Source organism: Sylvia atricapilla, chromosome 19 (assembly GCF_009819655.1).
Source record: "Sylvia atricapilla isolate bSylAtr1 chromosome 19, bSylAtr1.pri, whole genome shotgun sequence".
Taxonomy (NCBI): Eukaryota; Metazoa; Chordata; class Aves; order Passeriformes; family Sylviidae; genus Sylvia; species Sylvia atricapilla.
In genome coordinates, this window is record NC_089158.1 from 9,212,704 (window position 1) to 9,334,599 (window position 121,896).

Sequence of the window (121,896 nt, forward strand, 5' to 3'; positions counted from 1 at the left end):
CAGCTGGGAAAAACACAACCCCCAGGGCCAGCAGCAAACTGGCAGATCAAGGACAGGCTCAACAATGCCAGGGGTTCCCTTGAGCAAGTGAGCTCCAGCATTTGCTTATTTCTCAGAAATTAATGAAGGGAAAGGCCAGGAGGTTGTTTGCTTTGTGTTTTATGTGGCTGCAACACGATCAGCCCCTGGGATCATCTTTCCTCTGCCCAGACAGGTGAGGTGGGAGCCACAGGCTGCAGGTACTGGGCAGTAACTGGATCCTGCAGACCCAGATAGAGCCACTGCCAGGAGAAACTGCCCAGAGAGCCCCTGCTGCAGGGACAGCTCCCAGCACCATGCAGGTAAGTGCTGCAGCTTCTCACAGCTTTCACAGGGTTGGGGCTGGAAGGGACCTTAAAGATCATCTCATCCCATCCCCTGCCACGGGCAAGGACACCTTCCACTTCCCCATGTTGCTCCAAGCCCCATCCAACCCAGCCTTTCCCTCTGGATTTTAACCCTGGCAGCTTTTATAGGGCAGTGTCAGGCCAAGTGCCAAAAATTCTCCTTCAAGGACATATTAAGGGGCACCTCAGCCCTACAGTAACAGGTTTAAAATAGTCAAAAATTATTCATAGCAAGTCATTTTTCAGTATTTCCACACATGGATGCACAGAAAGAAGCTTTCAACATGGTAACATCCTTCTCAGCTTGGGATCTCACTGTGCCACAAGTCGATTCCTTAATAATTATAATAATAATAATACCTTAATAATACACAGACCACGGTCTGAAAGTTGTGATTGCTTTGCACAAATCTCTTGTAAAATGAGGGAAAGCCTTTTGAGAGGCCAGAGAATTGAGTGTGCACGTTGCTGTTCCCCAGCTGACGCTCTGCAGGCTCCGCACACACCAGTGGTGCTTCATCCTCTTCAACGTCCTGCTTTTCCACCTGCTGCTCTTCGGGGCGGATTTACTGGAGCAGTACTTCCTGCATTCCCTGCCTCTCTCCTACACCGATGCAAAGGCTCTGGAGATCAGGGAGAGGGCCAGGAAGCTGCACCTGGATCCTCTGAAGGCCAACCTCTCTTACAGCACAGCGACTTGCTCCGACCAGGAGCTGTTCCTGCTGATTGTTGTGCGCAGCAGCCCAGAGAACAGGACGAGGCGTAACGTGATCAGGCAGACGTGGGGCAACGCCACAGGCTCCGGGGGTTACAGCGTGCTGACTGTGTTTGCTGTAGGAAAGGCAGCCTCAGCCAGCACCCAGCTGCAGATGGATGAAGAGGCACAAAAGCACCGAGACATTATCGAAGGCAGCTTCATCGACTCCCCGCAGACGCAGACACAGAAGATGCTGATGAGCGTGGAGTGGACGGTGACTTTCTGTCCCCGCGCCAGGTACATCCTTCACGCAGCCCAGGATGTGTTTGTGGGTGTCCCCAGCCTGGCTGGCTACCTGCTGAGCTTAACCCAGCAGGAGGACATCTACCTGGGCAAGGTGATTCACCACAGCACGCCCGACAGGGACCCTCAGAGCCCCGCCTTTGTGTCCGTGCACCAATACCCCGAGGAGTTCTACCCGGATTTCTGCCACGGCAGCGCTTTCCTCATGTCCCAGGACGTGGCCAGGAAGGTTTTTGTGGCTGCCAGGGGGGTGTCCCTGGCCGTGCCCCCCGCTGCCTTCGTGGGGATCTGTGCTAGGAGGGCTGCTGTCACTGCCAGGCACAGCTCCCGCTTCGCTGGGGACAAGCACATCAGCTACAACCCCTGCTGCTATAAATTCATTTTCACCTCTTCCCACATGAGGGAGGAGGAGCTGCTTGAAGACTGGAAGGAAACGAGCCACGGGGAAGATTGCTCCTTACTGGAAACCTACTACAGCCTGGTGTCCTGCAAGGTTCTGACCTACATTGATAAGTTCAAAGAGTTCAGCTTGGAGAGGATAAAAAATGAGCTCCTTCATTTCGTCAATTAACGTTTTAACTTCTGCAAAAACAGGCTGGAGTCCCTTTCATCAGCTGTGTTATCCTCTTAACGTTCAGTACAAAGGATGCCCTCCCAAAGTTGGCTCTTTTCCCTTCAGCAGCAAATGAATTCTCACTGTGACAGTGTGACAGTGCAGAACTGGATGTACTCTGCCTCTCTGAGTACCTACAAGTGCATGCACGGAAGTAAAAAAGAGTATTCCAACAGCCTTTGTCTATATCCAGGGTTTTTCAGACTTTGGAGTCTTCAAAACTCCTTTTTTTTTTGTGTGAGTGAGGCATCACCTAGTTCCAAAGGATTCTGTAACAAAGGGGGAGCTTTCCATCCACGAAAGGAGCTGCTTCTGAGCAGGCTGGTTCCCAGAGACACAGAGCAGCTCCAGCAGGAACAGACACTGAGCCATCCTGGAAATCCCTCAAGTGATGCTCTTTGTTAACATCCATCAAATGACAAGGTTTGTTTTGGCGTTTTTTGGGTTTTTAAACAGAATGTTCAGCTTGTTACCTCAACTCTCCAGCATCCCATTTCGTGTTTTTCCTCAGTTATCTCCACCTGTTACTTTAAGGGGGGGATGACAACACCATCACACTTCAGTTTTGTCATTTATATCAGATACAGCAGCAGCAGGTAATCCATATGGCAATGTACAGCATGGGCAGGGAACTGCATCTGAGTAATAAGGGGAAAGTGATCAATTAATCAATCAACACTGAGCTCAAAACTCAACAAAATAAAGCATACGTGTATACATTAAAAAAAAATAAATCCCCTTGTCTGGCATCTCTGCACATTCTAAAATATTGTCTTTGGCAAATGTCCCATGCAAAGCAGATGCTAAATGCTCAGCACACGGAGCAGCCCTCAAAAGCCCCAGCTGAAAACACACATGGAAGAGGCTCATGAATTGCAGAACAGCTTTATACATTGATTTCTTTCACTGACATTTCAGCACACGGCTTGTACAGAGCCACCAGCACATAAAAGCCAGCCCAAAATAACAGAACTGCCCAGAACAAGCGCAAGCTAAGGACTTTTACACTGTTTAGATTTCCTTTTTGGTGCTTGGATGTGTTTGCTGGATGCAGGACTGATGAAGCTCCTGTGCTCCCTCCAGCCATGAGACCCACAGCACATTTCTCACTGGCAGGTGTCTATTGGGCACATTGAGGATAAAAGCAGCAGCACTGGGATGTAGGATGGCAACTTGGGGACATCTTGGGGTCACGAGCAGCAGGGCACCTCCACCTGCACTCAGCTCAGAAAACATTAAGGGATCTCCCCCAGCTCCTCTGAGCCCACCTGGACTCCTGGGCAGCATTTTTTGGCAGCTGCACCTCCACCTACCAGAGGTAAAATCAGAATTTCTGCAGGACAGGATCCTCCTGATTCCCCTGGCAGCACAGGCACATGGGGGCAGTACCTCCTACAGTTACACCTGGCTGGCAGAGTAGTAAAATAAGCCCCAAAGGAGTAATTTCATGTTTTATTCAGCTCCCCCTCAACAAAAGGAATACAAGTCTTTGATATGAAGTAGCCTGTGGTCTCTGTTCATGGACAGAGACATGTCACACGTCCCTGGAGTGCCCAGCCACTCCTGGTTCTCTCCCACAGCTCTGACATCTCCAAAAGAAGATTCCAACTTCCTCAGATGCCACATTTCCAAACTCCCACTTCATTCACTCCCTTCAACACAAGAGCTCCACGTTCTTACCCCTTTTAGTCTAACTAAAATACCACACCTTCTTTAAATAACACTTAAAAAAATTTGTCTCTCTGTTAAAAAAATAGTGTAAACAATTGAAGATTTGGTTCTGAAGTAGCCTTGTAGTGCTCCAGCCACTAAACTGAGCTGCCACCCCACAGCACAGCCAGCAAGGGAGACAAAGCTCCCAGGTGGGTTTGATCCCTACAGAGTGCATTGATTTGTTTTTAAAAGGGCTAAAAAACTTTTTCTTATTTTTTTTTTTAAATCCTCAGCAGAAAATGTAAACAATATTTAGGATGATTTATTCCAGCAAGACTCACATCCAGCAGGCTGAAAACAGGAGAATGCAGTCCATACTCCCTCACGTGGACACTGTCACTGGCTTATTCAGCAACAGGATTCTGACAGAACAAAGAGTGCTCCATGCAAGTGCCAAATTTGGCAGGTAAAAAAAGAAATTAATTAAAAAAAAGAATAGAAATTATGGCAGCATCTGAGGTTATAAACCTTGAGGTGTTCTGGTGAGGTTTTTTTTTTTAACTGAACTGTGACCTACTGAGAAAACACCACAGAAACTCCAAACCCAAGAACAATTGAAACAAACACTGATAAATTCTGCCAAATAAAACACAGTCAGCAGCTGCTAAGTGCTCACCTGGGTTACCTGCCTCATGAAGCACACAGGGAACTTCTGCCATGACACTTTAGAGGGGGGGAGGTGGAAAATATCAAACAGCCTTTAATTTGCTCTCCTGACTCATTTCAGAGTTCAAAACATCTTCACATTCCTTTAAAGAGACAACCTCCAGTGTGGAGAGGTTTTTTTTTTACACCTTGTACCTCAACACTTGTGCCAGAAGTGTGCTCTGCAAGGGGATTCCAGCCACCAAGGACATTACTCTGCTCCTTCCACAGCTGTAGTAGAAACTGCCTTAACATAATAGGGGCCCTCCTGCAGGTAAGCCCTGAGCCTCAGGTAATACTGATTGCCAAAGACCTCTGCAATGGTTTTGGAGTTCACCAGGGCCTTCACCAGTTCGTATTTAGCATCCTTTGAAGCTTTGTCAGGCTCCACGGATCTGTCCACGACGTACTCCACGAACCCTGGGCTGCTCAGCATCAGCATCTGGGCCCAGGGTTGGTTTGCAATGGCCTGAACAGGGAGACAAACAAAAAAAAAAAAAAAAAATATGTGAGAGGTGTGGGGAAAGCATTTTAAAACCCCAGAAAAGCAGTTAAACAGTAGGGGGTTTTTGGTACGTGGATGAGGAAGAGGAAAAATTAAATGAAGCTGCCACTCAAATCAAGCAGCAGGGTTTAACACTGGAGAACAAGTAGAGCTCAGTGCTCATCTTCAAAGTTTTGAGGGAATTATCACAGCAGTGCCTCTGGTACAGAAGCAGCACCTTAGGGCACAGTTCTTGCCTTTTTTTCCCCTCCTCTCCAACTAATTAGAAAATCAGCATTACAGACATGATGTGTCTGTGTTATTTAAATGGGGAAGCCAAGTGGGGCACGAGGAAAAAATGCCTTTTTCTGACCACTTCTGGGCTTTAACAATGAATCTGTGGTATTCACTTGGAAGAAATAAATAAATCTGAGGCTGAATGGCAACACAAGTCACTCCCTGATGTTTCAAACCAAAAGCACTCACAGTGAACACCCGTAAAGCCCCGCAGTGGAGGTCAGGGAATGGCTGAGTACTGATGCTCCTGAACAGCTCCAGGGGCTGGCTGGACAAGGATGTGAACCAGGATTCAGTCATCCTTAAAAGGTCTTCTGTCTGCTGCTCTGGCTAGGTAAATCACAGAAATGAAAGGGTTTGATTAGGATCAGGAAAAGCTTTCATGTTTTCAGGATGTGTTCAAATGGTTTAATCACTCATTTAGAGCTCCACTGTTAACCCAGAGCCCTGGATCCAAAGACCACAGGGACTGGAGCAGTTTGCCCCTATCCCTCTGAGCACAGGGATATAAACCTCTCATTCCCTCGACAATAAAGTCTTGATTTCATCTTTTATTAACGTTTCAGAACACCTGGCTCCATACAAACAAACCCAAACCTTTAAACAAACCAACTAAGGAAATGTGAAACTGTAAATCAGTGACTCAGAACACTGAAAGCACCACTGCTACCCAACCTAGAGGCTGCAGAGTGCCTCCTGACAATTCTTCAGGCGTGTGATGACTTCACTCTTGGAGATTTGAAGGAAAAACAAAAGAGAAAAACCCCAACTCACAGGCAAATAAAGCAGAGATGAAATGGCATCCAAGCACCGAAGGCGTAACTCGGTGGGGGCATTCTTGGCCTGGTGCCCTATTTTGCTTAAGAGATTTTGAAATCTGCCTCCTTTCAAAACAAAAACAAAGTGCTCTTAATTAATTCAGCCAGATCTCTACAGGAATACAGTTACATTTATAATGTGGCTGATGGGTATTTGTTAGATATTTGAATACCTTTTTCAATTCTTTTCTGGATCACCCCCCAAACCAATTCAATCTCTTATTATAATGAGGAAGTTTTATTAAAGGAAAAAAAAAATAAAAAGACACTAACTGGTTTTCTGTAAAACCTGTTTGCCTTCCACGTTTGATCCCAGGATCCCCAGTGTGTCCACAGCCACTCCAATCATGGTTGGATCCTGGCTTTCTGCCATTTCAAAGACTTTTTCCATAAAGACAGGGTAACGCTCACAGATCTGCTGGGGGCTGTCCACAACAGCCAGAGTGCCAAAGAATTTAACAAATCCTGAGAAAACAAGGCCAAAAAAAAATAAAAAATAGCATTGAGGGGAAGAACAGCAACTTCAGCAATGGCAAAATTAGTTTGTACATTAATGTCAGATTGATTTGTTCCTAAACATGTGTTATTAAGTCTGAATAGTGTGGGTAAAAAAGCTCAAAATAAAGACAGAACTAAGCAACAAGCCAAATATTTTGACTGTTGCTTAATTCGTGGTGTTTGTATTCCTAAAAAAACCCACTACAATAACACCAAGTTTAAAGCTACAGCACAGCCTGTCCAGATCTCACCACTCTTACTGAGGAACATTCTTCACGTGTCAGATTACCCTTCAACAATTTTTAAACATCCAAAGTTTTATTTATATCTAATCTAATATCCAAAATTTCCCTGGAGATTTTAACAGAGAGGCTTCACAGTGCTGTCAGTTTAACCCATTCCCAAGCAGCAAACCCTGGGAGGAAGGTTTTGGAGTCAAGGGTTTTGTTTTTTTTTTGCCTGGAGTCACCTGGCAAATAGAAGCTGGAGAAAGGATCTGTCTCTGCCTGGAGGATGATGTTGGAGATTTTGTCAATGACTCCCTGCTGAGCCAGGTACTGCCTCCCCTGAGGGGTGTGGGCCAGGGAAGTCACCATCTCTATGCACGTGGCTCTGCAACAAACAAGGTCATTTCAGCTTCTTTCAGGTCTTTTGAAGAGCTCAGAGATGAAGAAAAAGAAACTATATCCATAAGATAAAATCGTAGCAAAAAATCCCAAATGATCCCAGCTGCCCAAGCTTCTCTGAGCTCATTCTTTAGATTTGTAAATTAATTTAAAGTACCCCAATTGCAGCCAAATGTGATAATTATCACTCCAGCTCGTCCTCAGGTTAAGGCATAAAGCCAGGTTTTGACACTCAAGGTATTTGACACTCAAGCCAGTTTAAGCAGAGGCAGATAAAGCATTTTTCTGAAAAAGAAACATGTAGAAATAGGTTTATCAGAGTTTTAGCAATGGTGGAAATCTCCTTGGCCAACTCCCCAACGTACCTGACCAGCACATCCTCTCCAGTCAGCTCCTCCAGTAACTCAGAGATTAACCCACTGCCTGCACAGCAATTCAGAGCCTCTGCTGACACTGAGGAAATCTCCACAATTAACTAAACAAAAGGAAAATGGACCGTTTATAAAAACATTATAACAATTCGCAGCAACAGCCAAATAGATCTTATGGTGCTGATTAACTCTACACAGATTAAATATGGAATTAATCACATTTTTATCATTAACCCAAATATCTGCCTGAAGGAACCTCATAAGGATGTTCTGAGTTTACAGCACAAGCATTTGACAGCTCTTCCTGTGCTATCCTCATTAAGCTCTGGAATGGCCAAATTGTGGAATTTCTCCTTTGCCAAACACCTCTAGACTGACAGCTGGCATCTCTCCAAAACTTTCAGCTGCACTTCACATCCAAAAGTGAACAGGCTACAGTTAACTACTTTATTTTCAGAGAGACAAACACTCTCTGGTGTCTTCAGTAAAATTCTGTGCAGCCCTTCCAACGCTTTAGACACTGCAAGTTAGAAAACAAACAGCAATTCACATTTTTATACCAAAAACTGAGAAAGAGAATTTATGGCATCACGAGAGCCCCCAGAGCTGTAATCTCACTCCTTTCTAGTCCTGACAAAGCACAGACATGAAGGAGAAGTGTGTCAAGCAAGTGAGAAACAACAATTTACACAATGATTTAAATGACAAAAGCCCCAGAGCACCTCCTCACCTCATAGACCCTGTATCTAACAACGTCACTGGTGCCCATGACAATCCTCAGCTCATCCAACAAAGTGCTCCCAAACACAGCCTCCAAACCTTCCTGGTTCTGGGCCAGCCTCGACAGAGATTTGATGGCCTGCAAGCAAAAAGAAAAAAAAAGAATTTGTCATTAAAAATTACCAAAACCACGCAGAGAAGAAAATCCGAGATTATCAGGTTTAGTTGCAACGTGCTTTATTAACTTATTAATTACAGCTATGCACTTAATTTTAATTCAATTTTCACTGATGAGAGCTCATTATTATAATAATTAAAAACAGATTATAATCATCTTCAGCTTGCAGAGGAATGGGACCAACAAAGCCACGTTTACCTCTTTGGCCACTGCTATTTTCTCCTCACCAATGCAGATTATGACTTGCTGCAAGAGCTCGGGGCTGCACAGGATTTCTCTGACAGCAGCTGAGTCTTCAATGATCCTCCCAATCTGAGCAAAGAGTCACAGAAAATAATGTTAAAACAAGTTTGATTTTTTGTTTTTGTTTTTTTTTTTTTCCCAGCTGCATAGAAAGCCAAAATCACAGGGATTTTTTTGAAGGTTTTGGATTAAAACTCAACTGGATAACGCCTGAGCAGCTGCTCTTAGGTGAATTTCTAGAAATCCAGCCCAAACCACAACATCCCACAATCCTGTTCTTTTAATTTAATGCAACAAGTGTCGAGGTCCCACAGCCTGTTTTGGTGTTTGCACAATAGTTTAAAGTATCCTGAGTATCAAAAAGGTGCTGCTTTAATTCTCACATCAGTGTCAGTGCTGGCCTGGAAAGCTTTGATCAGGTGGCACAAGTTTTATTCACAAGTTGCTTTTGTAAGGACACAGATTTGGACATTATGACTGACACATCATAAAGCATTATATATCATACACACGCTGCACTGTAATTATCCCAAATGGCGAGATTAGAAGGACACAATTCCTGCTTTTAGCACAAACTGAGGCGGGGAAGAGCAGATGGGGACGAACCCAGAGCTCTGTCCCCTCCTCCTGGAGGAAACCCGGTACCTGGGAGATGGTGAAAATCTTCACGGAGTCATCGCGGTGGAGAAGGCCCTTCTGCAGCTTGTCCCTGAAGTTATGGATCACGTAAAGAGGGTCCACGGCCTGCAGGACCCTCTCCAGGATGGAAACACACGTGGACACTTGTTCCCTGGGCGGGACAGAGAGAAAACCGAGCCCTTGAGGAGAGAGACACCGCTGTGCCACCTCCCGCCCCGAAAGAGCGCAGGGAATGAGCCGTGGAGGCGGCAGGAGCGCCCCGCTCCGGGAGAACAGCAGCGGGGCCGAGCAGGCCCGCGGCACGGCGCCGGAGCTCACCGGTCATTGACGGCGAGGAGGCCGAAGAGCGCCTCAAGGTGGGGCCCGCCGAGGAGGGAGCGGAGGGTGGCGAGCGGCACGGCCTGCAGGGCGACCCGCAGGGCCCGCAACTCCTCCAGCGACATGTCCCGCCGCACCGCCTGCTCCAGCAGCTCCACCGCCGCCTCCGCCATCTTGGCTGCCTCCGCCACCGGCCGGGAGTCTCGCGAGAACTCCCGTCACCCGTAGCAACCGCCGGGCGGAAATATCGCGAGAACTCCCGTCTCCCTTAGCAACCGCCGGGCCCCCTCTGTAAACAAAATGGCCGCGAGCCACGCCCCCATCGGCTCCGTCCCATTGGGCATGCGCGGAGGGGTGTGGTCTCGTGCATGGAGGCGTGGCTCCGGTACCGATGGGGCGTGGCTCCGGTACCGATGGGGCGTGGTCCCGTTAATAAGAGGCGTGGTCCTGGTAGTAGAGGCGTAGTTCCGGTGTTGGGGGCGTGGTTTCAGTGGTGGGTGGGCGTGGCCTACCTGGGGCGCGGTCTCGGCACGGTGAGCCTCGATGCCCTGAGGGTTGGCCGGGGGTCGGTGCAAGGCGTCGCGGATTTTTGGGAAAACTGGGATAAACTACTGTTTTAAAATAAACTAAAACCGGTAAAATCAATTTTTAAAAAAATAAAACAAATTAAATTTTTTTAAAAAAATAAAATAAATTTTAAAATAAAATAAAACTGGTAAAAACTGGTGTTTCTCCTGGCTGGGGAGAGGAACGCGCTGATCCCGAGGGAGCAGGAGCAGCCGCTCCCATCCCGGAGTTTGCCCGGAGCAGCTCCCTGAGCTGCCGAGAACCCGCCACCCTCTGCAAATGAACTTTCTCACCTTTTCCAACACAAATTGATGTCTCGTCACATAACTTCCCCGACTTTTTGCTCCCGGCTCTGCGGAAGATTAAATCCCCTAAAAATAAAAATGTAATAGGCGGATTGGGCTCCGCTGCAGCCCGGCAAGGAATGAATTCTCCTGGCACATTATGGGAACAGGCAGAGGGGCAGGGAAAAGTTACACGTAAAGTTACAGAGACAAAATGAATAAATAAAGAGCCAGAAACAGCGCTCGGCTCCTCCGCCCCGCGTCCCTGACAGGAGATTTTGGGTCCAAACATCACCCCAGGGCTCAGCACCTCCCCGCTGGTTTCTATCCAAAGAGCCCCAACCAGCTGAAATGTGAAAAAATAACAGTTTTATAGACACAGAAATCAAAGCAAAGGTGACAAATGGCATCAGCACGTCTCCGAGCACGGGGGACGGCCCCGGGAGAATTCCAGCGGGGAGAGCCTGGAAATCCCAGCAGATCCTGCTGCGGGCTGTTTGACCCCAGCACTGGGGTGTCCCAGCACGTTTTGGGGTGTAAATCCCCGATATTTGTCCCTCCCTGGCTCTGCAGGTCCGGCAGGTGCAGAGGAGAGGGGTGACAGGTGGGGACACGGCGCTGCCCCTTGTCCCACACCGCCGCCCCGCAAAAACGGGGAAAAATAGGGGAAAACGGGGAAAAAAGAGAAAGAAAAAAAAAATCGAGAAAAAAAAGGAAAAAATGCCCAAAAATGGGAGGGGGGAAAAATGCCCAAAAATGGAAGGGGGGGGAGGGATGCCCAAAAATTGGTTTCAAAAACGGGGGGGGGAAAGAACAAAAAATGGAGCGCAGCGGGCGGGGAGGAAGGAGAGGAGGAGGAGGAGATGAGGAGGAGGAGGAGGAAGAGGAGGAGGAGGAAGAGGAGGAGGAGAGGAGGAGAGGAGGAGGAGAGGAGGAGGAGAGGAGGAGAGGAGGAGGAGGAGGAGGAGAGGAGCAGGAGGAGGAGAGGAGGAGGCAGTGCCGCGGTCCGGGCAGCGCTCCTGGCTCGGGCAGACAGGTGCAGGGGCCATGGACGGGCTGAGGGAGCGCTGCCCCCGGCCCGCCCGGAGCACCGCGCTAATGGTGAGTGTCCCACCGGGCTGCGGGACCGGGACACCGGGACACCGGGACACCGGGACACCGGGACACCGGGGTGGGCATGGGGACACCGGGTGGGCATGGGGACACCGGGGTGGCATGGACACGGGGGTGGGTATGGGGACATGGGGATGGGATGGACACGGGGGTGGGATGGACACGGGGTGGGCATGGGGACACGGGGGTGGGCATGGACACGGGAGTGGCATGGGGACACGGGGGTGGGCATGGGGACACGGGGACACGGGGGTGGGATGGGGACACGGGGGTGGGTATGGGGACACGGGGGTGGGATGGACACGGGGGTGGGATGGGGATGGACACGGGGGTGGGCATGGACACAGGGGTGGGATGGACACGGGGGTGGGATCGGGACACGGGGGTGGGATGGACACGGGGGTGGGATGGACACTAGGGTGGGCACGGGGACACGGGGATGAGGTGGAAACAGGGATGGGGATGACCACAGGAATGGGATGGACACAGAGATGGGATGGACACACAGCTGAGATGGACACAGGGCTGAGATGAGGATGGACACAGGGATGAGGATGGACACAGGACTGGGATGGACATGGGGGTGGGATGGACACACAGCTGGGATGGACACAGATATGGGATGGACACGGGGGTGGGATGGGGATGGACACGGGGCTGGATGGACACAGGGCTGGGATGGACATGGGGATGGATGGACACAGGACAGGGATGGACACAGGGCTGGGATGGACACAAGGATGAGACAGACACAGGACTGGGATGGACACAGGGCTGGGATGGACATGGGGATGGATGGACACAGGGCTGGGATGGACACAGGGCTGGGATGGGGATCCAGGACACAGGACACTCCCTGGGGAGCACAGCCGACACCAACCCACACCAAACAACCACGGAAATCTCTCTCTGTACCTTTGTGTTGGCAAATCTCTCCCCAAAACCATCGTGCGGGAGGGGTGGGCTCCCTCTACCTGCTGGGGGAAAAGCAAACTTTCAAGTTAAAGTTGTTTTACACTCAGCATCAGCACAAGTCGTGTTCAGGTGGGGTCTTTTAACAGAATCCCATCAAAAGTAAGCCAAAAGTCCCAGTGTGGTGGTTCTAAACCTAAATCTGGTTTTAAAGGTGTTTTTTTTGGACACCAAAGCCAAAAGAAGTGTTGCAGAAATCAGAGTCTCTCTGCACTAAGCTGGCACTTTGGTGCTTGCTGCTTTTCAGTGGAGTTCTTAAATCCTCACAGGGTTTTTTTACAGTTTTGCTCCCTTCAGTATTTTGGCAATCATGAGTTTAACTGGTTTTTCAGGCGGGAATCCTGACATTTCTCTCCTCTTTTGCACCATCCCTTGGCAAATACAAATATTCTAAAAAAAAAAAAAAAAGGGGGAGGAGAAATCTTCCTTTTCATAAAAAGAGGGGAAAACAGAAAAAAAAAAACCGAGATAGTGTTCATGTTTGTACTAATATTCAATCAGAAGTGACCCTGGGGATTTCCTCATCACGTGCACACACATCTTACAAGAAGATTAATGATCAGCAGGCTGAACAGGTTGGCTCTTTGGTTTTTTATTTTTTTCCCCTGAGCCAGGAGCATGATTACATTTTAATCTGGAAAAAAATAGGTACAGCAGCACATCTCTGTTTGGCTTGTAACTCACTGAGTAGCTTCTGGGATTTGTTGTATAATATTTGTTAAATGACTTAGTGGGGAAAAAAGAGAGCAGAGAAGGAGCTCTAAAAATGATGATGAGAAGTCTCGTGGTAATAAAGAATATTTCCTCAAATGGGCTGGGAAAGAGGAGACAAGCAACACAGCACATCAGTCATTTTCCAAATGGGAAGGAGCTCCTGGCTTTGTGGTGACAAGAGAGATTTTTTAATCGAATTAAAAAAAAAAAAAAAAAAAAAAAAAAGAGAGAGATTTCTTCATTAGTGCTGTAATGGGCAGGTTTTTCAGAGGAAAAAGGCAGAAAAAGGAATATATCCTCAGTTTTCTGAGCGTTTTTTTTTTTTTCATCCCTGTAGCTGAATCAGGGCCAGATGCTGTTTATGTCAAACACAAAACAAAAGACAAAGGGCAAGGCGCTGCAGCCCAGACTGGCACCATCCTTCAGCTGCTCCTCAGCACTCCAAATCACCCTCCCCATTCCCCGCGCTGGGACAAGGAGATATTTTTGGGAGGCTGTTGATGACATATGAGCACAAACATCAGCGAAGGGAACTGCCAGGAACAGCAATTTTGCCAGAATGAGCTCCTGCCCGGCAAACGCCACTTGTCGCTGCAGAGTTTTGGTGTTTGTGCAGCCCCTGGGCTGTGCACACGCAGATTTCTGTGCCCCACAGGGTCCTGGTTCACGGTGCTTTTATCTGCAGATAATTGAGAGGAGTTTAAACCCCACTTGTGAGGCTGGGTGGGTTCCACAGGGGAGAATAACCCGACAGGGCAGGATGGAAATTCCTCAGGTCCTGGCACCGAATCCGTTTCCTATGGATAAATCATCCTGCTCCTCCCCAGGGAGGAAGGGGATCCTGTCCCCCATTCCCCAGAGGGATGGACACACAGCTAAAGGGTGGCTGCAGATGTGTCCTGAGCAGCAGGGATGTGCTGGGTGAAGGAACCATTCCCTTTTTGCTGGTTTTTTTGCTCTAGAAGCTGAGACATTCCCTGTTTTACCTCCTCATTCCTCTTCAGAAAGCCACTCCTGGCTGCTGTGCTGGGGTCTGTGACCCCCCGTTAGTCTGGGGGTGATGTTTGATACACTAAGGAAAAAAAAAATAAACTCAAAATCTTAAATGTGACATATTAATAAAGAAACCTTCAGATTGTGGGTTATTTGTACCCAGAAGACATTCTCTTAAATTTTCGTAACGCTCTGGTCTGTAGATTGCTGATCCATTAGTATATGCAATTACAATGTCTTGAAGAATGTGATAGGAGAATGAAATAAAAAGATCTCTCACTGTCAAGGTCTGGGCACCCCTGGGCTGATAAAGCCCCAAAAATGCCTCTCTGCTGCCCTGAGCACAGGATTTGCCCTCTTGGAGAGGAATTAATCCCCCAAGGAGCAGATTCTCTCCTTAATTTGATTTAACTGGTTCCTGCAGCGTTGAGAGGAGGCTGGAAACGTCCCTCAAGTCACGCCCATGCAAATGGCCCTTTGGCAAAGCTCATTATTTCAGCCCGTGGTGTTCTCTCCGAGGTGCTGGCGCTGCTGGTGCTCACGTCCCCCCTGCTCTGGGGCTTGGCCCTGCAGCTGCACTCGGCTGTCACCGGCACCTACATCCCGGGGACACATTCCATCGCCTTGGTCACCTGCCTCAACGAGCAGATCGCCAGGGACATCGCCAGGTAGGGGACACACACCTGCCCTGCCCGTCTGCTGCGCTGCTCCCGAAAGCCGAACTGTCCCTTGTGCCCCTGTGCTTGGCATTTCCAAAGGGGGGAGGCTCTGGCAGAGGAGCTGTGGCTGTCCCTGGAGCCCTGGGAATGTCCCTGGAGCCTTGGGAATGTCCCTGGAGCCTTGGGAATGTCACTGGAGCCCTGGAAGTGTCCCTGGAGCCCTGGGAATGTCCCTGGAGCCTTGGGAATGTTCCTGGAGCCTTGGGAATGTCCCTGGAGCCCTGGAAGTGTCCCTGGAGCCCTGGGAGTGTCCCTGGAGCCTTGGGAATGTTCCTGGAGCCCTGGGAATGTCCCTGGAGCCTTGGGAATGTCACTGGAGCCCTGGGAATGTCACTGGAGCCTTGGGAATGTCCCAGGAGCCTTGGGAATGTCCCAGGACAGGGTTTGGAGCAGCCTGGGACAGTGGAAAGTCTCTCTCCTCATGGCAAGGGTCTAAGATTTAAGGTCAATCCCCACCCAAAGCGTTCTGTGATACTCAAACAAAGCTCCTCTCTGTGGGATCGATAGTTCTGGGTCTGAGAGGTTTTAGTCTTCTAGCAGCTGCTGACTTTTTTTCCCAAGGAAAAACTTCTCCAGGAAGCTTCTTCTCAAAATGCTCTTGGCAAACAACTCTCCTTTCTCAGAACAATCTTTCTCCAGGTGAATTTTGCTGTTTCTCTGGTTTAACCAATGGGAAAATTGGTTTAAAATTGGGCATTAGAGAGGTTCCGACTCACCAACCATTTTACCACCACCTTACAAAAGGCAGTAAGAATTAGAAAATTAATTTTCTTCTTTCTCCATGCTCTTTGCCTTCTGAAATATTTGGAGTCTTTCGTGTCCTACAGCAGCATCTGGAGCAGCCAAACCCCACCTGGAGAAGGATTTGTTTTGAGAAAGGAGAGTTGTTCACCAAGATTGTTTTGAGAAGAAGCTTTCTTGAGAAGTTTTTCCTTGGGGAAAAAAAAGTCAGCAGCTGCTAGAGGACTAAAATCTCTCAGCCCCAGAAATACCAGCCCCACACCCGAGTCTGTGTCACAACCCCAAGAGCTGCTCTGTCCCAAGGAAAGGTGACATTTCCCTCTGCAGTCAATGCCATGGTAACAGCAGGAAATTCTCAATTTATTTCGCTGCTTTGCGTTTTCAAGACCCGTTTTCAAGACCCATTTCTCATTTTCATTCACGACCCTGAATTTTTCTGGGTTCTCGGGTGGATTAAGCTCCAGCCTGGTGTTCTGTGTTCTGTCACAGAGCCTTTATTCCTCCCTAGAACGGCACAGGCAACAAAATGCCAGGGGGGATATTTATAGAGAGGGACAAAGCACAGTGAAAATAAAAGAAATATGAAAAGGTTGGACGAGAAACGTTTGTGAGGCTCCACTCTGCTCACCAGGCAAACTTCAGGGAATGAGGGCTTCTCCTCGATTTTTCCCTTCTTCTATTTTAATAAGTGAGATACTTTGCAATGCAGAGATTTATTTTTTTTTTTAATCACACATCTGTCAGTCCCTGGCTCAAAGGATGGTCTGTTCAAAGAACTGAACCCGTGTTGACTGGGGAAGTGTTTATGATGGCCCGTGAAGTTTCCTGCAACACCTCCTGCGCTGTTTTCCTGCTGCCAAAACCCCTCCATCCCCAGCAGAGCGCTCCCAAACATGTGCAGGACCTGACAGGCTACTGAAAAGGGAGTTTGTGTCACTTTAAATACTGCAACTGTGTGAAGAAATTCAAATAGAATTATGTCTGCGCTGTTTGATTTCTCCTAAAAAAAAAAAAAAAAAAAAAAAAAAAAGAGCAACTGTACCTGGTGAAAAGAGCCTCAGTTCCTGAAAATGCCTCGTCTTAGCAGCTTTGTAAATGCCTTCCACACTTTGTTCCTGGTCTTGCAGGGAAGGGAGAGGGGATAAATCACTCCCCCTCGCTGAGATATGACTGCTTTGGTCGTGGTTTTACTGGTGGAGTAATTCCTCCTTTGTTCTGGAAGTGGGAGCGATGAGTCCTGGTCGCAGGGGATGACACGGGGATTCTGCACTCATTTCCCCACTCCTGTTCCCTGTGCTGTTTGTCCTTCCTTTGCACTGCTCAGTGGAGCGCTCCCTCACACGGATCAGCTGCAAGGAAATTTTCCGGTGCTTTGAGGAGAAGGGGATCAAGCTTTGGGAAGGCAGAAGAGCTGCAGGTGGAATTCAGCATCTCCAGACCTTCTCGGCTGTCCTGGGAGGAGCTGACCCCTTGGCTGGGGGGTGCCACCCAACTTGCCCCGCTGCTGCCTTGATTTTGTTCTTCTCTCTCTTTTTTTTTTTTTTTTTTTTTTGCTTTTCTACTTATTAATATTTAATCTGTCTCACCTCAGGGCTTACTGTGAGGCACAGACAAAGAAACACACAACTGAGTGCCCAACCCAGAGCTATCATCTATTATGCAGACCTTTTCCACAGATCGCATTCAGCTTCTTACACTGTTCTCTGTTCCCCTGGTGGCCTCTTGCTGCTGGGACAAAGTCCAGGATCTCACTTAGGATCTCGATTTATCGGGGCAGAGCACCAAAACCAAGAGGTCCCAGCGCTGAAGGGGTTTGCAAGTTTGCAGGCAGCAAATCCCGGCTGGTTGGTGCCATGTGTGACACGACAGGCACAGCAGGGGTGGCTCTGCTCGTGCTGCTGCACTTTGTCGGCTCTAAAGATTAACTCAAGATGCTCCACGAGCCTTAAATGCCTGGAAGTGGCTGCACATGGGGAGAGCAAACAGCCCTGAGCCTCCTGGGGTGCTTTTCCTCCCCAGGGGTTCCTCCCCAAGGCAAAAACCAAAGGTGAGGTCCTTGGTGCCCTGCCTGAAGGGACAGCTGCCACCTCTGTGACAAGGGCCACACGCTGCTCTGGTTACAAAACACAACAGTTTTCTGCCTCCCTTTTTCTCCTAAAAATCCTCCCTGAGGTTGCTCCAGTGCTCTGTGATCTCAGAGATATCACTTTCTGCTGAGCAGCTCTGCAATAACAAACCAGCCCACCACTCACGGAGGCAGGAAGGATTTTATTTGGGCTGCAGATTTCTAGGATAGATTTTGGGTCGAAAAACCTTGATGTCGTTAATTTAACAAGCTGCAAATTGAGGCTGCTCTGGCAGGAAGGGGCACAGTTGGAAAGCAGCAGACAAACCCTTTTCTGCCCGTCCCAAGCCAGGTTCTTGCAGTCCCACGGTTCAGTCCCTGCCCTGGTGACCCCACAGCCAGAGGGACACTGGGCAGAGTCCTCCAGACCGGGAGCAACACCCCAACTCCCCCCTGAGCACAGGGAGTGTCCCAGAGCCCTGCAGGGACAGCCTGATCCGAGCTATCCCCAGCCAAAGTTCACCTTTGTCTCTGGTTTTATTCTCTCAGGGTAATAAGTAACCCAAAATTCCATGTCTCCGATGTCAAGGCAGCACGAAGGAATGTCCCCACGGCTGGGGCTGAGCACTGAGCTGGGCTGGCACTGACTCCCCTCCTGTCTCCCCCCAGGGCCATCATGGATAAGAAACTGGCTGCCTACGTGAACATTCTGCCCAAGAGCTCGGCCCTGTGAGTCGGGCTGGATGTTCCCCAGCCCAGGAGACAAACCTGGGCTCCTCGGGGAGGGAAGGAGGGGATGGACACGGCTTCCAGGAGGCTGCTGGCTCTGGTTGTTGTTGCAGGTGGTGGGGATGAGTGTCACCGTGCTCAGAGCCCTCGGTGAGGAGCAGAGATGCTCTGGGGATGGTTCATTTATGGGTTAATTGGCTGCACAGACACCGAGCCTTTTAGGGTTTATGGCCCTGAGGATGTGGGGCGTGTTATTAGGGGCTCTAAAAAGCAGCCAAGGGACCAGGAAAGTTCTTTACAGAATCCAGCAGCTTTTTCAGGCAGGAAGAGGAGCGGGTTTGGCCTCGGCACAGCCCTGCTCTGCTCTGCAGCTGTCCTCAGCTGTCCAGCCACAGGGATTGTGCTTCTTCAAGGGGCTCAAGAGCAAAACCCCAAAACGGCTTTTCCTCACAGCACCCCCCTGGGCAGAAGGGAAGGAGCAGATCCCACCACAGCAGAGGGCATCCCCACATCCCACCCGAGGGCAAACCCGGCCATTCCCTTTGTCCATCGCCTCCTACAACCCCAAATTCGGGAGCAGAGCCCTGGCAGCTCCAGCTGGACTCTGCTCCGAGACACGGTGACACCTCCCGGAGCAGGAGCCCTGCAGGCACACGAGATCAGGCCGGGCTCCTGGCAGGGAAAATGTTCCTTTGGAAAGGTCACATCTGACTCATGAGAAGTGCAGCTCCTCTCCCTGCAGGGGAAAGAGAGGAAGAAAAGCTCAGCCGCGATCCCTGCGGGCGCTGTCCCCTTGTCACTGCTCAGAGCAGGGCCACCACCGCCAGACAAACCCCGGCAAATCTGCCCCTGCCGGGCAAACTCTCTGGTCTGTAAATCCGGGGTGCTCTCACCCCTGTGCTCAGCAGGTTTTGGGGGGCAGAAATGCTTCTTTGTAAAGAAATGGCCCTGTGCAAAAAAAAGCACTGAGCAGGGAAAGTCACCCGAGGGTCGGCACGGCTGCAGCCAGAGCTGGGTGTGCTGATGCTGCTTTTCTTTTCCATCCAGGTATTTCTGGAAAGGGGAACTGGAAGAATCCACTGAAATACTGCTGGTAAGTGATCATTCCCTATATTAAAAAAAAAAAAAAATTAATAAAAAAATCCCAGTTGTAAAGGGCCCCAGCTGAAAGGGGCTGAGGGAGGTTTGGGGAGATTTGGGGACGTTTGGGGACGTTTGGGGAGGGTGGCACCAACCCGCTGGGTTTGGGAACATCCCGCAGGGAAGAGCTCCTGGCACAGCCCTGGCCGTGCTGGGTGGGGACAGTGGAGCTGCACATCAGGATCCTTCCACCCCTTCACATCTCTCTTGGGGCTTGTTTTGGTTTTTTACTCTCCTCAGCTGGTGAAAACGAGGACGTCCAAAATAGGGGACTTGACCAACTACATCAGGTGAGGCTCTGGCTCCCCAGGAGCACCGGGTGTCGCACCCAAGGTAGGCTGTCACCTCCTGCTCCAGCTCTGGGAGTCCCTTGACCCGCGGGGAGGGTGGAGTTAGTGCTCCTGCTGGCTCTTACAAGCCAGAAAAAAACCCAGATACCATCAGAAAAAAAAAAAAAAAAAAAAAAAAAAAAAAAAAAAAAAAAAAAAAAAAAGAAAAAAAAAGGGAAAAAAAAAAAAAAAAGGGTGAAGGTGGCAGAGATCTCACCCAGCCCTCCGTGCCCGAGCGGTTCTCCTCCTCACCCAGCTCATTCCCTGACGGCATTTCCTGCATTTCCCGAGCGCTCAGCTCAGCCCCCGGCAGTGTGTGGTAAACCCAAAAACTCAAAGCCGAATTCCCACGTGGCGCAAAGGAGCTGCGGGCGCTTTGAAGCGCGGGGCTGACTCCGCCGCTCCGCGCCTGTTTCCACTTTAGATCCATCCATCCCTTTGAAATGCCCGACATCATCAGCCTGCCCATCGACCGGGGAAACCCTCCGTACCTCCGCTGGATAGGCGAGAACGTGCCGCGGGACTGACTTTTTGGGGATTGCGGGACTCTGCTGAGCGGCTCGGGAGGCAGCTTTTATCTGCTGGGGTTCGCTGTGGCACACGGGATCGGGATTGGGAAATCTGCGCTCCCCGGGAGCGCTGCAGCCCGAGCCGGGGAAGGGCCGCCTACATCAAAAGCTGGGGATGAGGATAACGCGGGGATGTCGCTGTCAGGACAGCCGGGGATGCTTCAGGCTGTCAGCAGCGAATTCCAGCCGGGAGCCGCGGTCCTGGCGGTCCCCGCAGTGCCATGTGTCCCCACAGGCAGCCCCGAGCCCTGCCTGGTCCCGCTCAGAGCATCCTGTGCTCCCCCAGCCCGGCGGCCGCAGGATGTGCCTCCTCCTCCTCCTCCTCGCCGGCGGGCTGCTGGAGCCCCACAGAATCCAGGGAAGCCGCAAACTCCTGCAAACAGCTCCAGCAGCACCCACAGGGGCGGTCACGGAGAGCTGGGAAACGTCCCCAGCCAGCTCAGGGAACAGCAGTGCCAGCGGGACCGTGTCACCGTCCCCACCTCAGCGGCGGCTCTGTGCTCAGTGCGACTTGGTAAAAAGGTCCTGGCCTTAATGGTTTGTGGGATGGGACTTCTGGAGTGTTTGGGAGTTATTTGCAGGGCTGGGAAGGGAATAAACGGGAGCGTCTCTTACCTGGTGTCGTGCCTGAAGGGACAGCTGCCACCTCTGGGACAAGGGCCAGGCACTGCTCTGGTCACAAACACAGTTTTCCCCTCTTTTTTTCTAAAAGCCCTCCCTGAGGCTGCTCCATGCTCTGTAATCCCTGAAGTTATCCATTTGCTGGCAGCCCTGAGCAGCGCTGCAGTAAGAGAGGCTGGGCAGGAGGAAAAGCCTGGCCTGGGCTTTGCTCAGGGCACAGAACACAACCCCAGAGCACTGGGTTATCCCAGCCCAATAACCCTCACACTGCAAAATAACAAACCAAACCAGTGAAGTTGAAAAAAAAAACAAACCAAACCCCACTTTTTAATTGTACATCAGACATATTAATTACAACTTGGGTATAACCAGAGTTGCTTACAAGCAGCAACCTGACCTCAGAGATCAGAAGGTGCACAGAGTTGTTATAATCTCTATTATAGCGAATGCAAAATATACTCTGCAACAACAACAACAACAAAAAAAAACCACTTTTAGAGGCTCCACATTCAATTCTCTGCAAGAAGCCAGGAGAGGAGGAGAGGGAGCAGAGAGGGAGCAGAGAGGAGCCAGGGCCACATCCAGGAGGGTGATGTCCACATCCCACAGGCATCACCCTGCTCAGCCCTGGCCCGGCTCCGTAGGCACTAAGAAAGGGAAATGTTTGAAGTGATCCTTCAAGGACAAAGCTAAGGCAGGACAGGGAGTTCTCCAGCTGCTGGACACCTCCCTGCCAGGGATGGGGGGGACCTGGCAGCACCTGTCCCCAAAGGACAGGGACACTCAGCTCCAGGTGACATCCCCCAGGCACAGGTAGGACAGGATCTGCTGATGGACAGGACCAGCACGGCCCATCCCCTGGGACAGCCACAGTGGGATGGGGCAGAGATGAGGAGGACATTAAAAATCTCTCTCTCTCTCTCTAAAGGAAAAAAAAACAAAACTAACACATCTATCTGATATTGGAATATTTTTTTTTTTTAAAGCCAACTGCTCTGCTCCTGCCCAAGCTGGCAGTATTGCTTTGTTCAAGGAGGGAGCTGCTCCTTGTCTCCTGCAGACAAATCAATCCAGTGCTCACAAAACATCACCACTAGGAGAGGGACACAGCCAGGAGGCCACAGGGGTGGCCACAGGGACCCCAGTACAGCCCCTTCCCCCTGTCCCCACTGTCCCCTTCAGCCTTTTTTGGGTTTGTCTGCTGGTTTGGCACATTTGGGATGAAGATTCCTGTAGAAACAAAGGCCTCGGGCTGCAGTCTGTGAAGTGCCCACGCTGGTTTTAAGGCAAAGGAGGATTTTTTTTTTTTTTGGATGATCTCTTCCTGAGATCCTGATTGTCAGAAGGGGGAAATGGGGCTGGTGCAGCACCACGCACAGTCCGGGTTGTGGGCTCAGAGCACATCTGCCCCATGCGGGCTGGTCTGGGGGCGTTTTCCTCTCATCTAAAACAAACCACATCCCTTCAGTGAACGGATTCAGGATGAGGTGGAAAACCCCAGGAGCTGTCCCCATGTGCACAGGGACGAGCTGTGGGAGCCCAGGGATGAGGAGAGGTTGGTGGTTTGGCAGCAGGAGCCCCTGGAGGCTGCTCAGGCAGGTGGGACACCGGGATGAGCCAGGCTGAGGCCCCTCAGTGTGAGCAGGGTGTGGGGTGACCCCCAAACAGCTGCTCCAGCTGTGCCAGGGGGACCCTTCTGGAAGGGCTGGACCCCACTCCCTGCTCTGAGCAGCACATGGCTGAGCCACGCTCTGCACAAACACAGCCGAGGAACTAAAAACTGGTAACGTTTCAAAAAAATAATTAAAAAAAAAAAAATAGAGACTGTCAGGGCTTCATGTTTCATTCCTGAGCAGCACCGCCGGGCTGGGCGCTGCCTCCCTCCTCCGGGATCGCCGACAGGAGGGGAGCAGCACCTCTCCTGTTCCTCACGGCCTTCCCCAGCTCCTCCGCTGGCTCCCGGAGAGGATTTGGGCTGGGCAGGGCTCAGTAAGGGGTCGTGCCTTCCCACTCCACCAGGTACTGCACCTTCCCCTCCACGGTCACCCTGCGGGCCAGCACCTGGTACTTCTCCCCGCACACCAGCCGCCCCGCGGCCCCGAAATAGCTGCTGATGGAGGACTTGAGGTGGGACAGCGAGGAGTCGTCCTCGCTGATGCTCTCGAAGGTGTGGCTGTCGATGCCATCGTCGGGGCGCTCGGGGCCGGCCGCTGTGTCGCTGCCCTCGGGGCTGGTGGTGGCCAGGAGCCCTCCCGGCTCGCCCCGGCTCCTCTTGGCCCCCGAGGTGTAGGCTGGAGCCGCCAGTTTGCGCTTGCGGCTGCCCACGGTCCTGCGGCTGCCGGGGGGAGCACGGGGCAGGAGTCAGGGCAGCACCCTAAAGGTCCCTCCCCACCCCGTGGTGGCTTCTGGAAGGGGCACAGAGGGGATTTGGGGGAGGACAGTAAGGACAGCTCCGGTCCTGCACACCCAGCAAGTGCCACTCTGCGACCCCCAGCCCGCTCTGGGACACAGAACGTTCTCCGGGGTGGGACGAAGAGGGGAGACACAGACCCTCGCCCCCCCTGGCAGTGCCACCAGGACCCCTCCAAAGGGAGCAAGGGGCACAGTCCTCACCTGGACTCGTAGGAGAGGCTCGTGGTGGCCGAGCCCGAGGTGCTGGTGGCATCTGTGGAGTCCACGTCCGATAGGAAAGTCTGTCCTGAGCTGGCACTGTGGATGGGACGGGGTGGGATGGGACAGGCTGGGTGCAGCATCGCCCCCAGGCCGGCACAGGCAGCACCCCCAGGCCCCCCACCCCTGCTCCAGCAGCACGGACCTTTTCAGGCTCTGGATCTCATCCAGAGTGAAGTCGAAGATGCTGGCCAGGTGGTGGTTGGTGCTCCAGGCCGAGGTGAAGTCACTCTGTCCCGAAAACAAGCTCACTCCTCACTGCCTGGCACAGACCCCACACACCCCACCACTGCCACCCTGTGCCCGGGGCCGCGGCTCTGGGCATGTGACAGTCCCCAGAGCGAGGGACAGGAGCTGTCCGTGCCCGCAGGGTGGACAGGAGGACAGGACAGGAGGACAGGAGGACAGGAGGACAGGAGGACAGGAGGACAGGAGGACAGGAGCTGTCCCTGCCCGCAGGGGTGGACAGGAGGACAGGAGGACAGGAGGACAGGAGGACAGGAGGACAGGAGCTGTCCCTGCCCGCAGGGTGGACAGGAGGACAGGAGGACAGGAGGACAGGAGGACAGGACAGGAGGACAGGAGGACAGGAGGACAGGAGGACAGGAGGACAGGAGCTGTCCGTGCCTGCAGGGTGGACAGAACTCGCGGGTGGCCCCAGGGCCGGACAGTCCCCGTGGTTGCCCAATCTCGGCTGAGGAGAGGCGTGGGAGAAGGACTCACGCTGGGAATGGCATCCTCCAGCAGGAACTTGGCCCTCTTGCGCCGCGCTCGCCGCTTCTCCTGCCGCGGCAGGAGGCTGCAAACGGGCCGTGAGAGGGGCGTGAGAGGGGCGCGGGCAGCGGGGCGGCTGCTGCTGCTGCGGGAACGGCCGGGACCACGGCACCACTCACCCGTCCTTGTGGGGATATTTGCTTTTCCCCCTCTTCTTCAGCTCGCAGGAGCTGCTCTCGCCCTCGCCGGGGGATTTCTCCGGCAGCACCTTGCTGGGGGGGTTCGGGGGGACGCGGATCCGCAGGCGGAAGATGCATTTCTTCTTTTTGATCTCCTTCCCGCACAGAAACCTGGCAGAGGGCAGGGAGCAGCCCTCAGCCAGGCGGGCCCGGGAGCATTCTGTGACCGTCCCCGGCCCGGGAGCATCCTGTGACCGTCCCCGGCCCGGGAGCATCCTGTGGCCGTCCCCGGCCCGGGACTCACCTGCTCTTGTAGCTGTTGAGGGCGTTGAGGAGGTGGGGGCCGCGCTCGGAGATGGGGGTGCCCGTGAGCTGCGGGACAGGGGACGGGCAGGGCTCAGCGGTTATACAACATCCAAACAGACGGGGGAACCCGAACTCCGGCTTTCGGCTGCTGCCCAAGCTCGGGGAGGGACAGAGGGAGCCCAGGCCTGGCTAAAGTCCCCCGGGTCTGGCGCTGTCGCCCTCGGAGACCCGCCCCGTCGTGCCCCGGGACACGTTTCCAGGTGTGAGTGCTCCTCCCAGGCTCCCACCCGCCGGGAAAGGTGACACTCCAACAGGACAAATCCCAGCGCAGAGGAAGGGGATTGAGGTGCTGTGGAGCAGGAGCTGCCGTGCTGGGTGCTGCACAGGCTGGGGGTCCATTTCTCCCTCCCGCGGCTGCTCTCCAGCCCAGGCCCGGGCTGTGTTTGTACCTTCCCGAGCTGCAGAGGGTCCCAGTGGTGGTTCACAAAGGCCAAGATCTCCTCGAAGTCAAAGTATTTCTTCTTGCTCTGCACTCCCAGGTTGTAGAGGGCCAGATGGACGATGTCCACCCTGCAGCAGAGAGGGGCACAGGGTCAGCAGGATGGGGCCACCACCACGCCCTGCTCCCCCAGTGCCACTGCAGCTCCCAAAGCCACCCCTGGAACCTTCCCAGCCCTCACAGGGGAAGCAGCCCAGCCCAGAGGTGATGCCACAGGCAGGACGGCATCCCTTGAGCTTTGGGGAGAGGTGGGACACTGCCTGCAGCTGCGGGGAAACCCAAACACACAGTCCTAGAACACTTTGTGTTGGAAGGGGGCGAAAAAATCATCCAGCCACACTCCCTGCCACGGGCAGGGACACCTTCCGCTAGAGCAGATTGTTCCAAGCCCTGTCCAGCCTGGACTTGAAGGCTTCCAGGGTGTCCCAGAGCCACCTGGGCACATTCCAGAGGAGGCAGAGCCCGTTCCTCACCATCTCAAGGGCAGGCGCTTGATGTATTCCGGTCCCTGGTTGCACACGGAGCAGAAAAACACATAGAACCTGGAAAAGAGCATGGACAATGCTGGGATTGAGGGATCAGCCCTAGGGCCAGGCAGGGTCCAGGGATGGGCCAGGTGGGACAGTGCCAATGGTGACAACAAGGCCGGGAGGAGCAGGGCCCTGTGGGACAGGGCCACCCAATCCTGTGGGTGTGATAGCACAGGGATAAAATGTCTCTAAAACTCATGGCAACTGTGTACAGTAGATTCAGGGCAGGTGGAAAGAAATAGGCCTGGGAAGGGAACCAAAACTAGGTAGGCCCTGGAAACAAAGGTTAAGTTTTGTCTTTACTGGATCATGTAGAGAAGAAACTGCACCTGCATATATGATTGTTAATTGTAATGATTGTTTGGTGATGGAATATGATTATTATCTTAAACAAGAATTATGAGAAATGAGATTTGGGGGGCCTGATAGAAACTACAAGAATCCATGCTTGGATAAGATCAATATATTCAATGGAATTGTATGGGTTTATTAATTAATATGTGATTATATAACAAAAGGGTATAAAACCATGTCCATTTCAAATCCACGTCGGAGTCAGATTTGGGTTTGTACCCTGCACCCCTGATTCCCAGAGCTCTTCAATAAAAGCATCAGCAGCTAATAATTCTGTGATTCTGTGTTTCAATGCTAACAGGTGTGGGATGGCTCAGGGAGGCACAGCTCACCGTTCTCCCCCCGGAGCCATCTCAGCAAGGCAAAGAGGGCTCCTACCTGTCCCCAAACATCATGGGGTCGCTGAGGCACTGGGTGCAGGCTTCGTGGAACCACTGCCGGCAGCGGTAGCACTGCAGCATCTTCAGGTACCACCTGGGCGGGGACAGAACGGTGACAGTGAGGGCAGCGTGTGGCAGCCACTCGCCCCAGTCCCCTCCCAGCCAGGGAGGGAAAGTGTGTCCCTAACTGGTATTTCTGGGGAGCCAGATGGCAGAGGCAGCGTGGGGAGCAAAGCTGCTGGCTTGCAGTGCATCACAAGCCTGGGATCAAACCTCCCCACCCTGATCCCATCTCCCTTTCCCCCCAAACCCCCACGGTGCCACCCAGGCAGGCCCTTACTCTCCGGGCCCCCCGCAGTAGCAGTAGCACTGCTGCTGGTTGGTGCGGTGTGGGGAGTCCCACTCCAGCAGCTCGGGGTTGTAGGACAGCACCATCTTCACGGCCTGCAGCGTCCTGGCGATGGCTCCTTTCTTCAGGGCCCCGCCTTTCTGTGGGACAGACAGCGACAGGCTCAGCTCAGCCACCCGGGGACAGTGTCCTCCCTGCCGTGCCCCCACGGGGCACTCACCCGCACGGCCAGGGCGAAAATGCAGCGGCGGCAGAACCACGGCGTCCCCAGAGGGCCCTCGGCGCCGCTCGCCACCGGGATGTGGCACTGCTGGTGATAACCTGAGGGACAGACAGGTGTCAGCGCCGCGGGGCCGGCCCCAGCCCCGCCCGGGGAGGGACAGCAGCGCTCACCCAGCCCGCACTTCCCGCAGATGAGGATTTCGTTCCTGGGGCCAGACTTCTTCCCCAGGCAGATGCTGCACTTGGGCTCCTCTCCCGGGACACCGGCTGTGGGACGAGGGTGACAGAGGTGGCACTGCCACGCGCCCGTGCTGCCGGGGAGGGTCCCGCGGCACGGCAGAGGGACAGGGAGGCCGGGCGACACTCACCATGCTGGATGTCCTTCCAGAGCACCCAGTACTTGGAGTTATCCTCAAAGGTGACCAGGCAGCTCTGCTTGGAGCCGCTCACCTGCCGGGAGAGGGCGGGGACAAGGGTTGTGGGTCTGTTCCCATCCCCAGCCCTTCCCCGTCCCCTTGGCTCCCGCTCCTGTCTCTGGGGGCTGCGGGCTCAGGTTTGGGGCAGGATGTCAACCCCAAACGTCCTGCTGACCAAAGACACATCGCAGCCGGGTCCCCGCAGCGAGCCACGAACCGAACCAGGGAACGGCAGCGGCTCCGCTGGCACCGGCACCGCTCCGGCTTCTCCCACGTTACCCTCTTGATCTTTCCGAGGTAGTAGAGGCCGTCGGTCCAGCGGCACAGCACGTACTGCCCCTCGCTCAGCCGGACCATCAGCTCCCGGCAGCCGCTGCCCCTCCGCGCCGAGCCCGCTGCCGGCTGGACGCGCCCGGCCGCCGCGTACACATCGCGGATCAGCGGGCTCAGCTCGGGGGTCTCCATCGGCGGAGCCTGCGGGGACACACACGCTGTCACCTGCCCTCCGGGCGCGGCACATCAGCCGGCCACCGCATCCCTGTTTTGTGCGGCAGGACCGGGGCTGGAGGCGGTGCGGCCCCACCAGCAGGGGCTCGGGACGCCGCAGAACGGAGCTGATGAGAAGGGTCCTTTCCACGAAATCCAGGGAGCGGCCAGAATCTTTGCTACTGGTGAACAAGAGGGAATGAACCCCTCGGCAGGCTCCCGCAGCGCCGGGACACGCCGCGGGTCCGCGTGGTTCTGTTTTGGGAAGGGGCAGAGGAGGAATAAAAGCTTTCAATTTCCCGCGATTTTAACATCGCGATTTCCGCGCTGTTTTGCGGGCTCCCGAAGCACCGGGGCTGCTGCAGGAGCGGGGATGTGCCAGCACCACCCACAGCGAGAGAACGCGGGCGGCCGAATGTCACCGCCACGAGGTTTGGGGTGCAGGAGGCAAAGAAACCGCCCACGGCACAGCTGCGATGGCAAAGGACGCCACGGAAAAAAGACTTGAAGGGGACTTTTCTCCCCTTGGCGCTCCCGCGGCCGCCACACGTGTGGCCTCACGGCACCACGCGTGTCGCGGCGCCGCGGATGGCGACACGAGCCCGGCCCCTGCCATCCCTGGGCAGTCTCCCGTTCCCCCAGAGCCCCGGGACGGGCAGAGCCACCCCACTCGCGGCGAACCCCGGCGCTCACCACACGTCCCGCCAGCGGCACCCACCGCGTCCCCGCGTGGGGCTCCCGCAGCCCCCCGCCTTTCCCTGGGCTCCCCGCGGGGTCCCCGCCGCTCCCTTCCCGGGGGCTTCCCGCAGCTCCGCGCCCCCGCCGGACACGTGCGGGAGCGCCCACGCCGCTCGGGTGGCACCTGCCGGGGGTGGCCGGGGACAGCCCCGAGCGGCGGCCGCGGCCCCGCCGCCATTGGCCCATTCAAAGGCGGCCGCGGCGCCGTCCGTCTGTCCGTCCGTCCGTCCGTCCGTCCGTCCGCGATCCCTCCCGCCCGTGCCGTGGGGCCGCCCTTACCGCGCTCAGCGGGCGCTGGGGCCGCGGGCGCGGGCCGCTGCGGGGCGCGGCGGGGGCCGCCCGGGGAGCGCCATCTTCCCGCGCTTCCCCCGCGCTCCCGCCGGCATTGACGTCCCGGTTATGCAATTAGCGGGGCCGCCCCCGCCGCCTCCCGCGGCTCCGGTGCCGCCGCGGCGCGGAGCAGCGCATCCCCGCGGCGCACACCGGCACCGCACACCGGCACCGCACGGCTCGGCGCACGGCGGCGCCCGCGCACCGGCGCGGAGCGAAGCGGACCGCCGGAGTGACGGGCACGGGCGGCCGCCGCGCCGGCGCCGGCATCGATAGGAACCGAGCGGACCGGCGCCGGTGCTGCGGAGAGCGCGGGCGGCACCCCCGGGGCCGGGACGGGGCGGGCACCCACCGGCCCCGGAGAGGCGCCGTCACCCCGTGACCTGTCCCCCTCCGAGCCGCGGCCTTCCCCCGGTGCCCCGCGGCGGGATGCGGGAGGCGCCCGGCAGCGCTGTCCCGACAGGGAACGACCCGTGCTCGCCGCGATTCCTGGAAACGGGAGATTCAGCCTTTCTCTGAATCTCACCGAGAAAAACCAATGGCTGCAAAAAAAAAAAAAAAAAAAAAAAAAAGCTTCGGCCGGTGCCAAGAAGAAATCTGTAGGATTTGCTGTTTGTTGGAAAGCGATCCTGAAAAAGCAAAGTTTTCCAGGCTGCTCGGGCCATACGGGAGAGCTGATTCCCAGCGCCGGGTCTGGGCCAAGAGCGAGCAGAGTCCGCACGGCTTTTCCTGCCCGTGGTGGATGAGCTCCTGCAGCACCGAGGCTGCAGAAAACTTGAGCTGCGAGTGAGCAGCTCCCCGTGCGCCGGGGCTGAGCCTCCCTGTCAACACCCGACACTCGGGAGCCCTTTATTTAATCCAACTTTCCCACTGAACGTTGGCGTCAGAGCGCTGCTTTGTGATGCTGCACCTGCGGAGGGGCCGGAGAGGCGATCCCCCGAGCCGTGTGTGCCGTGTGTGCCGTGCCGTGCCGTGCCGTGCCGTGCCACATCCCTAAGCGGCCGCGGGCCCCATCTCGCCGTGAGTCACAGCGGGATAAGCGTGAGTCACTCAGCGCTAAAATAACCCCTGCCCGCCCGGAGGAACCGCGCTCCCCGTGCCTCGGGGCTGCCGCCTTTGGCCGAAACCCCCGGGATCGCCGCTCTCCCGGGGCAGATCCTGTCCCAGCCTGTCCCCGAGGGCAGCGCCGCTGTCCCCCTGTCCCGGGCCCCGCCGCTGCTGTTCGCAGCGCGTTGGTTGTTCGCCGCAGGAATGCGGATGGTGTGACGCGGAAATCGAAGGCTGGATGGAGTTCACCGCGGGTGTACGCAGGGAGAGGCTGGCTGCAAACCTTTCCACTTTTTTTGGACTAAAGTCTCAAACAAAAATGAAAAAAAAAAACCAAAAATCAGAGTTTGAGATGTGTCTGATATTTTCTGACCGGAATCAAGCGGCATAATTACAGCGACATAAACCAGATTTAACTCTGGTTGCTTTGCAGGTGTTTCTGCCACAGCATCCAGCAATCCTGGCGTCAGCTCGCCCTGCACTGAGCTACTGGATGCTGCCCTTCTCCTCCTCTTCCTCCTCATCTCCCTTCTCTCCTTCTCTTCACCCTCCTCTTCCTCCTGTGCCACCTGTCCCCCTGGAGATCCCAATTCCGTGGGATGGTGGCCCCAGGCAGGTCCTGGAGCTGTGACAGTCCCTGGAGCAGCTGGACACTGCTTTGACATCCAGGCCTGCCTTTCTCCCTGTGCTGGGATATCCTGCCGTGAAAAGCAGATTTTCGTAATTTTTTTCTTCAAGCAAAGGAAGAGAAAGGAAGGAGAGCCCCAAAAACAGGGGCAACAACCCCACACCCTCCTCGGGCAGGGAGAGGGGCCAGCACAGGCTCCGGGCTCCTTCCCCGCTATGGAACTCCCAAACAAAACCAGGAGGGTTTGAATGAAGCGCCGTGTAATTAACTACTCCAAACTCCCCCTCCATTTTTTTTTTTTTTTTTTTCTTTTCTTTTTTTCTTTTTTTTTTCCTTTAAAACTTTGAATTGCTGCCCCGTTCCCTGCAGTAACCGGGCGGGAGGATCTTTCCTGGCCGCACAGGGCTGGAGCAGCCGGGGGAATCTCGGAGTGTGCAGGGACAGCAGCTCCCAGCGCTGCCTCCCCGCTTTCAAAACCGCCCAGGAATCGTTGCAGCCTCTTTTCACAGTGTTTTTCTTTCTTTGAAAACAGCAGTGGGAGGAGGGGTTGGATGTTGGCGTGTAGCCTTGGAGACCGAAGCCGAGGAATATTGAATGGAAACCCAAACACACGGAGAGCTGCCGGCGAGCTCCAGGCCTGCCCATGGGATGTGCAGGAGCGGCTCCCGCCGGCCCCAGCAGCCCCCAGCCCCGCTGCCGGACCGGGAGGAGCAGCTCCATCACCCCAGGACACATCCCTGCCCACGGAAATCCCACAAGTTGCTCATTCCCCCTGTTTTCCCTCTGCCCCCAGGGTCTCCACCTCTTCACTGAGGCCACCCCACTGAGCGACACAACCAGCTCAAGGCACCTTGTGCAAGGTTTGGGTTCTTTCCATGTCCCGGACGAGGGTTTAGAAGGCAAAAATCTGCCTGGTTTTTTTCAGCTTTATCAGTCCGTTAAAAAAAATAAAGTATTTTTTTCCCTCCAAACCTTATCCATGATCACTTCAGTCCATCGTGGCTGCAGGAGCGTTTTGACTCTTCACCAACGTGGCCACAAAACACAGAGCCAATGCTACTCTGATTTAACACCTTAAAACCCTCCATGGTTTTTCTGTGTCCTTGGATTTGATCCAGAAAAAAAAAACCTTAAAAATTAAAAAAAAAAATAAAAATCACACAGAAATGATTTTATGGATCAGAGAGCTCTTGATATCTCTCTGATTCCAGGTCTTTTAGATGTCAGCCATGTCCTCATCGAGAGGCTTTTGCTGCTGAAGTTCTGGGAGATGAGGCTCTGCTGAAGATGCTGAGATGGTGCTCTCCCAGCTGGGCAGCTTGGAGAAAAAACAGACACAGAAATGTTCTGGGCATTCTGCAGCTCCTGAGCTCCAAAAGGATCTTCCTTTTCCCAGAAAGGAGGAAAGAAAAAAGCAGGGAAGGGAAGGGGGAGCACAGCCCAACTGTTTTTATAACAAACCCCCAGCATCACATCTCCAGGGCACTCAATTCCAAAATAATGCCAAGCCTTCCTGCAGTTAGTGAGCTTTATTTGGGAAATAAATAAAATCAGAAGAAAACACGAATGATTGAAATAAATACAGCTTGTCAAAGGGATACAGACAGGAAAAGCAAAATAAATTTAGGTAAATTACTCCAGTGTGGTGACAGGGGATGGCACATTGCTGGAAAAAAAAAAATCACTTTCTGTCCCTGAAAGAACATTTGAAAGATGAAATGGAGGAAAAGACACAGAGAATATCCAGTTCCTTCCCAAAACAAGCTTTGATAAATATTTGTTTACGGGGTGGGTGTTTTTGAAATGTGATGCTTTATCACAACCAATTATTTTAAAGGCTGTTGCCGAGACAGAAGTGAGAGATTTTGCACACATCCAGACAGTCCCAAGCTCGTCTCACTCATAAAAGAAATTATTCATTCCTTCCCTCTATTAGAAAACCCCAAAAGAATAAAATCAAATCATTTTTCTGGCAGTTACTTGTATTTTAGCTTGCAAAAAAACCCCCTTCAACATCAGAGCACATTAAGGAAAAAAAAAACTAATAAGAAATTATCGACATTTATATATATAGATAAATTAATTTCTATTAAGAAAAATATTTCTTCACCTGCCTTGAAGGCACTGAGGGGGCCTTACCCTGCCTGGAGCAGAGCTCTGGATCCACAGTGGGAATGCCCAAGGGCTCCTTTGGAAATCCTCGAGGTGATTCCCCCGAGGCACAGTGTCACCGTGTGCTGATGCCACGCGGCATCTCCTGACAGAGCACGTAAATAGGGAATAAATAGCCAGAAATCCATCCCCCGGGGTGAGGGACTGCAGCTCTGGGCTTCCGAGGTGCTGGGGGAGCACAGAGACACCTGATCCCGGCCTCAGGGGAAGGATCTGCCCCTGTTCCTGCTGGGGAACAGCCAAAATCCTCCTCCTGGGGCAGTGCAGCCCCAAAGCTCCGGGGAGAGGAGCCCAGAGGATGGGGCAGCCCCAGCAGAACCCACAGAGCCCAGAGGAGGGGAATTCAGCCCCTGTCACCAGTGTGGGGTGACAGCGATGAGCCAGAACAGTGAGAACCGGTGAAACAATCCCGTTCCTGCTGCACTGGGGCACCTCCAGCTGATGGCAGCGGGTTCAGAGGGGGCTCTGGGGGGTTTTGTGTGCACACAAACTAACACCAAGTCTAAAATAATGTTGTTTTTTGGGATTTTTTTTTCTTCATAACCTACTGGCCTTCACAGTGGCTCCCTCAGCCAAACCGGTTTGAGGCTTGGGCTAATTCGTGTCTATGATGCACTTGAGGAAAAGCGTGTCCTCCTTGACGTAGGCGTGTTTGGGGGACTGCAGCTTGGCCAGGGGCAGGAACATGGGGCAGCCACTGGCCACGTTCATGTCGGTGACCGGCCTCTGGAAGGAGGCAGAGGTCAGGTCTGGGCGAAAGGCGTCGATTACGTGCTCCCTGTTGTTTTGGTCGAGCAACATGAACGTCACCTGCGAAACAGAGCGTGGAGTGAGGAGTGAGCAGAGGGAGAAAACAAACCGAGGGGCTGCCAGAGCAGCTGGATGTCTGCTGGTGACTGAACACAAACTGCAGCCAGTGTTTTCAACCTGCAAGGTCACTTCGTGTGAACTCCCCGATGAAGTTTTTTTAAAGCTTTGCTGCCCATAAAACAAAATTAAATTAAATTAAATCAAGGAATATTCCTTGGTAGAGAACTGCACAGTCCAAAGGCTTTTTTTTTTTTTCCCTCTGTCTCTCCTGACAACTTAAACAGCCCCTGGGTTTGGTTACAGTCATTGCATTTATTCTGTTATTGTGGTTTGGAATCAGAAGAGACAGCTCAGTTGCAGAAATATGTAAAAGACACAACCTAAATATCAGTATAGAACCTCCCCACCTCACTGACCCCTTTATTAACTCACTGTTCTATTGAAATATGAAATACCTGTAATAATCATTTAATACAGCAAGGACTGGGAACTTTGATTTCTCTTTTTTGGCTGCTAACTGGCAGTAAAACTATTTCTAGGAAAGGCTTATGGAATTATTATCCCACAAAGTGCCAAAGCAGAGATCAGGCCCTGCCACGGTTTCACTGCTTTTCTCACCATTGCTGCCATTATCAGATCACAATTAGGGGAAACCTAATTAGGGGAAACCTAATTAGGGGAACCTCTGTGGCTCCTCTGTGAGTGGAACTCTCACCCTTCTGATGCCTTCAGGCAGAAAAACCATAACTCCCTCCCAAAGTGATATCATCTGTGTTTGGCAAGAGCCAGGAGATGTGTCTGTGGCTTTAGCCCAGCTGGACACGGGTTGGGATATCCCAAACACCACAAACCCTGCCTGGCAAAGTTTGGAACATCAGCAGGAGCAGCTTTTCCCAAACACCACAAACCCTGCCTGGCAAAGTTTGGAACGTCAGCAGGAGCAGCTTTTCCCAAACACCACAAACCCTGCCTGGCAAAGTTTGGAACATCAGCAGGAGCAGCTTTTCCCAAACACCACAAACCCTGCCTGGCAAAGCTTGGAACGTCAGCAGGAACAGCTTTTCCTGCAGGAGACTCCGGTTATCACCCAGAGAGCTCCTCACCTTTGGAAAGGGATGTGAAAAAGCACTCAGCTGCCACAGAGCTCCAGAGAAAGAGTCACCTGGTGCCGAGTTGTGGGGAGGTTTCCCCTCTTACCTTGTGCCTGAAGGGCCACGGCAGCAGGGCGTCGTAGTCTCCCTTCATGACAACAAAGAACAGGGACAGGTGGGTCCCCTTCCCTGTCCCATCCCCGTTCAGGTACACCCTCAGACACACCTTGTAGCCGTATTTGGCAGTGTAGAAAGCTGAAAATCAGAACTCTCCATCAGTTCAAGGCGGTTTTTTTGGGAGGGGAGAAAAGCACGGTGTGTGTAGGGAAAGGTAATGAGCGACGTGGTTTGTTCTTACAGAAAGGAGAACAAACGAATCAGAGATTACAAACAATGAAAACCCAGCGGCTGGAAGCCTTTCAGTGCCTCAAACCTTGGTGAAAATTACCTGTTGTGAGGCACACGGGTGTATTTTACCTAATTACCTAATTTAATCTAATTTAAAAATTTTTCTAAATTTCTAAATTTTACCTAATTTAATCTGATTAGCTCCCACACGGGGAAGAGCTGCAGCCAGAGCAGGGCTGAGGGCTGGGAGGGCTGCACCCACTGCAGGCAGCTGTGGTGGGGGGAAAAGGGCAGGATCAGAGCCCAAACTAGAGCCCAGCCCTCTGGAAAAAAGCACATCCCAGTGCCCTGGATCTCTGCATAAAACAGCATTTTCCCTTAAGGAGCTGCTTTAAAGATCCTCCTGCTGGCACGAGCAGAATCCTGGAGGAACGGGTGGTGGAGGGGGATCCTGAAGGATTTAGGGGTTTGTGAAAACACATCTCCACTCTGTGCTTTACCTGGGGAGTACAGACTGACTGTCCTGCCACTCACAGAGTCCTGGAGCTTCCTGCCAACCTCTGTGATTTTCCAGAGGAAGATCCCATCGTAGGAGGCTTGCTCAGAGAACAGGAGGCTCTTGTGCAGGCTGCTCAAGCCCGCGTCCTTCTGCGTCAGGCACCGGTGCAGCTCTGCAATCTAGGAACAAAAGCAGTCCTCAGTCAGTCCCTGCTGCTCCAGGCTGTGCTGCAGGGGCGGGCTGAATCCTTCTGGAGTCCTCATGTTCTGTTAGATGTGCTTTGATTCCTTTCTAAGTGACAGCAATATGTCAAAACACAGGCAGAGGGATGTTGTTTGGGCCTCCGGGCAGAAAGCTGCTGTGGGAGGAATGAGGCAGTCGAGCAGCTCTCCTGCTTGCTGACAGTCTGATGGTGGCAAACCCCGACACTCAGAACCCTCAGGAGTATCTCACTGCCTAAAGGTGGGTTCAGAGAACAAATGTTAGAGATGCAGACCCGAAAAGGTACCAAACAACAAAAGGATGCTGAGTATGTGCCCAGAAGTGAACCCTGCACTGCTCCTACTGGGATCCCCAGCCCAGCTCTCCCTGAGGTGTGTCAGTGTTTGTTCTCTGTACAATAAACACCCAGACAATCCCTGCTGTAAGTTTTTACCTTCAGTTCCAGCCCCCGTATTATGTTCTGGTCCAGTTCGCTCTGTCTCCTGAAGGCCAGGATCTCCAGATTGGAGCTCTCCACCTCCTTGTTGAGCACTGCCACGATGTTCTCAAACACGTGCAGCTTATTCTCCAGCTCGGAAATCACCTTCTCCCTCACCAGCTGCTGCAGCACAGACTCATCTCCAGGGACAGCGGATCCAGGGAAGCAATCCACTTCTGGATCCTTGCTGAACCCCAGCCCTGCCGGCAGCTGCAGCTCAGAGATGCTTTTTGCTGCACTCCTCAGGGTCAGCCGTGGGGTGAGGCTCTGTGCGGCTCTGGCAGCAGAGCACAGCGTTCCCTGCAGCTGCCTCATGTGCTGCAGCAGCAGCAGCATGTGGGCCCCCACTGCGGATTTCTCGTGCTCCTTTATCTTCTCTTGGCTTCCCTGCAAGGGACAAAAAGCTGCCAATGCACCCTCCACGACCACCACGAACCCTGCAAAATCCTTCAGCTCCTTGTGGAGGGGAAAAGGAGGAACTGCAAGGTGCAGCTCCGTCATCGCCTGGTTCAGAAATGCTGATTTTGGTTTTGGTAAAATCAAGGAATGTCCAAACCAGGGTGGAACCTGTTTCACTCACCCTAAATGCACAGCCAACTTCAGAGAAACAACACCCATCCTTGTTGGCTGAGGATGGAGGGTGGCTCTGTTGAAAGAAAGAAAAAAAAAAATGCAGAGGAAATAATCAAAACCAATTGAAAGGAATTCTTTTATTTCCCTACAAACACACCTAAGCCACAAGCCCAGCAGCTACAAATCAGCTTCATTCAAGTCCAGGTGATTCCAGTGCCCAACCAGCTTTGAAAATTGATGGTAAATCAATTAAGAATGTGGTTAACAGCAAGTTTCCTGCTCACAGCCTGGCACTGAGGTGTCCATCTCACAGAGCACAGCTGAATGAGCCACAGGGATCCCCCGGTAACAATTCCTCACAGAGAAGATGCTGTAAATCGACTGCTGCACGGCACAGCCCTGGACGTGTGGCTCTCACTCAGGGTTAGCAGAGGAGACAAATATTTGCCCATTTTCCAAGGTTAATTGAGAAGATAATTTAGTGAGGGTAATTGTGGGAGCAGGGAAGAGAGGGCAGGCAGTTGGGGTGTAAAGAGCAGCCAGACACAACTGCCGGATGTGAAAATGTCCTCAGGTGTTGGTTTGATCTGAATGAACAAGTGATAATTTTATTAATTGAATTAAAGCTGCACTCGCTCATCTTTCACCCACCTTTTCCTTTGATGCTATTTCTGTTTGCACGGGTTTTTGTTCCTTGCATAAACTGCCTTCACATGAATGCTCCTGTCGTTAAAACAAGAAGGAAAGAATTGGGTACTTTATTTAATTATCGAATTAAAGGTCACCCTGGGATATTTGGGTACAAGATTGCATACAATGTGCAGGTGTTGCCAAGATCACACCAAAGATATGTGCCACACACACAAAAATTCACATTCCTGCAGTGACAAGCAGGGGGTTACAGAAAACAAAAATGACCAGCAGAACAGGAAATTCAAATATATACAGATATATATATATATATATATGAACATAAACAGGTTACAGCACAGGAAACTCCAACATAAATCCAAATCCAAATATAATTCGAATATAAACCCTTCTTGCACTGACTCCTCAATGTGCAGACCCTTTTTGCATCCTGCTCATGAACACTTTGGAGGGCTGGAATCCAAATCCTCCATCAGGATGATCCACCACCCCTCACAGGAGGCTTCCTGCCATTTCTGCCCCCAGGGAGGGTGAAGTGATCCCCCTGTATAATATCTGTATTCAACACTGTAATATCTGTATTTAACTGCACACTCTGCAGAGGGGGTGGATTTAATCTCCACAGACTCCTTTGCATACCAGCTCTGAGGTTTCCCTTTCGATTCTCAGAAATGCAGCAACGGGGTTTTCTCACTCTCTCAACTCATTTTTTAACACTCTTTTATCTTGCCCGTGATCTTATTCATTTCTGCTCTTTTTTTACTCCTTCACATTACCAACGCCTCGAGGGGGAGAGGCACTCCTCCTCCAGAGGAGAGAAGTTTATTTAAAAATAGAAGAATACCAAAATAAAAATTAAAATGATGAGAGCTAAAACTGAATGAATAAGGTGAAGAGAGTAAGAGCAGCACCCAAAATTTGCTATTTTCTCCCAGAGGGTTGGTGGACACGCAGAATACCCACAAATAACCAAAATTGTGAACTCGGTGCAGATTTATCATCATTTAACCAGAATTCTACACCCACTAAAGGAGGCAGAGGAAAAAGCCACACCTCAAGGCCAATCCCCCTGGCTCGGTTACCAAGGTTTCCCAGCCCAAAATTAGGAATTAGGTGGTGGCTGTGAGTGGAGTGAGTGGGGGAAAAAGAGCTCTGGAGCTGCAAGTGTCAGAAAACCCCGGGCACAAGAGGCTGCTCAGGAACAAACTGAGCTCAGGTTTTCCCCTCCAGGCTGAGCCTGCACTCACTGGGAGAGGGATTATTGAGAGGGATTATTGAGAGGGATTATTGAGGGGGATTATTGAGTGTTGCCACCTTCTGACACTCACATTTTGGGAAAAAACCTGGGTTTAGCCCCCGGAGGATGTGCCTGGGTGCAGGTTCTGCTCTCTCTGCAGGTGAGTGAAGAGCACAAGCAAAAGCTTCCCCCAGGAGCAGATTTTAACATTTTAGATTCTTACCCCCAGTGATCTCTTATAAATCTCTCAGGTCAGGATTTGGAAAAGCACCAATTGGTGACACTTTGGACACACAGAGCTCTTTACACCTCTGAAATATCCACAGCCCTCCTGTCGTGGGGGTCTTTAATCACCCTGCCACACTGCAAAGCTGGCGAGTGTTCACTTAAAATCATTTGGAAGGAATTATATTCATTGTTTTGAGCAATAACACCAAAAAAAAATTAAAATAAATACGAAGCAAAGACGTTTGAATGGGCACTGAGATACTTGTGGCAGATTCAGAGTGAGCTCTTCCTGCTCTGTGGACACTGTTGATCATTTGGAGATTTATATCGGATCTAATAGAAATAATATCTGACAGAATCTTGCCCCACACATTTGTGGGTAGTTCTAGTTTGAGGGGACTTCAGCCACTTTCAGGATCTGCACACTGTCTGTGCTTTTCTGATTTCCTCTGACCTCACACATTTTGTGACAAGAGCTGAAACCTGGGCTGCCCACACGGCTGCTTTGTCACCTCACAGCACATTATCACACCCAATTTCCCTCTCCAGCACTCAAATATTCCCTGAGTCGGCGTCACAGATTGTTGAAACCATCCAAATAAAGGTTTTATTCGAGAGAGAATTGTCCTTACCTGGTATTCAGAGCTGGGCATGGTGCACTGGCACTGCTGACACACCGTCACGTTATTGACACATCCATTTTCCAAGTGATCTGCCAGCTTCCTCCTCATCACCACGTGCCCACAGCCGGTGTGACAAGGGATCAAAGCATATTCACATAAACTCTGGTGCTCCTGGGAGTGAAAAAAGAAAAAAAAAAAAAAGTTATGAAGCGACACGTAAAGTGCTGATTCATATTTCTCTGTGAATAAATAGTCTGTGTTCTGGCAGCCCAGAGCTCTGCATTTATTCTAAGGTTGGGTAAAGTCCCACTGCACAGAGTTACTGAGATTGCTGGTGAAAAATTCACCAGCTTTACAGGGGTTTGGGTTTTGTTTTTGTTTTTGTTTTTGTTTTTTTTTTTTTTGTTTTTTTTTTTTTTTGTTAATTACTAATTTGAAAAAATCTCAAAACCAAAACCAAGCAACTTTTGGTCAATTCAAACACGAGGTCTCCCTTAGCCTCTCCTGGGGCTTTAGTTCAAAACCAACATAATCTTGGTCCCAGATTTCTCCCTGGTATCCATCACTCGAATCTGCAGGCAGAGTCACAAACCTTGTCCATTTAAATGTTTTAACTGAGGTGTCTCAGATCAGCCTGAAGAGAATGATGGATACAATCGAAACACACACAGGGGGGAATTATTTCTCCTGTAAAACACACCAAGGACACTGCCTGAACATTCCATGTCCTGGAGACTGAAGTACTCTGCCCTTGCATTTAAATAATAAGGGAATCTCTAGGAAAAACATCGAGCTGATGTAAATTTGTGCAATGTGGGTTTCATTTCAGGGCGTTCTGGCTTTGGCCAAAACTCTACCGGAGTCAATCACAGAATGATTTGGGTTGGGAGGGACCTCAAAGATCATCCAGTCCCTAGGGAACCTTCCACAGGTTAACGGCACATTTTCAGACAAAACCGTTGGAATAATCACAATACTGACGCTGATTCTAATTAACTGCATTAATTTGTGCCTGCTGATATCCTGGTTTCCTTCCCTCTCTGTCCCCAGCCCGTATCAATCCGAACAAACTCTCTTTAGGCATACCTCGAAATCTTTCATGACCCCAGACCAGCTGCAGCCAAGGGTGACACAGCGCACTCTGAGCTCAGAGATCTCTTTATTGATGGCAGCATCGCCAAAAGCCTGCAGGGAAAACACAGTGGGGAAAAAAACACGGGTGAGGAAGTGCTTTTGGGTGTATCTTTGGAATAGGAATAGGGATAGGAGTTGAAATAGGAACAGGAATACGAATAGCAATTGAAATAGGAATAGGATTTGGAATAGGAATAGGAATAGGAATAGGAATAGGAATAGGAATAGGAATAGGAATAGGACTAGGAATAGGAATAGGAATAGGAATAGGAATAGGAATGGGAATAGGAAATAGGAATAGGGATGGGAATGGGAATAGGAATAGGAAGTGGAATTGGAATAGGAATAGGAATGGGAATAGGAATAGGAATAGGAATAGGAATGGGAATAGGAATAGGAATAGGAATAGGAATGGGAATAGGAATAGGAATAGGAATGGGAATAGGAAATAGGAATAGGGATGGGAATGGGAATAGGAATAGGAAGTGGAATTGGAATAGGAATAGGAATGGGAATAGGAATAGGAATAGGAATAGGAATAGGAATGGGAATAGGAATAGGAATGGGAATAGGAATAGGAATAGGAATAGGAATAGGAATAGGAATAGGAATGGGAATAGGAATAGGAATAGGAATAGGAATAGGGATGGGAATAGGAATAGGAATAGGAATTAAAATAGGAATAGAAATGGGAATAGGAATAGGAATGGGAATGGGAATAGGAATAGGAATAGGAATGGGGATGGGAATTGAAATAGGAATAGGAATAGGAATAGGAATGGGAATAGGAATAGGAATAGGAAGTGGAATAGGAATAGGAAATGAAATAGGAATTGAAATAGGAATAGGAATTAAAACAGGAATAGGATGGTAGAAATCCACATCTTGCTAAATCTTTAATTTTTTGAAAATTTACCCTATTGTATAAGACCCTATGACCTGCCAAGTTAATTTTAGTGCAGCAGAAGCCTAAAAACTTATTAAATCCTTTATTTCTTAGCACTCAAAAATAACCTATTTGACACTATGTTAATTTACTGAAAACAAGCCCAGCCAACTCCAGCCCTTATTTTCCTTTTTTTTTTTTTTTAATTTTTTTAATTTTTTTTATTTTTTCCCCCACAGGAGCCCGAAATATTTCCCATGCAGGGAATGTGCTGACAGGAGCCTGACTGTGGGGTCCCTTAATGAATGCATTTCATTATCGGGGTCATTAACACCTCCTAAACGTGCTGCAGAGAGGGCTCCAGAGTCTGAGTGCGCCGCTCAGATCTGGGCTGTTTCCATTTAGCAGACACTGTGTGCTTAAAAAAAAAAAAAAATTAAAAAAAAAAAATATATATATATGAGCCAGATGGGAGAGAGGTTTGTGCTCTGAGATTTTCGTGTTATTAAAACATGAGGAATTGTACAGGTGTTAGGTAAATATGAAATCCTGCAGGTTTTAATGTTATATGTTGCACTAAAGACACAAAAGAAGAAGCCCTGGCACAGTTAAAGGAATTTTTGGGTAGTCTGGAGGTAAGGGCAGAGAAATGCAGATTTCACAAGGAATAACACAGAGCAAGGACTGGGAGGGGAAAGCTTTATCACAAACAATGCCCACATTTCCAAATTCCTGAAAATCTACCCCAAATTTATTTGGGGATGATCTACACGGGCAGACCCTCCTCCCTTTCCTGGAGCCTGGCTTGGACACAGCAGCAGGAAAAAGGAATTTCCAGGCAGCCCCGAGTGGGCTCTGCTCACAAACACCCACCTCCAGCCTGCAGAAATTCCCCCACAGCAGAGAAACCCCAAAAGAAGTCAACCCCAGCAAGATCAGAAGGGTTCAGCTGCATCTATTCGTGCAGGAAATCTGTCATTGGGAAATTAATTGCAGAACTGAGGAGGACTTTTTTTTTTTTTTTTTTTTCCTGGGATATTACCAAATTCTGCATTAGCAGCAGATTCGTTATTTTGCTGCTTCCAAGCTTTGGCTTTTATGACTGTTTGTTTTCACTTCCCTCCAAAAAAAAAAAAAAAAAATTTAGACAAATTATGTGTCTGTTGATATCCCTGCGTGTAATCAGAGAGGAGGGGGGAAAAGGCAGGGATTTTTGTGTGTTTGGGATATGGAACAGCACAGCAATTTGCCTGGAAAATCACACAAGAAGAGATCTGCACCATTAAATTACAGATCAAACATTTGCCAGGGCTCAGTTTCTATCAATTATTATGTTCAGCTTCGTGTTTGAAGGGCACAAGAAACCATGAGGTTGGAAAATCCATTGGAATACTTCCTGAGGATAACAAGTAGCAGTCAAGACCTGTTATTACAAGCAGGAAAGCACCAGTTACTTTGAGAGAATAAAAAAGTTAATCACATGGAAGGGTTTGGGGTTTTACATTGCAGAAGCTGGATTTGGAAAGTCCTGAGGCTGCCATTACACTTCCTAAAACCAAAAAAAACTCTGGGAAATCCAAGTTATTAAAGCCTAAGTTAAAATGTGTAACCATCAGATGCTGTTACATTTTATATTATTCCCTTCTGAATTCCAGCCCAATGAAGGGTTGGTGATGAATTAATGACCTGTGAATGAATTAATGAGCTATGACTTACCCTTTCTTCTGCCAATAGGCTTTCCTCACCTAAAGTGTTGGGATCTTCCTCTTTACATTTCTGGCAAATCGCGTTTTTATTGTTTCTGGCGAAAAGAAAGAAAAATTAAAGAACAACCCGTTGGTGCAGTGCAGTTTAGGAGGTCTTGGTATAGGCACTGACACAAATGAAACCATGAGAATTGTGATTCCTACTCAGATTTCTACTCAGATCCCACAGTCTTTGTTCAGTAAAGGGCTAATTCTTGAGCACGCTGATGTCAAAAATGTTTTGCTCTTCTGTTCTCCAATTCCAGGACTATGGCACTTATCTCACCTGTATTTCAGTAAAATAGGGGCAGCCTGAACCATAAATAAGAATAAAGATGGAAAGCTATTTATCCTACTTGTCATTATTTATTTATCCTACTTGTCATTATTTATTTACCCTATTTATCATTATTTATTTTAATGGACGATTCAAAACTCCAAGTAGGAAGGAGAATGTGAAAACTAAAGTCTTTTAAAACACAGAAAATGCCCATTTTGTCCAGACAGATACTACCATAAATGACATTATATTCACTAAAACACCAAATTATCCCTTATCAAAGTAAGGTACCGTGGAAGGATTAGCTCAGCCTTGGACCAGTTCTCCAAGGTTAAACCAGAATTATTAAGTCACAGATAGAAAAACCCTTCCAGGCCTCTGAGACTTCAAGGGGGTGGAAACAAGGAGGAGGTAGGGAACATCCTGATGGAAAACCCTCCCAGGCAGGAACACGGGAGGAAAATATCCTCCCATGGCAGGGAATATCCTGATGGAAAATCCTCCCAGCAGGCCAGGGAGCCCCAGAGCTGTCCCTGAGCTCAGGGAGTGCTGCAGACACCTACCTGACGATCCAGGTGAGGCAGGCAGAGCAGTACCTGTGCCCACACAGAGTCTGCAGGGCCTTTTTCAGGATGTTGTTGCAGTTGCTGCACAGGAACTTCTGGCCGGGGACGTCCTCACAAATGCTGGTGGGGTATCCAAAGGGAAACTCGTTCTCATCAGGGAAAGAGCCAGGGGTGTCCTGCAGGCTCCTGGGGCTGTTCTCGGCCATCTGAAGAGAGAATTGTCCAAGAGAAGGTAAAATCCAGGTGCTCAAACACGACACACACTCAGCTGGATGTGAGGAGATGCAGCAGAGCAGCCCCAAAGCTGAGCGGTGACCCTGCTGTGTCTGCAGTGACAGGCGTCACCAAAATGTCACAGTGGGGTTTGACCTGTCACCAGCAGGAAATTACTGTACGTACACCTTTAAAATTCCCCTCAAACGCGACACGAAAATAGGCAATGTCCTAAAGAAGGGGGGAGCTGGGGTTTTCTTTCAGGAGTTTTTTAGTTTGCAGAGTGATGAGCTGCAGTCCCGTCAGTCCTCATCACACAGGATTGTTTCTGCACAGTAAATCCCCGACCACATTCAACCCTCGGCAAGCCCAAATCCGTGATTTCACTTCACAGGCACAGAAACGGAGCAGCTGGTGTGTTTGTGACTTTCCCGAGGTCATCAAACTTGTGGTGAAATGACAAAGGAAATCCCAAGGCCACAAACCCTTCGTGCTGTGGCCCAGCCAGGGACACCTGGTGTGCCAAAGGTGTCCCACACCTGGAGCCATGTGCCAAGGTGTCCTACACCTGGAGCCACGTGCCAAGGTGTCCTGCACATTCCCTGTGCTTTGGTTAGCAAGGGCTGTGCGGGATAGTTTTGGAAATGCAGCCAGAACAGATTCTGGTGTCTCTTGGAAAGCCCAAGGAAGGTTTTCACGCAGGGAACTGGGTGCAAATTGATTATAACAATCACTTCATAAAGCTATTTGATTGTTTTTAGTGGGGTTTTTTTATTATTATTTTTTTTTTTTTTATTTTGTGTGTTTTTTTTTTTGTTTTTTGTTGTTTTTTTTTGTGTGTGTGTGTGTGTGTGTGTGTTTTTCCCTTGGGTTTTTTGGGTTTTTTTTTTTTGTTTTACTTTGTTTGGGTCTTTTTTTTGGTTTTGTTGGGTTTGTTTGTGTTTGGTTTTTTTTTTTTTTTCCCATAAGAGCACGGACACGCCATAAGCTGTCTCAGTATTTCCCAGCAGTGAGGCTGACTAAGAGCTGCGAAAATGAATGAACGAAAGGCGGCACAGCCGTGGGCTGGCGGTGTGAGCGCCGAGCCGTGGGCAGGGCACAGCCCTCGGCGCCGTGCTCTGGGCACAGCCGGAGCTTTCCACGGCCAATTCCCCTGGCCTCTGCCTCCAGCCGAGCGGGACCCGGCCTCAAAGCGCGCTGGATTCACGGCGGTGACACAAAGGGATGGAAGCGGAGGTGTCGGGGGGATGAGGCAGCCCCGGCACGGAGCGCTCCGAGCCCCGGGGGCATCCCCCGGCCCATCCCGGCCCTTCCCGGCCCATCCCGGCCCATCCCGGCCCGGCCCGGCCCATCCCGGCCCATCCCGGCTCTCAGGGCGGCCGAGAGCATCCAGAACCCCCGGGCAGAAGCCTCCGAGCGCTGCCGGGGCGCGGTTCGGGAGAAGCGGGCCCGTGTGTCGGGGTGCTGCGGGCGGTTCTCCGCGGCGGGGCCCCGCTCTCCTCCATCCCCGCCTTGTTCCCCAGCCCTCCCGTTCCGCTCCATCCTCCCCTCCCGTACCTGAGGCGGCGCGGGTAGCGGAGCCTGGCCGGGATTCGGGCGATGCTGCCTCGCTCCGGCCGGGAGGAGCGGGGAGCCCGAGCCGCGCCCCGGGGCCGCAGGGAGCGGGGCTCCTCCTGCCCGGGCCGCCGGAGGAAAAAGCCCCGCGGAATGAATTTCCCCCTCTCAGCCCCTCCCGGAGCCGGCTGGAATGGAGAATCTGGTGGCTGGTTCCTGAAAGAGGAGCGGTGCTGGGGCTGCCATGCTCAGACACAAAGTGCTGTCTGCTCGGAGAGCGGCCACAACGCCAACACCTCCCGCACAGCGCAAGGTGTGCACCTTTGGGTGCTCGGGGCAGCCCCAGGGCCGGGGTGGGAGCCTCGGGGAAACCTCAGCCTCCAGCGCGGCCCGGGCGGAGCACGGCAGGGAAACGAGCTCAGTGATGCCTGCAAAGCCTCCTCAGAGAGCCCTAAAGAGCCGACAGAGAGAAGGTTCCTCATGGGCAGAAGGTGCTCCTCACCCCGGCACTGCTTTGCTGCCACCCTCCCGTTCTGACAGAGGGTTCGGTCAAAAAGCAGAGCTGTAAATGCGAATCTGTTCGCTCTTCCTCGTGGGGAGTATCCCTGGGGGTGAGGCCCTGCTCAGAATGAAAAACAAAAAGCAGAGGTGTTTCTCTAGGTGTTTCTCTGGCTGTGGGTTGCTGCTCTGACAGCAGCACCGGGTGTGTGGTGGCTGCCGAGGGGTTATTTATCCTCGGGCAGAGTTTGTCCCGAGTCTGGCACCTTTCTGCGCTGGGTGAGCGCAGACAGACACCACAGACACCTCGGCTGCATTCCCTCTCCTCCTGCCGGGCTCCAGGAGGTGCTGATCCGCTGTAGGTCTGCGGCTCAGGGTCAGCGGGGCTGGGTGTTAGCTCAGGGCGGGGAGGGAAGGGTGACACAGCCCCTCTGAGCCATCCGCTCTCGTTTGGGTTGTTAAAATCCGTCACAAGTTCATTTGGAGCAGGCGGGTTTTTTTTTGCCTGGATGTGAGTTAAAAATCTCCTTCAGAAATTAAAAGATTTCCGTGTGGGGTTTTTATTTTTTAAAAAAAATTTGGGGATGTAAAGAGGTGAAAGATGTTAATTTTAGAATGATCAGTGTTACACCACAGGGTCAGGTTTAGAGATGAAGTGGCAGCTCCACCTCTTCCCTGTGCCTTCAACTCGCTCTTCTCCTCTTGCTTTGAGACTTCTTGAAAGTTTCTGTGATTCTGTGACACCTCTGTCTCCAAAGGTGCTGCATTACACAAAGAAACTAAAGATAAGGTTTTGGTACTTTCCAAACTAGAGAGATTTCCTGTGGTAAATTTCCCCCATATGAGATCAGTTAACTGAAAACAGGATGTGGCTCAGAGAGAGATTAAAATGTGAAGCTTAACTTGACTGTAGAGCCATTCCAGCAGTGCACACAGCATTGCAGGGCACTCTGTTACTATTTAAAGGGAATGACCATTTTACAGCTTAATATAAAAGGAAAAAAGTGCACGAGGGAATATATCCATGTATTTAATGTCACCTTTTAAAAATGAGCCAAGGCCTTGAGATTTTTTTAATGCTACAGATTTCATAGGACGTGGGAAATGGAATTTAGGCTCAGATGCTCTGGGTTATAAAGACTGTAGTCAAAAGGAGAAATGCATTTCAGAGGGATGTTTAAGACAGGGATGTCTCATTCTATGCAAACATGATTTTCAATTAGTATGAATTAGCTGGAAATGTGTGCTTTTTCTGGGAAAACCTGAAGAATGGGTGAAACACAGGAAGGAAAATTTTCTAGTAAAAACAAATCCAGTGCCCATGAGATTCAGTCCTTCGAGGAACTGGAGCTCAGTGCCTCAAGTCAAGGTGCCTGTTCAGAGCTCTGATATGGAGGAGTTCTCTAACTTCCACACTATCCCTTGTTTTCTGAATCACCAGACAGTCTGTGAGGTCCCATCAGTTCAAGATTAGAAAAAGAATCACAAAATCTGATTATTGCTATCCTCAGAAAACTCGACAGCTTTGCCACAGTCCAATCCCTTGTCTCTAATGAAATTATTTTACGTGTTTCAGTTGGATCTGTCTGTGCCTACTACCAGTTGTAGCTCTGCTTTGTTCTGGTGGTACCCCGAGGACCAGCTCTCAAGAGTAGGAAAGTTTCCCACTAAGTTTCATAAAAGCTGGACTGCAACCCTCAAAGAGACATCAGGAATTAATTTTATTTTCCTCATCCCCTGCTCTGCCTCAGAGTTTTTTCCCAGATCATGTTCTCCGTACGACAGCATTATCCTAGGAATTTTTTTTCCTCTGAAGAATAGATGCTCTGGAGCATCTCTTCAGCATTTGACAGGGGAAAAGTGCCCAAAATTAGACACTTTATATCTCTATCTCTATTTATATCTATATCAATATCTAAATATATATATATATATATATATATATATATATATATATGTGTGTGGCTTATTTCTGTCACTCAAAACATTTTCCACAAACCAAGCCCAGCAATCACCCTGAAGAGCAGAGAGAGAAAATGAAAGTGTTTCTGTCACAGTGGCCTTGATGGTTTCCTACCATCAAGAGCATTTCAGAGTAACTCACTGAGAGGTTTCTGAGGCTGCCCCCGAGTTCAGGCCACCAGGAAAATCTCCTGCACAGGGAGAAGGTTCCTGGTGGTCTCATGCCTCAGTCAGTGTCCCCCCAGAGCAGAACAAACTTGGGCTGCAACGTGTGAGCCCAACACGGCCCAGTTTGGGCCAGTTTCCCCAGTTGAAGCTCATTTCTCCGGCCACATGAAGGGTTTCTGCTGTACTTGTGGTCGTGCTTCTGTTTCTCTTAACGTACACAGAGCCTGAGCTGAACTGGAAAAATTCTGAGCTGCTTCTTTCCATTCTTAATGCTTTGGAGAGAACTCTGGGAACGGGAGCTGTGCCCACGGGGAAGCCTGCCAAAAACTCTTCCAGAGCTCTGGGTATGACATGAAAAAACAAGTTCAGATTCAGTATCTTTTGACTCTAAACCAGCTGGGGGAAAATGTGGGGATTCTATCGATTCACTGGCGCTAATTAGTGGAAACAGAAAAAGGAAACTTCAGATTTATTAAATATCTTCGTTAATTCTCATAAATGACAGGAGCTAAGGGGAAAGTGAAGGTTGTGGCAAATCTCCTTTAACCCTTTCAGAAGCTGCTCATTTTGCTAATAAAAGCGAAATAATAATAAAAAAAGATGCTTAGAAGATGTTTTCCACATGTTAGAAGCAGAAAGAGGCTGACTCTGCACTAACTTGCATCTCCCTTCCACTGAGCCCATAATTCCCTTTGCTGCTGCAGAATGACTAACAGCATCAGGCTCAGCTTTCCAACAGGATTTTTCAGCGTGATTCATAATCCTGAATAATTTCCACCCCGCCACTGACATGTCTATTTGTACCTGTGTTTTATGGCCAACACACCCAGGGAACACAGAGGCTCCAAGTGTTACCTGAGGTTTCACAAGGGGAAAAACAAAATCCTCTTTAGAGGTGCTGCAAAAGAAAAACAAAACCCTCACCAAAACACTGCTGCAGTAAGAAGGAAAGCTCCTGAGTGTTCACAGACCAAGATGTTTTTAAGGAGGATTCTCAAGGAGAAAGGAAAATAGATTTTAAGCACAAGAGGAGCCTGAATGAAAAATCACAGTTGGAAAAGCAGGTGAAAGATTAACAGGCCTACATTCTGAACAGAGGAAACAGGTAAGTGTTTAAACTCCTGAATAAAAAGAGCCCAAACCTCTTGGCAGCCGTGATGGGACTCCAAAAGCCCCAAATCCCAGACACGTTCCCAGCAGCGTCCTTGGAATCCGGCCACGGAAACAAAAACTCGTATTTCCACGTCCAACATCTGAATCACAAAGTGGGTGTTGGAAGCCCAAAGCACACAGGGAATGCTCCCATCTGTGCAGGGGCAGGAAGCCTGGGAGAAACCAAAACACAGCCTGGCTTTGGAGGGCAGCAGGAATGGTTTTGGGGAGGCAAAGCTTTGGGGTTCCTCGGGGGCAAGACACGGGCTGGAAGGAAATCCAGCATTTCCTAAATTTTGGTTCTCTAAACTCACACCCAGCTGTTTTGTTCTTATCAAGAACATCTTGTTTCAAGGCTCAAGGTCTCCCCTGGGAAGTGTTTCTGGGCTGGGACTAATCCCAGTTCAGATCTGGGCATGGGGATTGAGCTCATGGAGGTTTACATACATCCCCCCTAATTTCTGGTAATAAATCCATGAAATCCTGCTAAATTATGTCCCAGATTAATCTGATCCCTCATGGTCCCACAGGAAGCTTTTGATCCCACCTTGTTTTTGAGATTCCTGACCAAAACAGAAGCTTAGAGAAAAAAAAAAAAAAAATCCCACCCTTTAATATCCCATAGATTGGTGACTCCAAACTGTTGGAATTCACCACTGCAGGAAATGAATACCCATTTCTGCCTCCCTGTCAGAGCCTGGGGATGGAATATTCTCCGGGACCTTAGAGCAGAAGGTTTTAATGGAATTTTTTATGATTTAGGCAGTGAAAATGACATTTTTATGGCATGCTGCTTTTTATAAATAATGAAGGAGACCTGGCTAACCAGAGCCTGGCAGAGACAGACAGCTCAGCCGTGCAGTGAAGGAACGATTCAGCCACAGCTGCCTTCTGGGCCCAGCCTGTCACCAACACCTCAGCTGATGTCCATATATTTCAAATCGCCTTTCAGCAGGGGCAAACTGGCACAGGGCAACGAGCATCTCCTTCAGAGGGGGTGTTCCTGACATATTTCCTCTTTGGAAAGCAATTTTCTCTCTCTCTTTTTTTTTTTTTTTTTTTTTTTTTTTTTTTTTTTTTTTTTGGGGGGTGTTTTTTGGGTTTTTTTGTAATTTTTTTGGTGGCTGTTTTGTTTTGGTTTTTTGGGTTTTTTTGGTTGGTGGTGGTGGTTGTGGGGTTTTTTTGGGGGGGTTGTGTTTTGGGTTTTTTGTTTGGTTTTTTTGTTTGGTTTTTTCTTCTTGTTGGGTTTTTTGTTTTTTGGTTTTTTTGTTTTTGGTTGGTTGGTTTGTTTTTGGTTTTTGTTTTTGTTCGGTTTTTTTGTTTGTTTTTGGTTTTGTTTTTTGGTGGGTTTTTGTTGGTTTTGTTTTGGGTTTTTTGTTTGTTTGTTTTTTGTTTTTTGTTTTTTTTGGGGAGGATTTGTGCTGCAATTGAAGAAATCCCCTAGATATCTGCAGCTCTGGGTATCTACTGTAGCAGCCCCCAAAATAATTTCAGTGCCACTGATCTGTTTTGGCTGAGGATGTGCTCCTCATGGTACAAACTGCAGGGAGCACAGAACTGCCAGTGGAAAGAATGTTCTGCTGGGGCTCCCCTTGTAAAGCCCAATGAGACAATTCCAGGCCGTATCAGAGCTCCTTGGAACCAGCCTCGGAGCTCCAAACCCAGCTCTGAACCTCTGTGTGCTCTGGACTCCTTTAAACTGGCACCAGTGGGGCTGCTGCCCTTAGGAGAAAATGGATTTTCCACTGTAAACCCAAATTTTTTTTGGGTTTTAATATCTCAGCTGATTTAAAGTGCCTCAAATATAACTTTTTGTTTACTTTGCTTGTGAAGGGAATTGCCCCCTTTTAGCTGTCAAGCAGCAAATAAACAAAGGGACTCCAGTCTGAGCCACAGCACCTTAGGAATAATCTGCATTTCGTGACTTGTAGCGCTGAGTGTGGGTAAATATAACCATTTTATAAATAACCCCCTGTGTGTAACAAATATTTCCTGGGATAGGAAAGAAAGAGTTGAATAGAGCGAGCTTTACTCAGGATTTCTCTGCTATTGTTTTCTGCATTTGAATGTTCTTTTTTTATGAGCGTTGTGGTGTTTAATCCAGTTTAGTATTTTCCAGGAAATCAGTTGCTGCTTAAACATGTATCCAAATTCCAAGTTCATTCAGAACTTGAAAAGCAAAATTTAACACAAGGAGTGGAATTCTGTAACGATCCAGCAACTGGCAAAACCAAACTCTTGGTTCCCAGGAGAACCAAAGAGCCAAACCCGAATATTTCTCCTAATAAGAGATGAAAACATTACTAAATATCCTAAAAAAAAAAAAAATTGAAAGCACATGTAAGTCCTCCAAGGTGGGTGTTTTGCTGGAAAACAAGTGACAGCCACGCTAAATGTCCGTGTGTTCTGATGTAAGAATTCAGCAGGAGATTAAGAACACATTTAGCTGGGAGACGTGTCTCAACATCACCATTTGCACAGACTGGAAACAAATGAGGTAGGGCCAAATGAGACAACCCAAATGAGACACGGGTGGACAACAAACTGGCAGCTCCCAGACTTTTTTTTTTAAAAAAAAGACAAAATGATCTTCACTCAAAAGAAAAAAATGGATTTCCTCACTGTGTGTTCACTCATCTCTGGACATCCCTTCTGTGAATGGATCCACAGATCCCTCACAGATGATTCCACAACTCTTTCTCTGTGGAAATGGGTGTTTGAGACTGTTTATTAAAAGTTTTGAGCTTGAAAGGGATCTTACTGAGGATTTTATTCAAGGATTTTGTATTGCTCCACCTGTTTACTCAGAAGAGAGGCTGTCCCTACCCTCCACATCCACACTGCTGTGCAAACACAGAAAACAATTTTGGTGTGATATTCTGGCCTTGCAGTGCCAATGCACTGGACAAACTCACTGTGATGAAGTGAAAATTTCTCCCATTCCAAATATTTTCAGGTGAGAAGTGGAGCACCACAACAAAACAAAAATGATGTGGTAATTTGGACCCTCCTGGATTATTCTTGTTTTCCACCTGGTATTTAATGTATATCTTTGGGTCAGCCAAGAGGGAATTATGACAGTCACCAGGGAGGAATTCAGAAGTAATAATATTAACCTGCAATAGGGATTCACCATTCCTCTCCCAAAACTGTCAGGTATTCCTAAATTCCACACCGTTTTTTGACAGAGCACCTGAGTGAGACTAACCCAGGGCTTGTGTCCTGAAAGATTCTACACACAAAATCATTTCTTCCTTGCTCTGGGGGAACAGTGGCCAGAGAAAGGCACCCTTTGGCTCTCTCCCTCAATTAGTCACAGCTCTTTGGCACAGCCCAGCAGCTTTCAGCCCGGCCCGAAGTGTGAGTTTCCCGTGTCACTGTGCACACAACAGGCTGGAATTTGGGCTATTCAAGTCACTCCCCGGCTCGGGTCATTGAGATTAATTTCTGGTTGCTGTGAAAAGATGAATTAGATCGTTTCGTGATGCTTAGCTGCCCGAAAACCAGTAAAATACAGATGGGAGTGTACAGAAAGAGGTATTTTTAAAAGAGCTAAAGGATAACACGCAGAATTAACCCTTAGATTTGTTATGATCTCTGGAATTCAAGTCTGCCAAGAGCATCCAGGGAGAATCACATTTGAATGGCATCTGCTGAATTTCCTTATTCAAAGGGAAATATAAAGAAAAAGGAATACAAGTATAATGCCTAAACTTATTTAATTTCCCCTGGAGAGTCCTACTTCCAGAGTTTATCTGTGCAGGCAAGGTCAGCCATCCATTTCCTTGGAAAAGCAGGGATAAGCTTGGAAAACTGGGGATAAATGTGGCCTGGAGCAGTCACCTCACTGTGCCTGGCCTTTGGGAACACTGCAGCAGCCGGGCAGGGAAATTCAAGTTTTTCTGGAAGCTCTGCAGCTGTTGGCTGGGGATTCAAAGGCTGGAACATTTGGAGCCTTGCACATCACAGACACAAACAAGCAAAGGAACAAGAAAAACACCGTGTACAATTGAGAGAGAAAAGCACAGCTCTGGCGTCCAGGATCCACAGCGAGCTCGGAAGGACAGAATGTGCTTTGAAACCATTTCCATTTCATAACACAGATGAGTCACCTAAGCAGCGATTCTTCCAAGAATTTCCACGTTTGCTGGGATTAATCCTGGGGGGATTAATGCCCTCTGACCACGAGGCACTAAGGTGGCACTGAGCTCTAAAATCACTCCCATGTCATTTCCATCTCCTCTCCTCCTGCTAACGAGGCCCCAGTGGAGATCTGCCAGGGTAATTTGCATGTGGAAGCAGATGAAGACACAGATATCCCTTTTTCCTCCACGTGGAAGTCGAGCCCTGCCATGTGGGGAAGGTAAATCTCCCATCCTACACGTGGCTAAACACCTGTACTAATGTTCCCATGGAAATAAATGTAATCTGAAGTGTTTTACTGATCTCAGTGATACACTGGAGAATTAAATCTGAATAGAAACAGGGATAACAAATAAAATTAAAGATTTTTTTTTTTAAAATCCAGTGACTGCAATTTGATATTTAGGAGCAGCATTTTTATGTGTTATTTTTAAAATAACTGGTCTTCAGGAGTCTTTTTTTTTTTTTTTTTTTTTTTACAGTCTGGCTCACAAAAATATCAATAAAAATCAATAGAAATTAAATGTCACAAGTCACCTGTGAGAACAAGACCTGCTCCTTGTCATTTAAAGAGATAATTATGTCTCACAACACACAGTCACCAGTTCAGAAGCAGAAATATTTCGAGGTGGCCTGTCTAGACAGCCCCACTGAGCATTTCCATGCACTTCTCCCTGCAGTTTGAATTTATATCCAGTTATTGCTGGACACAGTGTGAGCTTCTTGAGCTTCTTAGAAAGTTTGGAGGATTAAAAAAAAAAAAAAAAAAAAGTCAAATACTCACAGAGCCAAAATTAAAAATTGCATCATCTCTGACTATCTTCTTTCCACATCTGAAACGTTCTGGATGGAGAAATTCCTGAGAGAGAGGAAAAACAGCAATTTTAAAAGTTCTTGGACGAGCTGCTTTTGGGCAGCCCTTCAACACAAATAAAAATGTGTGCAACTGTACTTTGTATCAGACTCTCTTCTCAGTTTTACTGGGAACCAAGGTGATTTGTGCCAGGAGCAGGAAAATTGGCCTTTCATCTGCCACTTTCCTGGAGGCAAGGCAAGATTTTTAACTGTCAGTTTTAAATTCAGGCATCAGATGCAAAGCAACATTTGTTTTAATCCACCCCAAGTTACAGGAGATGTTGATTCAGTCGACTTCAGTTGTCTTAAAACAGAAATAATGAAAGGCACACATAGGATCGAAGGATTTTCTTGGGGGGTTTTTGTTTGTTTGTTTTTTAATACAAGAAAGCAGAGCATAAAACCAGCATGAGTTACTGTCAGGAATGGCAAATGCAGGAATTTATAAAAAGACTACAAAAGGAAAAGCTAAAGAATAAAGTTTCTTTGACAGAGAGCTTACAAAGTGGCTGCATGTATTTGTATTTCTGATAAGACTCGGGTTTAATGACAAGACAGTGCTTTTCATCTTCGTTTTTACAGTTTCTTTTGACCTCAAATGTCTTTGCACCATTCTGTGTTATTCTCTCACCCAAGCCTAAAATCACCTTTGAGCATGACTCTGCTGTAATTACACTGCTATAAAATACACACCAAGACAAATTTTCATGATGACTATTAATGACTGTTCAGCTCAAAAATAATTAATAAACAGGAGAGGATTTTTCCTCTCTTCAACGGGATTTGATCTGGATTTTTAAATTAAAAGCTGTCCAAGTGAATTAGCAGCCACTGATGAGGAGATCTTCAGCAAAGTCATCCATAGTGTTCAGAAACTCCTGGCAGGAGGCACAGGCTGTATTTGAAGGCCACCACTCAATCCAAGTGCTGGAGTCCAAGGGGTACTGGAATCTAAGAAGACAACAGAAAATGATCGTTTGCTGCTAAGATTTGGGAAGGAAAATGTCAAAGGGAAAAAAAAAATAAAAAATTGCACAATGGAAGTACTTGCTCTGTGTTCACAATCCTGCCCTCAGTGTGCACATCTGATAACACAGTGTGTGACTGCTGGTTGAATACTTTCAAAATTAAATCAGTTCTGTACCTCACAAGAATTATTACACACAAACACTTTGAGATTAAATCTCAGCATATCCCGGTGGTAAATTACTTACTTGAAGCTGTAACCAATGCTTATCTTTAAGGCTTCTTTTCCCATGATCAAATACTGCTCTCCTGGGCTCAGATCAACATCTGTGCAGGTCTTCTTTTTAACAAAGGTTATTTCATTACTTTTTTGAGCAAAAGCCTGCCCTAAAGTGAAAAGAAAAAAAAAAAAAAAAAGTCAAGAATTAGGCAGTTACACAAAAGGAATTTCCAGTAATTCATATATTAGATAGAAAACACTAAAATGTTCTACAGTACTGCACAGCACAGCCACTGTTCTGTAACAGGCAAATTTGATGATATAAAACACGTAAAATATTTTTTCAATTAAATCTGAATGGCAAATCAGCCTCGTGCACTTTAAATACTTTTATATTATTTAAGGAAATATGGGATGCCTAAACTCAGAGGAAAAAGGAGTGAACATCAGCTTCAGTTCCCAGGTGAGTGCCCAAGAACACTCCAACTCCTCCCTCCCAGGAGCAGAAAGGTGGAAGAGGACACTCACCCCTTTTGTAGAGGTCCAGGAGCCGTGCAGAATACTTCACAAAAAACCCTTCCTCGCTGCGAGCCAGGATGGCCACTTTATAAACTGCAGGACACAAAGCAGGCACCTGGTCACTCCTTGCTGCTTCTGTGCACCCTGAATGCCTCAGAGATGCTCAGGAGGAGAATTTTGTGTGCTTTTAAAGCACTGATTTCTGAGAATTCAATGGTTATAGGGGCAGGAAGCACTGGGAAGTCCTACACACCCCTAATCTGATAGAAGCTGTGGGTTGAGCTCAACTTTCCCTACCTTATGCCACTGGCAACCAACACTGAATTTCTAATCACTGCAGCTCTCATCTGAACAAGATGCTTGGCAGCAGACAGAGCAAGCAGAAGTTTCATGTTGGAACCCTGGAGGGCTGAAAATTTCAGGCTTTCTGTGCTAAAAAATGCTGACCTCAAGCAAACTCCACATCTGACCCGAGGCCTCCCGAAATTGAGTGATGGCACTGGGGTTGTGGGTGTGGAGTTTGAAAAGTATTCTGTGGTCTCACAGGGGGAAAAACTTAGAATTTAATGCTTTAGCATACAGTAATCTATACGGGGCAATACAGAGGATTTAAGGTGTTGTCTAATTCCTTCTTCCTCACCTTCTTCTGCTTGGTGTTTTTTTCTATTTGGGTGAAAAAGGTCCCCATTGCAGGCCTTGGGTGGTCAATTATTGGGTTAAAGGCATAAATAATAGAGGTGTCACCTTGTTATTGGGTGATTAGCACTTCAATAACCTTGGAAAGAGTTAAAGGCATCCACTTCACTTCCATTTTCTACCTTGCTCACAGTTTGTGAGACTGTGACATAGATAAGAATCAATAAAACCTGAGTCTGAACACAAAACTGCGACTCCCATGTATTAATCCCGGCTGTAAGACAAAGAAAAGAAGATAAACCCAACAATTTCAGGGCAGGGGAAGGGGCAGTGAACCCCCCATTACCATAAGCAGTGTCCCTGTGGCAGGCAACTTCTTTCCTGCTCTCAGCAGTTATGGACCCGTCGAGTCTCTTCTGGACTTTTCCACACTCAGCTGCAGGGAGAAAGGGGAAAGCAGAAGGAAGAAAATGTCAGCACAAAGAAAACACAGATTTCCATCGTCCTGAGTGGGATAATTACCTGGGCAGCACCATAAGTATGGGATTGCATGGAAGAGTGAATATTGAAAACACAAAATGATGCCCTCAAACACCTGACTGGAGTTAATCCAGTCAGACTTCCATGATCATACTGCACACATCTTTAAATTTCTTTTTTTAATATAAAACTTGGAGAGCAAACAGCTGTGTTCCTATGAGGACTCTTGCCTTCTGTTCAGTGTGGTTTTGTTCAAAGCACTACACTGCATTTTCCCAGCAAGTAAAATGAAAAAAACATTTTCAAATAAGGCTTACCTTCCATGCATTTGCACTCATCTCCTTCACACAATCTCACAAGTTTTTCATTTCCATAGGGGTTGTAAAGGATGGTGCATCTTTTATCTAGAAGATCCAGAAAGAAATGACAAATGCATGTAGAAAATCAAAACTCCAAGACGTCAGCACTGAAACTTGGCAAGTCAAAAGTCACCTGAGCTTCAAATAAAACGGAGTAAAAAATCTGCTCTAGATGGGAAAACGCAGTTCTTTGGGAGGAACACAGAGCTAAAAGGCAAAGAAGGATGTGAAGAGCTGGAACATGTACCTGGAGCGTGATATTCGTAGACAGTGAAGGTGGCAGGGTTCAGCATCCCAACATGGAAAAGCTCACTGATCCTGAAGCCCACACACAGGAACTTGTGAGCTGGCACCTGTTTGAGAGACACACGAATTAAGGAGCTCTAAAGGAGGCAAAATGATCCCAAAGGGGTGGAGCAGAGCTTGCAGTGAGGAAAGGGGGAACATACAGAGTCTATCTGCAGGACAACATGCCCATCTTTTATCTCGTAATCCGCTATCAGCTGATCAACTCCGCTCGCCAGCTGCAGGGCACAGAAAAAGGTGAAAACAGTAAATATTGCAGCTCTGTCATGTAAAACCAGCAAGAGGAAAACCAATCTTGAATACTTGCAATGGATAAATCCTCTGGATTGGCCTCCACTCCACTGACCAGCCCAATGTCCATCACAGCATGAGCAGACCCCGACTGGGGCTCCCTGGCACTGGGCCTGTACCTGAATTAAGATTAAAGCAAATATTAGTTAATTAAGACTGAAATGAAAAAGATCTATTTGAATGTGATCCCAGAAAAAAACCCAAGGAAAACCCTGTCAGCATTGAGGCCACAGTAAACTCGTAATGAAGCAAAATACTCCAGATGGATCAATTCAGATTTATGTATCATGCACAAAAGAAAATTTTAATGCTGATGTTCCAGGAGAACCCAAATGTAACCTGAAGGCTCCTTCCCACAGAGATCTTTGGCTCTAATTCTCTTTACACATGCACACAACAGCGAAGGAACAGAAAGGAAGGATCAGGAGAGCTGGTGGGATTATTAATAACCAGAATAAATCAGCTGCACTTACTTTGCACAAGCCTCCAGGCGCCCCAGGGGCTCCCCATCTCTCTTTGGACGACCTGTTCATGCCAAAGCAGAGCCAAAGAATTTCACAACTCTCCCAAGAAGCAGCAGCCCAAAACTCTCTCACAAAGCATTTTCATACTTGGAAGGCAATTCTTTACATTGTTTTGGTGGCTAATTTAATAGGAATTCATGATCTAGCCACAAACAAATGACATTTACCTTTTTGGTAATTCAGCTTGGAGGTTGAATGTAGTTTGTTGTGTGTTTGTAATATTTAAACTCAGAATTTGGTTCTGTCCCCTGTTGTAACTGGACTAGAACTCTCAGTACTTTGTAGAACTCATTGTAACCCCTCACACCCCCCATCATATTTCTTTCTTCTCAGTCCCCCACCTGTAAAAACTCTTCCATAAATGACTAAAAATGAACCTAACAGAAATAAATTAAATACTAATTCTATTCACAAAAAGACAGTTGTTTCAAACAGGGCTAAAAAAGCTTTTTAGCAATTTCTTGTCCAGTTTTGCATTTAGAAAGTGGCAGAATCAGTTTCCTTTTCAATAAAAAACACTTATTTTTTTTTCCCCTCCCACCCTTGCACTGATCTGAGTAGCAACATTTAAAATTATTTTAACCCTTTACCATCATCTCTCTTTGGCTCAATCTTCAGTTCAAAGTTACAGGACTCTTCAGAGGTACCAAGGGTGTTATACACTGTCCTCACCTGCACACACACAAATAAATCAGACAGAACAGAAGCAGCATTAAAAAAAAAAGAAATCCTCAAAACTGGAATAAACCTGCAAAACCTCATGCGGGGAAGAATATAAACAAGTCTGGTTTATTGGTGATATAAAAATACCAGCAAAGCAGAGCCAACAAATTATCAGCACAGAAAGAAATGGGTATTCTTGATCAAAACCACATCATATTGAGAAAAGAGAAATTCCATTTAAAAAAGCTGGCTGCATACTTACATTTACTGTAGCTATGCCAGTGCTGCTGCCAGTGCTGACATAAAGATCATCTTTCAAAGGTGCCTGAAGAATTGGTGAGAAATGAGACGTTTTGGTTATTATATTATATTATTATATTAACGTTAATAATAAAGGTTAGCAACAATTCAGGTCAGCTGATCCGCTTGTCTCACATTTCAAATATACATAACAGATTCTGCAGAAAAAAACCAGATTTAAATAAATATAAATAAATTCATATATATTAAATACAACAGATAAACAAAGTCCTTAAATGTTTTATATACCGAATTATTACCAGCTTGTTACAAGAAAAAACAGGTATTTTAGTTGCTATTTTGAAGCTCAAATACTCACTTACAAAGATGCTAAGAACCCTGGTTTCCCTTTTTAAAGGCATTATTATTCACTCACTGTCACAGCTCTTCCCACGAAGTTGTCCTCTGTCAGTTTAAATAAGCTGAGGAGTCCACCGTTTTTGTAGGTTACTTTAACATCCATGTTCAAATTCAGCCTTTTGACAAGGAGGGCATACTCAGTCAAGGCCTCGAGGGCATTCACAGTGTCCTGTCAGAATTCAAGGATGAAGAATTGACTCCAGAGATTCTATTTATGAAGTTTCAGCTTGTGTTAGTGAAGAGAAGTGGGATTTCCCACAGATCAAGAATGTCATGGCAATGGAGTGGCTTGATACTAATCCCACAGACAGGACCCTGGTGTTGGCAGTGTGGTCATTTTAATTGCATTATCCTCCTAAAATGTTGATATCACAGAATCATGGAATGTTTTGGGTTGGGAGGTGTAAAGGTTTTGGCTGGTTTTGTTTGGTTTTTTTTTCTCTGTCAAGGTCAGGATGAAAAAAAAAAAAAACCCCAAATTTTAAGTTTCTAGGACTCCAACAGGAAGGGAGATTAAAACCCCTCTCATTTCAGAGACATCTTCCACTGCCCCAGATTGCTCAGCTCCATCCTCCCTGGCCTTGAATCTCCAGGGATGGGGGGAAAAAAAAAACACTTCAGATTTTGGCACTTGAAAAATAAGGACAAAACCATGTAAAAACACACCTGAGTTGAATAAAATCCTCCCCCATGTCTCTGCTCTTCAGAGAGCCACCTGATGATGGGCTTGGCATAGTTTTCATCCCCTCTCAGCAGAGTAGTCAGCAAGGCATAGGCTGTGGTTTCAACCATCTGTGCAGTGGCAGGGCTGGGGGCTGGCTGCTCTCCTGTTTTGAAAGCATCTTTCCAAAACCTGTGGATGGGAGGGTCACCTGCAGGAGGAGAAGAGGGTTCAGATGCAATCTCAGCTGCAGCTCTGAGACACTCCTCACCCAGGGCCAGCAGATGGGCAGGAGCTCACTCTGCACCCAAACAGGGATGGAAACTCACTTCTCACACCCTAAAAACCTGCTGTTTGTGAGGTGATGGACACAGGGGTGGTGCAGAGCACAGGGCTGGCGTCCTGGGGTGACTTTATGATGATTGTATCCCCAAATTTCCTGTTCTGTTTGTGTTGGATGTTGTGTTCTGCACCTCTCAGACTGGTTCTGAGAGCACAGGGGGAGAAGGAAGCAGCGTGGAGTTTGTTTTCAGACACTGCCCTCACTCCTCCACACTCTGCTCCTGGACTGTGCTGTCTGCAGCACGGACAGACAGAAGGACAGAGACCTCCCTTGCTTTTGGTTAGTTTTCAGCTACCTGAGGCAGAGAAATCAATGGACTGTTTGGGTTTTATTTGGGGTTTTTTGGGGTTTTTTTTTTTTGGTGGTGTGGTTTTTGTGTTATTTCTGGTTTGTTTTCTTTGTTTGGGTTTGGTTTGGTTTGTTTGTTGTTTTTGTTTTTATTGGTTTGGTTTGGTTTTTTTGATTGATTTCCCTTCTTTTTCTTGGGATTGCTTAAACCTATTCTGGACTGAAAAACCCAGAGGAGCACTGTGAGGTCACACCTGCAGCCCACAGGGGCCCAGGATGGAATTTTCCACCACCAGAGGGGCTGACAAGAGACTGGGAGATCTGATCTACAACCCATGGCAAGGACCCTCTCAATTTTGCCATCTCTCTTCAGAATGAGAGCTTTTACATTATTCATTCTTCATGCTCGTGGGCACTCATTTGTTAAATAAACATTTTTTTTTCCACTTTTCTCTAAGGAGATATATTTTTTTTTCCCCAGACCAGCTGGAGGTGGAGGGGATATCTGAGTTTGCTTCCCATGTGGAGGTGTTCTCCCAATTTTGCCCTCAGGCTGGTGAGGAGCAGTGGGGATGGAGCAGTACCTGTGACAAAGGCTTCTCTCTTCAGGGCAGAGAATGCTGCCAGTGCTGAGCTGTGGCTGGGGTCCACCAGGGCCAGGGCGTAGGCAGTGATGGCCACGGTGAAGGGGCTCTGGGCCAGCTCCACGTTCTGTGCCAGATAATCCCCTGCCCTGTTCCTGGCATCCTGGATTTTCTGGAAAACACAGGACAGGTGTTGGAACCCCTGAGGATTTCAGGTTTTCTGTGCTGACAGGAATTTACCCCCCTCCAGGAAAACGCTGAGTTTGACATGAGGCCCCCAAAACTGAGTGGCAACGCTCGGATTATGGGTGTGGAGTGGGGTGATATCACACTTAAAAGAAAAAAAAACTTAATAGTTTAAAGGTTTAGAATATAGTAATACATATAGATAAAGACGGAGGATTTAGGGCATAGGCTGAGCCTTTCTTTTTCACCTTCTTCCTCATGGGTTTGGGGGGTATTTTGTAATTAAGTAGAAAAGTCCACATCGCAGGCCACCAGTGGTTGGTTATTGGGTTAAAAGTAATTATAATTTAGGTGTCATCTCTTTAATTGGACAGTCTATCATTAAAAGGCCTTGTAGAGAGATAGAGACAGCTCCATTTTTAGTTTGTTGGCTTGAAGTGCTGCAGAACTCACAACTTGTGGGACTGTATTTAGATATAATAATATAATAATATAACAATATAATAATATAATAATAACTGTAATAAGAATTAATTAACATCTGAGACTAAACATCTCAAGCATCTAATCCCAACTCTGACAGAAAAAAGCAACAGGCAGGTCAGACTGAGCCTAAAGAAACACACCTTTTCTGTCAAGACTATTCAGATCTATAATGTCCTCTACAGTATCTTCTAATAAATCCAGAAATTCCATGTTGTTGTTTTGCTGACTTTGGAAGAGAAAGACTAACAAAGCAAAATAAATCTGAGAAACTGAAAAATAAACCCACTTGATTTTTTTAAATGAGTGTTAAAAGAAAAGGGAAGAAATTAGAAGCCCAGAACATGCCTGCTGGCAGAAATAAAAATAATGTTTACCTGAGTAGGACATATTTTTAATGACTTTACAATTCCAATAATAGAAAATGCTGTGAGATATAAAGATTTTTCTTTAGCTTCTCGAGGTAGTGTACCCTACAAAAACCAAATAATAAAAATAAGGAAACAGAAATAAAAGTTCATTTAAACAAATAGAAATTCTCACTGTTTAGGTGTGGAAACAAATAGAAATCCCTGGAAAAACTATCAGTTTAGTTAAACCTGAAAATACATTGACTCTTTGGAAGGTAATAGATCATTTGTAAAAAAAGAACTCAATATATGTGAGGTTATTCACAAGCCAGGACTATTAGATTGTGAAATGAACCTAAACATTCTTTTTCTGAAGATTAAGAAGTGGCAAGCAGCGACTTTTTGTGGGAAAACAGAAAGGTTTGCAAGATTGTGTTGGGCTTTAAATGAATTTAGAATAAAGAGAAAAGTTGTCTTTAATGGGTGTTTTGATGAAATATACTGGTAGAATATCTCACACTGCTAAAACTCCTTATCTCCTGGTGCCTTCAGCTTTTACTGCCTAAGCACAGAAAATGTTTGGGTTTCATACCTGCAGTTTCACTGGCTGGTAGTTTGAAAATTCATTGAATGACCCATCTGGCATCTGACAGTTGTCAATCAGCCACAGAAGGGAATCACAAACAGACATTTGATAAACATGAACGTATTGACTCATTTGTCCAAGAATCCTTAAAGCAAAAGCTGTCAACCTGCCAAGGGAAGCCAACAAGATCCTGTTTGTTCAGACAGGCAGGTGGTCCCACACTGCACACACAGATTTAATTTGCACTCTTTAGGGTGCTGTCTCCTGCACACTCCCACGGTTCAAAGGGGTAATGAAGATGAATTTTGAGATTTGACTCAAGGAATGGGCAGTAATTACTGAAATGATTTTAAACCAGGATGGATTCCTGTGTTTCAGGGTATGAACTCCTTACATCCCAAAGCCAGCTGGGGGTGAATTATGGGGTGAATTATGGACACAAAGAAAAGCCTTGGCAAGTGAAAGGAAGGAAACAAAAGATATTATTCAGAGTTGTAAGCATTGCTTGATTCTAACATCACACTCCTGTCTGGTGATGAAAATACAGAAAGCAAAGGAATGAAACAAGGCTTTTTCCATCCCAAACCCTTTTCAACTCACCATGTGCTGGCTTGCCCATTCTTCCACATGCTGTAGGAGGAGTCAGCACTCCTGAAGGACGAGATGCTCACAATTCCTACGGGATACACCAGGCACAGGCAAAATTAGAATTATATTTGCTCCCTCAGTGCATCACCCTTCTCACTGAGCAGAATTCACCTCTACATCCCCAAAGCAAAGGGAAGCAGCAGATTTTTCTACCTTCTTTCATCTTCCTCCTCATCTGAGTCCTGGACTTCAGGGTCTCAGGGCCCAGTAAATGCCAATTATCCGACTCCTCCAGGTAACGGAACACGTAAAAAACTGGGACAACACTCATGAGCTCAGCCTCTGCACTGCCCCTGGGCAGGCTGGTCAGCATCTGCAGGCCCTTGGGGCTCAGCACTGTGGCAATCACTTCACCCAGGAGATGTCCTGTGGAAAAAAAACCCAAAAAAACCAAAAAAATAAAATGGATTTAAACAACAGAGCACGAAATTAGGGCAGAATGTGGCTCCCGTGAGGAAAGAGTTCTTCAGGAAGTGTTTGGATTTTTACACCAAAAGGGGATTTGCAAAGCCTCCTCTGGAAAGGAGGAGGATAAATCAGGTGGATTTAATACAAAATAGGAGGGGCAAGTGCACAGGCAGTGCACTGGGGGTTTGTATTTACCTTTCACGCTGACACTTCTCTCAATTTCTGTTTTAGGGACCAGATTTAGGGGGACTTTGTATCGGAATTCTTGCCGTCTCTTGATTGAACCTGAAATTGAAGATGTATTTATATGTAATACTGCACAATCCAAATCAACAGATGATTCAGCTGTAATTGACAGATTGAAGGGTACCACTGAGAATACAGCAACCAAAACTGGAAAACCAGAAATATTCCCAAACAGGCAAACAACATCAACCCTCAAAAAGGAACAGGTGCAAACTCTTTATCTTTCTTTTGTTACCAAAAAAAAATAAAATTTGATCTGGACCTGAACTTTGTGGTTTCTTTGGTTCAATGAGAACATATTCTGCTCCCATGAATAAAGCTGAGGAAACTTACAATCACATCACACTAAAAGATATGTCTAAAGATTCCTTTAGGAAATTAATCCAAGTTTCCTTAAGCCAAGGCAGGAAATCCTTGGGAAAGGACATATTTACAGTATCTCAGGAAGGAGAAACTCCAAGCTTTTCACATCACGAAAAACTGGATTCTCAGGGTACAAAAATCAGGAAAAGATAACACAGAGACACATCATCAATTCTCTTACCATAAACACCCTGTGGGTCCAAGGTGAAACCTGCATGTTGTTCTCTCCTAATGCCTTCTGGCTGGGATCATTATGAGGAAAGAGGCAGAAAATAGAATCATTTTTGTTTAATCAAATACGTCAGCTGAAACAACAGGTTAAACCCACAGTATTTTTGCCTTCTTTTTCTGTAGCTGAGTTTGACTTAACTGCTGTACAGCTGTTCCACGTGAATTTTAGTGTTCTAGCTCACACAGTTCTTGAGGAAATCTAACAAAAGATTTAAATGAAACCTTAGGAAAGGAAAATCAGTGAAAAATCCAAACCAAACAGCCAAAAATAAAGTATTCTCCTTTGCTCACAAAGTTCTAATATATTTTTTTTATCTATATAATCTTTCAGTATGAGTGTGCCCAAACACTCAGCCATTCATTTTTCCAAGGACATTGTGCAAAAAAAAAAAAAAAATTAAAATAAAGCAACATTTCTATATTACCTCAATGGAACCCAATTTGACATTCAAAAATGCTTAAAAAATTGAGATTTTTTTTTTTTCCCTTACCACGACACGTAAAGTTTTAACCACAATTTCACTGTTCCTGGGGGTCAGCAGTGTAAAGTTGACAGTGTGGAGACCCAGTTCCAACGGCAGTATCCGGAATGTGACAGCTGAGGAAGAGCCACCATCAAGATTCTTGAATTTACAAGAGCCACCATCAAGATCCTTGTATCTACAATTAGGCTGGGGCTGCAGAATTCCAGTCCTTGATCCAGCACTTGCAGAATCCCCAAAGGTACAGACTCCATCTCCAGCTGCTATTGTAACACAGAACTGAAAGGTGGAAAGATTTTAATGTTTCATTTCCGTGGCAGGTACCACACCAGTGAAATATCAAAGCCACTGAAGTCCTGTACTGAGAAATCTCATCCAAGGATCTGTTTATACTGGATGCTCACAGGAAAAAATGCCCCTTTTTTTTTTTTTTTTTTTTTTTTTCCCCATTAACACAAATTACCTTAATTGCAGAGGTTTTATGGTTATAGACGGATCCTTTCAGCTCGATTTGCTCCCCTCGTACCACGGAATAAGGGACATAAATGCTCAAGAAGATATCCTTCACAACTTGGATCTCCAAAGGCTCAGCAACACAAATACCTGAGGGATTTAAAGACATGAAAGCAGAGTGTCTTACCCACGCTTCTGATAAACAAGTGTGGGAAGGTCTCGACACACTTGAGTGGTGATTTATGATTTTTCAGTGTGTACTTTGAAAAGCCCAAGCTTTTTAAAAGTTCCCAGGTTTTTGCTTGCTGATCCAAGCTGCTCTCACCACTCCTCACACCCCAGCTGGTTCTTTGGGTAGAACTAAAGGAATTCTCTGCTTGGATTACCAAAATCTCTTGGAAAATCTCAAGTCCCTGAGCTGCAGGTAGCAGCTACAAGGTAAAGTTGTCCAGGGATGAATTACTTATTATTTTTTTTTTCTTTTTACTCTCTGTGAGCCACCATCACACACAACAGGCTTTGTTTTCCCAGCCACCGACCCTCACAACATGACAGGAAGGGATTTACTTTCCCTAAAAATACATAATTTTGTTTTCTTTTCCTGTCTATCAACCAGAAAGGGAACATTTCAGAACATGAGTGTCAAGCTCACAAAGCTTCCTGATTCTTTAGCTCCAGACTAGCTGGGTTGCAGTCCTACCTTTATCTGAAATGCCAACACCTTGTACTTCCCAGGTGGTCAGTGAATCAGGCAAGGTGACAGACAGAGTCTTGGACCTGTGATAAAAGGTCTTTTTAAAATTTATCTGTTACCAACTGCCATCAGTTAACAGCACAGCTCATCATCAGCAGCGTTCTGAGGGAGACTCAGGGAAGCTCTGAGCCAGAAAACAGGAATTCTGGATTTTCATTGGAATAAACTTGTGTTTAGCTGATTTTCACAGAAGCTGTGTGTTTAGCAAGGTCCAAAGCAAAAGGAAAAGTGGCTCAGCAATCTGGGCAGCACACAGCACATGGAGCAGGGAAGGGAACATGGCAGGAACAGTTTATTTGGGTAAGACTGCATTTCAGCACACACCTCAGGTACAGCTGAGGTCACCCAGTTCATCTCAGTTTTACCACTTCCTTTCTATAAAGTTGATTTGATTACCTTGAAGGAAGTTGGTGAACTTCCCATAACCAGCTTTCAGGGAAGTAGCTACGGACTCGTGCCTCACCCAGCTCCAAGAGAGCCTCATAATCTGAAGGACATAAATACAGCAAGTAAAAATACACCCTGATACCCGAAAAAAAAAGGTATTTAAATACCCTCAGTCGAAAATCTGTGTTGATCCCACCTCATCCATTTAGACATGTGAGTATCTGTCCAATATCCTGACAGATCACCTTGTTTAACAAGCAGTTCTAGGGAGATAATGGAAGACAAGGAATTTGACACTCCCACAGATCTTTCCGGAGGTGTTACCCACTGGCAGCCTTGGGCCTGGGCAAAGGATCCAAATTTAGCATTCAGGTTTTCTCTAAACACTCTCTGATTGCTGTTCTGCCTGTTCTAAACGTGGGGGAACAGAACAGAGAGCTGAACACAACGAAGAACTGCTCTCCTACCCCTCTTCAGGGATATCTAACCAAAGTTTTGGGAGACTGGTAAAAATTCTGTCTGGAACAACCCTGAGAGGCACCAGGGAGGGGTTCATAGACTCCATCACCTCTCTGTGCCCCTCTTCAGCTGCAGCAGGACACCCAGAGCTCTCATACTCACGCATTCTGGCCAACATCAGGAGCTTATTTGGCTCTTGCAACCGCAGCTTGTTGGCAAATTCACAGCAGTCTATGAAGGCAGAAACGCACTCTTTGTTCTTCTGAATTCTCTGGGCTCTGTCCTTGCAGGTCTCAGAGATTGGGTAAGCCCTGATTCCAGACCTGCAGCACTGCTGGATGACTGGATCTCGGTATTTGGTCACTGGAATAAAAAAACCGAAACAATTCGCTTCCTTGAGACGAAGTTTTTCATTTCCAAATGGATGTTATCTCCGTAATGATTTACACAGAAATGTTTTTGACACCTTTTCTGCGGATCATTTCCCTGAAGTCAGACCGTTTGGTTCTTAACACTTGATTGCAAGGTTCACCTGTCCAAAAAAAAAACCCAAAAAATAAAAAGTACACACAACATGAACTTTTCTTGTAGTAGCATTGTCCCCTTAAAAATAACTCCACAAAATCCCATTCCAAACGCATGAAACTTTTTATGCTTGCTGTTTCAACCACACAGATCTATTTTCATTTTGATCACAGCAAGGTCTCCACAAGATGATCTAAATATCTCATCCACAAGATGTTTTCCCCCCACCTCAAAAAATCATCAGAGCATGCATCCCCTTGAGTTCTAATAACTGAGAATGAAAACGAGGCATTTCAGAGAATCCAGAGTCCCATGGCTGGAGCACAGGGATGTACCTGCTTCCTCCGAGTCATCAGCATTTGCATTAGTGAGGAAGGTGAGCCCGGCCATCCTGAACACGGCCACGTTGTTCTGTCCTCCCCCAGCCCCACAGCCAAGGTCACTCTTCTCCAGCTGCAGCGTGACCTGAGGAGAAACACACGTGCCACGCCACCAGAACGTCCTCAGAGCACAGCCTGGAAGGGTTCTTTGTGAAATAAAGGAGTCAGTCACAGTCTCCATGGCTCCTCGAGCGAGGAGCTGCAACGCTGCAACCTGTTTTTGGCCAGGTCTGTGGAGTTCTGATGAGAGACTGCAGAGCTGCCTTGAAAACCACAATTTACTTCTACTGGAACTCAACAGCTTGTAAACTATTTCTTTTAATAATTTTGATTAGATTTAAGATTAAACAAACGGCTTTCAGTGTGGCCTGAATTGCTCTGCTGCCCATTTTCAGGCTGGCTGAGTGCAGGACACGTATCAGTTATTGAATGTGAACACGAAACAAAGAGCAGCTTGATTTTTCTTTCATGGCTGCTACCTCACCTTTTCCATCGCCCTCTTCCTTCTTCCTGTGACTCCATAAATTGCCTTGTCAATAGATGACAAAGCAACAAAGGTCTTGGGCTGGCTTCTCATGGTGAGTGATACAACCTCTGCTGGCTCCAGTGTCTCTTTGCTTGTCTGCAGCTTAATCTATAAATGGAAAAGAAATATTGGCAATTTTGAAAGCACATTGTTCTGGAGTCAATCCAGCTGATGGCAGGCACTTACTAAAATAATTTAAGTGTCAAAGAACTTGTGTAAATCCAAGATAAAATCTGACCATAAAATGAATGCACGCCCACAAATTTCAGTGCCTATTTTGCTACTCACATCAAGGCTATTCCCACATTTCTGCTCCACATCCAGCCAAACTGAATCAGCCACTAACTCTGCAGTTCCTTCTCCCATGACTATGTAGTAAACAATGAGACGTGCTGAAGGAACCATTTCTTGGGTTATCTGAAAAGTTAGATGTTCGTATTCCAAATCCTTAATTCTCTTCTGAGTTCCAAACCTCACTATCTTCCCTTTTGATGTGATCTGTAGTTTAAAAAAAAAAAAGATGGAGAATAAAAATGTCAAGTTTTATATTCAGTCCATTTTTCACAAGTAACAATTATTTGAATTTACATCTTCCACTAAAATGAAGTGCTGTCTCTGCACTTCTTTTCCTTCATCTGTGTCTCACCTTCTGAAATAGCTCTTGAGACCAACACTACTTATCCTCAATCCCAGCCAATATCAGATAAGATTTTTTTTTTAAAATAGACCATATAAATAAAAAATTTAAACACGAGACTCTTATTTTTTCTCCTCTAAAGCTGACAGATTGTATCTGAAAGGAAGCAGTTGTCTGAGCTGCACGGATTCTGTGCTGAGGATAGTTCTTGATTGTTGAGGGTTTTCATCCGTGACCATCCATATTAAATTGCAGTTCAATATTTTATGCAGAGACATCTGTTACTCACCAAATAGCTGTAGTGGTGTATTTTATCAATGTAGTGACTTTGTGGATATACATTAATATTTATTATGTCCCCCACTTCCAGGGCTTTGTGGTTTGAAGCCCAGTCAATATACAGATAACTCTGACTCAGGGATGAATAAGCTTTAGCTGCATAGGTTTTACTTGCTTGGTTTTCCTCTGAAAGGTGAGGATCTGCAGTATTTACCTGGAAAGATAATGAAATATCTGAATATTCTGAGTGCAGAATAAGCAATGACAAGGCTAAAATCATTCTGCAACATGTTGTTCAGAGGGACTAATAACAGAGAAGCCAGCTCAAGAAATAATTACAAATTACCCTCAAAGAAATAATGGCAGCCTTGAAGAAATAATTTAATGGAACAATTAAACTCACTTGAAACTCCAACATTTTGCTGTTTGATGGGATATTAACAACAAACAAAGCAGTTCCATCACTGATGCTTGTTATTCTTCTCCCAGATTCTGAACCCTCTGATATCAACTCAGTCTCGTACATTTCCTCACTGAAGGATTTTGCAGTGACAGTTACAGGGACATTTCCAACAAAGGAATCCATGGTGTCCTTCACCTGCACCTGCTCATCAAAGAAATGGACAAATTTTTCAGGAAAGAGTCTTCCAAGCTGCTCAGCTGCTTCTACAACAGGGACACGAAAAATGTACAAATCAGTGGGAATTAAAGTGTGTTCAGACACAGAGACACAGAGAGAAAATAGCAATTTATGGGGTTTATGGTGCAACCACCCTGCTCCTGGGAACTGACCTTAATGAAGAAGGGGAGTCCAGGCTTCACAAAGAGAGGAGTGGCAATCAAACTCAGCTTGTAAGGAGAGACAGCAAACTTGACTCCAGTGAACTCCACCTCTCCACTGAGGCCACCTAAAAAAAAAACAACACAGCATCCCATGGAACAAACGGCCAAAAGTGAGTTTAATCCCTAAATGTTTTCACAGTGAGAATGGGCTGTTCTTCCTTGCAAGTTTTTGGGAGAAGAACTGAATATTAAGGGAAGTCTGGTATTATGAAAGTTAGCCTGATAATTTTCTTTTCTAGTTCTGTTCACATTTGCAGAAGTGTTAAGAAAAATTTCAGTTAAAGAGCAGCTTACCCATAGTCTCCAACACTGATGCCACAATATATAAATATGACCCATCCAGTGCTTCCAGACTGTCAAACCCTATAGAACTGGCTGCTTTCTTACTGTTAAAACTGATCTCAGCAACTCCATTTTCAAGCTGGCAACGAAACAGAAATCATCACTTTATAGTCAATAATTTAGACATAATCCATAGGCCACATGCAGATTCAGTATGTTTCTGTTCATTGTCTATTTTCAGAGGAAATCAAAGGTAGACATGGGTTAAAAAGTGATTATTTATTCCCTAAGATTATTTTAAATTAACCAACCAGTGGCACATATTGCAAAGTTTGTGTGCAGGCTCAGCAAGAGGTGGGGATAACACAGAGACATCTTCAGTAAACGAGGAAAAGGGCTAATTAATGCAGAACAGACTCCCCAGAACAAATCAACATCATGTTGATCTGCTTGCCTCCATTGGATCTCAGTTATTCTGTAACAGACAGCATTGAAGCTATTTCACAGAAATTTTAATCACACAGCTCGGCCAGGAGAGTAATTACACCAGATTGAAATGCCACAGCCTCTGAATTTCATTTCCAAGTGCATTTCTCTGCCCCTGATGGCAGGAAAAGCCCACACTGGGGAGCTGTGGATGCAAATCACCACTTGGTTCTCACCAAATTTAATAGGAAAAAACTTCAGTGGCATTGGCTCAGCCCTGAATTATGCACTTGCACTCCACACAGATTTGACTTGCTGCTTCTTACCCTCGTTACATGCATTGCCTGAGGCATCATTCTTTTCTCACTTTCTTGGATTATTCCAAAACGAAGGAAAACATCCGCACTGGGGAGCTTTTTGTTGGAAAAATAGCTGGGGGCAAAGCAAAATAAACGCTTTTCGGGTTACTTTCATGGCTGCAACAAAGCATTTGTTGTAATTGTTGAGTAATTGCCTAGGCAAGAGATGGAAAACAAACGTCTGTGTACTTTATAAACAACTTCTGGTGAAAAATAATCACTTGGAGAGAATTTTAAGAAGGGTCACTTAGATCTCTCACACAGCAGAAGGGATTTTGATGAAAGAGTTTCTTGAAGAAAGCAAAGAGGAAAATTCTGGACACAGGAGTGTTAAAAAAAAAAAAAAAAAAAAAGAGAAGAGATACAAAATATTCCTAATTCCAAGCCACATTTCCTCACCTGGCCTTCACAGCAATCCTGAAGTTCTCAAATTTATCAGAACTAATGAAGTTACTCTCTGGTTCAATGATGATGGAAAAGCTTGGCATTGCTGCAAATTGAGCAGGGAAAAATGTCACTTGGGGGTGTTTTATCCATGAAGCCACAGGTGCTCATGACCATTTCAAGGGGCTTGAGTTCTTTAAAACACTAAAAATGCAGGTTCACAGCATGGGCACGTCTTACCATATTCCTTAACTTCAAATTTTGCCACGGCTGAGGTCACAAAATCCTTCTTGTACTTGGCTTTAATCTTCCAAATTCCATACCTAGGAAATATCAACAGTCAAACAGCTTTTTAAGAGGAGAATTAACGATGAAGGCCAAAATTATTATTACTGCTTAATAATATTTCATGGTAATAACCTCTTAAGAGAGGAAAATCCTGCAGCAAATGTTTGCACGTGCTCAATGCCTACTTTGAGCAGATCGACTTTGATACATCACTAATTACTTGACACTTATTTTAAAGCATTGAAGTCAAACAGAAAATAAAACCCAGTTACAAGCCAGTTTTTCAAGCTCTCATCCTCCTGCCATCTCAGCAATGCTTCAGCACCCTCTCAAGACTAAAATGAGAACTGAAGATATATATTTTTTTTTTTTTATGCTGCTGTTCCTGGGAAAATGCTGATTATCTGTATGGAACACACATGAAATATGAAATCCCCAGGTCTTTGTCACTGGTTACATCCCTACAGGAGAAAGCTTTAATTGTCACTGATGTTCTTCTTTAATTGAGCATGAAAAAGTTACCCCTCACTGCTCTCCAAGGAGAATACTCTGCCATAAGGTCCCTATTTATATCACGATTCCACCTTCTGTGAAATGTTAGAAATCTCCAAGTCATGCCCACCATGGCTGTGATAGTCACCATAAAAAGGCATCATGATGTTAATAATTCAACAACAACAGCAGAATTAAAATAAATCTACTTAGGATTAGGAGGAATCTTGAAGTCAGGAAAAGAAACTATTCCAGTGAAATCGTTTTCTTCCACAATATCCACTTCTGCTCCTTCAGGATCCTTGAAATGATAAGAGGAAAGAATGAGCAGGTACAGATTGCTCTTATCAAAAGGGATTTCAGAGACAGACTGACAATAATGTATTTTACTTAAAAGTTTCAAAGCATAAAAAAACGAACATCTTTAGAAACAACTCAGACTGAAATTGTGATAACAGATTTTACTCTGCTTCCACCAAGTAGAAGCTTAAAATAGCTAAAAATTACTGTAATAACAAGCCTATTGTTAAAGGCTAAAAAATATAGTAGATACAGATTATTTTTATGTCTTAAATGAAACAACCAGTATAAAAACCATATATTATTAAAGTTCCCTCAAAAATCCTTTTCCCAGATATTGAAGATCATTTTTGTTTTCTATTCTAGAACAACTTCAAATCTAGGACTTGAAAACCTCTATCCAACTTTGCAAACTCAATTTAAAATCTTTTAAAAAATGCCTGTCTGCCTGCAAAAACATTTAGAAAACATTCAAACATTTTAAAAACATTCAAAACCATCCAAGAGTTTTATTAAACATCGATTGCAATACTGATTTCCCATTTACCGACCTACCCACCTTTATTTGTTATTAGAGCTACAAAATATTAATATTAGATTCAGTTACAACTCACCACAAAAGTTAGGACAGTCTGTCTCAGAGCTGGCTGCAGTTCTTCATTCAGAGAGTAAACCCTGACTTTCACTGTAAGAATTACAGCAATAAACCTCAAAACCAAAACAACCGAAGAGTTCACCGATATTTTTAACAAATAATAAAAACAAGTAATATTTTTCACTCTTTGTGCCACAAATTTGTCACTTAGGGTGAGGACGGCGGGGAGAAAGTGATTAACTTTTACAGTATGATCAAATAATTCAAACTATTATCCTGCTGACAAAAAAAAAATTAAATATCCCCTGATGGCAATGCAACACAACCAAGAGTTTAAAGAACATTTAAATCCTAACTCCTCGGCAGAGTCAGCAGGCTTTAAAAATTAAATACCAGCCAAGAGAAATAAGCATTATTTACCTGACTGATCAGGAGTATAAACTGGCTTGTCTGTCTGAATAAAAAGAAACCCATTCTCATAGGACACGGGAATTTTTTTAGATTTTGAAAAATGTCGAGAAACAGCTTCCAAACACAAATACTTCTCTGAATTATCCGTTCTTGGTAAATCTGTCGGCTGAACCTGGCAGAGATGAAATAAAGATTTTTAAAGATTATTAAAGTGGTTTTTTTTTTTAAAGATCATTAAAGTATTTTTCATGTATTTTTTTTTTCCTACAGTGTTTCTTGATGCAAAGAGTATCTGAAAAGCAATTACCACCTTGTGGTTGAGTATCATTAAATAAAGACACCCACAAGGATTTATTCTTGCTTACACCACAGAGGATGGTCTGGAGTATTAAGCTATGGGTATTCTGAAAGTTTGCATTTTATTTATGCCCAGAAATAAACCAGCAAAGCTCAAAGCCCAGTAATGAGGTGAGAACACAGTAAAAATCACCAGATTTCCATTTATCCACATGAAGAATCTTGGCCATAACAAAGCTGCTGCTGTGGTTGGTACTTTGACTTGATTCTCTCTAGTTTTGAAGTTATGCAAGTATGATAATGTTTCCAAAATAGTTTGATTTAACCTTAGTGTTGTTCCTTTACGCTGATTTTATTCGGCGTAATTTCAATTTCAGACCAAAAATCAGAGCATTAGGCTTCCCTCCCCAGGGTTTAAACAACTGAAAACTTACCATAACCTTCTTATTTATTATTTTTTTTTAAAGACTTATAACTTAATGTTATAATAAAAAGGCTGTAAGAAAAGTCTGGATTCCTTACTGTTAAAGTTACAGCATCTTGGAACTTGTTGGCTGGAGATAAGGAAGCCAGTCCAAATGAATACACAACAAGTTTATCTGGGTAGCTTTTTAGGGCAATATTGACTGGAAATTCCTCCTCGTAACCAAAAGCTTGAATTACAACCTTCTGAGAGGCCCCAGCTCGAAAGATCTTTGGTGCTGTCAGGACATACCTGTGGATGAAATATAAAACAATAACACCTAATGAAACTGTATTTCTTTCAGATTTCTTCCTTCCCTTTGTAATTCAGTTAAAGCAAACGGGATAATCAGGTTATTGCAAGACACTAATTAAAATCCTATTTTGGACAGTGCCCTTTGTATTGGCTCTACTTAAATTCTGGATTTATTTACCCAAAAGAGAGGATAATAGTCAAGTAACGTTTCCAGTAAATTCCATATTTGCTTTTACTTACGTTTTCTCTTGGCAAAAAGTCGTTCCAGAAAAGAGCAAAACAATAAAATATATTAAAATAGCCATTGTTTCTGGGATAACAGCAGAGCATAGGTGTTAATGAAGGTGGTTTTAGCAGCCTCTGCTGTGGGTGAGCAGGAATGCCACCAAGACATTTCACTCGCAGTTAATAATTAATGGCAGATCATTCTTTATTAAAACGTTATTGCCGCCTCCCGAGGAAGCCAGAGCTGCTAAACTCAGGGATTTTTAAATTTGGGATTTCAATTTTTAATAGGTCCACAGCAATCCTGTGCCCAGTCCTCATTTTTCCTTCTGCAAAATAAAATAATTTTCAGGGGTAGAAAAAAAGCCCAACAAACGACAAAGTAGATTCAGTTCGTCCTCAGTGATAATTATTTTTAAATCAAATTAAATTTGTGTCTCAAGCAAAAAAGCATTTGAGTTATATCAAACGTGTGGATGTTTTTAGATCAGCGGGGTTTTTTTGTTTTGCAATAACTTTTCCCTTACAAATTTATCTTAGTCATTTGTATTCCAGACTTTGCCAACTTTCTGACCACTTCCATTACAAACAAAAACTGCTAAGTTTTTTTTTTTTTTTCAAAAGTTTGGAAATATGAGGGCACAACATATCGACACTCACTATTTTAAACAGCATTTTGAAAACAAAAAAATTGAAAAAATTTGCAAAAAAATCCCCCAAAACCCCAGAATGATTGGTGAGAAAACTTTTGCAGGCCTGGAATCTAGGATAGCACCTCAACAAACAGATTTATGTAACTTTAAACAAAGTTGTGCAAGAATGCTGAAGTTTAAACAAATATTGCAGTCAACCTTTACGGGAAGAGCATTTACCAAACTGTTTCTGATTGATATAAAACGAAATTACAGTAAGGTCACCAAATGTCATGGACTAGAAGAGAAACAATAACAGAATAAAAGCTTATCAAATGTAAGATGCTTAATATTAAAATGAGTGGCCAACGTAGGTGTTATTAAATACCAATAGAGATGGTATCTAAATGAAAAGGTGCAAATAGGGAAAAACACTGGAAAATGCTTTGGAATTTTACCAGTACTCTGAAATAGTGCTTTTAAAATCTAATTATGCTCCTTCCCTACATTTTTCAGAGACACGGCCTACTGGTTTTTCAACGCTGCATTTCACACTTTGCAGTTGAAAAGAGGTTTATTTACAGGCCTCTATGGAAATGACTGTGATTTAGACCGGACACGCGGAGTTTATAACTATAAATGAACTGTGTATTTCCAATAAAGCCCATTTATACGCAACTTGGCAGTGAGATGCTACCATAACACACGCATAGAGTACAGATAAGGAAAGGACCGCCTATCAGCAGAGAAGGTCTTATTGTTTATACAGCGGCCCTGGTTTTAAATAAACCAAACTCCCTCAAGGTTTTATTGTTTATAAACCGATCCGGGCTTTATTCACCACAAACCCCTGAGGACTCGCCCTGAGGGGACGCGGCGGGAAATGGCGGGGCGGGGGCGGGGCCTCAGCGGCGGGAACGGCGCGGGGGCGTGGCCTCGCACAAGCCCCGCCCCTCAGCCGCACCCGCCGACCGGACAAAATGGCGGCGGGGCGGCCCCTCAGGGAGCGCCCTTAAAGGAGCCGCAGCGCCCGGGGCTCGGTGGTGTGCGCTGCGATCGCTCGGTGAGGGGAAAGAGGCGGCGGAGAGGTGCGTTGAGAACCGGTGACATCCTCCGGCAGCGCTCCGAGGCCGCCTTTGCCCGCCCGTGCCGCGGCGGCGAGCGGCGGGGCGGCGTTACCATGTCAACGCAGGTAATCAAAGCGGAGGCCTGAGGGATCGCCGTGCGGCGGTAACCGGGAGGGGACGGGGGCACTGAGGGCACACGGATCCCCGGTGAGCCCTCCGGGAGTGGAGTGTCACTGCGAAACCACCGCCTGTCCTCAGGAAACGGCGTGAAAAACCACGAGCTGCGCTGCTTTTGAAACGCCGAGGAACGCCCCAATGTGGCTTTTCGTTAGCATCTTTCTTCCTCTCCTGCGCCTTCCAGTCTCACTGTCCTGATTTATCAAGTAATGGATAGAAAACAATGACCTTTATTCTTTCCCTTGTTCTTATTTCCTTTCAAATTTCGGAGAAAAGAAAAAAAAAGGCCATCTCAGTGAGGGACGTATTCTCAAGGCACAACGTCATCACTCTTAAAACTCCCAGTTCCGCTGAGAGAAGACTTTTCTCTCTCAATGCCTCAACATGTGCTCCTTGTTCAGTGGGTGGAGGTGTTGGTAAAGCTCTGTCCCTCGGAGATGGTTGCTTTGATGGCTTTGTCACACCGAGTACATGACTTTTCCTACGCTCATCCCTGGGGAAATATGTTCATCACCGAGGGAAGTTTCTGTTAACATTCTCTACGATTTCCCAGGCAGTCGCAGGATAACTTGTTTGCAGGAAAAAAAAAAAAAAAAAATCTCTGGGAATGACAGTGCTAGACTGATCCTATTTTTTTTTTTTCCCCTCGGTTGCCTTTTTCTGCTTGCATTTTTTTTTTCTTACTGTAGAGTGGGTGATTTCAAGCTTTGGGAACATTTGGGATCCAATCTTCTGCTTCTGTCCCTGCCAGCTCTGCTATCTGAGCTGAGAGAATCTCCAGACCTGGCAGACTTTGTGTAAACCACAGCCTGCAGGACAGGAGGAAGAGGAGCTGCCAACACCAAGCTGCTCAATCAGTCCCTGGGGCTGTGCTGTAGAAGGGTGGGAGTTTAAAGGTAAAATTCTTCCCTCTGCCAGGAAAACTGGAAGTTGGCACCCATTGGAGATTTTTTTTTTTTTTTTTTTGGCAGCTTCTGTAGCACTTTTGTTGTCATGCAAACCTTTTGAGATTTAGCTTTTTACAGAGACTGATAATTGTTTCAGTTCTTCCAGGTATTGCCGTGTGATCCTCTGCGTTTCTGGCAATGAAGAAAGGCTCTGAGAGGAAAACTGCAGTCAGAAAACCACAGGCATCAGCGTCCAAGATACCTCAGCTGATGTCACCTGTCAGTCCAGGTGCCACATCTCTACATCTTGGCCAACAGGCACCTCCAGCTGCTCCCAAAAGCATGGAGCAGAGGCCCCAGCAATGGGATATTCCAGCAGGAAAAGTTGGAGCTGCTTTTAAATTTCACAAAGGTATTGTGTAGTAAATAATGCTGGTATCCAAGTACATACCACAAGCGTTAAAAGCCAGTGTTCTGTGAATTGTGGGATTAAAGATGTATGATCTGTTGGAAAGAAGCCTGAAAAGGATTGCTTTTAATCTTTTTTGTTGTTTTTTTTTTTTTTAATGCAAATGTGGAAATGGGCGTAATTAAAGTTGGAGAGAATAATGAAACTTTTACTCCTTCCTGTAAATGCTTCTAAGGGGATGATTGTCAATGTTTTTCCAGTGTTGAGTGTAAAGACAACAACAAATATAAAAATCATCAATCCTTTCTGTTTAATTCCAGGTGAAAATGGTGTTAGCCCAGGGGTTAAGTACATAACTGAGCCCCTTATTAGGGGTCTATCAAAACAGCAAAATTTGGCATGTATAAGCACACTGAATCTTTCTTCCCCAAAGGATGGGGACAAGAAATTTAAGGTAAGTTATTGGAAATAACTGGGAAATAAACTTAAGTTTAACATAATTGCAATTTGTTGTTTAATACAGACTTCTTTTTAAGTGGATCTAAACAGCACAGTCTAATTCTGTTGGCCTAGTTCTGCAACCAGCTTCTCTTAAAAAAAAAAAGGCCATGGAGACTTGAGCAAAAGAAAAAGAATTGATTCATTAGAATCATTAGATTCGTTCATGTAATTTTTTAGGTTTTGGATTGTGCAGGTTTTGGTTGGTTTGGGGATTTCTTTGGTGGTTTTTTTTTTTTTTAATTTAATAATGTTCCTTTTTATGTAGATGAAGACTGGCCCACTGTAAATTTAAAATCCAGCTTTCTAACACTGTAGAAGACTGCACCTGAAGTGGGGTTTTAGAATACCACAATAAACTGTGATTAATGAAATATTAGACTACTTGGTATTTCTATTAATAGAAAGCTGATTTTCTCTTAAAAAAAAAAAAAAACTACCCAAACCCTATGCTAAGGGATTTTCTGTTCTTTAGTACATAGAAAATTTGGAAAAGTGCTCCAAACTAGAGGTGCTAAACCTTAGTAACAACCAAATAGAGAAGATTGAGAAGTTGGACAAACTGCTGAAGCTGCGTGAGCTCAACTTGTCCCGCAACAGAATCAGGTGAGAGGAAACAGGGCAAATAAAACTCATTTTCCTCCCCTGTTTGACTGAGTTCTCTCACAGGAGTGAACACCAGAGGTGAGTTTCCCAATTGGATGTCAAGACTAACAGGCTTTGAGGTCTTTTTTTAAAAAAGCACAAGCGCTGAGGTATTAGGAGTATAAATCATTCTGGGAAGTGCTGTCAGTGTGCCATGGCTGTGGTTTAATTTGTTTTCCTTGGAAACCAAGCCAGGAGTGCAAGTTTCCAGATACCACAACGAAGAGAGTGGGCAGGAGCCCAATTAAGTGCATTAAAAATTAATTAAAATTTTGCTGTTTATTATTATAGGTAATATAATAAGTTTTTTCTTTTAGGAAAGGAAGCTGAATGGGCTTGATCAGGCAGGCCATAAACTCCCTAAATTGCTTTTGAACTCTTTTGAGAGCCTGGTGTCTTGTCTAAAGCGTTGAAGGGTAATGGTTTTCATGCAGTAGCAAAACTCTTAATTGCATTTAACTCTTCTGTCAATGAATTATGATCTTTACTATTATAACTCTGCAGCAGCCAAGCTGCCATTTCAGTAGAGAGACATTTACAGTGGGAAGTGAGTAAAACCCCAGGGTTTGTTTCTACACATTACATTCACACAACTTCCTCTCTCCACAGGAAAAGGGCCCAGTAGCTTTTACCTGCTGCTCTGTTTTTTACACTTTGGTTATGTAGAGCTCATATATACCAAAAAGCAGCGCAGCCACAGGAGCACATCCTGCTGTACTTTGTTGTAATTCTCATGGTTTACTTAATGTTCACACATACTCATCAAAAATGCTTTAGTAAACTACAAACCAGCATGGTTTCCTCAATAGTTTTAATAAAAACACTGAAAATGTGGCTCCTCATGCTGTCAGTTTATAGCTGATCCTTCCTTTTTATGGGGTGGGGGGAAGAAACCCCAGAAAACAACTTTATTTTGATTCATCTTTGTCCCATTACATTCTTGGGAGAGAAAGAGCAAATTTTGCCTATACACATTATCACATATAATACTTTATATATTATATTCTAGAGCAAATTTTGCCTGTACACATTATCATATATAATACCTTATATATATTATATTTTAATGGTATTAATATTGAAATGAAGACATGCAAAAGTAATGAGTTTGTGACAGTGACAGAAAATTGTGCTGTGATTTTTGGTCTTAATTTAGTACTTGTAAGTAAGCTGGCATAATCTCATTAAATTGTCCTTGGCAGTAAATAATAGTTTTGCTGATCTCTTGGTTAATTAATTGTGACAGATTTTGTTGCAGTTTATCCATAATGCCTCAGCTTCACTTTAAATTTGCTGTGGTTCATGACAAATTCCATTTCCCTTCTCCTTTTCAGCAAAATCGAGGGCATAGAACATTTGCAGAACCTCCAGAAGCTGAACCTGGCAGGGAATGAGATTGAGCACATTCCTGTGTGGGTAGGGAAGAAACTGAGATCCCTGCGCAGCCTGAATTTGAAACAGAATAAAGTGTCCTCAGTAAGTGCCTGTGGTCAGAAACAGACATTGTTCAGGCTTTTTGTGGAGTGAACTGGGTATTTACACTGATGGACTTACTCTGAGTAATTGCAGGGTGTCTTTCCACAAAGTCTGCTGTGAAATGCAGCAGCTTTTAGCCTAATGAAGTTATTTATCAGAGAAGCTCCTGGTGTGCAGGTATTGGAATTAGGTTGTTTGGGAAAGCATAAGTTTTGGGGAGGTTATACATGCACAGGCCTTGGTATCTTGAATTTCCAAGATAAAACTTGATTGCCTTTGCACTCTTTGCAGCGGCACTTTTTATAGAGGAAATAATTTTAATTTAAGAAGTGACTTTGGTCATAATACTGTCTATTTTGATAGTTTTTTACAGCTTTTTCTTTAGCATAACGGTTAAAATTAATCCTTTGATAGAGACCTAACACAGAACATTCTACATAATCACAATTCACTCCTGGGGGTTTAATTCCTCTCTGAAGGATGCCTAATCATAGTTTTGTTTCTCTTTGATTTAGCTCCATGATATAGCCAAACTAAAGCCTCTGCAAGACCTGACCTCTCTGTTCCTTGCTGAAAATCCAGTGGCAAGTCTGCCTCACTACTGCTTGTACACCATATTCCACCTGAGGGCCCTGGAAAACCTGGATGGGCAGCCAGTGACAAACCATGACAGGCAGGAAGCTCTGGAGAGGTTTAATTTAGGTAATCACCTATTAAACCTGAAGTGAATGACACAAAATTAAAGTTTAGGAAAGAAGCGATTTTTTTTTTTAATTTGAATGTTCCTCTGATTTGGTTTTTCAGAAGAGATAGAAAAATTAGAAAGAGAGTTGGAAAACACCAAGAAGGATATGGAGAACCTGAAACTGAACCAGTCCAAAGTTCTTGAGCAGCTTCAGCATCAGGATAAGCTCAACAAGTCACTAAAGGAAAAGGCTGTGCAACAGAGACAAAGCTTTGAAGAGCTACAGAGGGACCTGGGCACCAAAAATGAGCTGGTAAGATAAACCCTGGCACTAAGGAAATCTTTGAGCACAGAGCTGTCAATATGAGAGTGCACATGACTGAAAAATTAATTTTAAAACTATTTAGAGAGTGGTTATTTACCTTCAATATTCTTTCTGTGGAAAAAGTAAGTATAAGGAAGCAGCACTCAGTATCACTCTTTTGATTTATAGTAACTTCTTTGTTTCCAGTAATTATTTATGTATTTCTGTTTAAAATTTTGTCTGTTGATGAAAGGTTAAGCTGCTAAAATGCTGAAGTTTTGAATGTGCTGCACTGGTCAGACTCTAAAGTGCTGCTGCAGTAAGGGAGAAGGTTGCTGCCTTTACTAAAAAGAGATGTGCACACAAGTTCTGTGTCAGTAATAGCCCTTTATTATTTTGAGGAATGCTCACCACTTTAATTGTATTTTATTCACATCATACTGAAGTCTTATATTTGAGTCTCTTTCATTGGTAGCCACACAATGCAAGCAAAGTCCTGCTGACTTGTGGGTGCTGAGTTGTGAATGACCTGATGGGAACTCAATATTTGTTCTTTATCTTTATGACTTAATATATTTTCTTTAACCTCCTATAAAGGCTCAGCTGGGATTTTCCAAATCTGTGTCTCGGGTTTGATCCTGTTAGTTTTGTCGTCTAAAATTTCATCCTTCAGACTCTCACACCTGGTACTTCTACAGCTGTTTCTCTGAAAACACACACACACACTAACCAGCAGTCTGCTTCTAAATGCAGGGTTTGGTAAAATGAGATGTAGCAGCAAATACTTTGCAGCCTGAACCCACTCTTCTCCTTTGGATGACAAACTTGGCTCACTTGTGTCTCCCTTTAGCTGGTGTCTGGGTTTGTCACAGTCCCCTTCCTGCAGAGCCTTTGTTCCTCACTCAAGGTAGCCCCACTGTGCCCTGGGTTGCATGGTTGGTTTTATTCCTAGGATGTATTTGCACGTTCCCTGAAGTAGCAACATTATTATGAAGTGTCCCAGTGAGACTTTATATTCACTGTGGTCTGGAATATAATTTTCTTGATTATTTTTTCCCCTTTTTCTCTGAAACAGAGTTAATTTTTGCATGGCATTTATCAGGTTTTGAAATGTCTCTTTAAGCCTTTTCTGTTCTATTTCTTTTCCTCCATTAGTCCTGCTTTCCGCTCTCTATTGGAATTGTGCTGCATGTTCTCCCTCAGGTATTCAGTGTGAAAAGTTGATTTAAAAAGAAATCACATGATGGACCTTTGCTTAAAAATAACCTCAAAACCAATCTAGCACATGGTTAAGCTAAAATAAAACACACAGACTTTATACTCTTGACAATTGTGATATTTTGGGTTTTTTTACAGACCATGAGTGTTAATAGTCCTCATGCTCACCAGCAGCAGTAAATATATTCCTTATTTTGGCCTAGATTTTGCCAAAGCATCATACCCAAATTATTGTTTTTATCTTAAATTAGGTTTAAAAATAAACTTGTCACTTTGATGTGACAAACAAAAAAGGCCTTTCATGTGATCATTTGTACTCTGTTAATCGTGGGGCTTTTGTCTCCTCTTAGCTCACCATTGTAAAATTGCCCTTTGTGATATTCTGGATCCCAAACTGTGCTGTGAGCTTTGTTCCCTCACTGGGGGCTGTGCCCTGCTCTCTGTGGAGCTGCACTGAGTGTGACAGTGATGAGAGAATTCCACTGAACTCACTGGGGTTTGTGCTTTCTTAGCTCAAGCAGAAGACAGTGGAGCTCACCCGAGCCTGCCAGAAGCAGTACGAGCTGGAGCAGGAGCTGGCCTTTTACAAGATTGATGCCAAATTTGAGCCCTTAAATTATTTTCCCTCAGAGGTAATCATTTTAAAATCGTGGATCTTTCTTATTGCTGTTTCCCTTGATTTTTCAGCTTGGAAAATAAAAAAAAACCTCGCTAGTTTTCCTGTAATCTAATAGATACTGCTTTATTAAAGGCCCAACCTCTGTTGTACTTGCAAACAAAAATGCCAGATTGAAATCCATAAGAAAAGTAAAGTTTAGTAACCCTTGACTACAGTTAAGTGATGTCTGAGTAAAACTTAAGTGCAACAATGTAATGGACTAAATACAATCTAATAAAATTCAATATACTAAGAAAAAGTTCCTCCAGACACCTGCAACAAAACTGGTCACACCCCAGGTGGGTTTGTTTGGTTTTAATTCCGTTATAAAATAACAATTTTAAGGCCAAAAATGTTAAGTATAATCCGTTTTCTTTTAATTTCAACTTGATTTTCCTTTTTATGCCTGACAAGAGAACTAAATGTATGTTAGGAGTTGACTGCAGCCACAGATCTGAGATAAAGACTCTGCTTCTTACATTTCAGGAGGTTGAGCTTGATAATGTGCCTGGTGAAAGTCCCTACATTGGCAAGGCCAGGTACAAAAGAAATATGTTTATAAAGGAAGGATACATTGCTGACAAAGCCCAGCAGCTGCAGGTTGGGAAAATGCAACAGGAGGAAGATGACTCCTGTAGGAAACCCCAGCTGGAATCACATCTCCAAAGTCTAGATAAAATACTGCAGGATAAGGAAGAAAAGATTCATTCAGGTAAAAGTCTAATTTTTTTTATCAAATAAAGATAAGAAACATGGATATCAGTGTGGTTTATTCCAGTGGTTACACGCTTGACATAAGGATAGAAACAGTGTGTCAAAGGCTGGAAGTGCTGTGATTGTAAAACTCAGGGTTGATGCAGTTTTTGTGTCAAAACTGCTACAGTTTCTTACTGCTGTTATTTTAAGATAAACCAGGATGAGGGCATTAAATGCTATTGAAAACACAATTCTAGAGATGAATATTCATTCATCATATTTGATGTATGAATTTAATTGTGTAATGCTTGTTAAACAAGCTTTGGACATACTTTCTGGTTTCTCAGAACGTATTTATCAGCTGTGATTATCAGTGTGTTAGTGCTGTGCTGATTAATGTGTTCATACATTGCTGGGTGTCAGTGTTAGAGACAATATTATAATGTATTTTGTGGGGGTTGTGTTGGGTTTCTTTTGCCTGCAGCAGAAAGAAGATTGGAAGAACTGGGAAGTGAAATTGGAGATGCAGAGCAACAAGTGCTGAAAGTAACAGGGGAACTGCAACAGCTGGAGGATGCTCTGGCTCAGAAAAAAGTGAGTTTTTCCACAAAGAGCAAGGGAAGGTGTTTAAAGCAGTGTTGATGTAAGAAAATACAACTTTTTCTCCTCATTCTTATAAAGAGGCCACTGTACAGACATAAATCCATGTGTCAAGCATCAGAAAAATCTTCCAGGTTTTGAAGAGCTTGTTCATAAATCAGCTGTTAGAGCTGTAGTGCAGTTAATGGCATCTGTTCCATGTGTTGCTGCTGATTTATTGCTGACTCTCCCCAGAACCCTTTGGAAGAACCTGCTGTGTAGGTTGAGTTGTGCAGCTGATAACAAATGTGACTTCAGAACTGGCAGCAAGAATTAATTTATCAGCATTAAACTAAAACAGCATCTTCCACTTGGCTTCAACTCTCACCAATTATTGCTATTTTTAAACTTGCCTGAAAATCAGTGACCGGGACCTTCTTTATTGAAATGTTAAATATATTCTTGATCATCTGTGTATTTCTAACCACTCAGTCTCCTAATGCTGTCTCCAGATCTCCCAGGCCAGCAAGGAAACAATTGAACAGCAACTGACTGGGAAGTTACAAATCCTACAGGAGCTACGCAAGGAAACCTTAGAACTGGAAAAACAAATAGAGAAACAGAAAAGAGAAATAGAGAAAAATCAGAAAGAGCTTGAAGATTTGCAGAGTTCACTTGCTTCTATAAATCCTGAGGATCCAAGACATGTAAGTAAAACCAGAATCTGAAGTTCTCATATACTGTGCAATGGACTAAAGGCAGCTTTAACAACTGGCCATTCACTTGTGCCTGTTCCATGAGTTATATATTCTTCTGCTGTTTATCAAAATCATTAACTTAGAATTCAAAAATTAAAATATCTTTACAGTTAAAATATCCCACCGGACCAGCCAGCTTTGATAAAACACTCGAACAACACATTTTCCCAGCAGGTGCTGTAGAGCACATTTAAGAATTAAATCTTTATGCTTTGCACAAACTCACTGCAGAGCCCTGCAGATGATTTCTGTGTAAGGAATCTGTCATGCACCTTTTTGTGGATTTAAAGGTTAAAGATGAGTGTGTGGCAGTGCTTATCCAGCCTGTTTGGTGGGGACTGTGGCCTTTCTCTGAGTTATTAACTCTGTTCAGGTACAGTAAACACTAATAGAAATTAAACCAAAATGAAACTGAATTATCTTTAACAGTGTTTTTGAAAGGTTATATCTCTAAATGGAAGCTTTTCAGGCCTGCTGGATGCTTTTAAGTAAGAAACAAAAGTATTTTTATGCTTTGCTCCTCAGCAGAGGCACGTAAACGCTTGTTTAAAAAGTATTTAAAAATATTCTATTTTTAAACTTAATTTCCTCGGGTGCTGGGTGGCAGAAGTGCTGAGCGTGTTCTGGGAAAGCTGCCAGGGGAATGGCCGAGCCCGGGGCTGGAGAGGAGAGAGCCCGGGGCAGGAGAGGGGAGAGCCCGGGGCAGGAGGGGAGAGAGCCCGGGGCTGGAGAGGAGAGAGCCCGGGGCAGGAGAGGAGAGAGCCCGGGGCAGGAGAGGAGAGAGCCCGGGGCTGGAGAGGAGAGAGCCCGGGGCAAGGAGAGGAGAGAGCCCGGGGCTGGAGAGGAGAGAGCCCGGGGCAGGAGAGGGGAGAGCCCGGGGCAGGAGAGGGGAGAGCCCGGGGCTGGAGAGGGGAGAGCCCGGGGCTGGAGAGGGGAGAGCCCGGGGCTGGAGAGGGGAGAGCCCGGGGCTGGAGAGGGGAGAGCCCGGGGCTGGAGAGGGGAGAGCCCGGGGCAGGAGAGGGGAGAGCCCGGGGCTGGAGAGGGGAGAGCCCGGGGCTGGAGAGGGGAGAGCCCGGGGCTGGAGAGGAGAGAGCCCGGGGCTGGAGAGGAGAGAGCCCGGGGCTGGAGAGGCGAGAGCCCGGGGCAGGAGAGGAGAGCCCGGGGCTGGACTGAGCTCGGAGTAAAGGAGAGCCCGGGGCTGGAGGGAGTCCGGGGCAAGGGAGAGCCAGGGGCTGGAGGGAGCCAGGGGCTGGAGCGAGCCCGGCCCTTCCCGCGGCCGCCCCTCGCTTCGAATCACAACACAGGAAACGCCGTGCGGGCCAACGGCCGGGAGCGGGAGCGGGGCCGGGAACGGGAACGGGGCTGGGAACGGGAACGGGAGCGGGGCTGGGAACGGGAGCGGGGCTGGGAACGGGAACGGGGCTGGGAACGGGAACGGGGCCGGGAGCGGGGCTGGGAACGGGAGCGGGGCTGGGAACGGGAACGGGAGCGGGGCGGGCAGCGGAGCCCGGGCAGCGCCTCCGGCCCCCGCTCCGGACCCCATGGAGACTCCTCTCAATTCCTGCCCGCGCTGAAGCTCCCGGTGCTTTATTCAAATGAATTCTCGCTCAGGGGTGGGGCGTTCTGCAAGTGCTGTCTCAGGAAGAAAAGACAAAGGCAAAGCTGTAAGTGGTCGGAGACTTGTGGCTTTTTGTTTCTTTTTCAAAGTGCGTTTTTGGTGCCGTTCAGCAGCTGCAGCAAGATGGCTCGATGGCAGCGGATCGGGTTTTACTTGTTGAAATTTCGCTTTTGAAAGCTGCAGGGCAGTTTGTGTTTAGCAAGGTGACAAGTTGAACTGTGCTGATATGCATGTTTAAGTTAACTTCCGGTTTAATCCGTTAAAATGCAAAAAGCTTTGGGTTTACCCATTTGCTTTTGTTGTGGAAGCAACTCTGTAAGTGTTCTTCTTTTCTGAGAACTCGTATTTAAATTTACTGCTACCTCGATTTATTTTTTTAAGTAGTAAAAAAACCAGTCAGTTAATCCTGACAGTATAATTCTGTATTTTCCCCAAGTTTCTAGCTTTGGGTTGTTTCTGAGCAATTTCACACTGTTAAGAAATAACACTTTATTCTGTTGATAACCAAGTTTTTTGTAAACAGCTGCAACAATCAGTTAATTCATACTAAAAACATAAAGTCCTTGCCAAAGTCTGTGTGAACTGTGTGGTGTATCTCCCAGAAAGATTTTAATAAAGTAAGATTTACTTAGGAATATTTACTTAGTAACTGTAAAGTTGGCCTCGCTGTTTGTTCAGAGTATTTTCCTTCAAGTGCTGACCTGACATGTTCTAAAGCATCATCTGCAGTGAGGGCAATGCAGGATGACAGGATTAAAGGTTCTGGGAGAAATCATGTTTGTTCTTGACTGAGAGAGGAAGTGGCAGAACAAAATGTAAAGGCAGGAAGAAAGATAGTAGCCATGAGTACTAATTTCTAAATGCAGGCTTTATTCAGCCTGGGCAGGGGGGAGCCTGCAGACAATGCTGGTACTCACAGATTGCTGCTTATCTGGGGTCCTTTGTGGGGCAGGACTGAGGGAAAATAACAACAAGTAACAAACCCCAAAGCACCACAGTGTGTGCTGAGCTTGTGGCTTTTCTTGCTGATAGTGAGACACTGCAGAACGGAGACAAAATCCCAATCTGATTTTTTAAATCCGTGTTGATGGCCTGTTTTGCTTTACCTTTCTGTGACTCGACAGGCTCACATGAAAGCTCAAAAAGCAAGTAAAGAGCAGCACCTTGATATAATGAACAAACACTGCCAGCAGCTGGAAACTCGCCTGGATGAGATGCTCTCCAGGATTGCAAAGGAAACTGAGGAAATCAAGGATTTGGAGCAGCAGCTCACCGATGGTAAACTTTCATTTTTGTCTTAAAGTGTTTCTTGTTCTTAGGGCAACATGACAATTGAATGGAGGATTGTTTTTGTTTATCTTTGCTCAAAGGAAATACAGAATGGGTACGAAAGTCTTAATAAACTGTTCTTAACTGGTATAAAAGTAAACTGTGTGTGTCCACTTCTACCTGATTGGGAAAGGGAGGCAAGAATTCACAAAGAGCTGCACTTTCTTTTAACTCTTCCAGTGGCCAGGTTAACACAGTAATATTGGGAATCCTAACCTTAAAACCAATAATTTCTGGTTGAGTTCTAGGTACTTGTTTTTACTTACTCTCGGGGTGAACATTTGAAATGATAAAGGAAGGAAATTTGGTTTGTTTAGTAAATAAATGTGGCTTTTTAACTACCTTGAATTCATTTTGCATTTCTGCAGGTCAAATAGCAACAAATGAAGCACTGAAAAGGGATTTGGAAAGTATTATCATTGGCTTGCAGGAGTACCTGCAAAGTGTAAAGCATCAGGCAAAACAGGCCAATGAGGAGTGTAAGAAGTTGCAGAAGGAAAAAGAATCTTTGCTGGGAAGATTGGCTGGTCTGGAGGAGGAAAAAAACAACCTGGAAGTGGTTGTCATGGATGCAGAAAATATGAGAAAAGTAAGGCTTAATACCTCTTTTCCCAAGTTCAGATATCTAAGAATAAACTTGAAAATATAAACTGGTGATCAGGTTGGGACTAAGGAACCACAATGCCTTGGACAAAATAATTTCTGATATGGTGACATGATGAGATGTGCCCACACACCTCCAGAAGAGAATCTGCCCTTTAAAACCAGTTGCAAGAGACATCCAGCAGATCTCAGAAATGCAGGTTGCACCTCGCAGACATCACTGCAACTGGGTTTGCAGTGACACCGTGAGGAATGGCATCAGTGGAACCCCTGACATTGGCCAGGGGTTTGTGTCAGCAGCCTGGATCTGTCCTGTGAGCCAATGACACAGAGCTGCCTGGGCATCCTGGTGGGTGTTGTGTTAACCTGACCTCCTGGGACAGTTCTGTGTCACTTCCAGCTCCACCTTTCTAACCTGAGTGTAGATTTTGGGCAGTCAGTGGCACCACTGACCCGACCTTGCAGGTAGAAATGCCACCCACCTTCAAGTTTCAATGGAGTTCCTGAGTTGAAGGGAAGGGAGTTGAAGGGAAGGGAGGCAGTGTACTCTTAAATTCTGTCCCTCCCATCTTTACATCCTCCTAAAATGGGTATTGAATTGCAGGAAATTGCAATGCTGGAGAGTTCACTCCAGGAGCAGAGAGAGATAAATGAGTCCCTTCAAGGTGCTCAGGGGAAGGTCAGCGCCTACAAGGCCGAGCTGGAAGCTCAATTAAGAGACAGAGATGCTGAAGCCAAGCAGCAAAAAGAAGAATTTGAAAGACTCAAACAACTTAGCCAGGTAAGAACAGAGCTTTAGTGCTGTTATTTAGCCCAGCACACCTCATCTCCAAGGTTAAATCACACAACTGCTGGTTTAGGTGTGTCCCCACAGTAGCAGTTTGCTGGCATTTAGAACTTTGCTTTGAGGTGCAGATGGTTTGCTTGGGGTTGTTTTGTTGGATCTTTTTTAGGTGCTGTCATATTGTTACTGTTTTAAGAAATACATCTGTTGTGTGTTCGGGTGACAGGTTGTGGTTGGGAGTGGGGATATTCATCTGGAGGTTTTGTGGTTTTGTAGATGGAGCTGTCAGCCCTGCAGGATGAGCTTGAAAAGGAAAGACAGCTCTTAGAGAATGCTCAGACCAAAGCACAACTGGCAGAAGAGAAGGAACAACAAAATTACAAGCTGCTTTTACAGTTCAAGCAATTGCAGGTGAAGTGTTTGTTATATTAAAAGTTCTAGCTTTTATCACTTGTGGATTTGTTTGCTTACATTTGTGTGGATTTCTTTTTTGGTCTGTTTTTAGGGAGACAATAATTTCCTAAAACAACAGCTTAAAGATCTCCAGAATCAGCTAAACCACGCCCTTGGTAACTTAATTCATCCTGAGGATGTCATGGCTTGTATAAATGAGCTCAGGCAAAAGCTTCAGACAGGAGCAGGAGAGATAAAGTGAGTAAAATAAAAGCACACTGTGAGATTAGAGCGTGTGAAAGGGGCAGGACAAGAGAAAATGGCCCCAAGTTGTGCCAGGGAAGGTTCAGGTTGGATATCTGGGAATTTTTCCTCACTGAAAGTCTTGCCAGCCATTGGAACAGGCTGCCCAGGGCAGTGGTGGAGTCACCAGCACTGGAAGGATTGAAAAAATGGTCCTATGTGGCACTTGGGGACATTTGTTAGTGGTGGCCTTGGCAATCCTGGGGGAATGGTTGGGTGAACTCAGAGGGCTTTTCCAACCTAACCTGAATGACTTACACAGCATGTCTCAGATTTCCACCATTTGTCATTCATGATTTCAGGATCTGGTATCACAACTTTAAATCACTGTTTTCTGTCTTGGAACCTGGATTGTTTCTCTTTCAGGTGCCCAAATTCAGCTGATATTTTAGGGAAAAAACTTGCAAGCCTGCAGAAGGAATTCAATGACATCCTTGCTGATGCACAGAAGGAAAAAGAGAAAGCATGGGCTGGACAGAGACAGCTGCAGGAAGAAATGGTATCCCAGCAGGAAAAACTGGAAGAAATGCAGGAGAAATACAGACAGGCATGTATCAAACAGCAAAAGCAAGAGTGAGACAATTTCAGCTTAGGCTAAAAAATGTAACCTGCAGCTGAAGGACCAAGTTTCACTTGATGAAGCTTTGCTGTGCTCTGTCTTTGTGTAACAGTGGAGACTGATTTGATTTTTCATTAATAGTCTTCCTGATTTTTACCTGATTATTTGTTGAGTTGGAATTTAGTCGATGATCTGTCTCAGAGGCAACAAAGGCTGTAATGACCACTAGAAAAATACAGCTCTGAACCTTCTTGAAAAGTCATTATACATATCTCTAATAAAATAACTGAGGCACTCTTAAAATATTGCAGTTACAGTGGCACAGTAGTTACCTTTCCTTTCTGTTTTGATGCAAAGTATGCTGGTAACTTCATTTCCCAGAAATTTATTTAAATAATTAAAACAGGATGGCTTTTAATTGAAAAAAAACAAATCTGGCTACTTATTCTAATGTATTTTACTTACAGGTTAAAGCTGAAAACAGGCAAAATAAGAACAAGGTCAGTCAGTTAGAGGATGAAATTGAACGTTTACATGAAAAAATAAAGAGTATGGAAGAGGTTCAGGTCCTGGCTGATCAGCAGCTCCAGGAGGCAGATGAAGAAAAAGAGGTTATTCTTGCTCAGCTGGAGAATTTAGAGAAAAGGGTAAGAATGGGTGAGGGCAGGTCCACTGTTTCTTCAGGAAAGGAGAAACAAAAGCTTGTGATTTTTTTTCTCTCTAAGATAAAACAACACACATAGGAACATAAATGTTATATTTAACACCTTCATTTTCCTTAAATTTTACTGCTTGCCCTCGCTTTAGATTATTTTTTTTTTCTAAATATTCCAAAACGGGTTGGAGGGGGGAAGATGAAAGAAACCACATTGTACAAGTCTCTTTTCCTGCTTTCAGAAAAAAGCAGAAGATGCCAGGGCACAGAGGCAGGTGCAGAGCCTGGATAAGGAGCTGAAGGAGCTGCAGAGAGCAGTGATCAGCTCAGACAAACTGGCAGCCACCGAGCTCTCCATTGCTGCCAGCCAGCTCAAGGCCCTGCAGGACACTGTGCTCAGGATTAACCAGGACACAGCTCAGGTAGAGCAGCATGGGGGATTCATTAATTGCTTATTAATGCCATTGCAGGGGGAGCAGGGATGGTGTCCTTCAAATCAGCTTCAGGGCTTTCTTCTAAATCGCTCTGAGCTGCCTTGGAGCCCTGCTTTGGGCAGAGTTTGAGCTGCAGCAGATGAGTGAGGAAATTTGGGTATGGACAGGTTCCTGCTGTGGGAGAGAAAAGGAGGGGGAAGATCATTAATCTCTCATTAACTGAAAGGCAAATAATAGATAATGCATTGTTCTGTAAGGCAGGAAAACAAAAGAAAGGACTGGAAACTCTTTTTCAAACTGGGAGGCACTTTAGGCTACATAATAACATCTCCTCTGTACCAATACTGTAAAGATAAAGGAGAAGTAGTGTTTTACATATACCTAGAGTTCCAGAACAGTCAGGGACTGATGCTTCTCAGTGGTTAGCTTTTCACAATGGCACATCTCAAGCCTGAGAAATGTTCCTGCAAACCACAGTTCAAATGAAACTCTCAATTTCAGAAGCTTGAGGAAGCCCAGAAGTTCTGTGCTGAGGCAGCTCGTGCTTCCCAGGCTCTTGCCAGAGCAGAAGCAGAAATAGGATTGCTACAACAACTCCTGAAGGACAAGGAAGACCAAGTAGGTTTTTTGCTCTGTGTAATATGACAAAATACCAGTGAGTTTCTGGAAATGTCATGTTCAGAGGTTTTTGCCCTGCCCTTTTCCCCTCAAGTCTTCCCAAATGACAGTGTTCTTCCCTCCCCTGACACCAACCCAAGAACAAACTGAAAACCTCACTGGAGCAGCTGGGTTTTGAGGAAAACCATCACCCTCTCACTCAAACATCTCTCTTATGAGGGGATGGGAAGAATGAATGGAAGCTTTTTGTGATTTAAGCTTTTATTTCAAATAGATTCTGCAGGAGATGGAGAAAGCTGGTGAGAAAACGGTTGCATCAAACGCTCAGAAGTTTGAAATTAGTAAGTTAAGTGAAGCCTTGGAACAGCAAAAAGCAGAGATTGACCGTTTGAAATGGTTGTTGGATAATATTGGGACAGGTATTTTTCTCTTTTCTCTCCCCTTCTTGCAGATAGACAGGGATAGAGAAGGTTATTATTCCCCATTTCTCACTGTTTGAACTGAGAATAGTGTTGACAATATCCTTCTGTACAGGTTTATACAGGATACGTGTCACTGTTCATTAGTTTGGGCTTTTACAGCTGTTCAGAACACACTGGTTGTGCTGAGCATTCCATTTAAACTGCTCTAGGACAAATGTCAGAGCTCCGTGTAAGGAAAACAAGCAGCAGTTACCTGGATCTGAACTCGTATTTCCACAAGCTGAAACCAGCAAACCTCCTGTGTGTGCCTGTCATTATGGAAAACATTTAGTTTGTTTCCCTCAGCAATTATTTTTTTTAAACCTAGTTCTAGTTTAACTGGTTAACACTGAGGGGAAAGTTGAATGCAGTACCTATTTACCTATTTGCTTTTTTTACAGGTGACTGTAAAACTGTGCTTCATTTGCAGGTAACAAAGATGAAATGGAGACCTTGCAGGCTGAAATTGCAGCCCTCAGGAATGTGCTCTCACAGCAGAATGATCACAGCCCCAGCACAGCAGAGGTGAAAAGAGGGGGATACTGGTACTACATGCCATCATCACAGGTCAGGAATTAAAGTCCTGTCATGGGTTGTTTTCCTTGTGGAAAGCTCTTGGATGTAGGAAAGTGCATTATAAATTGAGTAGGTTTGGGAGAGAAATTTAAGAACAAATATTGGCTGGGCATGTAGGAGAAATACTGAAATAAAACACACACAAATGTTCCTTGATAAAGCCCTTTACTGATAGGAGTCCAAGGTACATAACACTGGGAGAGAACTGTTCAGTAATTCCAGGCCACTACTGAAAATCCCTTTAGGTGAGGGTTAAAAGGGGATGTTACAGACAAACATTTCTTCCAAAAGGAAATTTTTCTGAATTTAAAACCAATACACCTAAATTACATTTAGTGCTCTTAAAGCAGCATCGTGCTTAGAACTGAAAGACAGCAGAGTATGTGCAGCCTGTTCTGAAAAATCATTAGAATGTCTACACCACCTCCTCTATTTGCCATGATTTGTCATTTCTAGATTAACACTTACTGTATTTTTCTTTTAGGTTTCAACTCCTGCTTCCCACAGCACCAAAGACTCTGGAGTGTGTTTGGGGTGCTCTGGCACATCCCCAGCCAGGAGAGGGGATGCTCAGGACAGGGCCTGTGGGAGGGAGGACTTGCCCAGCCAAGGATGTTGGGTTTATTCACCAGTCAGAAACAGGTTGTACAGAGCAAATTCTGCCAAAGGTAAGTCAGTGTCACTCTCAGAATGTTTAGGAGCAAACTAAAGTTGGGCTTGCTTAGAGTTCACAGAGAGCTGGTTTTGGTTTTTTTTTTTGGATGAGTGTAAGTGAATATAAATGTTTAGTACTGTTTAACAACTTCTAGCAACATTTATTACATTTTTGTAAATGACAAAGAATTTAAAATGTCCGTTTGAAGACTATCTCTACTGAAAAACAAAAATCATTAAAAATAAGATGTTCGGTTTTGTCTGTTTTAAAGACAGGAGAGCAAAAGAAGATGGTGAAGGAAATGAAGGCTCTCCTGTCCTTGAAGGCTCTCCCTTTGTCCCACCCCCGGGCACAGTTATTGACACAGCCCTTCCAGATGGAGCCCCTGCACCTCAGGGCGTGGGGGTTTATGCCTCTCCTCCTGCAGCAGCCCCTGGAGCTCCAGTTCCCCCCGGATCCATCATCCACGGCCCACCTCCTCTGGGATCCCAGGTGGTTTATGGCCCTCTGCCTCCAAACTTCACAGTGCCGCTCCTTCCCTTGGGACTGCTCCACTGCAACGTGCCTGAACATCAGGATCTGGTAAGAGCCAGAGCTGCAGCTGCAGCTGGAACCCTTGGGAACTGACTGACAAATCAGGAAAAGCTCCCTGCTGGGGAGGGTCTGGGTCTGGTTACAGTCTTTGCCATCTGGAGCTGCTCTGGAGGCCTCAGCTGGAAAATAGATCCTAATTGTGTTCTGCTCCCTGTGTGCAGGAGAGTGAAGTGTCAAGGCTGGAAGGCACCGTGTGCTATTTAAAGTCTCAGAAGTACAAAGAGAGATGCTCAGCTGAGCAGAAGTACAAAAAGGAGGTGGAAAGATTGCATGGCAATGTTGAAGAACTTGAGCAGGAAAGGGAAGAGCTGGAATGTGAAGTGGCAGAGCTGCGCCGGGCAGCTCAGAAACAGAGCACACACAGGTGGGAGCAGTGCATGGGATGGGAAACCTGCAAATCCCTAAAGCTTTTCCTAGCAAAAGTCAGCCTTTTGACTCATTTCCAATGCTAGAACTTCAAGAGGCTCCCAGATCTTTGGCATCTTTGTATTTTAATTCTGTGTTTTTATCCTGACCTTTCAGGGACTTCACTGAGGGCTGCACCAACAGCCTCTTTGCAGAGCTGCAGCTGGAGAAATCCCTGCAGCAGCAGGAAGATGTTGCAGAGGAGATTGAATGTGCAGAGAAGACTCTCCTGAAACGCAGGGCTGAGCTCAGGGAGGCTGACAGGCTCCTCACAGAGGCTCAGGTGGAGCTCGAGAGCACCCGGGGCAAGGTGAGTGGAGGCAAAACCCTGAGGGCAGGAGGATTGCAGTGTTTTGTTTGTCTGGGTAGTTTATTTTCACCTGGAGAACCTTCAAATGCTTCTCTATGAAAATAAGCTGGGAAATAAACTGTGCTAGAAGAACTTGGTTTAGTCCTTGTTGAAGAAGGGGAAGATTTCTGCTCTGGACAACAAAGGAGAAAAAATTGTTCATGGTAGAAAGAGGGAGAAGGCTGAGGTGGAATATTCAAGCCAGGAGCTCACCTTTAAACAGCAAATGCAGCATAAGGTGGAATGTATTGTCTCAATCTTCTATTTTTGCTTTAGACCAAAGAGACTCTGCAGAAGTACAATCGTGCCAAACACCATTTGTCCTGCACTGAAATGGAGGCAGAGGAGCTGGAGCAGAGAGCTCAGGAAACAGCCACCAAACTTGTGAAAGCAGCTCAGCAGCTCAGGTACCCTGAGTGCTCCTGGGGGTTTATGTCACGTGAGCACAAGGACTGGGTTCTTTCCACTGCTTTTGGAGAGGGAGAGCTGTTAAAACATTCATTTGAAAAGGCATAAATGCTCTTTTAGGTTATTACAGACAGATACGAGGGGATTGGAGCAGCTTAAGAGGGAACAAGAAAGTATTTTGAAGGAAATCAACAAAATGGTGGCTGCAAAAGACTCTGAGTTGCAGTCATTAAACCAGAAGATAGAAATGCTCACTGAAAGGTGAGTTACTTTTAATTTACCATGAACTGTATGAAGTTAAACATGTCCTCCTCCAGTGAGTCACTGCCTAAGATATTCTCACTTCTTCTGAGTCCTGTTTTTATCCTCAGTCTCCAGAAGCTCCAAGGAGACATTCGACTTGCAGAAGGTAACGAGAGCCAGCATCTCCAGATCATCAGAGAAGCAGAAAACCTCGTTCAGGGCAAGAAAACTGAACTGGAAACGTTGAAAGATCAGGTGAGGCTTGGCCTGCTAACCCTGGGCTGTCCATTCTGTTGGAATTGACCTTTGTCTCACAGTTATGATCCCAATCTCTCCAATGCACTTTTTCACAGTTTTTTTTTTTTTTTTCATGTTCAGCTACAGAAACAAAAACTTGCACTGATTCTTCTGTTAAACTTCTCCACTGCAGATTTCTGCTCAGCAGCAAGAGCTCTTGTTCCTGGAGCAGCAGGTGTCTCAAAAAACAGAAGAGCTCCGTGGCCTTCAGGACTGCATTTCCCAAAGGACAGGTGACCTCAAAGAAGCTCTTCGAGATGGAGAGACTGAAGCACATGAAAAACTCTGTCAGATAAGGGTGAGTTTCCCAAATGAGTTTTCAAATCATTATAGCAAAAGACTTGAAGTGCTACGAACATTCCAGGAGGTTTCCACAAATTGAGTTTTGCTTTTTGTGCCCTCCCCAAGCCGACTGAGAAACAGAACATGGAATTTTATGGTTTTGTGGGACTAAAAGCTTGGTCCAGATGCACAAAGAAGATCCCCCCCAGTTCCAGTAATTCTTACAGAATTGGTCCCTTGAGAGCTAAATTACATTAAATATAAGTCTGTGAATGACTTCCTGTTGCTGAGGAGCAGCTGCTGAAGGAAATCAGTGTGAGCAGTGTGTGTAAAACACAACAGAGCTGCCCCAGTCTGTCCCTATCCCCATTTGCACAGAGAGGATTCTGTACTTCCCTACTGAAATCAAAACCAAGGATCAGGGCTAATTATATTTTGTGGTTTATTTTCTTTTGTGAGGGCTTCTTGCCTGGTTTTGTTTTAAGGCCTATTACTCACTTGAATGACAACGTTGTGGTAAGATTTGGAGATCAAAATCTTTGCAGAATTACTACTCTAAATTGTCAGCAAACAAGACCTTAACTTAACTATTCTGCATTTTTTGTTTGTTAAACCAGAATACTGATGATAGACTGTAAAATTTCATTTTAAAGGAAAAATTCGTTTAAAATTGCAAAGAATGGTAACACTGGTTACACTGATGCATTCTCACAGGAAATGAAAGTACTTCTGGGAGACCTTAGTGTTGAGAGGGATGAACTGGATGTCCAGATGAATGAGAGAAGAGCACAGCTTTTGGTCCTGAAGAAGGATGTTAGAAAGGAGGAGGAAAATCTTCAAGGAGTACTTGGGCAAATCACCAAGCATAAGATGGGTATGCCCCGGGATTTACTGGGTTTTGTGCAGATTGGGAAGGAACACACAGAGCTCTTGAGATCTCCTCATCCTAATCCAATAAATGATCTTTGTTTCACCTCACTAGAACTGAAACACGTGCTGGAAATGCTGGAGCTTGAGAAGAATGAGCTGGAAGGTTTGAAGCTACAACATGAGCAGAAGGTTGATGAGCTGGAAAAGACCCAGGTGGCCATTCTAGAGGTAAGAAATGCTTCTGTGGCTGATGCAGGAGCTGGGAGGTCTGTGCTTCTCTTAATCCTTGGGTAACACAGTCCTGATGCTTTTAAAGCAATCAGTTTCTAATCTGATTTCAGCTTATCACAGAAAAGTCTTAAAGTCTGCTTAGGCCCTTTAAAATAATGGGATTTTTTTGCTGTATGAGAGAGAGAGGGAGCACAGAGGCTCTTCTATGGCTGTAGAATGATGGATGCTGGTTTTTAGGAGCTTGCAGAGTCTTTTTTTGTCTGGATGCTGTGCCCTCACTTCCAAACAATGACTCTGGAAGGGAGTTTAACTCAGCAGGATGATCTCTAGCATTAAAAAGTTTAAATTAAAATCTGTTGTCACCTTCCTCCATTAAACACCCTCAAATCCCTGTGGCTGCAGCTAAGGATGTCAACGCTGTTCTGCTTCACCCCGTCAATGTGGTGCTCTCTGTTTCTCCTAGGAGAAGTTAAAACTGGAGAACATTCAGAGGTTATTTCAGTGTCAGCAAGGGGAAGTGGATTGGCAGGAGCAGCTCCTCAGGAGGGGCCGTGAGGAGAACGAAGAGCTCAGCTCTCAAATGAGAGCTCTGCAAAACAACATCCAGGCTCTGAGCAGAGAGAAGGAGAAGCTGGAGGAGGACTCCAGGAGTTTGGAGAAGAAGTTGTCCCAAGCCAAAAGGTGGGGGAATGTCTTTTCCTGCAGAGGTCAGAAGGGATGGGGAAGTGTTGGAATGTCTGTTTGTTGTAATTAACAATACAGCTCTGAGGTGCCCAGTGATACAGAACAGGCATTTTCTTATGTTCTGTGGAGTTGTTGCTTTAAGCCTCTCTACAGCAGATTTAAAAAATATTCAGGAATGGAGCTGATGAAACAGCAGCATTTATCACATCCTGGCAGAGATGAGAAATGTTTCAAAAAGTAAAGTGTTGCATCTTGGAACAGGACATTTGTCTTTCTCTGAGTGCTCCTTGGGCTCAGAGGGTTTTACTGCCATTTCTGAAGTCCTCACCAAGGATTTCCAACTCACCAAGAACATGATTCACCTTTTACAGAGACTTAGCAGCTGCTGAAGACAGCAGCAGAGCTGCACTGTCCAACATGGAAAAAGTGGAATTGGATGTTAAGAACCTGCAGCAGGAGGTGGAGCTACTGAACAAGCAGAAGAAATCACTGAGCTCAGAGACTGTTGCTGTCCAAGAGGATCTTCAAGGTAAAGATCAATTTGGGGGTTTAAGCAATGATACATTTTAAGAGAAATTCTGATAAAATACACATTTTAACTGAACTGTATGATATTGAACATTAACATGCTCAGATGTCCATAGGCAGAAAGAATTTAACATGTTGAAAAAATGGAAATTTCATAAACTGTGCTTGTGTTACTCACTCTTTGCTCACAAAAAGAGAGAATTTCTGTGTACTGGCATTTCAAAGTGCTGATTGAAAATGTCACCAAATACTTTTGTAGGGAAAAAGGAAGAACTGGAAGCACTGAAAGGAGAACTGAATGACTCGAGGCAGCAGCTTCACCTGGTGGAACAGGTTGGTTTGGGGCATCCCTGTGGTCACTCTGGGAGTTTGTTGTTGCTCCAGTTCATGTGGGCACAGCTCTACATCAGAGCCCTGATTGCTTTATTGCCTTCTCCTTGCTGAGTGTGGAGTGGTTTTATTGTTTCTTAAAAGGTCATTTAAAAACAACCAACCAAGCAGCACCCTCTGGTTTTTATCTGGTGGCTCCTGCCGTGTTAATAATTCACTCTGTGGCTGCTTTGAGTGGAAGGAGCCCTGAGTGTGTCAGAAACCAGCTTTGTTCTCTCAAAACCAAACCTTTGGTTCCTCTTCCCAGCTCCTCCTGCTATGGCACTTGTTTTCCACTGCAGGATTTGGAGAACAGCTCCAGGCAGCAGGAGGAGCTGCTCAGGGAGCAGGCAGCCCTGAAGGAAGAGATCAGGGAGTATTTAAGGAAACGTAAGGAATGTCAGGAGAGGCACAAGAAGAGGGAGAACCAACTGCAGCAGCTCCAGAAAAAGATTGAGGAGAAGGAGACAGAACTCACCCAGCAGGAAGAGGTAACGAGCCCCTGACTTTGCCTCACTTCCTCCTGACCTTAAAAATAATTCAGGCCAACAAGTTTGAGGTGTGAGTTGACAGATAATCCCAAAAGCACCAACTGGTTTGGCCAAATTAGCTCGGGGTGGGTGAGGAGTTTCAGCCAAGTGTCACCCAGAAGAAAAACTGAGGGAGCTGTTCTGAAAATGAGAGGCAAGAAAAATTGACAGACATTTTTTGTCAGTAGGGACTGTCAGACTGCAATTCTTTCCACTTTGTGCCGTTTTTACTTCTCTAATGTCTCTCAGTGATGGTTTTTGTTCTCCCTGAGTTGGTGCTGGTTGTTTCTGGCAGGTTCTTCATCGCCTCAAGCAAAACTCAGAGCGTGAAGGGAAAAAACTGGAAGAATGTGCAGCTAAAGTGAAGGATCAGAAAATCCTGCTGGAAAAGGAACTAACAGATCAGCACAAGAAACTGGAGCAGGCAATAGCTAAAGTCAGGCTAGCAGAAGAGAACCTTGGGAAGCTGGAAAAGGAGGAGTCCCAGTGGGCAGCCCTTGAAGAAACCATCAGAAAAAGCAGTAAGAGTCATTGCACAAATGAACTGCCACCATCCCTGGGGGCTGAGGATAATGGCTCAACAAATATTTTTTGTTCATCTTGTTTGGGTTCTTGGTGTTTGGAAAATATCTGCTGTGTATGAAGTGGGCCAAGATAAGCTTTTGCTAATCAGGATTTTTTTAAAAAAATGTTTATTACAGAACATCAGCTCTCAGAAAAAGAATTACAGTTACAACAAAAAGACAGAGAAATATTGTGTCTTCAGAAAGAACTGGAGGTCTCCATGTCTCAGCTAAAGCAGCTTCAAGGTCAGATAGTGTCAGAGAGGAGAGAAGCAGAAAAACAAATCTTGAGTCTGAGAGAAACACAGAAAATGCAAAGGATGGAGCATGAGAACAAACTGCAAGTAAGTCCTCACTGAGTGGAGAAAGTTTGGGGCTGTGGGTTATTTAAACAGCAGAATGATGGAACACTCAGTTTTGTCATTGGAGAAATGAAGTAATGCCACAACTTCCTGAGCAGACTTGAGGCAAGCAACCTGTGGCATTCCCAGTGCTGCACAACTCCTGTTTCTGCCTGGAAGGGGTCGTGTCTCCTCTCAGCTCGTGTTCTGTAGGGGATGCAGCCACTAAAGGCCTCTCCCTGCCCTTTCCTAGGAGCTGAAGCGTGGAAGTGGCAGCCTGCAGAGTGCCAGGGCCAGGCACTGCCCACGAGCTGAGCACCTCGGGGGGCACCTGGAGTGCAGCCACCCCCAGAGCCAGGTACAGCTGGGTGCCACTGCCAGGGGGGCTGAGGGCTCTGGCCTTCACACAGGCTCATTTTCTGTTGGTTTGGAATCTTCCTCCTGAGATATCACAATTGAAAATAGACCCAGAGTTGTAATTTGTGCAGATCTCTAAATATTAGCAACGTTCAGAGCTACTCAGAGGCATTTAACAACTTGCCAGTGCCAGTTTTTTCTTCTTTAGACACTCACTTTAAATTAAAAAGTGATTCACCTTGTCTGACTCCTTCAACAAACCCTTTATAAATTGTTTTGAAGCCCTTTAAACGCAGAGAAGAATGTTGTTGGCAGTTGGGAAGCATTTGGGAAGGCCCTGCAAGGTCAGTGTGTGGCAGTTTAGGTTAACAGCTCCTCTGAGGGGCTTCCCTGGCAGAGTTAATGTTGGAACCAGGGCTGCAGCAGCTCAGAGGCTTTGGGATTTCTGTCTGCAGTGCTCCTTGTCCTTGGGGCCTGGTTTAGGGACACAGGAGAGGCCCTCAGGACTGGTGTTTGTAACCCAACTGTTCTGTGCTGCAGGTGAAAACCCACGGCCTGGAAGAGAGACAAAGGGAAATGGAGAGTGCAGCAACCTTGCTTAACCTGGAGGTTGAAAATGAAATTCAGGCGGGGTTTAAATCTTCACGCTCATCTTCTCCAGACACGTTGGAAGATTTGGAAGTATCTTTTGAAGGAAAGAGGAGTCTGCAGTGTGAGTGTGATAACTCAGAGACTGCTGCTGACAGACAGCTCCTCTCCTTGGAAGAAAAATTCAATATTTCCAGAGTCTTCTTACTGGTAAAACGCTTTGGACAAGTAGCTGCTCCTGGTGCTGTGCTGGTCCCTGTGGCTGAAAGTGCTTTTCTTTTTCCCCAAAGGATGAGCAGTGGCGGGGAGAGGCGCTCCGGGAGAAGCTGCAGCAGCACGAGGACAGACTCAAGGTGCCACATCTGTGCCCCTCTCGTCCCTTGGGCCCCCTCAAAACGTGATCTAAACCACCTGGGGGAGTGGGGATCCTGCTCCAGCTCTGCCAAATCCACTCTGGAATGACCAGAGAGAGGAGCTTTGGGGGTGGGAACAGTAGAAGCCTGGCTGTAGCAAGATAAGTCATTTTAATTGGCAGTTAATTGGATGTTGGAGTATTCCAACAAGATTCTCTCATTTATATCATCCTTTGGAGGGAGGAGTTCAGCAGCACCCACCATCACCTGAAGGTCCAGGCTCAGTTAGAACTCGGCCAGCAAAACGGAACTAATCTAAAAATAACTCCCAAACTCACTGCCCCCTGCTTGTGGTGTGGGATCAACCTTCCAGCCTTTAGGGATCACTTTACACAGTGTTGCCAATGCCTGGTGTGCCCCTCCCGAGTGTGCCCAGTATGGTGTACCCTCCCTGGTGTGACCCTTCCCTGGTGGGCCCAGCCCAGTGTCACCCTCCCTGTGTGACCCTCCCTGGTGGGCCCAGCTCTGTGGGACCCACCTTGGTGTGCCCATCTCTGTTGTGCCCTCCCCAGTGTGCCCATCCCGGTGTGACCCTCCCTGGTGTGACCCACTCTGGTGTGCCCACCCTGTTGTGCCCATCTCAGTGTGCCCCTCCCTGGTGTGCCCAGTCAGATGTGCCCATCCCTGTTGTGCCCTCCCTGTGTGACCCTCCCTGTGTGCCCATCCTGGTGTGACCCTCCCTGGTGGGCCCAGCCCAGTGTGCCCGTCCTGGTGTGACCCTCCCCGGTGTGTCCCTCCCCGCTGTCCCCGCCATACCCGTGTGTCCTCCCCGCTGTCCCCAGCATAGCCCGTGTGCCCTCCCCGCTGTCCCCACCATACCCGTGTGTCCTCCCCGCTGTCCCCGCCATACCCGTGTGTCCCTCCCCGTGTGTCCTCCCCGCTGTCACCCCCATACCCGTGTGTCCTCCCCGCTGTCCCCCCCATACCCGTGTGTCCCTCCCCGTGTGCCCTCCCCGCTGTCCCCAGCATACCCGTGTGCCCTCCCCGCTGTCCCCACCGTACCCGTGTGCCCTCCCCGCTGTCCCCGCCATACCCGAGTGTCCTCCCCGCTGTCCCCAGCCCGCCCCGTGTGACCGTGCCGTGCGTTGCAGGCGCAGCTGCGGCGCTGCCTGGCCAAGCAGGCCGAGGTGCTGCTGCAGGGGAAGCGGCAGACGGCCGGGAGCCTGCACAGCCTCCAGCGCCAGCTGCAGGTGCTGGATGACCTGGTCAGCAGCGCTGCTACAGAGGCCCTCTTCCTGCCCAGCAGCCCCAGCCTGGGATCTCTTCACAGCACTCTGAGTGTGGCTAGAGCTCAGGTAATGTTCTGCTGAGCACCACAGTTCTGATTTGGGGGATTTAATTGTTCTTCTCTCACCAGGAGTTGTTAGACTCTCTCTGAGGCTGGGCAGGGGTTTCTGAGGGTGGTGGTCACACCTGCCCTGCTCTGTGAGTAGCTGGTGTCTTTGGGAAGGCTGAGCTTTCCTCACGGTGCTTTGGGGATTTTTACAGGTGCCCAGCAGGCCAGGGAGTGCGTTGGGATCTCCAGTGCTGCATTCCAGCTCCCACGGGATCTCTCGGTGAAGGCAGAGGTGAGGTGTGGCTCCAGGCCAGTTCCAACCTCCCAGAGACACGAGTGGCTGCAGGGCTGAGGGACCTTCCCAGGCCACACTGTCCCTTCCCAGTGACTGCATTCCCGGGGCTGGTGTCCCTTCTGCTGCAGCTTTGTGTGTTGTGCAGGAGTCAGAGCTGCTGGGAGCTCTCCTGGGACATGGAGTTACTGCTGCAGGAATTGTTGCCATCCCTGGTCCTTCAGGAACTTTCCTGGTTCAACTCTTCAGCCCCGTGGCTGAACCTCTGGGACAGCTGGTTCCACCCCAGAACCCAGAATGTTCTTTTGTAATGGTTTAAAGGTACAACTGTTACTTGAAAAGTGGCTTCACTTTAAAAGCCAAGCCCAAAGCACATCCAGAGTTTGGACAGGGGCCCTCAGGTGCCACCTCTGAAGTTCTCCTACCTCACTGGGTGAGCCCTGTCTGGCCTTTGCCACCACTCACACACAGCTGCTGCAAGGCCTGTACTGTGAACGTTTTGTACAATTGACAACAGGTTTTTATATAAAAGTTGGTTTGTTTTTTAAAAAATATATATTTAAAATGTGTATTTAAACATGTCCAAACCAACCTATTTAAGTCTTCAGCTAGTGGCCAGTTTCCACTTTAAAGAGACCTTGTTACAAGGCCTGATCTGTTGCCAAACGCACCGAGGTTTAAAGTACAATTATTTTGGATACTTCCTTACAATAAACTTTTGTGATTGATACTTTTATCTGGGGGTGGTTGCAGGTTCTTTTCCTTAAAGCTGTTCTCCAGGACACTGATACTGGGCCAGCCCTGGCCAGTGACAATGCTCTGAGTGCTGGGGCTGCTCCAACATTGGCATTTCTGTCCTTGTCCCTCTTCCTGGCTGCTGGTGAGCACCTCTCCCCTCCTGGGGCTTGAACCAGGTGGATACAGACAATTTAATTTCTTAATTAAATTACCATCACCTCACTCTACTGAGGAAAAGCCCCTCTGTAAATCCTTCAGGCAGCAGGACAAGGCAGAGGCTGTGCAGGATTGTCCCAGCCCTCCCCACCCTTTCCCAGGGATGGGCTTTGGCACCAGCCTCAGTCTGGCCCTTTCTCATCCTCATTAAAGATAACATTTTTCTATGCAGCCATTGTCAGAGTTCACTGGGAACAAACAGCACCCAGCCCTGCTTCCCTTGGAGAGCAGCTCTGCAAACCAGTGGCAGATTCCTCTGGGAAAGCCTGTGAAGTTAGGCTGAGCACAAATCCCAGCACTGCAAGGAGCTCCTCTTCCCCTCAGAGCTCCCACCCTCGGCACGGAGGGCAAGCAACACACAGCAGGGAGGTTTATCTAGATACAGGTACTTTATTTACAAATATTTAGATTAATAGCATTGTTACATCAAATGAGGAGTACAGCAGTCCAAACAGATCCTTTCTGTGACAGAAACAGTAAGACCTACTGTAACTTACTCTGGGAGTACAGGTATTGCACCTCAACAAGCTGTAGTCATTACAACACTGGCTTCACATCAGCAGCAGGTCGTGGTCCCTGGGCAAACCCTGGTGCAGCCTTGGGTTAAGCAGGATGCAGGAGCTGGAGATCTTGAACATACCCATCTACTGAGGAACAGGAGTTAAAAAAGGACTAACCAGACAAAACAAAGGGACAGCACACAAGTTACCCAAATCCTATTGTCTGCACATTCCAGTTTTGGCTTTTATTTAACATTGACTGTACAATACTCTGGTACCACTGGTTACTTACAAGTCTGAACATTGTAGAGTTTTAGTGTCTAGAGAGGGATTTTCAGACTACTTTGTATTTGAAACGTTGCAGTAAGCCTGAAGTGGGACATTGCATCGTGGCTAAGCGTTTACCCCTTCCATTTTTAAACCCTGTGATGTTTTCCAAGTGAAGCTGCACGAGGAGCCACAGTAAAACCCCACATCAGTGCAGCAACACCCCCAGAGGCTGTGACACCCCCTCACACACAGGCCAGGCTGTGGCACCCCAGGAAGGACGTACTTGAAGCAAAACCCTTTTAAAAAAACACCCTCACACAGCTCTGTTAAAAAATACAAGAGCAGTTAAAAATCCCTAGAGAGCACACGTTGTTCCAAGTGTCCCGTTCAGCCTCTGCCCAGCCCCAAAGTCACAGGTACAAAAGCAGGAGGTGTGCCGAGGATGCCAAAGAGAAGCAGGCAGAGCACTGCTGAGTGCAGAGGGGAGCATTGCACAGTGCAGGAGGACAGCCACACCCCACTAGTGTTAATGTCTGTGTCCCCAGCACCGTGGGGACCCTGTGAGTGACACCCAGCCCTAGCTGTGCTGTGCTGCCACGGGGGGCACAGAGAGCTCAGACTGTACAAACGGGGGGTTCTTACACACTGCTCTAATGCCAGGCATCGTTTTTTCTTCATTAAAATCATATACACAGGATGTATTTAACTGTTAGCTCAGTTCCTTCAAATTTTATACATATTTACGTTCTGTTAACAAAGGTAAAGGATAAAAGTGGCAAAAAAAATGACGTAAAGCTATTGAGCACAAGAATGAACAGATCGCTTCCCTGCGCCAACCCCGACCCCAGCACATCCCACAGGGAATTCTTCCAACAAAAGCACAGCATTACAGAGCCCCTCGCTACCATTGGAAGTCATTTCACAGCAAAAACTTATCCTTTACTACTGACAGCTCGAACAGTTAGAGGTGGGGAAGAAAGGCCAAAGAACCATAAAATAAACCATACAAGACAAAGCCCTGCAAAAGTGTAAAATCAGGAGTCCAGCATCAGTGCTCAGTTTAAATTATGTATCCGTGACACTATCACAAGGACAATCAAGGAAACAAAACAAAAAAAAAAACCAAAAAAAAAAAAAAAAAACTTCTAGATTTACCATGCAGGAGAGGTTTTATTACTCTACTTGCCTTTGATAACCTGATTACATCTAAAGTTGTTTAGCAGTTTAGTACTGTGTTAAACTTGTCTCATCAGGAGTTTTAATTAAACCCAGTAAGATGTACAGAAGACGGGGAAGCGGTCAAAAGCACCACTCCCTAGAGCAGAGGTGAGGGGCGAGGAGGAGCCACGGAGGGGTCACTAGCAGCCACAGCCTTCTCTCTGGGGCTGGGGTTCGCTGGTTAGCCGCCCGCCCTGCGGGGCTGACGGTTTGTGCTGTACGCCCGACTCGGCCGCGTTCAGGTCCAGGCTTCCGTCCTGGATGTTCTGGTAGATTTTCTTGGCAGCCTCCAGGAAGGCGTCCTCCACGTTCTCTCCGCTGCAAGAGAGCGGCGGCGGTTACTGGGGCTGCACTGCTGCTGCTGGAGGGAGCTGTCCCCAGAGCCACTGTCCCCAGAGCCACTGTCCCCAGAGCCACTGTCCCCAGAGCCACTGTCCTCAGAGCCACTGTCCCCAGAGCCACTGTCCCCTCCTCTTCACCCCAACACCGCGTTCCCCAGACAGGGAATTCCCTCTCCAGCCACTGCACCCGTACCCAGCAATAAGGAACACGTGCCAAAGCACTGAGGAGCAAAATTAAACCAAGGCATGGAGCCACATGCATGGGACAGTTCTGACAGGCTTAAAGACAAGGGAGCCACGATGGATCAAAACGTCTTTTTGTTACAAAGTTCTGTTCTGACAGTGCCTGGTGGCCCTGGAGATCTGCTCCCCAGGGACACAGCCAGCCCCAAGCATGGCACAGCAATTTTTCAGTTACTGGAGGGGCTGGGCACTGCCTACAGTGAACACTCAAGGGAAGGAACCCTTTACACACTGAAATAAGGGCTGAAATCCAAATCGGTTCATTTGAATTCAGCCTGAATTGCCTGAAATGCAGCCAGAGCTCTCAGTTCCAAGTTACTTTCAAGTCACAGCAAACAGACCAATGTGAACATTACCACAGCCAAAAGTCACTTACGTTTTTGCACTTGCTTCAAGGAACAATAAACCTGTTCAGAGACAGAGGTTGAACAGTCAGTGCACAACACACCTCGAAGAGCCCAAATTCAGACACAGCACGACCTTCCCATGACATGCAAGACATTATTTTAGTGCTAAACAAGCTTTGGTGACTATGTTAAGGCATCAACACAAGCTGATTTCTAGATAACTATGCACAGTTATCAGTTAGCTGCTGTGGCTCAGGAGTTTGTACATACAATTCCATGACTCTGGAAGTGTAATCTTGCAGCTATCAATGCTGAGGATTCACTTTAACATCACTATCTTGTAGGAAATGTACCAGCTCAAGAGAATAAAGAAAACACACCATTTTCTTCAGCAAATTGTTTGGCTTCTTCATATGTAACATCCCTCTGTGCTTCCAGGTCTGCTTTGTTTCCTATGAGGATTATCACCTGGGTCAGGAGAGACAAAGTTAGTCTGGGAAAAAGCTCAGAGCCTTTTCACTGCCACCTTCATTATTAATGAGACTTTTTAAAACACCAAAGGGAAATACGCAGAGCAGATTCTCTACAGGAGCCACGCTCCTTCAGCAGAACTCTGCTCCAGCATTCCTCACTCTGGGGAAGCAGGAACAGCATCTCCAGCTGGCACTTTCCAAGGCTTCAGGGTGTTCTCAGGAGTTGAGGTCCTAAAAACCAGTGCTGCTGCTCTTTACTGCTGAGAGCTGCACCCTGAGACACTTGTATCTGTGTAACCAGCTGCTAATGCAGACAATCTTTAGAGTTTTCTCATCGGTTTGGTGCTAAAGTATTTCAGAGGCACTCAGGAACAGGCTGTGGTACAACAGCTCTGTGCTATGGGCAGAGACACCCAGAAGGATCTTCCCCCACAAAACCTGGTCAGCTTTTGCTGCAGATCCAATTTACATTCCAGCCTGAGGACTGCATTCACCTCATCACTGACACAAAGCAAGAAGTAACACAAGTCAAAGCTGCTCCAGGTTTCATCCCAATTTTGTCTCCAGCTACTTCAAGCAGACCCTGAAAGGCGAGTGGCACAAGAAGACTTTTAGAGGAAGCCCTTTTGCTCCAGCTGCAGTAGGGAAGTGAATCAGTGCCCTCTGCAAGTGGGGACAGGAGCAGTGCAGAGAACACAGGCACAGACCACTGCAGTGCTTTGCTCTGAGCCTCCCACTGCTGCTCAGGGAGAAGCAATCTTGCTTTTAAGGTAAATGAAGTCCAACTCACAGTATTTGGATTGGTGAGGTTCCTTGCATCTGTCAGCCAGCTGCTTAAGTGATTATACGTACTTCTTCTGCAAAGAACCAAGAGAGGGCACTTTTAGCCTTTTATAAAATATTTAGGTGCCAACAGCACAGTCAGCATCCAAACATAGCAACATCCATCATCCCTGTTGTTCTCCCCACCTCGAGACAGACAAAACAGCAGCAGTGTGGACTCAGACCACAAATTCAAGTCAGCTTTAAACCCCTGGAGCAGCTCTTACACTGCCAGTGGAAAGCCAGAGCCATTCCCACTGCCAGCACAGGGCTCTGCACACAGACAACGCTGCTGCTGCTTTGTACAGAACACAGTAAAGGGTTTCCTGTCAAACACTCTTACAGAACATCACCTCAGTAACAACCTGCAGAAGGTCGTGTTTTACTCCAGATTTACACCAACAGGAAATACACCTACATACACAGGAAAAAAACAAAGAGGTGCCTGAAGAACATCAAGAACAGCCCCAGAGGAAGATGAGAAACGTGTGAAAGCACAAGTATTTCACGTTGCATCTGATGCATTAGTGTTTGAGCAGCATCTCCAGCTGTCAGCTCCAGAGGGATGGCTGCTGAGGGCATGCTGTCCCCACAGCACGGGCAGTTCTGTGTGTTCACTGTGGCACAGCTGCCCCTGAGCCCACTGAGGACAGCCCTGCCTCAGTGACAGCTTCAGGCTCTGCAAACCCCAGTGCAACACACACCAGGAGGAACTGAACCTAACTCTTAATCAGTGAGGAGAAAATGTTTCAGCTGAGAGAGACTGCAGCAAGCCCTAAACACCATCACCAGGGCAGGCCAAGTGTCCTGCAGGGCTGCAAATAAAGACTCAAAGAAAAATTATTCCTTCTTTTTTTCTTTTCCCTTTTTGAGCTCTCTAACTGCACTAAAAACTCCAACTGCTGGTGATCAAGCTACACCAATACTGAAAACATGCAAAGTTCAGAGAAGAAATTTCTCTTTGTCCATATCAAAATCCACAGAAGAGCTGTAAAATCAGATCCAGTTGGGTTTTCCATAACTACATCGATATTTGTTTCTGCATCTGCTGAGGTCAGACCAAAAATGGGACCCAGCACAATCCAAAGATCAGGTCCTAAAACCAGTGCTGCTGCTCTTTACTCCTGAGAGCTGCACCCTGAGACACTTGTACCTGTGTAACCAGCTGCTAATGCAGACAATCTTTAGAGTTTTCTCATCGGTTTGGTGCTAAAGTGTTTCAGAGGCACTCAGGAACAGGCTGTGGTACAACAGCTCTGTGCTATGGGCAGGACACCCAGAATGATCTTCCCCCACAAAACCTGGTCAGCTTTTGCTGCAGATCCTGCAGAACATCCCCTGCTGAGGAGCAGAGTCTAAGGACAAAGGCAGCTCTTTAAACCAGCTCCAACACAAGCTCCAACCTCCCCGAGCCCAGAGCTCTGCTGCCCTTACCTGGTGATGTCGTAGACCATGAGGGCTCCTGCTGCTCCTCTGTAGTAGCTTCGTGTGACAGCCCTGAATCTCTCTTGTCCTGCTGTATCCCAAATCTGTAGTTTGATTTTTTGGCCACTAACTTCAATTATTCTTGTGCCAAATTCAACACCAATTGTGTGGGGACAGTCTGCCATAACTGTCGTGAAAAATAAGAGCAAAGGTCAGATCCTCCTAGGACGAGGTTTTCTTGCTGCACAAATACCACCACCACGAGTTTTCAGTTCTCTTTATTACATTTTCAGTCTCTAAAAAGACATTTTTACAGCTACAGTTCCCAAACTGCATCACTTAACCAGAAATAAATGCAGTATTTCTGAGTTGCTGTTAGTTTTAAGAACAGTTATAAAATTCCTTGCCTTCTCTGCTGCTCTTTGGCCATAGTTATCAGAAGGTACCAAGTCAGCTGATTCCCAGTCTATCCTTGCAGAAGGTTAACTATTTTAATGCAGTAGGAAAAGATAATTTTCAGGGGATTACCAAGAAAGATACAGTTTAGAAGTCTGTCACATCTTCAAAAACAAATACCCAAGTTGGTTCAGACAGGGCAATAGCACGACTGCTCAAGAAAATACCAGATTCAGAAGTAGCTACAAACACACCAAATCAAACACCAAAAAAGCATTTTTCTAGTTATGATACACTCGTGTCAATAAGCTGATCTTTGAGGAAGATTAAGAAATTACAGACAGGGTGAGGACCTACTGAGGCTACCCTGAGTTACAGGGTGTGTCACAGCACAGGTTAGTTTGGTTGTACTGCTTTGGCTTGCTGCTGACAGAACATTCTCCTCATGGACAATCCAAACATGTGCAAAATGGCATTTAAATAACTGCCTGATATTGCACTGTCATTAAAAACAACAGCCAGAAATCCCTGTTTCTACTGGAAAACAAATATTTGAACTGCAGCTCCTACATCTCGAGCAGCACACGGTGATGCCTGCACTAGAAATACCTCCAGATTACTCAGAGTGAGGGAACAGCTGCTGCAAACCCCAGTGCAACACACACCAGGAGGAACTGAACCTAATTCTTAATCAGTGAGGAGAAAATGTTTCAGCTGAGAGAGACTGCAGCAAGCCCTGAACACCATCACCAGGGCAGGCCAAGTGTCCTGCAGGGCTGCAAATAAAGACTCAAAGAAAAATTATTCCTCCTTTTTTTTTTTTTTTTTTTCCTTTTGAGCTCTCTAACAGCACTAAAAACTCCAACTGCTGGTGATCAAGCTACACCAATACTGAAAACATGCAAAGTTCAGAGAAGAAATTTCTCTTTGTCCATATCAAAATCCACAGAAGAGCTGTAAAATCAGATCCAGTCGGGTTTTCCATAACTACATTGATATTTGTTTCTGCATCTGCTGAGGTCAGACCAAAAATGGGACCCAGCACAATCCAAACTGATGCAGAGTAAGACAGACACCAAACTGAGCTCATGCATGATGCAAACAGGAGGGGAAAGGGATGAAAACACCAGGCAGAATAAATATCATGAACTGAAATACTCACACTTCTTTTCTGTGAATTGATGAAGCAAACAGGACTTTCCTACACCCATGTCCCCTGTTAGAGAAAGAATAATTAAATCATTGTTGCAACAAGCACATTTTCTTCCTCCCACACAACAAATGCTACAGAGACATTCATTTGTCAGGTCAGATGGGCAGTGTTCTACCCCTGGCTAGAGCCTCCAATTTATCAACTTTCCCACTAAAGTTTGGGTTACAGGTACAGCTTGCAAGCAAGAGCAGAGCACTCAAGAAATAAGTTAATTTGTATTGCTGATTTCATGACAGTATTTCAGGAGGTTATAAAAAGTACTGCTGAAGAAACTGAAATGTAAAATACATCCAGGACAGCTCAAGGAATTGCTTCATTTCTACTGCTCCACTTGCACAATGCCAAGAGATCAAGATCTTTTAAGAACCATCTTTTCCTGAGGCTGTCACAGCAGCCTGACTTACAAACCTGCACAATGACACTGTAGATCATTTACACCTACACGAGGTCATTAACAATTGAACAATTAACAGCAAGACCAGTTCTTCCAGGACAGTAATAAATGCAATCCCTCAGAGCCCCTGACTAAGCAGCCAAGGAAAGCTGCAGCTAAAAGCAACATTTAAACACAAAAATACAGCCTGAGTGAGGTTTATGAGCCTCATGCAAGGGCTTCCCATCAGCACTTGTGCCTTGAACATAAATCCCAAACCCTCTGAGATTACTGATGCAGAATGCTGCAGTAAAAGCTGAAGCTGTAGAGAAGAGGGGTGGGACTGAGGTGGGACAAGCACAGCCTGAAGGCAGCGTGGCACAGCCACAGCTCCTCCTGGACCCACACACAACACCCACAGCCCCGAGCCCACGGATACTTACCAATAATGATGTACTTAAAGATGTAGGAATAGTTGTAAGGTGCAGTTGCCATTGTGGCACTAAAATGAAAAACAGAACATGTCAGAACTGATCCTTGTTCCCTCAAGGGGACGCAATTTACTTCATATAGACAACAAAAAACCCTCCTCCTCCTCTGTCCCCCAATCACCCTTTCATTTTCAGTTCAATTCTGTGTAGTTCCCCAGTGTCACCAAATCAGTGGCAGGCAGCAGTTCCCACGTGCTTTGCTCTGAGCCCATCAGTAAAGCCTCCAAGCAGAAACACACTCCAGGGTAGAACTGACAATCAGTTTTATCCAGAAAGACTGAAAGCTGTTGCACAGCTCAGTCCCCTCCCTGCTCTGCACAGCCCCTGCCAGGCCAGCACTCACCCGCCAAAGAGCTGATGTGTGAACCCAAAATAAAATCTGACTCCAGCACAAAATCTGAAGAGATTTAACAAAACCAGCAAGTTGGAGCTATTACCTCACACTTTTGAGACTTGCAACAGCAACAAAGGAAGCAGTGCAGCTTGCAGCAAGCAGCTAAGATCTCAAAGAATGCTGTAGTAGCCTTAACTGGGGCCTGGGGTGCTGCTTGTCCACGCTGGAAAAGCAGTGCAAGCCACAAATCAGATGTTCAGGAAGTTGGTTAACATCTCTGTGGCTTTGTCAGCACGGCACTGTTACAGCAAGGCTGCTGAGCAGTTTCTCTTTTTTTAAAAGGCACTCAAAGTACTTCTAACATTCAGGATTTTCCTAAATGTAGAGGGAATTAGAACTGGCTTTGGCTGTTTAAATCTACAAGGAGTAGAAGCTGATTTAACTAGCTAACACATCTGTTAGCCAGGATTACACATCAGTAAGGGCCAGATGTTGCCAGGTAACATTAAAGATGGAAAATGCTTTTGTTCTAGGCTTGAAGTTAAACTGGATCCACTGTTAAATGTCCCAGGCTTGAAGTTAAACTGGATCCACTGCTCAGTTGGGCAAGTGGAAAATTTCCAGCAGGAATTCAGCACTTCCTCTGCTGCTCCTGCAGGGCAGATAGCCAGCCATTACACACACATGGTACTCCTTACAAGGAACACTGCTGGAGCCCAGAAAGATTTTCATTAGGTCATGTGTCATTCACATGACAAATGAAACCAACACTGGAAAGAAAGGCAGAGGAAAGCTTACAGGCCTGGGACTTTCTCAAAAGCCAAGTACTGTTCCTTGAGCCACAGTTAATCCCTCTCAGTGAACTGCAGTGCTAAGAAAGGTGAACAAATCTCGTTCCCAGCACAGAGCCAGCAGCCTCCACTCCCCGGGGCTGAGATTTGAGGCAAACATGCTTATCTAGACCTTGGAGGGGAACAACTCCCCAGCAGTTCAGGAGGGTTTACTGAGTGCCAGGCACTGCTCCTCGTCTTCCCTCCACGCCTGGCTCAGCAGATGGGAACACTCACTCCTTCCTCTGCTAATTCCTGGAGAGACACTCTTCTGCTAAGCCAAGTTTATTCCAAGATAGGAAATAAAGTGGCGATTTTGGACACTAATTCACCAAGCGAGCCAGCAGCTTTACTGCCTTATTTCCTGCAAGATTCCAGAGTTACAGTACCAGCTTCAACAGGTTATTTTCAACAGCAGTAAATAAAGACAAATCACTGCTCCATCTTGAGTTCCAAATGAATGTGTCACTGTGGAAACATGCAGTCCTTCGAGTTTCCTCAACATCCTCACACACGATGTTCCTTTGCTCCTGCAGCATGTCCCAGCACAGTGAACTGGGCACGCAGAGCAGGTGTTCCTGCAGGACACCTCACCTCCTCTGTGGGCACAGGCAGGAGCAGCACCCTCACAGCTCAGCTCCACTGGTGGCTCACAGGGCTAAACTGGGCGTCTGTGAGCGAACTGGAAGTATAAAAGCTTGAGAAAACTGATTTATACATGTAAGTGCTACAGGAGGAGAGCAGGAGCTCTGTTTTCCACAGAAGACAGCTGGTGTTACAGCCACAAGACACCAGGAGCACCAAGGATCTCCTGTGCATTCTGAGGGTGGAAATATGCAGTAATTTATGCTGGTAAAAACCCCAACCAAGCCAATCACCAGCTCCAGGAGAGGGAAACAAGCCCTTGTGGGGTATGAAATCTGCAGAAGCCTGGGTGCCCTCCTCCTTCCCAAGCCCAGGAGGCCAAGTGCCCCCAAACACAGGGAAGTTTCATGTTTCTGAGCACATGACTTTAGGACACTGTGTGGTAAACAGCCTTGTACTGCTCTGCAGGATTGCATCCTGCTATCCAAGCCTGGAAAGGGAGGAGGACTTGTTTTAAAGCCATGGACAAACTCAGTGCAGTCTCTGTCACAAACTGAAAGTGAAGCAAGTCTCAAGCAGATCACTAGTTCTGTGTTATCTCTCAGACTGTTTCTGCTTGCTGAGATTTGTCCATTTTCATTATGCTCTCCAAGTAAAAAAAGTCTTAACTATGCTATTTCAATTAAAAAAAATAAAAAATACTGGCATTACATTTATTCCAAGGGTCACATTACAGAAAAGATTTTGAAATACTCCAAACTATTAGTAAAGGTCAGGAATCTTTTCTGGAGAACAGATGACTTCTTTAAATAAAAAAAATAAAAATCAAATTAAAAGCCAGGCAATGCTGAAACAACCAAATAACAAATTTTAAACACACAAATTCCAATAAGGATTAGCAGGAATTCACACTGTACTCAGATCCTGGAATAAAAGTGATATTCCACAAGGACTCTGTGCTGAAGGAGAAAGCAAAAACACAACCAACTGACACAGAAACCCTGCAGAGAATTCAGCCTTGGAAAACTGACCACCTCAGCATTTACTGCAGACGAAAGAAGGAAGTCCAGACAAGAAGAGGGCACAACAGGGCTCAGTAAATCCTGCACCATCAGCTCCATGTCAGCGCAAGGGGTTGATGTGTTGATAGGCATCATCCCTAGTTCTGCCTCCACCCTCTCTGCTCCAGACAGGAGAATCTCCCTCATTCCCAGGGCTGAGAAAGCTGCTCACAAACATCCCCAGCTCAGCCTGGGCCACTGCACGGTGACAGCCAAGTTAATCAGCCATGAGTTTAGTGTGAACAGAGAGCACAAGTTTAGTCTGGCAGCTTGGCCTACCTGCCATCCTTCTCTCTTCCAGGAAAGTCTGCCAGCTCCTTTCTCCCAGGTAAGGCTGCCCTGGAGGCCAGAGCATTATTGCAGGATGGCCACGGGCCAGAGGAGCTCACTGAGCACAGATTTATGCTCATTTCAGAGCCTACACAATTCATTTCTGTATTACATTAAGACTGGAAATTTTACAGTGAGCGGTGTCGCCAAATCCATTTATCAACTTCTTCCTTAGTGGCTTTTTGAAATATAAAGTTAAAGATGACCTTAATGAGACACCAGGACATCTACATCTCTAATCAACAAGCCCTACACAGATATTTAGAAATCTCACTGAAGCCTTAGTTCAAGTATCAGCTACATCTGTTCTCCCCGAGATAAGATTGTTCTGGGCACACTGCTGTGACATAATCACAGTAACATAACTGTAAATATCACGTTCACACCAGCCTTTGTGAGACCTGTGCAGTTCCTTGCAGCTCAAGGACACAGTTTTCACTCTTCACTGGGTCTCATTTGCATTGAGAAATGCAATAATATCTTTATGCTCAAGCAGAAGCAGGTGTGCTATGAAAGGAGACCAGAACCTGCATGCTGAGGGTTGATCAGACACTGCTGTGGTTCACACCATCAGCTGATGGATGGTCCATGGGCAGGGATGAAAAAATCACCTTCAAACTCAGCACTGCCCAGTTGTTCCTGGTTCCCTGCAGTCACACACCCATTGGTCAGCCACTCTGAAGTAAAGGGTATTTTGCAATCCATCAGCACAGCCAGATGTTCTGTGCATCATTCTCCAGGAAAAGCTCTCACAGCTGAAGCTGCAGATTTACTTGGATGTTAATTAACAGACAGCATTAAGATTGATAAGGGGGAGGAGCTGTAGAGAGGCAGAATCGTTTCATTTCCTACCTGCACTTTTCCCCTGGTAAGGATTTTTGTCCAGCACACAGAACAATGTGGTTCAACTGGTACCTTCCTTCAGCAGGCTACCAGGAACATCTGTGAGTGTTTCTGCTATGATCACCTAAAAGATCACAGCACACTGAAGGTAACACCAGCTCTCTGATCAGTTCATTTACCCGAGCACTGAATTCCCAGAGCTGTGTTGTCCACGGCAAGCTATGAGGTCTGCTGCAATTAAATCCCACTGGGGCTCCCTGCCTTTCCCACACCAAGGACATTCAGGTCTTCCTAAACCACATCAACATCTCGGCCCTCTTTAAGATGATGCTCTGCAGCCACGCTGCTCTGCTCATTTATTCATTTCTGCAGCCTTGGCCTTACAAAGCCCTGCTGAGCCTGATCCCTGAGGAGCCTCAGAGCCTGCACACCTGTCTGACAGCATCACTTGTTGCTGGCCAGCTCCTTACTCATCCCTCAGCTCTCCACAGTCACCCTGCCCAGCTTCCCCCACTTGGATGTCACCAAAGCATCCACCCAGGCTGGTTGAGATCTGGCTGGGCTCATCTCTGATCCCCCAGCAGCCCCCGTGAGCTGCTGGCCAGGAGCACTCTGCATTCCCTTACTGTTCCCACCTGCAGTTCCTCCTCCCTGACAGCACAGGAGGCCTGCAGAGCCCTGTCCAGGCTGCTCCTGAAGAAATGCATTTGATAAACTCCCATATCATGGAAAACACATGAAGCCTAGGAGGTTTTTCTAAAGGCCTTCGCTTCTCCTTCCTCCAGGAGAATTTCATTTTTCTTTTTAAACCAAAGCTACGCATCACACCACCTTCATTTTCTGACTCCCCTCACCAGCTCTCCAGTCACACCCACGTTGTCCTGCTTATCCTTCTACTGGTTTCACATCCTGCTTCATTAAGCCACTCCATTTTGCTCCCTAAACTTCCTGCATTTACATGTGCACACCTCAGTTCTCCCTGACCACACCCCAGCAGCAGAGCTGCACTAATCACTGCCTACCTGTCCCTCCTCTCCTTTATCCACTGGTATTTCCTCACTTATCCTACTCTCCTCTTCCCACAGAACACCCCAACCTGTAGCACGTGTCTGTTCAGAGTCTGGGACAGGCCACACAAAAACAGAAGAGTTTTCTGTCATTGCAGAAAATTAGCTGGAGTCATCACCTTGGAAAACACAAGTCACAGGCATTTTTAGGTAAATATTAACTCAGATCCACCTCCTGTTTCAGGAAAATGCAGCAAAATGAGAATCAATCTTAAGCAGGTTTCATTAGATGCCCAGGAGTGAGCAGGGAATTTAAAAATATTGTTTATATTTTACATCCCAGTAGCTCCAGTAGAACAGGTTTGTTTCCAAACTGTTGTCCTTCACAAGAAGTCCTTCTTTTTTGTTGTTGTTGTTGTTATTCATAAAATGAAAAAGGAAAAGAGGAACTGCTTCCTTCCACTCAGATTCATGACATTTACAAATCCCTACAGGAAGCTAGCAAATTCCTATCTAAACCATATTAAATAGTGACATTTCATAATTAAATTCCCCAAGGCTTTTGCTTTTTTCTTCCCATTCCCTAGAAATGCCCAAGCACAAGGGGCACCCTCAATCCAAACCACGCCAGGAATCAACCCCAGCCAACACATTCCACAGGATAACATCTCCCTGCTGAAAAAGATGTGGTGACCTGGGGTTTGATACGATTCAGGATACAGCCAACCCGAGTGAATCCTGTTCACTGAGGGGCTCTGTCACCTCAGAAAAACCCCCCGACAGCTCGGATCTCCCGTGTTTCACAGCAAAGCCACACCGAGGAGCCTCCAGAGACACTCCAGGGCAGACACCAACCTCTGCCTGGCTTTAGTGCAAGGATAATTCAGCACAACTCCAGCTCAGTGCAAAGCTACCAAGAGATGTTGTAGACATTTAATGAGCTGCAAACAGGCAATAAGCAATTAAGAGAAAGAAAATAATTTCACTCTGTTTAGCCTAAATAAGCTTCGACAAAAAAAACCAAAAAACACCCCAGTCTAGAATACTTTCGCTGCTTTCTCAAATAGGAAGTGGCTTTTCCCTCAGCCCTCAAAGCCGTTTTTCTGTCAAAGTTCATGATGGCACAGGTCAATATATTTAAAAGCAGAGACAACGCTGCACATAGGCCACATATACGATACAATACACACACACACGCCCTACGCGCAACTGCAACAGCTCGTAAGGGGGAGATACAGAAACACATATATAAAAATATGGTGTTTGCCGGCGGCGGCGCCGAGTGCGCGGTGCAGAGGAGCGGTGGGAGGCGGCGGTGACACAGAGCAGGGCCTAGCGCTGCCCGCAGCCTCACCCCGCTCGGCCCCGCCGCCCCTTCCCGTCCCTGCCGGCCGCGGGGCCCGCCCGCAGCGCCCTCAGGCCGCACGGCTCCCTGCGGGCCCGCGGCTCGGCCCGGCACCGGCACGGAACGGCGCCCACCGGGACCCGCCCCGCTCCGCCCGGCCCGGCCGAGCCCCGCCGCGGGGCCTGGCGCTGCGGGCCCGGCCGGGCCGCGCCCCCGTACCTGTGCTCGGGGCTCAGGGAGCTGTGCAGCGCGGCTGTGCGGGCGGTGCCCGGTGCCCCCGCGGGCTCTGTGGCTCGGCTCGCTCCGGGCTCGCTCCGCTGCCTCAGACGCGGCTCCGCTGCGCCCCCATCACCCCCGCAGCCAAGATGGCGGCACCCCTCGCACGGGGTTTCCCCTCCCACTCTCGACGGGCGCCGGGGCCGCACAAAGAGTGGGCGCGAGGGCGCCGCGGCGCAGCCAATCACGGCGGGCGCTGCCCGGCGGGGCCCCGCCCACTCTGCCGGCGTGAGGGGCGGGGCGGGAGCGCGCACGGCGGGGCGGGGCCGGGCCGGGGCGGGGCGGGAGCGCGCGGGGCGGGGCGGGGCCGGGGCGGGGCGGGGCCGGGGCGGGGCGGGAGCGCGCGCCCTCAGGCGGAGGAGCGGCGGCGCCTCAGGG

General features: G+C 46.7%; 8 protein-coding genes across 11 annotated transcripts in view; 3 read left to right on the top strand and 5 right to left on the bottom strand.

The window, feature by feature from the left end:
- B3GALT9 (beta-1,3-galactosyltransferase 9) overlaps window positions 1-2,127 on the top strand; it is a 2,999-nt gene extending 872 nt beyond the window's left edge. The window contains 4 exon segments of the mRNA XM_066332912.1: window positions 1-203; window positions 205-283; window positions 286-341; window positions 866-2,127. The exon segment at window positions 1-203 is cut by the window's left edge and continues 872 nt beyond it. Coding sequence (XP_066189009.1) covers window positions 123-203; window positions 205-283; window positions 286-341; window positions 866-1,957 — 1,308 coding nt within the window. The 5' untranslated portion in view covers window positions 1-122 and the 3' untranslated portion in view covers window positions 1,958-2,127.
- Window positions 2,128-2,557: 430 nt separating this feature from the next.
- Window positions 2,558-9,841, bottom strand: PSMD5 (proteasome 26S subunit, non-ATPase 5). Its single transcript, XM_066332911.1, has 10 exons — window positions 9,550-9,841; window positions 9,238-9,382; window positions 8,548-8,661; window positions 8,182-8,310; window positions 7,446-7,555; window positions 6,924-7,066; window positions 6,230-6,421; window positions 5,913-6,022; window positions 5,328-5,468; window positions 2,558-4,826 (listed from the first exon to the last, which is right to left on the bottom strand). The coding sequence occupies exons 1-10, from the start codon at window positions 9,720-9,722 to the stop codon at window positions 4,569-4,571; spliced, it is 1,515 nt and encodes a 504-aa protein (XP_066189008.1). The 5' UTR covers window positions 9,723-9,841; the 3' UTR covers window positions 2,558-4,568.
- A 1,606-nt stretch (window positions 9,842-11,447) lies between these two features.
- Window positions 11,448-20,442, top strand: LOC136369908 (protein CutA homolog). Its single transcript, XM_066333058.1, has 7 exons — window positions 11,448-11,501; window positions 13,885-13,912; window positions 14,617-14,860; window positions 18,387-18,446; window positions 19,494-19,539; window positions 19,827-19,876; window positions 20,340-20,442. The coding sequence occupies exons 1-7, from the start codon at window positions 11,448-11,450 to the stop codon at window positions 20,440-20,442; spliced, it is 585 nt and encodes a 194-aa protein (XP_066189155.1).
- A 3,272-nt stretch (window positions 20,443-23,714) lies between these two features.
- Window positions 23,715-28,310, bottom strand: PHF19 (PHD finger protein 19). Its single transcript, XM_066332930.1, has 13 exons — window positions 28,004-28,310; window positions 27,677-27,758; window positions 27,480-27,575; window positions 27,307-27,407; window positions 27,078-27,226; window positions 26,736-26,831; window positions 25,947-26,015; window positions 25,424-25,544; window positions 24,973-25,040; window positions 24,669-24,839; window positions 24,499-24,574; window positions 23,921-24,006; window positions 23,715-23,814 (listed from the first exon to the last, which is right to left on the bottom strand). Exons 1-13 carry the CDS (start codon window positions 28,187-28,189, stop codon window positions 23,715-23,717), a joined length of 1,401 nt encoding a protein of 466 aa, XP_066189027.1. The 5' UTR covers window positions 28,190-28,310.
- Window positions 28,311-33,013: 4,703 nt separating this feature from the next.
- On the bottom strand, window positions 33,014-44,702 carry TRAF1 (TNF receptor associated factor 1). The gene is made up of 10 exons (XM_066332921.1): window positions 44,494-44,702; window positions 43,622-43,706; window positions 40,972-41,070; window positions 39,895-40,056; window positions 37,798-37,869; window positions 37,154-37,219; window positions 36,529-36,960; window positions 35,875-36,052; window positions 35,133-35,281; window positions 33,014-33,935 (listed from the first exon to the last, which is right to left on the bottom strand). The coding sequence occupies exons 1-10, from the start codon at window positions 44,700-44,702 to the stop codon at window positions 33,720-33,722; spliced, it is 1,668 nt and encodes a 555-aa protein (XP_066189018.1). The 3' UTR covers window positions 33,014-33,719.
- Window positions 44,703-55,277: 10,575 nt separating this feature from the next.
- On the bottom strand, window positions 55,278-76,667 carry C5 (complement C5). The gene is made up of 41 exons (XM_066332913.1): window positions 76,560-76,667; window positions 76,124-76,316; window positions 75,314-75,476; window positions 74,913-74,983; window positions 74,208-74,299; window positions 73,459-73,541; window positions 73,234-73,324; window positions 72,802-72,907; window positions 72,062-72,188; window positions 71,717-71,832; window positions 71,328-71,528; window positions 70,935-71,138; window positions 70,297-70,506; window positions 69,967-70,116; window positions 69,438-69,567; window positions 69,044-69,109; window positions 68,740-68,940; window positions 68,128-68,218; window positions 67,678-67,754; window positions 66,988-67,127; window positions 66,534-66,803; window positions 65,993-66,053; window positions 65,398-65,487; window positions 64,948-65,160; window positions 64,747-64,822; window positions 64,153-64,312; window positions 63,588-63,683; window positions 62,542-62,713; window positions 61,332-61,537; window positions 60,682-60,834; window positions 60,268-60,330; window positions 59,933-60,014; window positions 59,292-59,343; window positions 58,835-58,937; window positions 58,671-58,745; window positions 58,469-58,574; window positions 58,180-58,266; window positions 57,729-57,818; window positions 56,756-56,839; window positions 56,256-56,394; window positions 55,278-55,992 (listed from the first exon to the last, which is right to left on the bottom strand). The coding sequence occupies exons 1-41, from the start codon at window positions 76,622-76,624 to the stop codon at window positions 55,863-55,865; spliced, it is 5,085 nt and encodes a 1,694-aa protein (XP_066189010.1). The 5' UTR covers window positions 76,625-76,667; the 3' UTR covers window positions 55,278-55,862.
- A 1,614-nt stretch (window positions 76,668-78,281) lies between these two features.
- CNTRL (centriolin) lies at window positions 78,282-106,571 on the top strand. The gene is made up of 43 exons (XM_066332928.1): window positions 78,282-78,368; window positions 79,465-79,719; window positions 80,037-80,170; window positions 80,690-80,820; window positions 82,194-82,335; window positions 82,851-83,037; window positions 83,140-83,333; window positions 85,055-85,174; window positions 85,687-85,912; window positions 86,381-86,490; window positions 86,988-87,182; window positions 89,976-90,129; window positions 90,549-90,769; window positions 91,388-91,564; window positions 91,844-91,978; window positions 92,073-92,218; window positions 92,630-92,810; window positions 93,290-93,469; window positions 93,720-93,899; window positions 94,413-94,529; window positions 94,804-94,948; window positions 95,421-95,557; window positions 96,051-96,234; window positions 96,493-96,803; window positions 96,977-97,179; window positions 97,338-97,530; window positions 97,846-97,976; window positions 98,098-98,238; window positions 98,349-98,475; window positions 98,651-98,815; window positions 99,514-99,673; window positions 99,782-99,897; window positions 100,364-100,581; window positions 100,956-101,113; window positions 101,372-101,445; window positions 101,784-101,972; window positions 102,307-102,532; window positions 102,713-102,918; window positions 103,169-103,273; window positions 103,813-104,070; window positions 104,151-104,213; window positions 105,365-105,568; window positions 105,762-106,571. The coding sequence occupies exons 2-43, from the start codon at window positions 79,506-79,508 to the stop codon at window positions 105,831-105,833; spliced, it is 6,930 nt and encodes a 2,309-aa protein (XP_066189025.1). The 5' UTR covers window positions 78,282-78,368; window positions 79,465-79,505; the 3' UTR covers window positions 105,834-106,571.
- A 594-nt stretch (window positions 106,572-107,165) lies between these two features.
- RAB14 (RAB14, member RAS oncogene family) lies at window positions 107,166-121,684 on the bottom strand. 4 transcript variants are annotated; one of them, XM_066332926.1, is made up of 9 exons: window positions 121,462-121,684; window positions 118,900-119,014; window positions 114,860-114,918; window positions 113,993-114,046; window positions 112,444-112,621; window positions 110,978-111,044; window positions 110,095-110,182; window positions 109,744-109,774; window positions 107,166-109,101 (listed from the first exon to the last, which is right to left on the bottom strand). In XM_066332926.1, the coding sequence occupies exons 3-9, from the start codon at window positions 114,909-114,911 to the stop codon at window positions 108,924-108,926; spliced, it is 648 nt and encodes a 215-aa protein (XP_066189023.1). In that variant the 5' UTR covers window positions 114,912-114,918; window positions 118,900-119,014; window positions 121,462-121,684; the 3' UTR covers window positions 107,166-108,923. The 4 variants fall into 4 exon arrangements, with proteins under 4 accessions (XP_066189023.1, XP_066189021.1, XP_066189022.1 ...); XM_066332924.1 differs by lacking the exon at window positions 118,900-119,014; XM_066332925.1 differs by lacking the exons at window positions 118,900-119,014; window positions 121,462-121,684 and adding an exon at window positions 115,251-115,270.
- Window positions 121,685-121,896: the final 212 nt, after the last annotated feature.

What these genes read in the sequence shown, in the direction of transcription:
- PSMD5 (XM_066332911.1), bottom strand. Translation starts at nt 9,722, where the DNA reads ATGGCGGAGGCGGCGGTGGAGCTGCTGGAGCAGGCGGTGCGGCGGGAC. An exon ending in AAATAGCAGTGGCCAAAGAG is followed by an intron (nt 8,311 to 8,547) that starts GTAAACGTGGCT and finishes TTTTGCTTGCAG; the next exon opens with GCCATCAAATCTCTGTCGAG. An exon ending in GGAGAGGATGTGCTGGTCAG is followed by an intron (nt 7,067 to 7,445) that starts GTACGTTGGGGA and finishes TGTTTGTTGCAG; the next exon opens with AGCCACGTGCATAGAGATGG.
- LOC136369908 (XM_066333058.1), top strand. Translation starts at nt 11,448, where the DNA reads ATGGACGGGCTGAGGGAGCGCTGCCCCCGGCCCGCCCGGAGCACCGCG. An exon ending in CCCGGAGCACCGCGCTAATG is followed by an intron (nt 11,502 to 13,884) that starts GTGAGTGTCCCA and finishes TTTTATCTGCAG; the next exon opens with ATAATTGAGAGGAGTTTAAA. An exon ending in GACTTGACCAACTACATCAG is followed by an intron (nt 19,877 to 20,339) that starts GTGAGGCTCTGG and finishes TTTCCACTTTAG; the next exon opens with ATCCATCCATCCCTTTGAAA.
- PHF19 (XM_066332930.1), bottom strand. Translation starts at nt 28,189, where the DNA reads ATGGAGACCCCCGAGCTGAGCCCGCTGATCCGCGATGTGTACGCGGCG. An exon ending in TACTGCGGGGGGCCCGGAGA is followed by an intron (nt 26,832 to 27,077) that starts GTAAGGGCCTGC and finishes GTCCCCGCCCAG; the next exon opens with GTGGTACCTGAAGATGCTGC. An exon ending in CCCATGATGTTTGGGGACAG is followed by an intron (nt 26,016 to 26,735) that starts GTAGGAGCCCTC and finishes GCTCTTTTCCAG; the next exon opens with GTTCTATGTGTTTTTCTGCT.
- TRAF1 (XM_066332921.1), bottom strand. Translation starts at nt 44,702, where the DNA reads ATGGCCGAGAACAGCCCCAGGAGCCTGCAGGACACCCCTGGCTCTTTC. An exon ending in GCCTATTGGCAGAAGAAAGG is followed by an intron (nt 41,071 to 43,621) that starts GTAAGTCATAGC and finishes TTTTCCCTGCAG; the next exon opens with GCTTTTGGCGATGCTGCCAT. An exon ending in CGTGGCCCTTCAGGCACAAG is followed by an intron (nt 33,936 to 35,132) that starts GTAAGAGGGGAA and finishes TCTGTTTCGCAG; the next exon opens with GTGACGTTCATGTTGCTCGA.
- C5 (XM_066332913.1), bottom strand. Translation starts at nt 76,624, where the DNA reads ATGGCTATTTTAATATATTTTATTGTTTTGCTCTTTTCTGGAACGACT. An exon ending in TGTTGGCATTTCAGATAAAG is followed by an intron (nt 67,128 to 67,677) that starts GTAGGACTGCAA and finishes TAAATCCCTCAG; the next exon opens with GTATTTGTGTTGCTGAGCCT. An exon ending in CCTGGACCTCTACAAAAGGG is followed by an intron (nt 56,395 to 56,755) that starts GTGAGTGTCCTC and finishes TTTTCACTTTAG; the next exon opens with GGCAGGCTTTTGCTCAAAAA.
- CNTRL (XM_066332928.1), top strand. Translation starts at nt 79,506, where the DNA reads ATGAAGAAAGGCTCTGAGAGGAAAACTGCAGTCAGAAAACCACAGGCA. An exon ending in ATGCTCTGGCTCAGAAAAAA is followed by an intron (nt 86,491 to 86,987) that starts GTGAGTTTTTCC and finishes TGCTGTCTCCAG; the next exon opens with ATCTCCCAGGCCAGCAAGGA. An exon ending in CAGAGCAAATTCTGCCAAAG is followed by an intron (nt 96,235 to 96,492) that starts GTAAGTCAGTGT and finishes TCTGTTTTAAAG; the next exon opens with ACAGGAGAGCAAAAGAAGAT.
- RAB14 (XM_066332924.1), bottom strand. Translation starts at nt 114,911, where the DNA reads ATGGCAACTGCACCTTACAACTATTCCTACATCTTTAAGTACATCATT. An exon ending in CTTTAAGTACATCATTATTG is followed by an intron (nt 114,047 to 114,859) that starts GTAAGTATCCGT and finishes TTTCTCTAACAG; the next exon opens with GGGACATGGGTGTAGGAAAG. An exon ending in CTTGAAGCAAGTGCAAAAAC is followed by an intron (nt 109,102 to 109,743) that starts GTAAGTGACTTT and finishes GCTCTCTTGCAG; the next exon opens with CGGAGAGAACGTGGAGGACG.